Source organism: Solanum pennellii, chromosome 3 (genome assembly GCF_001406875.1).
Source record: "Solanum pennellii chromosome 3, SPENNV200".
NCBI lineage: Eukaryota > Viridiplantae > Streptophyta > Magnoliopsida > Solanales > Solanaceae > Solanum > Solanum pennellii.
In genome coordinates this window covers 69,239,966-69,382,538 of record NC_028639.1, presented here as the reverse complement: position 1 = coordinate 69,382,538, position 142,573 = coordinate 69,239,966, and the positions used below count along the sequence as shown (strand labels likewise).

Below are 142,573 nucleotides of genomic sequence, written 5' to 3'. Positions count from 1 at the left end.
CAATTTGATAGAGGTTTATATGTGTATATAATCTAGATATATCCGTGTTTGGCGTAATTGGTAAAGTTGTTGTCACGTGACATAGAGGTTACGGGTTCGAGTGGTAGAAACAACTTCTTATAGTCCATAGGACTCCACGCGTACAGAAACTTAGTGCACTCGGGTGTGTTTTGTCGAGGGAATTTCAGTGCTTAGAAAATCTCTGTATGATAACACATTCTGTATGTATTACACAAGTTTCGATCCCTGACAACATGCCCCTCACTACACTTCAATAAGTATCATCCTTCAGTCTCCCAACACTTCATAGTCTTACTGTATGAGTGGTATTATTGCTCGAGCCTTGCAATTCTTGCTCATCACTTACAGAATTCAATAGAAATTGGAACTTATGATTGCTTTAAGTCTTACTGTAAGAGTGGTATTATTGCTCAAGCCTTGCAATTCTTGCTTATCACTTACGGAATTCAATAGAAATGGAAACTTATGATTGCTTTAAGCTCAATTGCACGATCAAAGTGTAGAATGAACATTTAACTTCTTAAATGTCATGATAGGTACGTAGAATTGAAAGATAATAAATCTCATAAAACAGTGAGCAATTCATTAAGTGGAAACTTAAAATTTAAAAATCGATAACGTCATAAAAGAAGCAATGGAAGGCTACATTAGAAATTTTACTAAATAAAACATGACATGAGTATGGTGTTTGTACAACTTCTAAGTCACACACAGGTCTAGGCCTTGACTATACCCAAAAATATACAAAATGTCACTTCATGAGCAAATATGCCTCAATGATAAATAGGTTTCTCCCAAACCAACAGAATGAGTGGAGTGTCTAGCAAACATCAGTGCCATCCTGAGAATCCATACGTGCATCACAAAAAGATGCAGTTCTTGGACAAAAGAGAAGTGAATAAGTGAGTAAATGTGAATAGTACTTACAATCTTACATGATGAGGTGAAATATTTGGTAGCTTTGACCAGCTTGCTAAATGAATTGCTATGGTTAGCAGTCTTTGATGTATATGATATTCATCTTTCAAAAGTTGTTATATTTCAGATGTAAGATGTAAGAGATGACATGTTGCACATACTGCGAATAGGCAGTATTAACTTCTAAAGTTCTCAACTCTCATGTAAGTTTGTCTAGTATGTTTTCCTTTTATAAGAAGCTTGAATTCAGTACAAGTGCTATAATAATATCTTCTACATCGTCTAGATTCAAGGGACAGATTAAGAGTAAACCTTGATTTTCTCAAAATATTGTTCTTTTCCTTCATCAACAATATGGTACTACAGTTCTGGATTTGATTGTCAAACAATGTGTAGTGATCTATGATGTAAATCATTGTTCCATAACTATTAGCAATTTCAATTTTATCTCCATTAGGAAATAGTAATCAATACACTGCTGTTCGTTTGGTGCTTTTTCCTAATTATTTTGGGTGAAGTTCAATTGTCCCAATTCCTATAATTGGTTGTCTTTGTTGTTTTGAAACCCCCGTTTCCTGTCGAAAAATAGATGTAGGGGAGAATGTTAATAAATGAGAGATAAACAATATTCTGACAAAAGAGAAGCATATCAAATTTCTTATTATGTATTTACAATAGCAGGAAGAAAATTAGCACTGTACCCCTGGCTTTTACTATCCATTACCTCCTTAAAATGTTTCTTAAGGATGACTACTGAGTTATTTCCGTCTAGACGAGATGGAACCAGAGAACATTCTAGGAAATAATTTGTTCGGATGATACTTGAAATGCAATCAATGCATTTGATATGCATCTGTTACAAATATAAGCATGTTAGGTTAACAAAGATGAAAACATGATTTTGCTGGTTATGATTTACATCTGTGTAATTAATGATATTTTGCAACTGATTTTTACACTGTTATTAGTACAAAAATGTTGACGTGCACCAGTATGTTCTGTCTCTCTCTCTAATTTTAACATGAAAGTGCAGTCAGGCAAGCTGAAAGCCATGACTCTCTGGTCCATACTTGCTTCATCACCTAGTGTCATATCTAATATGTTCTTGTAAACCTCAAACATTGTCCCGATCCCAATCCCTTCTTTTTTAGTTGACTTGCCATTTCTAAGGGATAAGTTGATCTTTTAACACAAGGGGTTGCTCCTCGTTAAGGAAATTGCTAGTTAGATATCAGCTATGCTTCCCTTTTATGGAATGTTAAGTAGGGACGAGAAGTAGAATAGAACTTTAAAAGGCCTAAATAGAAGTGATATTAACTCTTAGGGAGAATAAAAACCTCTTCAAGTTTTCTAATCCAGCTGGCATTCTTGACTACCGGATCCTAATGGTATTGGATATTGGGTTCCGCCTAGATGATACATTGATTCTTTCAATAGTATGATTAGACATTTAGTCCTAAATTCTGCTTTTCTCTTCCTTTCAGATATTGTGTGCTGCGCTGTTGTGAGGATGCACTAGTGGATTGGTGGTTGTAAAATTGTGATATTGGCAAGGGGGTAAGTATTCGTCTAGAAAATGAGTCTCATGAGGGATACAAGTTACAAGCCTGTGCAAAGATATATTGTGCAACCAAAGAAACATAGCAAGTTTGTCTACTCTTGCTTGACCCAAAATACCCAAATGTTTTTCACCTCCTACGTGTCTTTTACCCCATTTTCTTCAAACCCATTTTTTGCCTACTTTTGAAGTTCATAGAATTTGAAGCTTCAGTAGATGTGTCTGATGTGTAGTTAAAGTGCTACGCAGTGTCTTTTACATTTGCTTGATTGTGTTTATGTATCTAATTACTCAATTCTTATGGGCAGCTGCGGACATTTTTCTGTGGAGGGACAAGAAAATTACTGCCAGTGTGCTTGGATTTGTCACTTCACTTTGGGTGCTTTTTTAGTTGCATCAGAACCATTTGCTTACGTTTGTTTGCCATATACTGATCCTTGCATTGGCAGTCCTTTTCCTTTGGTCTGATGCATCCACCTTCATCAACAAGTAAGTATACTCTTTAACTTCCTTAGTAATTTGTCTATCCAGATATACCTTAGGATTCACCTTGAAAAATATGCACCAGATCTCCACCCCAAATTCCAGATGTCATTCTGCCTGAAGACATTGTCCTGGGTGTTGCTGCTGCAGTCAGGACTGAAATAGACAAAGGTCTTGAAAATAATTTCTGTTGCTGCTGTACTCAGGACTGTATGTTATCATGTCCTTCTTGTTAATATTATCTTCCAAAATAATTTCTGCTACGCCATCATATCTGTAAAGCTTTCATTGCTAAATTTATTTAATTTGTACTTCCATCCAATTAATGTAGTCTATTTTTTTTTTCCGGGTGGTTTTACCATTCTGGTGCATAGGAGTCCCGATGCTCAAAATGAGATAAAATAATGAATGCACATTGACTACTAACATAGGTTAACATAGGGCAAACTGAGCTCCATATATGTTCAAATTCAACTCATCTCAAATTTCTAATGCGCCTTTTGAATGGCCCATCTTTGCGAGTAGTTAGTTGTGTCATTAATCTTTTCTATGTAACTTCCCTATTGATAAGTAAAGAAACATATATGATACTTTTTAGTTAATAACATAATTTTGGTTATCGAAGTAGTGTTCAAGAAAGCGAGATGCGAGTCTTCTACGCTTCACAGACTAGAATGAGTATGTGAGCGCTTCATTGCTTAAAGCGTGAAGCGGAACCTTATCGCTTTTTTTCGCTTCACGCCTCCCAGAACACTGTCTTGAAGGGATGACCTAGTTGATAAGGCATAGGAGTTACAACTTGGAGATTCCAGGTTTGAGTCCCAGCTGCAACACATGGTGTCTAGTCTAGTCTTGGTGGGCAGCACTACGTTGTCAATATGTGCCATGGACTCCAATACTTGCTCTGTTTCCATTTTTGTAGTATAGTGTTGAATTTTTCTCTCAGGTTACCTTGTGACTTCTTTGGTGCGAGGAAGTTAGACTTTTGCATATTAGTTTATTAATTTCCCTTGTGGGATGGACAAATTGACCAAATAATTAGTTAGGGTGCATGCAAGCTCTAGGGACACCATTAGTATCACTTGAAAAATGAACTGGGCACTGTAGAATATATGTCCAACTATGGAGAAGAGTTCTAGTCATACATAGTTGTGAGTTGTGACATAATGATAAATACTGCTAGTGAGACAATAAATAACTTGATCCCCATTATGTATAAATTCCTAGATGACTTGAAGTTATTGTCACTGTAGATAAATGTATTATATGTCACCTTATGTTTCAAGTATAGGAAATAAGAACATGTAGGTAAGTAGGTTATATGGGAGCTATACATTGTTTATTTTCTAAATATTTCAGTTTTGCGACTCAATGAAATGTAGTTGGCAAAACAATTTTTACCTCCATGTGGAACTTTCTCTGAATGTTCTTTTCTAAGAAATTGCTTCATGGCTGTTTCATGTATCTTTGAAACTCGAATATGTCTTTCGTTATACGTAAAAAGCAAAAGTTTTCTTTAATTATTCTACAGATTACATATATATTGTAGATGGTTTTAACTTGAAGAATTTGCACTACTCAACAAAATTACAAGTTCTATTCTCTACAATTATTAGTCTTTCTGTACTTTGCATTTTAGGGGAAGTTTTGACATCTTAGATGCTTTGGAACTCACACGTGAGATATTCAATAATTGTATCCGGGTTCAACCTCTTTTCAGAGTTAGATGTAAGGTATATGAGTTTTCTAGGCTATTGTCTAATACTATTGAATATGAACTAGTTTTGCATGAGTTTATTTGGGCAAAGTCTATTCAACAATCGTTGTCCGGATAAAGAAGACATATGACTGTATATCTTTGCAAGGGAGAGGAAAAGTCGGATTTTGTCTTATATATTTATTCGAAAATGGATAGGGGTTGCAAAGTATAAGTGCACCCTTGCCTAGGAATTTTTTAATAGAAATTGATTTGCATTTACTATTTTTTGTAGGTTTGAGATATATATATTTCTAATGAAGTTTATGTGTATCAAAGATTTGGTGATGAGAATGTTTAACATCATTTATAAGCGTTCTCATTACTCGATCTTTGTTACGCATTAACTTCACTAGAGCAATATTTATCTCAAGACCTACATATAATGGAAAATGCAAATAAATTTCTAGTTAAAACATTCTCGGGCAATGGCGCACTTCTACTTTGCAATCCTTACCTCTTTACGAATGTATATTTAAGGTAGAAGCTAACCTCTATCTATCTCCCAGTTGGAATGAAATACAATCCTGTATCTTCTTTACCCGAACAATGGTTGTTGAATAGACTAGCTCAGATATTTCAGAGCAGAACTAGTTCAAATTTAAGAGTATGAGGCAATAATTCTAGGATCTCATAAACCTTACGTCTAACTTTGGAAGGAGGATGAGCGTGGATACAATTATTGAGTATCCTAAGTGCAAATTCCAGAGCACATGAGATGTGAAAACTTCCCCTGAAATACAAAGAGATTGACTATTAATTACAAAAAAGTTGTATTTTTTTTTTTGAATGCTGCCAGTCCCTCCCTCAAATTTAAGTAAGATCATCAATATTTTTATGTAGTTTGTAGAATTATCAAAGGTGTTATTACTCTTATACCTTAGCCACTAGACCATCTCCTTGGGAAACAACATTTTGTTGTGAACCAAAAAAGTATTATAAATTTATTCTTACTTGTCAATAAAGAGATTACAAAGATTAGGAGGTTAGTACTTTATCAAAAATAAAAAAAGATGATGAGGTTAGTAAGTCAGCTGACTACTGAAAAAGGTGAGCTGAATTTGAGTTAGTAATAAGTGTTCTTGATGAGGTGTATAACATACTTCCAGGAATGAGCTGGAGTAGGAGCAAAAGTGGGTTCATCATTCCACTCACTTTCGCAACATTGGGACTCCTACGCTCTAAATGTTTTTTTGCTAAGAAATTGCTTCATGGCTCTTTCTTGTATTTTTTGAAACTCGAATATGTCTTTCGTTATACGTCAAAATGCAGAAGTTTTCCTATAATTATTCTACAGATTACATATATATTATAGATGGTTTTTTACTAAAGAATTTGCACTACTCAACAAGATTGCAAGTTCTATTCTCTACAATTATTAGTCTTTTTGTTCTTTGCATTTTAGGGGAAGTTTTGACATCTTAGATGCTTTGGAACTCACACGTGAGATATTCAATAATTGTATCCGGGTTCAACCTGTTTTCAGAGTTAGATGTAAGGTATATGAGTTTTCTAGGCTATTGTCTTATACTATTGAATATGAACTAGTTTTGCATGAGTTTATTTGGGCAAAGTCTATTCAACAATCGTTGTCCGGATAAAGAAGACATATGACTGTATATCTTTGCAAGGGAGAGAGAAAAGTCGGATTTTGTCTTATATATTTATTCGAAAATGGATAGGGGTTGCAAAGTATAAGTGCACCCTTGCCTAGGAATTTTTTAATAGAAATTGATTTGCATTTACTATTTTTTGTAGGTTTGAGATATATATATTTCTAATGAAGTTTATGTGTATCAAAGATTTGGTGATGAGAATGTTTAACATCATTTATAAGCGTTCTCATTACTCGATCTTTGTTACGCATTAACTTCACTAGAGCAATATTTATCTCAAGACCTACATATAATGGAAAATGCAAATAAATTTCTAGTTAAAACATTCTCGGGCAATGGCGCACTTCAACTTTGCAATCCTTACCTCTTTACGAATGTATATTTAAGGTAGAAGCTAACCTCTATCTATCTCCCAGTTGGAATGAAATACAATCCTGTATCTTCTTTACCCGAACAATGGTTGTTGAATAGACTAGCTCAGATATTTCAGAGCAGAACTAGTTCAAATTTAAGAGTATGAGGCAATAATTCTAGGATCTCATAAACCTTACGTCTAACTTTGGAAGGAGGATGAGCGTGGATACAATTATTGAGCATCCTAAGTGCAAATTCCAGAGCACATGAGATGTGAAAACTTCCCCTGAAATACAAAGAGATTGACTATTAATTACAAAAAAGTTGTATTTTTTTTTTGAATGCTGCCAGTCCCTCCCTCAAATTTAAGTAAGATTATCAATATTTTTATGTAGTTTGTAGAATTATCAAAGGTGTTATTACTCTTATACCTTAGCCACTAGATCATCTCCCTTGGAAACAACATATTGTTGTGAACCAAAAAAGTATTATAAATTTATTCTTACTTGTCAATAAAGAGATTACAAAGATTAGGAGGTTAGTACTTTATCAAATATAAAAAAGATGATGAGGTTAGTAAGTCAGCTGACTACTGGCAAAGGTGAGCGGAATTTGAGTTAGTAATAATTGTTCTTGATAAAGTGTATAACATACTTCCAGGAATGAGCTGGAGTGGGTTCATCATTCCACTCACTTTCGCGACATTGGGACTCCTATGCTCTAAATGTTTTTTTGCTAAGAAATTGCTTCATGGCTCTTTCTTGTATTTTTTGAAACTCGAATATGTCTTCCGTTATACGTCAAAATGCAGAAGTTTTCCTATAATTATTCTACAGATTACATATATATTATAGATGGTTTTTTACTAAAGAATTTGTACTACTCAACAAGATTGCAAGTTCTATTCTCTACAATTATTAGTCTTTTTGTTCTTTGCATTTTAGGGGAAGTTTTGACATCTTAGATGCTTTGGAACTCACACGTGAGATATTCAATAATAGTATCCGGGTTCAACCTGTTTTCAGAGTTGGATGTAAGGTATATGAGTTTTCTAGGCTATTGTCTTATACTATTGAATATGAACTAGTTTTGCATGAGTTTATTGGGGCAAAGTCTATTCAACAATCGTTGTCCGGATAAAGAAGACATATGACTGTATATGTTTGCAAGGGAGAGAGAAAAGTCGGATTTTGTCTTATATATTTATTCGAAAATGGATAGGGGTTGCAAAGTATAAGTGCACCATTGCCTAGGAATTTTTTAATAGAAATTGATTTGCATTTACTATTTTTTGTAGGTTTGAGATATATATATTTCTAATGAAGTTTATGTGTATCAAAGATTTGGTGATAGGTTTGAGATATATATATTTCTAATGAAGTTTATGTGTATCAAAGATTTGGTGATGAGAATGTTTAACATCATTTATAAGCGTTCTCATTACTCGATCTTTGTTACGCATTAACTTCACTAGAGCAATATTTATCTCAAGACCTACATATAATGGAAAATGCAAATAAATTTCTAGTTAAAACATTCTCGGGCAATGGCGCACTTCAACTTTGCAATCCTTACCTCTTTAAGAATGTATATTTAAGGTAGAAGCTAACCTCTATCTATCTCCCAATTGGAATGAAATACAATCATGTATCTTCTTTACCCGAACAATGGTTGTTGAATAGACTAGCTCAGATATTTCAGAGCAGAACTAGTTCAAATTTAAGAGTATGAGGCAATAATTCTAGGATCTCATAAACCTTACGTCTAACTTTGGAAGAAGGATGAGCGTGGATACAATTATTGAGCATCCTAAGTGCAAATTCCAGAGCACATGAGATGTGAAAACTTCCCCTAAAATACAAAGAGATTGACTATTAATTACAAAAAAGTTGTATTTTTTTTGAATGCTGCCAGTCCCTCCCTCAAATTTAAGATCATCAATATTTTTATGTAGTTTGTAGAATTATCAAAGGTGTTATTACTCTTATACCTTAGCCACTAGACCATCTCCTTGGGAAACAACATTTTGTTGTGAACCAAAAAAGTATTATAAATTTATTCTTACTTGTCAATAAAGAGATTACAAAGATTAGGAGGTTAGTACTTTATCAAAAATAAAAAAAGATGATGAGTTTAGTAAGTCAGCTGACTACTGAAAAAGGTGAGCTGAATTTGAGTTAGTAATAAGTGTTCTTGATGAGGTGTATAACATACTTCCAGGAATGTGCTGGAGTAGGAGCAAAAGTGGGTTCATCATTCCACTCACTATCGCGACATTGGGACTCCTACGCTCTAAATGTTTTTTTGCTAAGAAATTGCTTCATGGCTCTTTCTTGTATTTTTTGAAACTCGAATATGTCTTTCGTTATACGTCAAAATGCAGAAGTTTTCCTATAATTATTCTACAGATTACATATATATTATAGATGGTTTTTTACTAAAGAATTTGCACTACTCAACAAGATTGCAAGTTCTATTCTCTACAATTATTAGTCTTTTTGTTCTTTGCATTTTAGGGGAAGTTTTGACATCTTAGATGCTTTGGAACTCACACGTGAGATATTCAATAATTGTATCCGGGTTCAACCTGTTTTCAGAGTTAGATGTAAGGTATATGAGTTTTCTAGGCTATTGTCTAATACTATTGAATATGAACTAGTTTTGCATGAGTTTATTTGGGCAAAGTCTATTCAACAATCGTTGTTCGGATAAAGAAGACATATGACTGTATATCTTTGCAAGGGAGAGAGAAAAGTCGGATTTTGTCTTATATATTTATTCGAAAATGGATAGGGGTTGCAAAGTGTAAGTGCACCCTTGCCTAGGAATTTTTTAATAGAAATTGATTTGCATTTACTATTTTTTGTAGGTTTGAGATATATATATTTCTAATGAAGTTTATGTGTGTCAAAGATTTGGTAATGAGAATGTTTAACATCATTTATAAGCGTTCTCATTACTCGATCTTTGTTACGCATTAACTTCACTAGAGCAATATTTATCTCAAGACCTACATATAATGGAAAATAAATTTCTAGTTAAAACATTCTCGGGCAATGGCGCACTTTTACTTTGCAATCCTTACCTCTTTACGAATGTATATTTAAGGTAGAAGCTAACCTCTATCTATCTCCCAGTTAGAATGAAATACAATCCCGTATCTTCTTTACCCGAACAATGGTTGTTGAATAGACTAGCTCAGATATTTCAGAGCAGAACTAGTTCAAATTTAAGAGTATGAGGCAATAATTCTAGGATCTCATAAACCTTACGTCTAACTTTGGAAGGAGGATGAGCGCGGATACAATTATTGAGTATCCTAAGTGCAAATTCCAGAGCACATGAGATGTGAAAACTTCCCCTGAAATACAAAGAGATTGACTATTAATTACAAAAAAGTTGTATTTTTTTTTTTGAATGCTGCCAGTCCCTCCCTCAAATTTAAGTAAGATCATCAATATTTTTATGTAGTTTGTAGAATTATCAAAGGTGTTATTACTCTTATACCTTAGCCACTAGACCATCTCCTTGGGAAACAACATTTTGTTGTGAACCAAAAAAGTATTATAAATTTATTCTTACTTGTCAATAAAGAGATTACAAAGATTAGGAGGTTAGTACTTTATCAAAAATAAAAAAAGATGATGAGGTTAGTAAGTCAGCTGACTACTGAAAAAGGTGAGCTGAATTTGAGTTAGTAATAAGTGTTCTTGATGAGGTGTATAACATACTTCCAGGAATGAGCTGGAGTAGGAGCAAAAGTGGGTTCATCATTCCACTCACTTTCGCGACATTGGGACTCCTATGCTCTAAATGTTTTTTTGCTAAGAAATTGCTTCATGGCTCTTTCTTGTATTTTTTGAAACTCGAATATGTCTTTCGTTATACGTCAAAATGCAGAAGTTTTCCTATAATTATTCTACAGATTACATATATATTATAGATGGTTTTTTACTAAAGAATTTGCACTACTCAACAAGATTGCAAGTTCTATTCTCTACAATTATTAGTCTTTTTGTTCTTTGCATTTTAGGGGAAGTTTTGACATCTTAGATGCTTTGGAACTCACACGTGAGATATTCAATAATTGTATCCGGGTTCAACCTGTTTTCAGAGTTAGATGTAAGGTATATGAGTTTTCTAGGCTATTGTCTAATACTATTGAATATGAACTAGTTTTGCATGAGTTTATTTGGGCAAAGTCTATTCAACAATCGTTGTCCGGATAAAGAAGACATATGACTGTATATCTTTGCAAGGGAGAGAGAAAAGTCGGATTTTGTCTTATATATTTATTCGAAAATGGATAGGGGTTGCAAAGTATAAGTGCACCCTTGCCTAGGAATTTTTTAATAGAAATTGATTTGCATTTACTATTTTTTGTAGGTTTGAGATATATATATTTCTAATGAAGTTTATGTGTATCAAAGATTTGGTGATGAGAATGTTTAACATCATTTATAAGCGTTCTCATTACTCGATCTTTGTTACGCATTAACTTCACTAGAGCAATATTTATCTCAAGACCTACATATAATGGAAAATGCAAATAAATTTCTAGTTAAAACATTCTCGGGCAATGGCGCACTTCAACTTTGCAATCCTTACCTCTTTACGAATGTATATTTAAGGTAGAAGCTAACCTCTATCTATCTCCCAGTTGGAATGAAATACAATCCTGTATCTTCTTTACCCGAACAATGGTTGTTGAATAGACTAGCTCAGATATTTCAGAGCAGAACTAGTTCAAATTTAAGAGTATGAGGCAATAATTCTAGGATCTCATAAACCTTACGTCTAACTTTGGAAGGAGGATGAGCGTGGATACAATTATTGAGCATCCTAAGTGCAAAATCCAGAGCACATGAGATGTGAAAACTTCCCCTGAAATACAAAGAGATTGACTATTAATTACAAAAAAGTTGTATTTTCTTTTGAATGCTGCCAGTCCCTCCCTCAAATTTAAGTAAGATCATCAATATTTTTATGTAGTTTGTAGAATTATCAAAGGTGTTATTACTCTTATACCTTAGCCACTAGACCATCTCCTTGGGAAACAATATTTTGTTGTGAACCAAAAAAGTATTATAAATTTATTCTTACTTGTCAATAAAGAGATTACAAAGATTAGGAGGTTAGTACTTTATCAAAAATAAAATAAGATGATGAGGTTAGTAAGTCAGCGGACTACTGGCAAAGGTGAGCTGAATTTGAGTTAGTAATAAGTGTTCTTGATGAAGTGTATAACATACTTCCAGGAATGAGTTGGAGTAGGTTCAAAAGTGGGTTCATCATTCCACTCACTTTCGCGACATTGGGACTCCTATGCTCTAAATGTTTTTTTGCTAAGAAATTGCTTCATGGCTCTTTCTTGTATTTTTTGAAACTCGAATATGTCTTTCGTTATACGTCAAAATGCAGAAGTTTTCCTATAATTATTCTACAGATTACATATATATTATAGATGGTTTTTTACTAAAGAATTTGCACTACTCAACAAGATTGCAAGTTCTATTCTCTACAATTATTAGTCTTTTTGTTCTTTGCATTTTAGGGGAAGTTTTGACATCTTAGATGCTTTGGAACTCACACGTGAGATATTCAATAATTGTATCCGGGTTCAACCTGTTTTCAGAGTTAGATGTAAGGTATATGAGTTTTCTAGGCTATTGTCTAATACTATTGAATATGAACTAGTTTTGCATGAGTTTATTTGGGCAAAGTCTATTCAACAATCGTTGTCCGGATAAAGAAGACATATGACTGTATATCTTTGCAAGGGAGAGAGAAAAGTCGGATTTTGTCTTATATATTTATTCGAAAATGGATAGGGGTTGCAAAGTATAAGTGCACCCTTGCCTAGGAATTTTTTAATAGAAATTGATTTGCATTTACTATTTTTTGTAGGTTTGAGATATATATATTTCTAATGAAGTTTATGTGTATCAAAGATTTGGTGATAGGTTTGAGATATATATATTTCTAATGAAGTTTATGTGTATCAAAGATTTGGTGATGAGAATGTTTAACATCATTTATAAGCGTTCTCATTACTCGATCTTTGTTACGCATTAACTTCACTAGAGCAATATTTATCTCAAGACCTACATATAATGGAAAATGCAAATAAATTTCTAGTTAAAACATTCTCGGGCAATGGCGCACTTCAACTTTGCAATCCTTACCTCTTTACGAATGTATATTTAAGGTAGAAGCTAACCTCTATCTATCTCCCAGTTGGAATGAAATACAATCCTGTATCTTCTTTACCCGAACAATGGTTGTTGAATAGACTAGCTCAGATATTTCAGAGCAGAACTAGTTCAAATTTAAGAGTATGAGGCAATAATTCTAGGATCTCATAAACCTTACGTCTAACTTTGGAAGGAGGATGAGCGTGGATACAATTATTGAGCATCCTAAGTGCAAATTCCAGAGCACATGAGATGTGAAAACTTCCCCTGAAATACAAAGAGATTGACTATTAATTACAAAAAAGTTGTATTTTTTTTTTGAATGCTGCCAGTCCCTCCCTCAAATTTAAGTAAGATTNTGAAAACTTCCCCTGAAATACAAAGAGATTGACTATTAATTACAAAAAAGTTGTATTTTTTTTTGAGTGCCGCCAGTCCCTCCCTCAAATTTAAGTAAGATCATCAATATTTTTATGTAGTTTGTAGAATTATCAAAGGTGTTATTACTCTTATACCTTAGCCACTAGATCATCTCCCTTGGAAACAACATATTGTTGTGAACCAAAAAAGTATTATAAATTTATTCTTACTTGTCAATAAAGAGATTACAAAGATTAGGAGGTTAGTACTTTATCAAATATAAAAAAGATGATGAGGTTAGTAAGTCAGCTGACTACTGGCAAAGGTGAGCGGAATTTGAGTTAGTAATAATTGTTCTTGATAAAGTGTATAACATACTTCCAGGAATGAGCTGGNAAGTATTATAAATTTATTCTTACTTGTCAATAAAGAGATTACAAAGATTAGGAGGTTAGTACTTCATCAAAAAAATAAAAGCAGATGATGAGTTTAGTAAGTCAACTGACTACTGACAAAGGTGAGCTTAATTTGAGTTAATAATAAGTTAACTTGATGAAGTGTATAACATACTTCCAGGAATGAGCTGGAGTAGGAGCATAAGTGGGTTCATCATTCCACTCGCTTTGGAGGCATTGGGACTCCTATGCTCTAAATGTTTTTTTGCTAAGAAATTGCTTCATGGCTCTTTCTTGTATTTTTTGAAACTCGAATATGTTTTTCGTTATACGTCAAAATGCAGAAGTTTTCCTATAATTATTCTACAGATTACATATATATTATAGATGGATTTTTACTAAAGAATTTGCACTACTCAACAAGATTGCAAGTTCTATTCTCTATAATTATTAGTCTTTTTGATCTTTGCATTTTAGGGGAAGTTTTGACATCTTAGATGCTTTGGAACTCACACGTGAGATATTCAATAATAGTATCCGGGTTCAACCTGTTTTCAGAGTTGGATGTAAGGTATATGAGTTTTCTAGGCTATTGTCTTATACTATTGAATATGAACTAGTTTTGCATGAGTTTATTGGGGCAAAGTCTATTCAACAATCGTTGTCCGGATAAAGAAGACATATGACTGTATATGTTTGCAAGGGAGAGAGAAAAGTCGGATTTTGTCTTATATATTTATTCGAAAATGGATAGGGGTTGCAAAGTATAAGTGCACCCTTGCCTAGGAATTTTTTAATAGAAATTGATTTGCATTTACTATTTTTTGTAGGTTTGAGATATGTATATTTCTAATGAAGTTTATGTGTATCAAACATTTGGTGATGAGAATGTTTAACATCATTTATAAGCGTTCTCATTACTCGATTTTTGTTACGCATTAACTTCACTAGAGCAATATTTATCTCAAGACCTACATATAATGGAAAATGCAAATAAATTTCTAGTTAAAACATTCTCGGGCAATGGCGCACTTCAACTTTGCAATCCTTACCTCTTTACGAATGTATATTTAAGGTAGAAGCTAACCTCTATCTATCTCCCAGTTGGAATGAAATACAATCCTGTATCTTCTTTACCCGAACAATGGTTGTTGAATAGACTAGCTCAGATATTTCAGAGCAGAACTAGTTCAAATTTAAGAGTATGAGGCAATAATTCTAGGATCTCATAAACATTACGTCTAACTTTGGAAGGAGGATGAGCGTGGATACAATTATTGAGCATCCTAAGTGCAAAATCCAGAGCACATGAGATGTGAAAACTTCCCCTGAAATACAAAGAGATTGACTATTAATTACAAAAAAGTTGTATTTTCTTTTGAATGCTGCCAGTCCCTCCCTCAAATTTAAGTAAGATCATCAATATTTTTATGTAGTTTGTAGAATTATCAAAGGTGTTATTACTCTTATACCTTAGCCACTAGACCATCTCCTTGGGAAACAATATTTTGTTGTGAACCAAAAAAGTATTATAAATTTATTCTTACTTGTCAATAAAGAGATTACAAAGATTAGGAGGTTAGTACTTTATCAAAAATAAAATAAGATGATGAGGTTAGTAAGTCAGCGGACTACTGGCAAAGGTGAGCTGAATTTGAGTTAGTAATAAGTGTTCTTGATGAAGTGTATAACATACTTCCAGGAATGAGTTGGAGTAGGTTCAAAAGTGGGTTCATCATTCCACTCACTTTCGCGACATTGGGACTCCTATGCTCTAAATGTTTTTTTGCTAAGAAATTGCTTCATGGCTCTTTCTTGTATTTTTTGAAACTCGAATATGTCTTTCGTTATACGTCAAAATGCAGAAGTTTTCCTATAATTATTCTACAGATTACATATATATTATAGATGGGTTTTTACTAAAGAATTTGCACTACTCAACAAGATTGCAAGTTCTATTATCTACAATTATTAGTCTTTTTGTTCTTTGCGTTTTAGGGGAAGTTTTGACATCTTAGATGCTTTGGAACTCACACGTGAGATATTCAATAATTGTATCCGGGTTCAACCTGTTTTCAGAGTTAGATCTAAGGTGTATGAGTTTTCTAGGCTATTGTCTAATACTATTGAATATGAACTAGTTTTGCATGAGTTTATTTGGCAAAGTCTATTCAACAATCGTTGTATATCTTTGCAAGGGAGAGAAAAAGGTCGGATTTTGTCTTATATATTTATTCGAAAATGGATAGGGGTTTCAAAGTATAAGTGCACCCTTGCCTAGGAATTTTTTAATAGAAATTGATTTGCATTTACTATTTTTTGTAGGTTTGAGATATATATATTTCTAATGAAGTTTATGTGTATCAAAGATTTGGTGATGATAATGTTTAACATCATTTATAAGCGTTCTCATTACTCGATCTTTGTTACGCATTAACTTCACTAGAGCAATATTTATCTCAAGACCTACATATAATGGAAAATGCAAATAAATTTCTAGTTAAAACATTCTCGGGCAATGGCGCACTTCAACTTTGCAATCCTTACCTCTTTAAGAATGTATATTTAAGGTAGAAGCTAACCTCTATCTATCTCCCAGTTGGAATGAAATACAATCCTGTATCTTCTTTACCCGAACAATGGTTGTTGAATAGACTAGCTCAGATATTTCAGAGCAGAACTAGTTCAAATTTAAGAGTATGAGGCAATAATTCTAGGATCTCATAAACCTTACGTCTAACTTTGGAAGGAGGATGAGCGTGGATACAATTATTGAGCATCCTAAGTGCAAATTCCAGAGCACATGAGATGTGAAAACTTCCCCTGAAATACAAAGAGATTGACTATTAATTACAAAAAAGTTGTATTTTTTTTTGAATGCTGCCAGTCCCTCCCTCAAATTTAAGTAAGATCATCAATATTTTTATGTAGTTTGTAGAATTATCAAAGGTGTTATTACTCTTATACCTTAGCCACTAGACCATCTCCTTGGGAAACAACATTTTGTTGTGAACCAAAAAAGTATTATAAATTTATTCTTACTTGTCAATAAAGAGATTACAAAGATTAGGAGGTTAGTACTTTATCAAAAATAAAATAAGATGATGAGGTTAGTAAGTCAGCGGACTACTGGCAAAGGTGAGCTGAATTTGAGTTAGTAATAAGTGTTCTTGATGAAGTGTATAACATACTTCCAGGAATGAGTTGGAGTAGGTTCAAAAGTGGGTTCATCATTCCACTCACTTTCGCGACATTGGGACTCCTATGCTCTAAATGTTTTTTTGCTAAGAAATTGCTTCATGGCTCTTTCTTGTATTTTTTGAAACTCGAATATGTCTTTCGTTATACGTCAAAATGCAGAAGTTTTCCTATAATTATTCTACAGATTACATATATATTATAGATGGTTTTTTACTAAAGAATTTGCACTACTCAACAAGATTGCAAGTTCTATTATCTACAATTATTAGTCTTTTTGTTCTTTGCGTTTTAGGGGAAGTTTTGACATCTTAGATGCTTTGGAACTCACACGTGAGATATTCAATAATTGTATCCGGGTTCAACCTGTTTTCAGAGTTAGATCTAAGGTGTATGAGTTTTCTAGGCTATTGTCTAATACTATTGAATATGAACTAGTTTTGCATGAGTTTATTTGGCAAAGTCTATTCAACAATCGTTGTATATCTTTGCAAGGGAGAGAAAAAGGTCGGATTTTGTCTTATATATTTATTCGAAAATGGATAGGGGTTTCAAAGTATAAGTGCACCCTTGCCTAGGAATTTTTTAATAGAAATTGATTTGCATTTACTATTTTTTGTAGGTTTGAGATATATATATTTCTAATGAAGTTTATGTGTATCAAAGATTTGGTGATGATAATGTTTAACATCATTTATAAGCGTTCTCATTACTCGATCTTTGTTACGCATTAACTTCACTAGAGCAATATTTATCTCAAGACCTACATATAATGGAAAATGCAAATAAATTTCTAGTTAAAACATTCTCGGGCAATGGCGCACTTCAACTTTGCAATCCTTACCTCTTTACGAATGTATATTTAAGGTAGAAGCTAACCTCTATCTATCTCCCAGTTGGAATGAAATACAATCCTGTATCTTCTTTACCTGAACAATGGTTGTTGAATAGACTAGCTCAGATATTTCAGAGCAGAACTAGTTCAAATTTAAGAGTATGAGGCAATAATTCTAGGATCTCATAAACCTTACGTCTAACTTTGGAAGGAGGATGAGCGTGGATACAATTATTGAGCATCCTAAGTGCAAATTCCAGAGCACATGAGATGTGAAAACTTCCCCTGAAATACAAAGAGATTGACTATTAATTACAAAAAAGTTGTATTTTTTTTTGAATGCTGCCAGTCCCTCCCTCAAATTTAAGTAAGATCATCAATATTTTTATGTAGTTTGTAGAATTATCAAAGGTGTTATTACTCTTATACCTTAGCCACTAGACCATCTCCTTGGGAAACAACATTTTGTTGTGAACCAAAAAAGTATTATAAATTTATTCTTACTTGTCAATAAAGAGATTACAAAGATTAGGAGGTTAGTACTTTATCAAAAATAAAATAAGATGATGAGGTTAGTAAGTCAGCGGACTACTGGCAAAGGTGAGCTGAATTTGAGTTAGTAATAAGTGTTCTTGATGAAGTGTATAACATACTTCCAGGAATGAGTTGGAGTAGGTTCAAAAGTGGGTTCATCATTCCACTCACTTTCGCGACATTGGGACTCCTATGCTCTAAATGTTTTTTTGCTAAGAAATTGCTTCATGGCTCTTTCTTGTATTTTTTGAAACTCGAATATGTCTTTCGTTATACGTCAAAATGCAGAAGTTTTCCTATAATTATTCTACAGATTACATATATATTATAGATGGTTTTTTACTAAAGAATTTGCACTACTCAACAAGATTGCAAGTTCTATTATCTACAATTATTAGTCTTTTTGTTCTTTGCGTTTTAGGGGAAGTTTTGACATCTTAGATGCTTTGGAACTCACACGTGAGATATTCAATAATTGTATCCGGGTTCAACCTGTTTTCAGAGTTAGATCTAAGGTGTATGAGTTTTCTAGGCTATTGTCTAATACTATTGAATATGAACTAGTTTTGCATGAGTTTATTTGGCAAAGTCTATTCAACAATCGTTGTATATCTTTGCAAGGGAGAGAAAAAGGTCGGATTTTGTCTTATATATTTATTCGAAAATGGATAGGGGTTTCAAAGTATAAGTGCACCCTTGCCTAGGAATTTTTTAATAGAAATTGATTTGCATTTACTATTTTTTGTAGGTTTGAGATATATATATTTCTAATGAAGTTTATGTGTATCAAAGATTTGGTGATGATAATGTTTAACATCATTTATAAGCGTTCTCATTACTCGATCTTTGTTACGCATTAACTTCACTAGAGCAATATTTATCTCAAGACCTACATATAATGGAAAATGCAAATAAATTTCTAGTTAAAACATTCTCGGGCAATGGCGCACTTCAACTTTGCAATCCTTACCTCTTTACGAATGTATATTTAAGGTAGAAGCTAACCTCTATCTATCTCCCAGTTGGAATGAAATACAATCCTGTATCTTCTTTACCTGAACAATGGTTGTTGAATAGACTAGCTCAGATATTTCAGAGCAGAACTAGTTCAAATTTAAGAGTATGAGGCAATAATTCTAGGATCTCATAAACCTTACGTCTAACTTTGGAAGGAGGATGAGCGTGGATACAATTATTGAGCATCCTAAGTGCAAATTCCAGAGCACATGAGATGTGAAAACTTCCCCTGAAATCAAAGAGATTGACTATTAATTACAAAAAAGTTGTATTTTCTTTTGAATGCTGCCAGTCCCTCCCTCAAATTTAAGTAAGATCATCAATATTTTTATGTAGTTTGTAGAATTATCAAAGGTGTTATTACTCTTATACCTTAGCCACTAGACCATCTCCTTGGGAAACAACATATTGTTGTGAACCAAAAGTATTATAAATTTATTCTTACTTTTTAATAAAGAGATTACAAAGATTAGGAGGTTAGTACTTTATCAAAAAAATAAAAGCAGATGATGAGTTTAGTAAGTCAGCTGACTACTGACAAAGGTGAGCTGAATTTGAGTTAATAATAAGTTTACTTGATGAAGTGTATAACATACTTCTAGGAATGAGCTAGAGTAGGATCAAAAGTGGATTCATCATTCCACTCGCTTTGGAGGCATTGGGACTCCTATGCTCTAGAATGGTAGAACTACAAGGACCTAACAAGCAGGCTACATCAATTGGATGGAAGTACATGAGTAAATAAAATTTGCTAGAAAAGATTTGCAAATGTTGATGGTCTAAGGAGATCATTACTTCGAAAGACAAATATCAACTCTAGATATATCAATGACATTATAAGACTATGATAGAAAATCAATTTTTGGATGAATGAAGGTAAAAGAATAGTATATATTTGAACAACTGATGAATACAAGAAATGTTGGTGAAAATTCACCTTTAGATGATTATACTTGTTTTATGCTCGGTTCAGTTTTCTGTCTTTTGGGAAATTGTGAGGTTTCATATATCCTGATGGAACGTTGCACTGTTCCTTTCTCAGGAAAGGAATTTGAAATTTGAGTTCTAGGTTTGCTTAAATTCCCTCGAGTCTCAATCGTCTTGGATTTGGTTGACAGAACTCATGAAGACACAACCGCGGACACCCATATTTCTTGATGCCCGATGATAGACTGAGTGCTTCTTCAACAGGTAGATATCTTGTTTCCCCTGTTTTTACCTTTTTTTCCCCGTTAATACCATGCCCACTTGGAAACTTAATACGATATTTGGTGGCAGAGTAGTCTGACAAATTTTTGCAAAGACATAACTTGGATCCCCCAGAGTATTCATTTTCTAGACCATGTGATGAAGAAATAACCCTCTTGCCAGTATCACATATTTCACAACACCAACCCACTGGTGCAGCTACAAAATAGCCCAACACACAACTTGTAAGAAGAGAAAAAACAGATTTTTTTTAAAACAGAAAGAGGACTAACGACTACGTGTGCATATAAAATACATACAGTATCAAGTGGATCCATTGTTACTATGGTAGGAATAGGGTGCTATATAAGAAGTATGAGTTTTTGGCTAAAATCATCCCTGGAGTATGACCAAAGCCTAAAGTACATCCTTGTGTCATATATATAAACAAAAAACATATTCATCCTTTTGTTTATTTTTTTTAAGAAACTCATGCCCCAACAAAAAATGTGTAAAATCGAAATGAATATATGTACACATGGTTAAGCTAATCAAGTAAGGTAATTTTTTTAAAAAAAATTGAAATTGAGGGTTTAAATTATATCCAGACAAAATATATTTAATTCTAAATATTCTTTAGAAAAAATACTACTCCAACTTCAAAAATTTCAAATAAAGTAATTTTTTTATTTAATAACTAAACACCTACATAATTTCACTAAATTCCAGCATTTATGTACATTGTATAAAATGTGAATTTTGTATATATAGTATATACCCCGCAATATTTTACTTAAGAAAATCTCTAAATAGTTGTATCTAATATTTTTGAAATGATTTTTTTACATAATCTTTCTACTGTATGAATATTTCAAAACTTATGTTTTGGTGCAGGTCAATTTTCTTGATGATGCAAAAAATATACTCTAAACTAATAACACACGAAATTTAAATTCAAGATTCATTTCCTATCCATTTCTTTATTCTTTTTAGGTATTTTTAATCTTTTTGTCGTGGCCAAGATGTGAGCAAATTAAAAAAAAAATATTTTTGTTATTGGTTCAATCAGTTTCTTAACAAAAGTAGGCTGAAGGATGATTCTTGTTATTTTTTGGATAATATAAGGATATTTTTTGCTCACTTAGATAATATAAGGATGTACGTTAGATTTGAGTCATAGTTGAGGAATGATTTTAGTCAAAAACTCTAAGAAATATCATGTCAGATTTCAGAGAATCTTAAATGCTACCAAATATGTCGAGAAAGCTGGGTTTAGCATGGCTGAGTTAAATGAGATGGAGCATTTCTCAATCAAGTAAATTTACGTGAAGCTCCATCAGAAGGTCGAATGGAGAAGATTTCTGTGTTATAGCTTGGGTCACCTAGATGTATCTTAATCTTGAGACTGGCTGCACTAAACAAACTGCACACTAGGGATAGAGTGCTGAAATGGGGAATGGTTGTGGATCCTATCTGTCCTTTCAGAACTCTCATCTTTTTTTTTGCTTATACAGTCTCTGCTCACATATGGCAAAAACTCCTCATATGCTACAGATAAGAGCAGTAGAGTTGAAGTTTACAGGATGATACTTGCAGCCACTATTTACCGTCTGTGGAGGGAAAGGAACATGAGAGTCTTCCAGCATCAACAAAAAACCAGTAGAGCTACTCACTAAGCTGATTATCCGACAAGTTCATGCTAGACGTAGTAGACATCTAAGGTGGCTATTAGAGACTCGTAATTTCTACCCTACTTAGAAGGACAGGAATATTCTGTGTACGTGCCGTACTCTAGGCAGTAGTTACCTCTGATACTGTGAGGTTAGGAAAGGCTTGTAGCTTGCTGAAGTGATGCGGCATCACTCAGTTTTTTTCTTTTCCTGTATTCCAATGTTCATTTTGGTTTATAAAATTGTTTGGTTACCCCCCCAAAAAAAGGGGTTCACAAAGAACATATAGATGTGGCACAAGGTGATGAAGCAAGAATGGATATCAGAGTCATGGCTTTCAGCTCGCTTAACTGATTGTCCACCCTTTAATGCTAAAAAGGCATAGAGAGAACTTACCAATGCACGTCAACATCTTTGCTGCAATGGCAGGTAATAACTGCTATTTAGAAACTTATATCATCGCACAGTTCGTATAGAAAACAAAAGAAATCTAGAAGACCAGTTTTCTTCCTGCCATTATAAATAAATGATGAACAATTTGATTTGCTTCTCTTTTGCATAATCAAATTGTTCATCTGTACACTTTTTCTATATAAATTTGTTGTTTTGTTCTTTAATCTTATACCATTAGACACAATTTATTAACACCTTCCCCAACATCTTCTTTTGGATTTGAAAGGAGATTTTAGAGAGACAACAAAGACAACCTATCATAGAGCATAAACTGTTGATACTGCAGTATGGCATTGAGTTAAATAAAAACCCAAGCATAGTGCTGTGTATTGATGTTAAATTATTAGTGGAGTGTTCGTATAAAACGAAGTAATTGTAGATATTAAAACTACTCTGGTTGGTCCATCTTTGCCTTTTCTTAAAGTGTTTAACACCTTTTAGAAATAATTATGATGTCCGGACGAACTTGGATAACTTTGTTCAATGTCTATTTTTAAGAAAGATTAAATTGTATAATAATATAAAATAGTAATAATAATAATAATTAAAAAAAATAATTATGATGTCCGGATGAACTTGGATAACTCCGTTCAATGTCCATTTTTAAGAAAGATTAAATCAAATAATAATATAAAATAGTAATAATAATAATAATTAAAAAAATAATTATGATGTCCGGACAAACTTGGATAACTCTGTTCAATGTCCATTTTTAAGAAAGATTAAATCAAATAATAATATAAAATAGTAATAATAATAAATAAATAAAAAGACGCATGCTTAACCCAATCTAATTATCCCAAAAAGGATGTCGGCATTTGGCCATGGAAAAAGAGACCAAGGAAGAGGCATTGATGGCATTATAATTTTTTTGATTTATTATTATTGTTATGTTAGCTCCTTAAAAATGTTATTTATTTTGTTTATTTTTACTACTTTTAAATTTTAATAAGTATTATGATACTTTCAATACTATCGGCTTTTTCTTCTTCTTTCTTTTACTTTTTTAGACTCTCCATCACCTGTCAAAATTAGACAAACAGCAATTGAAACCTGGAAATTGTATATTATACTCTTCCATCTCAATTCATATAACATCTTTTAATTTTGAGACTAAAATGCCCTTTTTCATGTCTTTTCAAATAGGTAATGTTAACAACATACCGTGGAATATCACGAGTAGGATTTTGGGAGGGTAGAGCGACAAATTTTATTATTACTTCATGAAATAAAGAGATTATTTTCAAAAAATCCTTGTATCGAGTGCAGTAAATTCAAGTACAAAGCATAAGAAACAGTGTATAGAACATAGCAATTAGGACAGTCAACGGTGAACTAACAAACATAGTACAGTAATTGAAACACAGTAAACAACCGATGATACGATTTATAAAAACATAAAATTTCTTATCAAAATCAATCAAAAACTTGTTAAATAAAACTTTTAAAATTTATTTGTGTCATGCCGTTTGAACTTACGCTCTCTGTCTATAATTACTTGTTCACTTTTGAATTGACACACCTATTAAGAAAATAATACTCTCTTTGTTTAAAAAAGAATGATCTAGTTTGATTTGGAAAGGAGTTTAAGAAAAGAAAGAAGACTTTTTAATCTTGTAGTTCTAAATTAAAGTTATGTCAAATGTATCAAAATTCTCTTTAATCTTGTGGTCTTAAAATGTCACGTGGAAAATTAAAGTTAAAGTGTTGCCAAAAAAGAAAACGTGTCATTCTTTTTTACACAAACTAAAAGGGAAATAGGAACATTCTTTTTGAAATTGATGGAGTAATGGTAAATTTATCATTTTACCCTTATTAATTATGAAGTGTATGAATTAAAAGTACAGGTTTTCAAAAAGTCCTACCTTTTGCAAAATAATTAATTAAAGATATAATAGATAAGAAAAAGATACACACTAAAAACATAAAAGGTCACAACCTTAACTTCAAGTCACTTAATCAAAGAAAATTTTTCAAATTTCGCGTTTCCGCAGAAAGGATTGTGAACTAATGATGGGCTCAGCATCAAACAAATGATTAAAAAAAAGACTACAAGGAAGATAAGGGTGTACAAACCGAATCATTAAGTCAAACCGAATCAACGAATCAAATCAAATCAGAAAAAAAATCGACTTGTGGTTTGATTTGATTGGTTTGGCGATTGAAAAAAAAAAACAGTCCACTCTTGATTTGGTTTGGTATTAGAAAAAAAGAATCAAATCGAACTCAAACCAAACCGACAAACATATATATATATAATTTATTTTATTTATAGATAAAAAATATTATTTACATATAATCTACTTTCGTGATATATTTTTAGTTAGTTTATGATTTTCAATTTTATATATTTTATTTCAAATTTTGATTTGTAAAATTTTGTCTATATACATATATATAATTTATTTTATTTATAGATAAAATTATTTACATATAATCTATTTTGTTGATATATTTTTAGTTAGTTTATAGTTTTCAATTTTATATATCTTATTTCAAATTTCGGTTTGTCAGATTTTGTAAATATTATATATATATATATATATATATATATATATATATACACATATTTTTTTTATTTATAACCAAAAAATATTATTTATAATCTGCTTTCTTAATATATTTTAAGTTAGTTTATAGTTTTCAATGTTTATCTATTTTATTTTAAATTTGGACTTGTAAATATTTTATTTTGTGTTAAGATTCGAAGTTATAATTATATTGTTATAGTTTTTCAAATTCGAAATTAACAATTTACTTTATAAATTATTTTTGTATTCAATTTGCATCTAGCCTTTAATCTTATTAGTTTAGCATAATGAATGTTGATATTTCCAAAAAAATATTTTGTACTCATGTGAATTTGACAGTCTTTTAAAAAATTTCTATTCACTTAACATTTTTTAAGTTTAGTTTATCATACAGGTAAGTGAAAAACTATTTATCGCTTTTCAAATATGGTATAGTTGTAAAAAACTGGAAAAATCAAAAAAACTCGAAAGAACCGACTAAAACTAAAACCGAAAAAATCAACTTTATATGGTTTGATTTGGTTTTTAAATTTGATAAACCAATATAATTGGTTTAGATTTTTTAAAATAAAAAATCAAAATGAACCGACCTATGTACACCCCTAAAAGAAGGGAGTTTTTCTCTTTCCGCTCCTCCATTTTTTCATAATTGTACGTTTGTTACCATATTGTTTGCATAATTTCACTTGTACATTTTGTTACTACTATTAAACTTATGGCAATAACGCACTAGGTCCCAAAAAGTGACTCATATTTTGCCATTTAGGTCTAAATGTGAGGAAGTTCTGTATTTTGTATGTTTAGTATAAAATTGCTTTATATATTGATAAGAAGTCAATATCAAAAAAATTGTTACGAGGAAAAAGTTAATGGGTGGGATGTGTTTATTGGAAGGTGAATATTTATTATTATTTTCAAAACGAAGAAGAGTCTAAAATGTCTCGAATTAGTAAAAAATTATTTTTCGATCACCTTTCAGTACTCAAACATCAACTTTTTGGCTCAAAAATATTTTTGATACACGTCACAAAATTTGAGAAAAAAATTAATGCAACTTAGTTGATGTTTGTTTGGTCTAATACGGTCTCATTCTCTTTAACCTTCTCTTATCAGTGATTATGTTATGAGTTTTCTAGTTTCGTTGTCTTATTTAATTAAATATTTGTTAGTGAAAATAAAAAGTGAAATGATCTGGTGAATTTTTATACTTTTATGAGTTTGTATTGTGAATCATTCTACTTACTCGTTTGTCAATTAAACTCTTAAACTTAATAAAACACAATTTAACAAACTTTTCTGACATTGACCAGACCTATGTGTCATTAGATGTCTGAGTTGGCAAAAGATGTGTACCTAAACGCCTATTAAAGCAAGTGAGGAGCATTTCTACTTTAAAAGATATTAATTCCTCCGTATAAAAAAGAGTGATCCTATTTTCTTTTTAATTTGTTTTTTTGAAAAAATAATCACTTTCCTTTTTTGGCAACACTTTAACTTTAACTTTTCACATGACATGTTTAATATCACAAAATTAAAGGGTATTTTACTATATTTGACATAACTTTAGTTTAAAACCTTAATATTAAAAAATCTTTTTTACAAAATTCATTTCAAGTCAAACTAGGTAATTCTTTTTTAAAACGAGGGATTAAAATTATGAAAGAAATAATTTTTTAAACCATTAATAAAAAATATTGTCTTTCTTCATTCCTTACTCCTCCTTTTCAGTCATATCCTTCCTTGCCCAACCCTTTATCTTTCTTTTCACAATCTATCTTCATCTATTTGTATGATCTTGACACCTTCTTGAGTTTACTAATTTATTGATGGTGCTCGCCGGACACCACTGATACTCAGTACAGGGAAAGAGAAAGACGCGGCTAGTCAACAGAGAGGAGAACGAGGTAGGTGAGGGTGCGATGATCTAATTATAGTGACAAAAATAGTAATGGTGTGCGGCAGAGAGATGAAGGCGAAAATGGTGATGGTGCTCGGTTAGATCTGATCTGATGGCTTAATTAGATTGTTGTTTTTGTAGAGGTTGGAGGAGGAAATAATAATGGTGATGATATGGGGAGATTAAAGCGGAAGGAATACAAGTGATTTCGCTGATAAACATGGCGATGGCGGCGACGGCGACGACTTGGGCGTGATTCGTGAAACAGTGAGAATAGAGAAAATGTATTGGGTTTTACTTAAAGAATTTAATTAATTTTATTATTTTATCTGTAATTGAATAATTTTGATTAATAATTTCAAAAATAATTATGAATGACATGTTATTTCTGTAAAAAATAGTGAGCTGTACAAATGGTTAGAGGGATTTAAAAAACATCATTTTAATTGGATTTAAAAGTTCAGTTGATAAATAATTAAACACAATAGTTTACAATACAAACACATACAAATTTAAAGATTTATCAGATTATTTTGCCAAAATAAAGCAACAATATTCCAAAAAAAGAAAAAGTTGCACGAGTATTCAGTATTTTTTAAAAATAATAAACCAAAAACACGTGATTTCTTTTGCTTTTTCTTGTTTTTGTAAAAAGACGCATGAATCTAAATTTTAGCTAATTTTACTATGTTTTTCATAAATGGCTAAGCATAGTCATAAATGAAAAATCAGAAGAGTCATAAATAAGTTTGTTAAATTAATTATCACTCTGACAAATGAATGTCTTTATTTTTTGTGATATGTGAAATTTATATTATAATTTTTTAAAATTTAAAACAAAAATGATTTTCAATCGAATTAATATGGCAATATGTGAGAATTATTTAATTCATCTGTAAAATCATTAACATAATTAATTATACATGTGTAAATTTTAAGAAAATATTTTTCGTAGAGTATATTTTTGATTAATACCAAACACACACACAAACTTCTTCGTCATAATGAATTTTTTGATGTAGACTTCTCTCATACCAAATAGTATAAAGCATTAACTTTAGTACTAACTTAGAGTAACATAACTTCTTACATTTAAAGCTTTAAGCCAAAATATGAGTCTCTTTTTTTTTTGGTATTACGATTTTACCCCAAATTTATTACTATTTTATTTGTTTAGTAATAGTTATTCATTATTTTATTTAAGATGTTCAACGATAGCTACGCACTCTATGAAATTACCGGATAATTTGACACTTAAGTTCTAATCTATCTTTGTAATTAATTATAGTTATTTCTCTATTATAATTTTCAAGATCTGTATTTAATATATTCTAAAAACAATATAGTAAAGAAAAAATTCTTTTGGCCGGAAAGTAAAACAACTTATTTCCAATTATTTTATTTTATTTTTTAAATATTTTTACCGTTTTAATTTTAGTATCTGTTAATTAAAAATGAAAAAAAGATCAGTATATTTTAAAATAAAAAAAATATTATAGGCTTCTTAATTTTTTAATCAAATTTTTATCAAATTTTCTGATCATTTAGCTGTACTATAGTAAAATTATCTTTTTATTTATAAATTTTTTAAATGGCGTAAAGTAAATAGCGGAGAAATATTATTAGACGAAAAGAGTTAGAATACATGACTCCTCACATTTAAAGCTAAATGCCAAAATATGAGTCCTTTTTTCTTTTTCTTTTTTTTTTTTAACTTTTTTTTAGGACCTGCTACGTTATTACCCCAAATTTATTAGTAGTATCAAAACATACAAGTGACATTATTTAAACAACAGGGTGACAAATGAAGAATTATGAAAAAATGGAGGACGTTAATGAGAAAGAATCCCTTTGTATTCCACAGTAGTCTCTGCAGAAAAGCATTTACTTTTTTTGTTGTCTAAACTTCAAAATTTTTTAGCCCGTAAATTGTGTGCTTGTAGGACCATTTTTGAACTTTTTGTTCTATCGTGGAGCTCAAATGGCCACTCTTTCTCCTAGGCAAAAGGAACAACACAGCATTCATCAGGCCCACATGGTGAAACTCTACTCATTTTATATTATTATACTTGTTTGTTTTTCCCCATAGCTAAAGTTAATGTGATTCTGTGCTTGTTTCTTTTTTTTTTTCTTGGTAAAGATTGACAATCTTTTTTGGGATGATGATGATCCTTGGGATTAAGCGTTTGGTTTTTTTAAGCTTTTATTGGAAATGTTGTAAATGTGGGGTGTTTAATTTAAGTAGTATTTATTGTGAAAGATGTGTTTCATTGTATTCTATTTTATTCGAGAATATTTTATTCTAGTATTTTTTTTAAAGGGTTTCTTATTTTACTGGGTTCATCCATCGGTATGAATTGAACCAGTTGCTAAGTTTATCTTTGGTTTTGTTTTGTGTTGCATGTTGTAAAGGTACTGCAGCGTTACAGAGGAAAACTATATTTTTTATTATGTGTGTATATAATCTAAATAAATACTTGTTCGAGTGATGGAACGGAAGTTTTTTTGACTTAATTGGTAAAGTAGGTGTCATGCGACTATGAGGTCATGGGTTCGACCGGTGAAAATAGGTTTTTGCCGGGATTTAGGGTGAATGATGTATATAGTAGAAATTGGTTTTTGCAGGAATTACTGTCATGGGTTTGAGTGGTGGAAACGGGTCTTTGCAGGAATGCAAGGTAAATGCTGTATACAGTAGAATCTTGTGGTAAAGTAGCTGTCACGTGACTGGGATGTCATGGGTTCGAGAGGTGATTGCAGAAATGCATTGTAAATGCTGTATGTAGTAGAAATGGGTTTTTGCAGGAATGTAGGGTAAATACTGTATACAGTAGAAATGGGGTTTTTGCAGGAATGTAGGGTAAATGTTGTATACAGTAGAAATGGGGTTTTGCCGGAATGTAGTGGTCATGGGTTCGAGTGGTGGAAACGGGTGTTAGCAGGATTGCTGGAATGTAGGGTAAATGCTGTACACAGTAGATTCTTGTGGTAAAGTAGCTGTCACATGACTAGGAGGTCATGGGTTCGAGTGGTGAAAACAGGTTTTTGTAAGAATGTAGGGTAAATGATGTATACAGTAGAAATGAGTTTTTGCAGGAATGTAGGGTAAATGTTGTATACAGTAGAAACGGGTTTTTGCAGGAATGTACTGATCTTGGGTTCGAGTGGTGGAAACGTCTGATCGCAGGAACATAGTGTAAATGTTGTATATAGTAGAATGGTTTTTGCAGGAATGTACGGTAAATATTGTATACAGTAGAAATGTCTTTTTGCTGGAATGTAGGGTGAATGTTGTATACAGTAGAAATGGGTTTTTGTCATGGGTTCGTGTGGTGGAAACGCGTTTTTGCGGGTATGTATGGTAAATGCTGTATACAGTAGAAATGGGTTATGGCAGGAATATAGGGTAAATGCAGTATACAGTAGAATCTTGTGATCAGGCCTTTCTCCGGACTCCACACATAAGGAAATTTATTGCACCAGGCTGTCCTTTGCCGAAGGAATTTCAGTCCTTGGGAAAATCCTTTGTATGCTTATACATTTTGTACGTCTTTCCACAAGCTTCAATGTTCGTCCAACAATAATAATTGATGTCATCACATCCTCCTCCTTGAGTACTTAATTAATATTTGACTTCCTGAAATCATGCCACACACTACATTTACAATTTCATCCTTGAGTCTCATCCCTTACTAACAAACACTCCATAATCTTGCCCAATGGGTGGTGTCATCACTCGCGCCTTTCAATTCTTGGTCATCACTTACTCATTCGACACTTGTGGGCATTGGAACTTATTGCTTTAAGCTCAATTGCATGAGCAAGAGTAGAATCAAAGGGTAACTTCTTAAATATCTGTTTAGTCTCTCAATTATATATGTGGTCCTCAACAAACCCTAGTTCTCTGACAACTTATGAACATTATAGGTACGTAGAAGTGAAAGGTAAAGTATCTTATAAGACATTGAGTAATTCATTAAGTGGAAAGTTAAAACAAAAAAATCGACAATATCATAAATTAAAAAAAAGCCATGCGAGCTATGCTAAGAATTTTACAAAATAAACATTACATGAGTATGGTGTCCATGGAATTTCTAAGTCACACATGAAACAAAGGTCCTGACTATACCCAAAAATATACAAAATGTGACTTCATAGGCAAAAGTGCCTCAATGATAAATAGGGCCACACGCCAATGGTATGAGTGGAGTGCGTAGCGAGGGAGTGCCTCCCTGAGAGTCCATAAGTGCATCACAAGAAGATGTTGTACCTTAACAAAAGAGAAGGGAGTACATGTGAAATAGTACTCACATGATGAGGTGAACCCAAATTTAAGAGAATATAAGTTGTACTAGCACCAACTTATTGCTATACTATTTCTCTATCAATATTCACTTGTCTTGGCTTTAACAAAACCAGTTAACAAATACAATCATGTTCATATGGCCCCTTTAACCAATACCTGATAGGAAAATCTTCTTAATTTGAGGGTCATACCGTGTGGTACAAATATTTGGTACCTTTGACCAGCTCACTAAATGATTTGTTATGGTTATCAGTCTTTGATGGATAAAATATTCATCTTTTTCAAAAATTGTTACATTCCAACAGATGTAAAGAGATGACATGTTGCACATACTGCGAATAGGCAGTATGAACTTCTTAAGTTCTCAACTCCCAAGTAAGTTTCTCTAGTATGTTTTCCTTTTATAAGAAGCTTGAATTCAGTTCAAGTGCTATAATAATGTCTTCTATATCATTAAGAGACTTGATTAAGAGAAACCTTGGTAATTTACTCAAAGTGTTGTTCTTTCCCTTCATCAACAGTGTGGTACTAAAGTTCCGGATGTGATCGTCGAACAATGTATCAGCTACAGTGATCTGTGATGTATATTACTGTCCCACAAATATTAGCAACTTCAATTTTATCTCCATTAGCAATAGTAATCAATACACTGCTGTTTGTTTGGTGCTTTGTCCTAATTATTTTTGGTTGTAGTTCAATTTCCAAGTCCTAATTTTTTTTATTCTATACTTGCTCATATTAGGATATGTTGCTGTTTCTCTACTAAGGATGTTTTCTTTACTCCAAAGTCAACTTACGGATTTGTTAAGTTTCAGGTTGAGAATAGTTTAACATCAGTACATACTTCACTGTGGTTGGGTTTTTCTTTTTGTTTTTGCTGCGAAGATAAAGATTATATGATATATTGCTTTAGATGGACAAATAGACTGGAGAGGTTTATTTTGTGCATCAAGGTTTATGCTCTTACTACAACAGGTTGTCTTTGTTGTTCTGGAAACCCCCCTCCCTCTGTTACCGTGTCAAAAGAAAAAAAAAACCTTCCCTTTCCAAAAGAAGAAGTAGGGGAGGTAGTGTAAATTGTGTCCAATGTAGAAGATTAAAGTACAAACCAACAAACCTGCATAGAATAAGTACAGAGATAAACCGTCTTCTGATTAACCAAAAGAGAAGCAGATTGAATTTCTTGTCATTTATTTACAATGGCAGGAAGAAAACTGGTATTGTACCACTAGCTTTTACTGTTCTCTACATCCTTAAAGTGTTTCTTAAGGAGTATGCGAGGTGTTTCTCTGTGGATGAGATATAACCAAAAAGTACCCTAGGAAAATAATTTGGTTGGATAATACTTCTTTTCAGTTAACAGTATCACTTTCATTAATGACCAAAGAAGATATTTACAATAAAAACAGAGCAGCATAGGACTACTGCTACCTCTAAGTATCTATCACTAATGCTGAATACAACAAAATCAAGTTCAAGTTACATCAATACATCAAGGATAAACATTCAAAGTTAGGATTAAAGATTGCCTTCGAACCATGTTTTTCCCACGTAGATGAGTGCGCTGGACCACCTCCTTTAAATTCTAAATCAGTATTTAATATTCGATGTTGAAATCTGCAATTGTTCCTTTCTCGGCAAATGAGTGTGATAATCATTGCAAAAGCTACTGTTGTGACTTTTGAACTATTGCAGACTTTATCCTTGCGATTGTACTCACCCAATGCAGCTAGGAATTCCAATCTAGAATAGGCCTTTGGAACCCAAACCGAGTGCACAACCTTGTCCATAGAAAATCAGTCTTACCACATTCAAAAAATTAGTGATCAAATGTTTCCAAGACCTGCCTACAGAAGATACAATCAGGTGGGTACTTGGTTCCAAACTTGAGTAGTCTCTCCACTGTGGACAGTCTCTTTGTATAGCTAACCATAGGATGAATTTGAATCTAGGATGAACTTTAGCCTGCAATGTAAGACTCTTCCAAGTACTCTAGGCATCTGAGGCAGAAGATAGGTATACATTTTGTGAACTGAGAACATGGACCCATGTAACACCTGTGAAAACAAAGTCTGCATTGTTCCTGCCACTGGTTGCCCTTGCATCAGCCACTCCCTGGCCACCATTATTTTTGGCACAACCAAAGTTCTTGAGTATTTGCACTGGATATGCATCTGCTGCAAAGGGGGGATTTATGTTACATATATAAGCATGTGAGCTAAATGAAGATCAAAACATGATTTTGCTGATTATGATTTACCTTTGTATAACTGATGACATTTTCCCCTCATTGTTCATTCCATTCATATGGTAATCTTGACTATGTGTGACAAAAGAAGCTGAATAGAGCACTTCTATAGCATCTAAATCCTTGTTTATTGCCAAAACCAGAAAAATATAAGTTTACTTAATTGGATCAATAGTTGGTTATGAGCTTCACTTAAGTTGGATCAAGCGTTGGTTAGTGTCTGACTTTCTGTCTTTTCTTATGAATTTGCAGAAAAATATTTGTGTAATCTGCGGTGATATAGGTTTTCAAGAAGCAATTATTACCTGCTATCAGTGTAGGAGTGCTGACGTGCACCTGTAAGTTCTCTCTCTCTAGTTTTAGCATGAAAGGGCAGTCTGGCGAGCTGAAGGCTATGACTCTGATCCGTACTTGCTTCATCACCGCCTATATGTTGTTTGTAAACCTCAAACATTGTCCCAATCCCAAACCACTTCTTTTATGGTTGACTTGCCACTAAGGGAGAAGTTGATCTTTTTACTTAAGGGGGTGCTCCTCTTGAAGGAAATTGCTAGCTGGATTATCAGCTTTGCTTCCCTTTTTTGGAATTCGAAATAGTGATGAAAAGCGAATAGAACTTAAAGCCTGAATGGAAGTGATATTACCTCTTAGGGAGAATAAAGACCTCTTTAAGTTGTCTGATCTTTTTGGCATTCTTCACTGCCGGATCCTAATGATATTGGATATTGGGTTCCACCGAATGATTCATTGATTCTTTCATAAGCATGTTGTGGGCATTTAATTCTCTTAAATACTGCATGCATCTTTTACTGTTTTAAAAAAATCTGTTTTTTTTTTCCTTTCAGATATTGCTTGGTGGGCTATAGTGAAGAAGCACCACTGGATTGGTGTTGTGAAGAATGTCATATTGACAAAGGGGTAATGTCTTCATCACGTGGACTAGAAAATGATAATTCTGAGGGATCCAGATTACATGCCTTCGCAAAGATTCGCCAGAGTACGGTGCAACCAAAGAAACATAGTACATTTCCTGGCAGGCATTATATTAACTGGGAAAAGGAGGTACAGACTGGGAAAACAAAATATCTACCCGTTGAAGAAGCACTTGGTCTGTCATCAGGCATCACGAAATATGGATCTCCGCTGATAAATACTGGCTCCTCAAAAGTTGTGTCAACCAAATCCATGGCAACTGTGACTCGAGGGAATTTCAGCAAACCTAGAGCTCGAATTTTATTTCCTGAGAAGATCACAATGCAGCGGTCTTCAGGATCAGCAGGATATACAAAACCTCAGAGTCCTCAAAATGCCAAAATCACTGAACAGGGCAAAAAACAAGTGCAGTCATCTAAAGGTTAAGTGTCACCAACATCTCTTGTATTCATTACTCGGTTTTATTTGTCCTCTTCTTATACCTTCACTCTTCATAAATTTCATTTCTATCATATACTCTAATTATTTTATATACACAATGATGTTGATATATTTGGAGTTGATATTATCTTTCAAAATGATTTCTGTTGCACCATCAATATCTGTAAAGCTTTCATAGCAAACTTTATTTACTTTTGTACTTCCATCCAATTGATGTAGCCTATTTTTTAGGTCCGGTTGGTTCTGCCATTCTGGAGCATAGAAGTCCCTATGCTGTGAAGGAGAGTCGAATGATGAATTCATCTACAACACACCCTTGTGATCCTGCTCTAGTTCCTTCCTGGAAGTAAGTACCCTTTATCAGGCACATTAATTACTAACATAGTAACTCAAGGTAAATTGAGCTCTAAAAAGGTTCAAATTTTTTTTTCTTTTCTCTTCTTCTTTGCATTTTTAGGGGAAATTTTGACATCTTAGGTGCTCTGGAACTTGCACCTGGGATATTCAATAATTATATCCAGGCTCATCCTCCTTCCAAAGTTAGACGGAAGGTGTATGAGTTCTCGGGGCTATTGCCTGATACGCTCAAATTTGAACTAGTTCCACGTGGGGATATCTGGGCAAGTCTATTCAACCATCATTGTCCGGGTAAAGAAGACATAGGATTGTATTTCTTTGCAAGTGATACAGAAAGGTTAGAAAGGTCAATTTCTCAGCTTCTGTCATATATCTCCAAAAAGGGGTAAGGGTTGCAAATTAGAAGTGCACCCTTGCCCAGAAATGTTTTTAGTAGATAAGTAGAAATTGATTTGCATTTCTCATTATATGTAGGTCTGAAATATACATTGCTCTGGTGGAGTTCATGTGTATCAAAGATTTAATGATGAAGACGCTTATCAATGATGTTCAGTTGTTTATACTTCCATCCACAACACTGTGCAGTGATTCTCAAAGTACATTCATAATCTCTATGCTCTTTTCTCATTTTCTTATTCCCTTTCAATGAATTTTTAGGTAATATGTGTATTGAATTATGCTCTGTAGAAGATCAATTTTCCAGTCTATCAGAAATTTTTGCCTTTTTAAGTTGGTGATACTTGTTTGGTTTCATTTGAGTATAAATGCTTTAATGTGTTAAGTCATCAGGCCAAGCTCAGAAGTGCTGATTGTACATCCTCTGATTTTTTATGAGAAAGAACAGATAATTATCTGTTCCTTTTGTTCAACCGAGGGCTGAAAAATATGTAACTTGGATTGTTTTATCTGTATTTGTGTCCCTTGAATGCAAGTTTAAGTTGTATCACGCAGGCATCTAGAAAGTAAGTTTATGTACTTGCCTGAGTTCTATTGATGCATACTTTAGCTATGGAGGTTCATTAAAATTTTGGAAGGCTGCCTTATACCCATCTACTTCCTCGTTTGCTCTTATCTGAAAACCACAAATGAGTAACCCTTCTTTACTTCAAAGGAGCTAAACGTAGGCATCAGGTCAGTATTGTTAACTTTTTCCAGAAGTCTAGCTACCTATAATTTGCAACCCTGCTTCTAACAGTGTGTTTGTATGATCCATATTTATGTGTAAGTTAGGTTAAACTTGAGGGTTTAATTGCTTGTTCACATATGACTGCAGCTCTTTGCAATAATGACACGAACTAATGGAGACAACTTAGTCATTAAATATTAGGTGATATGTCAACATTGTCTTTCATGGATACCATTTTCATCCAAGATATTTTACCTAAGACCATTTCTTAAGACATTTTCTGTTATTTGGTCAGACATAAAGTTGGTGGAATTTATTGGTGGTAGAAGGTGGAAATGGCATATTAATCTTGGTGTTTGCTGATGTGTAACTTATATTTGTACATGTGTTGAAAAGAGCTTGTGATTTAATTAGGACCTACCCTTCAAGATATGATAATTTCAAGGAGACTCTGATTATTAATTGCACAAGAAAGACGAAGCTTAACTGACTTCTGGAGCTGCATCTCACCTTGTGGATGTTCTTGCAGGATGGAATAACAAGCACTTCTTGTGGGGATTATTTTACCGCACGGGACAAGATACAGATGGATGTGCTGAAGGGGGCAGCAACAAAGTAATTGATATGGAGATAGACATGATAGGGGGGAAAGATGTCTGTACAGCCAATGAGGTTGAAATGCAGATAGACATGACAGGGCATGAAGAAGCCTCTACATCGAATAAGGTTGACATGGAGGGCTATCAGGATGAGGTTGAAATGGAGATAGACATGATAGCTGGAGAAAATGTAGGTACGCTGGACATTGTTGTCTCGACAACTACCAGAAATGGTTTTGATACCTCTATAAAAGAAACTGTTACTGCTGCTACCTGCAGTGGATCTCAATCAGTTACTCCTTTGGTTTCAAGACCCTCCAAGGGTTGCAAGGAACTACCTCTACTAATCAAACGTGAGCCTTTTGATGACGTTCCTCCAGGTTTTTTTCCCCGTTCAGCTCCAACTAAATGAGCCGCGCCACCTGGGAGTTAATGGTGGTTGCTGCCAACTTGTGATTATCACTACTTATTTCAGTCAACTGTAGGTGTTGGAGTTAGCTTAGCTAAGATGTATGTTCATGACAATTAGGTGGAAAACTGTTGTTAGTATTTCTTGTTGTTACTAATTTATCAGTAAGTAGGTCTATTTTGTAAATATGTTGGTTGGCTATGTTAGAGCAACTATTTTCATGACATATGTTGAAGGTGTGTTGTTTGATCTAATTAAGTAATTTTGTTCAAATTTTATATTTATCTTAAGAAATTCATTAATATGTTTACAGTATTTATATTTGGAGCTAATAAACTTAATAAACAGAACGTTCCATATTAATTTCTGAAATGCTCATAATTTAGGAGCAAGTACTCTATCGAACAAATATTTAACCAATACATTTTTATTCAATATATTTTACTCAAATTTAAATATTCTTTCTGACTTTCTCAAATTTAAGTAATTGTTTTTCTTCTCTCGTATCAACTATTTCACGAAGATTTCCTCCGACTTCTTTTTTAATACCTAAAGTTTGCTCCATGAATTTTGATATCTTATGCATATAAAAAAACTCAATAATATTTTAAAATTTTCATGAACTTTCACCGTAGGATAAAATATTTTTTAATAATTTGATGTAAGAATAGAAGTCAAACTCGGTTTTTTAAGCCCCTTTTTCATTTCCTTTAATTATGTAACTAAAATTATTGCAATTAACTGAACAAATATCCAAAAACTGTTGACAATAAAGTTTTACTGATGTGCAAAATTGAAAAAGAAAAAGAATATTATCATTAATAAAGTAGTTTATCTCTGCGCGAATAGCTTGTGTAGTATAAATATAATAAAAATTCCAACTCAAAAGTAAAAAATATTTCTTGATTAAAGCTTTAAATAATTTTTATATTACTATAGGTTAAATAACATTTTAACTTTATATTCTGATCGATGTCATATAAAATGGAAAAGAAAGAAGTAAAACAAAATAAAAAAAAATGAAGCCTTTATTTTGGGTATCGGGATCATACGAACTCCATTAACATTAGACATTGCAAAATGGTTTTTTCTATCTTTGCCAAGTTCAAAATTGAAACAACTAGATCTATTAAAATGCTTGAATACACAAGTTTAAAATGTTATTTAAATATCTAATTAAAAAGTATTTATATATCATATAATTGTGTTATAATAAACAAATATTAAATAAAAGTAGCCCCAATATTTATTTATTTTGAAGGTCTCACATTAATAATTTGGATAAGAATGAATTGTTGGTATTAGTTCGAACAAAATAAAATGGACGAAAATTCCTAAAAAGAGCATTATTACATTTTCATATATTAAATAAAAGTAGCCCCAATATTTATTTATTTTTTGTCGTAAATAGGAATCACTTTGACCCAAAAAGAAAAGGGAACTTACATTAATGATTTGGAAAAAAATTGAGTTATTTAAGTTTGAAGAAGATAAGAAGGACGGAAGTTATTACATTTTTATATTTTAGTTAAAAGTTTCCCTCCATTAAATTTCAATTTTCAGAACAACATTGGGCTTTGTGTAAAAAAAAGTGGGCTTTTGAAAGGGCCCATTGTATAAATACTCAAAACTGAATGGCATCGCCAGTTTTGCCAGTCACTGTGTACTCACTAGGAGAAATTGATTTTCTCTGTCAATCTACAAGTCTTCCATGGATTCCGGTGAACGACGGCGCGTTGGACTGATATACGATAAAAGAATGAAAAAGCATTTTGATATAGAAGACGTGAAACATCCGGAGAGTGCAGATCGTATTCAGAAAATCTGGGACAAGCTTAAGGATTCAGGAATCGCTAAGAGGTATTTTTTCATTCCCTTTTCGTTCTACATAATCATTGACAGGAAGGATTTTTTTTTTTTATAAAAAAATTAATAAGTTTTTTGGTTCAGATGTACTGTTATGGGTGGAAAGGAAGCCAAGGATGAACATATATCTTTGGTTCATAACAGAAAACATATAGATTTCATCAAAAGCATCAGTTCAAAAGAAGAGAAGTTCTGGAAAGAGATGGCTAAGAAGTACAATTCGGTATACTTCAATCAAGGCTCTTCAGAAGCAGCTTACATTTCTGCAGGCTGTGTGATTGAGGTAACCTCCGTGTTTCATTTTACTTGTCCCTTAAACAAAATGATGTTCTATTTTACTTGTTCATTTTGACAAAGCAATAGAATTCTATTATTTTCCCCCATACTAGCCTTAGTATTAAATAACTAAAAGTTGTCAAAGTTAGATTCCTAAAAGCATCATTAATAACCTTAGTTTAGTAAAATACACTTCTAATTAAAGCTTGCTTAAGGGGTGTGATAGGTCAACAGTGGCCAGGGTAAAATTAAACTGAGGGAGTGCTCATGCTTTTTGTATAATCTGTCAGAAATTGTTGCTTTTCATTTGCTTTATACATGTTGTCTTCCTTTTTAATTGAGTATTTGGTTTGGGATTGTGTAAACATTGTGCACTTAAGGGCATTTCATAATCTGCTTTATGGATATTGTATTGTGGAGTTGTTCTTTGGATGATAATTTGTGCTTTAATGAGTATTGTAATGATCAAATTTTAGTGTTCTCCCACTGTTGCTGCATCCATGATATTCTTTAAAGCGTTGACCTGGCGTGTACCATACAGGTTGCTGAGAAAGTTGCTGAAGGAGAACTAGACTCTGCCTTTGCCATTGTCAGGCCTCCTGGTCATCACGCAGAACCAAATCAACCAATGGGATTTTGCTTATTCAACAATGTTGCTATAGCTACAAAATATCTCTTGGATAAAAGAGTAAGAGTTAGTTTCAGTTAGTGAAACGTAGGTGGATTCGAATCTTTGATTAGTTTTGTGAATTAAATCAAAATTTTAAATATTATCTGGTTAATTTCCTTGCAGGCTGATTTGGGGATCAAGAAGATCTTAATAGTTGATTGGGATGTCCATCATGGAAATGGCACCCAAAAGATGTTTTGGAAGGACCCTCGAGTTCTCTTCTTTTCTGTGCATAGGTATGTGTGAAAGTGCTAGTCTTTATTGTATTTCTCAACCACTTGAGGGCTTCAGGATGTAAATAAGCTGACCAAGATGATTATTTGTTTAAAAAGGTGTCAAATTTAGTCTCTTATGATGTATCATTGTTGGTCTTAATTAGGCACGATTTTGGAACTTATTATCCTTGTGATGAAGCTGGGTCGCATAAAATGACTGGTGAAGGAGCGGGAAAAGGATACAATATAAATGTTCCTTGGGAGCATGGCGGTTGTGGTGATGCAGACTATCTTGCTGTGTGGGATCATGTCTTGATTCCTGTTGCCAAAGAATTTGGTCCTGACATTATCCTGATCTCAGCAGGATTTGATGCAGGTTAGCTAGAACTTGGTTTTATCCTCTGCGGGTCTTCTTATCATTTTCTATAGTGTTTCTCCTATCTCATCTTTTCTCTGTCAGCTTCAATTTTTGTTTCAAGGTTCTTTCAGCAATTCAGGGTATTGCTATTCTTGGTTGTCAACGTGGTTGATTGTTATTGATGTCTGCATGATGCAGCGTTTGAATCAATTCTCTATTTTACTTTTAAAATTCATTTTCCTTATACCTGATTTTTGTAGTTCCATATTTGATTTAAGATAAGGTTTATACTGTATAGTGTTATCCTTAACCTATGAGACTAATCAGCTACACTTGGGACCCTTTTGTACATGATATGAAATCAGATTGTTGAAGTTCTATTTCAACATGCAATTTGGATTTTCTTCAGTTAAACTTTTTTTTCTCATAAACATGAAAACCCCACAGGTTGTGAAAATGTCTGGTTTGTGATGCAATGTTCTTGTAAATGGAAAAGATGGTTGTAATGTGTACATTTGCCGTCCAAAAACCACTAGGATCTTGAGAGCATGTGCGTACTTTGAAAGAGTGGTATGGTTACTGCTATTTGTGTTCCAGACAAATCCTTTTTCATTTTATTTCAATATTTTTCCCTTTACTAGTACAAGTCGAGCAGAAGGGAAGAGCTTCCAAAGTCCTACTATCAAGAAAAAAGCAATTAGCGCTTATCTAACTTCTAGCTTGGTAGGAATAGGATTCCTAGGACTAAGACAGGTAAAGCTGAAGTATACAACCGCGAAAAAGAATTTACCTGTAGAAAACTCATTTTTTAGGTATTTATATAACCTTAAGGACTCTTTTAAAGTGGATTGATTTAATAGAAATAGGATTGTAATTCCAAAGGGATTGGTGCATAGACACTGCTATTTTGATTGAGTACAAAGTTTAGGTATATATATGACCTTAAGGACTCTTTCACTTTAATTGAGTATTCCTGCTATTTGATTCAGAAACCTATCTCATACATCTCTATACATGTGTTGGTTCTTGAATCTTCAGTAGCTTTCTTCTCAAGACCTTTTGTCATTGGATGTTTGACTAAAATTGGGTAAGTTGGCAACATAGGATGATGAGACATAGTAAAATCCTTGAGCTAACATTATGAATTAGTTTTTTTAACTCTTTACTCATGTATTTTGTCGAACTGCTATTCAAATTGGAAATCATAGTTTTCTTGCTGACTAATCTGATTCAACAGTCTTTAACAGTTTTGATGTTTAATTTGATAGCTATTGGTGATCCTCTTGGTGGATGTTGTGTTAGTCCACACGGATATGCTGTAATGTTGAACAAGGTGAGCTCTATGTGACTGTTTCAAGTAATCATTGATTTTTTTTCTCTCAATGAAAGTCTTTGCTTTTCTTCTGTTTGTTATTTTCCGGCATTTAGCCCTTTCTTGTGATTTGTTTCTATAAAGTACATGTTTAGAGACTTCAGTTACCTTTTTATTTGCATATTTTAGTTGCTGGAATTTGCCGGAGGCAAGATTGTAATGGCACTTGAAGGTGGATATGATAAGGTCTCTATAGCAAATTCTGTGCAAGCTTGTATGGAAGTGTTACTACAGCAAAAACCAATTATTGGATCTTCTGAGGCTTATCCATTTGAATCCACATGGCGAGTGATACGGACTGTAAGAATTTTCTGCCCTAGCCCGTTGTGCTTCTCTTTGTTTCCCTTTTTTTTTTTACTTCATAGCCATAAAGTATATAATTGGCTGAATTTGTGTCTGTGAGCCAAATTTCCTGCATGTTAAGAGTAACAATATGACCTTATTGTTTAAGGCTTGTGTACTTAATTTTTCATTGTACATCATAAATGTGTTCAGGTACGTAAAACGTTGAGTTCATTTTGGCAATCATTTTCGGAGAGATTACCAGTGAAGATCACTAGCATGAGCTCTCCTTATATTCAGGTCAAATTTCTTTTTCTTGCAATTTAATTATCATCAGTAACCTTCTCGAGAGCACTCTCTCCATTTTCAAAAAGAAAATTCTTTTTTTAGTGAGAAGGGAAACCCGCAATCGCTATCCTTTGGGTGCTTACATGGTAGGACTCCCGCTCCAATGCAATAGCTCGCAAACCACATAGGCGAGGTAACCCGCACAAAGCAAGTCCGGTGCGACGGGCTCGACCAAGAAGGCAAACCCTTTTTTTTTTTAAATAGATAAATTCTAAGCATGAGGTCAATGGACAAAAACCATTTATTTGTACTCTCAACATTTTTTTTATCTCGTACTCTTGTTGAAACAACAAACTATATTATATCAAAACTCTTTCTTTATTTTTCAAGACACCAAATATCAATAGATACAAATCGAAAACCAAACACCAGGTGATTAGCAAGAAAAGGGATGTTCAAGGCTTGTATCAGACATTTTATATTTTTTTGATTATAAGTAGGGAAAGCATGAAAAAGAAAGTAATTAGTAATTAAAACTTTTGCTAAAGTTGTGTCTTGCAACGACAACTATTTGATACATTTTGCAATATAAACTCATGTATAAATGTATTTATTTTTTTCTTCTATCATGATACTTTTTTTTTTCATTGAAGCACTTCAAATTTATAGGAGAAATTAAATTAGAATAATATAGATTATAAGGATATGGAACGAAATGAAGACAAACATAGAAGTATCATGACCTTAAATCTGTAGAGAATATTGTTGTATTTAATAAGCAAATAATGGTTCATTTATATAGTAGTATTAGTTTGTTCCATATATCATCTCCTTAAATCCGTAGTGAATATTAATGTGTTGTTTAAATGGTAGTGAATATTACTTAAGGAATGAGAATTTAAAAAGTGGGATATTCTTAAAATGTTACGAAAAGGATGATGACGGAATTGCCTTGTGAATTAAGAGTATCTTTTCGGGAAGAAAGGAAGACACCAAATGTATTCATTGTAGATGTGTAACTATGAGACGCGCGGTTCTAACTTGTAAGGAAGAAATGAAAAAGAAATGATTGGAAAACAAAGGTATATAATAAATGATTTTAAGTATCATTTCCTTTTTTTGGTTTTATATTTAGGAATATATATTTTTAGTTTATTCCGATTTAATTATATTTTAGGATTTAATTTATGCCATATATAAGAATAATGTAGAGGAATGCTTAAAAAAGTATTAGTATAATTACACAACAATAACATCCCATAAGGAGCCAACAACAATAATACAATAATGTGATAGTCGAGACATACTAAATAATAAACTAGGATACATTAAAGAAAACGATATTACCAATGATAAACTCAACCACAATAATACTAAACACCAACCACCTTAAGTACAACAATACAAAACACCCATGTTGACCTTTTACCGTAATATGTGTCTTTCTCAGCTTCCTATTTAAGGCTATGTCCTCGATAACATGAAGATGCATCATATCTTGTTTTATCACCTCTACCCAATACTTTTTTGGCCTACCTCTGCCTTTCTTCGTGCCCTTTATAACCAATTTGTCGCACCTCTTCATAGGTTTGTCTATGCATCTCCTCTTCAAATGTCCATACCATCTTAGTCTTGCTTCCCTCATGTTGTACACAATCGAGTCTACCCCATTCCAAATAACCTCATTTTTAATCTCTATCGGTTTAAGGAGATAATATATGGAATAAACTAATGCTACTATATATGATACAAACTAAATGAATCATTATTTGTTAATTGAACACATCAATATTCTCTATAGGTTTAAGGAGATGGCATCTCTATGTTTGTCTTCATTTTTCTTCCATATCCCCATAATCTACATTATTCTAATTTATTTTCTCTTATAAATTTGAAGTGCTTCAATGAAAAAAAAGTTGACATGACAGGAAAAAGAATATTCATACATGAGTTTATATTGCAAAATGTATTAAATAGGTTGTCGTTGTAGGACAAAACTTTAGCAAAAGTTCTAATTACTAATTTCTTTCTTTTTCATGCTTCACCCTACTTATAATCAAAGAAATATGAAACGCTTGGTAGAAGTCTTGAATCACCTTTTTTTCTTTTGGCTTATCACCTGGTGTTCGATTCCTATTGATATTTGGTGTCTTGAAAAATGAAGAAAGAGTTATTGATATAATAAAGTTGTTGTTTCAATAGAAGTACAAGATAAAAAAAATGCTTTGTGAGTACAAAAAATAGGTTTGGTCCATTGACCTCATGCTTAGAATTTACTTATTTTTGAAAAATGGGGTGAAAATAATTTTATACCTGAAACTTTATGCATAAGCTTTAAATAAGGAGAGACATAAGCATGAGGTCCTAGTATGAGCACCACATCCTCACCTTCGCAACATGTATCTTTTGGACATGGGAGTTTTTGACTGGCCAACATTCAACCCTATGCAACAACATCGGCCTAACCACCACTTGATAAAACTTACCTTTGAGTTTCGATGGTACCTTGTCATCACATAGAATTACAAAGACAAGCCTCCATTTCATTGTCAATGTCCCTTTTCCTTTGAAATATCTTTGCTAAATTGGTTGGTATTATATATTACTTGTCATATTTCGCTTCTTGAAAGTCAAACTACATGAACTTTAATATTGTTTTCCGATAGCTAAATCATAAATATTATATTGAATTATTCTGATTCAAGTTAGCTTCTAAAATTAATCAAACTAACTCTTGTAAAATATTGTAAATGAAAGTATTTATTTTTTGTAATTTTCATTGTGTATTTGTGAAACATTGTCAATTATATCTCGAATAACTTCTTCTAAGTTGCTCGGACTCGGGTGCGGGTGTTTGATATGAGTGCGGATCTAGAGGTTGGATCTTTCATGTTCTAATGTTAAGTTTCAAGGTTATGGATCCATGTGCGGATATGGATGTTGGGATTCTGCTAAAAAATAATTAAAGTATCTTAAAATAGAGCTATAAAACCTAAGTTATGAGATATTATGTGGAGAACTTGCGGAAGATTCTAGAAGAAGATTAAATGAAAAGGAGTGACATAGAAATGTCTATATAAAAGGTATTCCATTTTCTTCGTTTTCACCTTAGCTTTTGTATATATTTACATAAATCAATTTTGGTGAGAGTATCTTGAATCAGACACGAATCACACACGCATGTCGTGTTAACACGGCTGCGGCACCAAAAATGAAGAGTTAAAGCAACTTAGACTTCATGCAAGATTTTATTTTGTTGATATTGTTTTTGTAAATTCAGTGATGCTCTTTACATGACCGTACAAAGTGCAGTTACCCCTTTTTGCCAAGCTCTAGTGTTGGTTGCCATGTCCTTGGATCATTTTCGTGCCTTGATTCGTCAGTTCACTAATTAGATTAAGGGGTTATTCCTAGAATTAGCGTTGGGAGGGCTTTGTGCAAGTATTAAGTTATGAGGTCACACATACTAACCAATGGATGCATTGTGTGCAAGTATCAGTTAAATATTGGCGTTGTGGATGGATCATTAAGCTTTATTATGCTTCCCAAAATAAATGAACTTTTTCATTCACAATGTGTCACCACGAGATCCCTGGGAAAACTTATGTAGGCCAAATGCTTGTTGCTCCTTTACTTTAATTTCATTTAATTCTTCTAATATGTGCAATGTAATTGTTTCTATATTAACTTTAATAGATTTTTTTACTTCTACTTCAGGTCGTTAGCTCTGATTCTGAAGATGAGTACAACACCTTTTCTAACAGGGTATCACAACATTTGGAGATGGATATTGAGAATGTAATTCAACCATTTTCAGACCTGAAAGTTAATGATGGCACAGGCATAACAAGTATAATATTGTTTTCCGTTGCAAAAATTTGCTGTTTTATTTCTGGAGATGACTTTTAATCATCTTTGAATTTTTACAGGTCAAGCTAGCAATAATTTTCACACTTGGAGGGAAGAGCATTCAAAGATTGATATATGGTATGCCACGTTTGGATCAAATATGAAGTTATCAAGGTTCCTTTGCTATATTGAAGGAGGACAGGTATAGCTATAATTCATTGTTTGAAATGCACATATTCATTATAATCCTCCTGCGCCAGAGAGAAGTGAGTTGTGAAAAAATATTAAACTGCTACTTTGGCCACTCCTCTAAGTGTGTGGCTTTATTCTTCTTGAACTTCTACAACCTTATCTTCCTTCTTAAATATCAGAATGATCTTAAAACTTACTCATGTATAAACCGAATACTTGTGTTCTACAGTAGTATGGAAAAGTTGTCCTAATGGTTGATAGTTTCTGAAGAATATAAAAAAAGAACTGAATAAATTACCAAATATGTTTCTCTAAGAAATAGACTGAATACATAATCAACCCCCTAAACTTGTCCTGATTTTCCATTCAAGCACCTCAACTGAGGGCATGACCTATCAGGTCCTAAATATCTATGCATAATATACCTATTGAACCTTTCATGGAGCAACAATGAAAAAAATAAAGAGTGGGAGCTCACACATGGATGATGTGACAAAGAAGTCAAATAAAGAAAGGCATGTGGCTCTTCTTAAGTAATTCTTAATCAGAAGATCTTTTGAAAAAGATAATCTATTTTTACACACACACACATAGTGCCCACCTTCCCACTCTTGTTTGTTATTCTTTGAAAATCCCCAAATCATCTTTCCTCCTCTTCCTCATCCACTCCATGATAAGAATCGAGCTAAGAACATAAGTTGCTTCACTTTGGATGCCGCAGCCATGTTGACACGTCGTGAGTTTGGGATTCATATCGGATATGGTCTAACGATTTTGGGAATTTTGACCAAAATCAATAGAAATATCCGAGACAGATATAATGATCTCTTATTCAAACTTACTATTCAATAATAAAGAGATGCATCTGTACTTCATAATAGTTATAGAATCAAACTTGCTCTCAGAAATTCATGCATTACTTCCCCTCCAAATAATCTGCCATAATTTAGACAGTGTTTATAGGTCTATAAAATGGTGCATTACTTTCCTTCCAAATAATCACTCCATAATTTAGAGATTCTTTATAGGTCTATTTTTATATAATTAAATTATATTTAGCCAAATCCTCACACCGTCCATCGACCGGCTTACTTCAACAAAAGAATATTTGAAAAAAAAACATAGAAAAATAAATAAAATGACTTATTACCATACAAATAAATAACATTTGGTCATTGCTTATTACTCTGAATGTGATGATATTTGTATAAAATGGTACTAACTACTTTAAGTAAAAAATCGATTGTTGATAAAATAGACCAACAAAATTAGTATCATAATTTCTTCTTTTTTTCTAGTTAGACAATATTTATGTCTATAAGCTAGTAAATATTCTTGCCTTTCACTCCACAAACAGCCCTTTTCTACCCAACCAATTGAAAAGGCAAATGCATAAAGTAACTCTTGGAGAAGAAGACTCTACGCTTTAGTACTTTGAAAAAATTGTGAATAATTGAACGTATCGGAATTCAGGATTTGAATATCACAAATGTATAATGAATGTAAAACTTATTATTCGTATAAAGTTTTAGTACATATACATAACTGATAAATTATTAAATTCAAATGAACTCATATCTGATTAATGCGATCTCTACCATACCTACTCATATTAGTTGCAATTGCATGGGATAGAGTGTATTGATTTCGTTGTATCTCCGGCTCTTTGCTCCTTGACAATTGGCACATGAAAAATAACTATAGGTCCCCCTTTCTTTACCAATTGGTTCCCCCATTGATTGCATATATGATGTATACTACTCATCTAATTGTCATAGAGGCACTTAATACATCCTAATTAATTAAGAACTAGATCATGATGATGATGCTTTCTTTTGACATCACTCATATCAATTAGTTTTTGATTATGATGTATCTTTACAAGATATCACTTTGAGCCTCTTTCCTTTTCTTTTCACTTTTGCCTTTTTTTTTTCTGTCACGTATACATTTTTTTAGAGTACACTTGTTTTGCTTTGGAGAAGGAAATGATGGTTCCTTGAATCTTTGTGGAAACTTTAGCGAAGAAGGGTTTCCATTTGTCTCAACTTCAATATATTGAGAAGATAACAGCTAATGAAAGCCTAATATTTGCTCATTCGAAACCCTTTCTCTTGGGGGCCTGTATCCATATCTAGATCCGTACTCCGGAATCATAAAATTTAGATCATGAAGGATTTGATATCTAGATTGCATCTGTATCTGACACTCGAGTCGGAGAAACTTAGCTAAGAAACCCTAATTGCTCTCAATATTAAAAAAGTAATGGATTAATGCTAAGTTGTTCATAACTTAATACTTTTGGTTTTTATTAAATTAAACTAATGGACTAAAGCTAAGTTACTCATAAGTGATAACAATTCCATATGGATGCACTGTTTAGAGAGCAGTTCCAAACCTGTGGCCTTTAATGCAAACCAGAATCAGCTTCAAGGTTGGGAATAGAGAGTATAACTGCTTTCTACAGTACAATGGCAGTTTTTAACAACCTAACAGAGGAAAAGGATAGGTTGGTGTTGTAGAAGGGGACAGCACAGGAACTAAACTCAACACATGAAATGATTAGGAACATTCACCGTCATTTCAGAATTACAGTATAAATGGAACTAAACTCATCAGACAAATAGGAGTTTAAAATGAATTGCTTAGCTCTGTTTTATTTTTGGTGTAAATAGATAGATATTCAAGTTGTAAGTTGTAATACTTTTGATTCTTTGAAGGGACGACATATTTTAATGTAGTAAATCCGTGGATATATTAACTGTTACCATTCTCAAAAAAAAATAATCTTTGTTGTAAGGTTGCAAGATAATTTCATAGTCACCACAGACAAATGTGTAAAAAAAGAAAAACCTCTCAAATAATATTCAAAGAGTTATGCTCTTCCAAAAAATAGCAAAATCCACCCTATATTTATTAGGGAAAAGCTATCCTAAATTACATGGGATTTGAATCTTACTTTAATGGAAATAATGAATACTAATAGAAACTTTTAAACTAGGAAAGTTTGTCCAATAATGCGGAACTTCTTCCCTAACCAATTAAGGAGAGAGGGCATAATATCGACCAAAAAGCACGTCTATCCTTTACTCAAATTGGGTGAATCTGCCCCCTTTTGGTATGAATTTTCAGCTCCTTCCTGGGCTCTATGTGGGTCCAATCTTCCTCCGCTTGGACTTGGACTGGAACCATGAAATAAGTGTAACACTTGGCCCACTCTTAACCATAATTTTTGGATTTTTCTTCAAGAATGAGCATCTTATTGGGCTCATCCTTGCAAACTTCATCCACGTAAGCATCTTTTTGATTTCCCACTCAAACCCAACAACCCTTAATGGAGGTATGAATCCATGAATGCTATTGCTCCACCTTCTTCATCAGGAAAAAAAATGGACGCCTACTACCAACTACCAAGTTCTTATCTTGCCCTGCAATTCTTCAATCAGTTTTGCTGTTCAATTATCTCTAAGGAACTTCTCTTTCAAACAATCCTACTGAACGATTTGAATTAGATTCCTTTGTCAAGCAGAAGGACAAAAAAAGTTTTAAATTATAAAAATGATAAAATTAATGATCAACAATCTGGTCCTAGAAATGCCAAGAATGAGCGGTTCAAAGAGTGGCTGATTTCTGTTAATGACCAACTATCTTTGTCAAGTTTAAGGTGCTATCTATGTATTCTGCTAAAATAAAAATAGAACATTTCAATGATTGGGAGGTTCAAAGAGTGGCTGATTTCCTAAATAAACTTGATCAATTTCCTGGGGTTCAAGCTGGTGAAGATCATTAATGGTGGCAGGGCATTTTTAAGGTCAATGCTGCTTATAAAATTATGTATCAGTCCAACCACCAGATAGCAAACTGGCCATGGAAGCAGATTTGGAGGATAAAAGTTCCCACAAGGTATCAATTTTTGAATGGTTACTAGCAAAGGAGGTCACTTTAACAGTGGACAACTTGATGAGCAGAGGTATGACACCATGCTCAAGATGCTTCCTGTGTCAAGAAACAGATCTATTCTGCACTATGTATACACAACTCATTTGTGGAGAACCATCCTAAACCTTAAGGGGTCGTTTGGTGTGATAGATAAAAAGATTTAATCACATGATAAATTTTGCGTATCCTAGGTCACTAATCTCCTTAAGGTTTAGGATGGTTCTCCAGCAATAAAAATTAATCCCGTATAACTAATCTCAACATAACTTATCCTATTATGGCTTATTCCAGCATAACTTGTATTCAAATCAAACGACCCCTAAGGTTATTGCATGGACAATGCTGAGCAAGATAACAAATGCTGAGAGGGAACATATTCACATGCTAAGGATAGGAGTAGATGGAGAATTTCCCAGCTTGTATCTGGTGGACAATTTGGTAGGAGAGGAATTCCAGATTTTTTGATAGCTTAGATAATAATATGCTGAAGATCAAGTTCAACTTCATCTTACTGCTATGTTTTTGGTGTAGTCAGATTTACTCTAATGATACTGTGTTTGTGTCTATCATAGATGTTCTAAATTCTTATAGCTAGCGAGGGAAGACACTAGAGCTCTATTGTAAATATGGTTTCAGTACTACCCAAGTATTGTTTTGATACTTGATATGATAAAAAGATACTGATTTTTTTAAAAAAATGAATCAGCGTCCTAGTGCAATTAGAACTGAATGGTGTGAGAATATTTCTTACTAGATAAGTGGTTTGGCTTTGGGACGTCTCAAGTTCGAAACCCCTTGCCTTGTTCGAAACCCATTGCCCCAGCAAAGGCAAGGGGTTTGCCTTTTGGGTCGAGCTCGTTGTAACGGGCTTGCCTAGTGCGGGTTACCTCTCCTGTGTAGTTTGCGAGCTATTGCATAGGAGCAGAGGTTTTACCCTGTGCACACCCAAAGGGTAGCAGCTGCGGGTTTCCCTTATCATAAAAACACAAAAAAATATATCTTACTAGATAATAGTGTTGAACGTTTGCCATGTTTATTGCCTTCTTGAAATGGTTTTACATATTTGGGTGATAATGATTTCGCAAAACTTTAATGACTCTCAGTTGCTCAGGCATCTTATGATAAGAAACTAATTAAATGTTAAGATGAGATTGGTGCTGAACTGCTGATGAAAGGGTAAAGAGTATTGACCTTTCGGTGTGTCTCTACGTTCTTTGTATGCATTCCAGGTGGAAGGCATGCGAAAGCCATGTATTGGTTCTTTGGATAAAAGCAAGCCAAAGGAGATCAAATGGGAATCTTTTTCCCATCGCCTATTCTTTGCTCGTGAGCATACAGCTACCTGGGGTCCGGGTGGGGTTGCTTTTCTTCACCCTGAATGCAACAGTGATGAAAAAGCTTACTTGTGCCTATATAGGATAACGTATGTCATTCTTTCCTTTATCTGAAATGTTTCTTCTTTCATGGTAATTAGGAGTTTGTCATTTTGTTGGCATTTTTTAATAAAGACCTTCAATTCTTGGTGATTTAGAATTATAATATTCTTTTTTTCTTTTTTACAGGCTTGAGCAATTTAATGATGTTTTACTTCAAGAGAATACTTCAAGCTTTGACATGAATTACCCTTTGTTTGACATGACTGACTTACAATCTATTGAAGAAAGAAAATGTGTTCCAGTGGAGGCTGTCAAGGTGTGATTTTATGCGCTCTGTATTGTTCTCATGAGTATTATTCTCTTCACTCCCGTATTAATGGTTCAAAAACTAAGATTCAAGAGGGCATAAAAGCATTGGTAGCATAAGATATAACCATATATTTTCTGCTAATTAGTCACTAATAAAACTCAAGGCTGTGATGGATGGAAAATTTTATACCGACCGTGAAGGATAAGTATATCGGAAGAAGATTGTGGTTGGTTGATACTTGACAGCTAGCTAAATATAGTTGAAGTATTGATGAATCCCCTTAGTATGTAATTCATGAGGATGTTCTCTCCCTGGCATCCGTCAGCTTACGCCTAACCATGTACGGATAAGGGTGAGATTTCGTACAATAACAACTTAGCGATAGTGATCCCACAAGTGGGATATGGGGATGATAGAGTGTATGCGGACTTTCCTTACCTTGTAAGGAAGATATATTGTTCCCGATAGACCCTCGACTCAAGAAAACCATTTCAAAAATTAATTGAACTATTGACCTCATCAAAAAGGAACTGAAAGGACTGATATGGGAGAGATGGGGAAGATATGACCTTGTTGATCTATTGAATCATAATTAGCCAAGCAATATAGAAATAATAGAATCATCAGTTCTCAGGGATGATCATTCGAAGACTAGTAAATCCTAGGAAGGAAACCATGAATTTGTCCCCAGATAAGCTCAATAGGTGGCCAAATCTCATCACGGACTTTAAATTGTCTTAGCATCTCTTAACTATTAAGTTGTCAACAAGAATACTATATCTTTGGTTAAGTAAAGTCATTATGCGAAAAAAAATAATCCCGTGTAAAGATAAATTTATGCAACTCCAAATGTCCGTTATTTTGTTAAAAACAGCAAACATAAGTTTCTCTTGTATCTTGAGTTTGTTACCTCTGCCAAGAAATTTCGAGCCTCTAATAAGTTGCAACATCTTTTTTTCTATTTATTTTTCCATTTTCTTAATAAACAAAATCCTTTACCTGAGCTAAATCTGAGCCTGAATGTTTACTGTCTGGGGGTGTTGAACTGTTTGATAAGTTCCATTCCTTTTTAGTTTTTCAGTGTGAAATTTAGTGAACCCCAAATTTGCCGAACAACTTATTTATATTGAAATGACATGAAACCAATGGAGCAAAATGGTAACAAATGACGCATATTGTCTACCCCAGCTGATTTAGGATTGAGGAAGTTGATTGATTGATAGTAGAAGATGACAAGTATTGCTTTAAAAAAGAATGTAAGAATCTTAGTAACAGGATAGAATAGTATCCTAGTAGTGTTCATTCTTACCCCCCTGCCCCAGACGTCTGGTCTGGTCTTTGACATAACGCTGAGCTTGATGATTGTTCTCATTGTATGATTTTGTTTTGACTTTCATGTAGAATGGCTGGTACCGTAATGTGCTTTACCTGGGAAAGGAGAATGGTATTCCTATTTTGACAATGACGTAAGCATGTTGCCTTTAATTTTATATGCTCTTTCATTTATGTATTTTCTTGTCCAACTGAATCTCATCCATCACTTTTCTGCTTCTCTATCAGATGCCAACTGTCAGATGTTGATAACTTTATATCAGGTAAAGTAGGTATGTGCAAACCATCTAAAGAATATGCCAATACTCTGATTAGAGGTTTGGTAGAAGGGAAGCAGCTATCAGAAGAGGAAGCCACCACTTACATACAAGAAGCAGCTAGCAGAGCATTGTAACTGCCCTATCCTGCTTGTTTGTTTGTACAGTTGCGAATTCAGAGTGCAGTATTAAGTAGCTGCTAGACAATTATGTGATTATTATGCCTAGCAACATATGCACCAGAAATGTTTTTGTGCCATATTTTTTGCGGAAGCAACTTCTTCCTATTTGGTCAGGGTGTATATAACTTGTTGGATCAACGTAAATTTTTCTGATTCCTTCTTTCAACTGCAATATTTTGGCTTAGCAGTTGAAATGTATTTTGCCCACAAACTACTCTGATCATGTCCATTGAATTTGGCAGTTAGTAGCTGATCCCAGTATTTGTGAATTAATGTGCGTCATTGTGTTGTTTAGAAACTTGCAAGAGCAGTTCAAATACAGTTTTTGATATTCAATTATGGCACAGTTTTGCATCAGCAGAGCTGAATAGTTTCTAAATGAAGACAGTTCAAATGAATTCTTGTTCTACTGGTTCAAATAAAAAATTTTGAGTACAGTTCAATAGAAGGAAAAAGGAAAAATTTTGAGCCCAGGTATTTAGACCCAACAATTAAGTGTAATCTACTGTCACGATACAAAATTCTTTGGTTTTCTCAACTCATTTGAATATGGTATACAATGATGATACTAAACAGTACACAATGATCTATAAACCATGAAGAATAAGGAACAAATAATCCACCCCAACAATCCAGCCTTCAACTTGAGCAATATCACCGCGATTTTAGTTTAGCATGCCCTGTTGATCCTAGATGCTTGTGTAATTGATTCCTGTGGGGAGAAGCAGATAGTTAGATATGAACAAGAGGAAATATAAACTCATTAATCAAAATAATGATTGATGACTGAGCCTGCATCACAGACCTGGAATCGAATTCTTCCCCACATGTATCACACAAGTTGCTAGAAGATTTCGATTTTCCCTGAATTCAAATGAAACTGTGTTACAACACATAATTCCAAATCTTGGTTTCATTCACAACCACATCACAAGGCAACTAGTATAAGGATCTTAAAAGATTCACTTGAAACAGGAGGAGTAGATAACTGTGGAAATGGAGTTGTAAATTCTCAAAAATAATCGAAGAGTGATACGAAAAAGAGATTGACATCAAACTAGACAGGAATATCTTATTTGAGTACCTTTTGTTTCCTTCCTTTGGGTGCATCTTTGGTTGTATCTTTTGATTTGTTGTTTTTGTCTTTCTTTGTGGTAGTTTTCTTGTTTGTATCTTGGCTGGGAACTTTTTCACTGTTTCCTGAAACATCATCTCCTTTGTGATCATTTGCAGTTTCTGCTGGAGACTGGGATGACAGCCCCTGGCAATCTGAGCTATCATTTTTTGCACTATTTACCTCGACGCCAGTATCAACTTCATTCACATGAGATCCTACATCTCCTCCTCTTGCTTCTTCTTCTTGTTCTTCTTCTTTTTGTGGTCTCCTGTTTCTTTGTTTCTTGCCACCCCTATTTCTCCTAGTACTTCTAAGATTATTATATTCCATGAAGTCCATTTCATCATTACTAGCTTCGTTCTTTGCTGAAGTTTGACGACTACGGCCTGGAACTGCATTCTTCCTACTTTTGCGGCCAGATATCATAGCTTCAAGTACACTAGCTTCATCATCATCTAATTCAAGTTCATCAGCCACCCCCTTTATATCACTGGCACTTTGATAATTAATGGTTTCATCTTCATCGCTACTCTGAACCTCATCATCCTCGAGCTCATCTTCTTGAATTCGTGTACTACCTTCTAAATGTTCTGCTAACTCATTCACACCATCATCAGCAGATAAATCAGTTGTTCTATCAGCATCAGCTACATTTAGTTCCTCACTTTCCCCATCCTCCACCACCTCATTGTATTCATCATCTTCCTCATCAAAAGCTTCTCTCAAAGCTGCCACCTTCTCCTTATGCTTCTTGGACTGCTCATGATTTTTCCACTGTTTCTCGCTCTTGAACTTCTTCGAACACACAACACAGTATAATTCATTCTCATCTGCCTTCTTTTTCTCGTCCTCATCCGATTCCTCCTCAATTCCATCATCTTCTAACTCCTCTGCTTTCGTCCACTCAGGCTCTACGTAATTTCTTGCTCTCTCAGCCTTCTCTCTCTCCAGCTCCTTCTTTCTCTTGCGTTCCTCTTCCTTTTTCTTCTCCATTTCCTCGTTCCTCTTCATCTGCATGTCAATCACTCTCTTATCTCTCTTTTTCACAAACTCTGCTAATCCTCTAACAGTCTCATTGTATTCCCTTCGCGCCTTTTTCCTCAGCTTCTTGTTCTCATCCTCCATCACCCTCCTCGACTTTCTATTAGGTCCCGCCATCACATCATACTGATCTGCCCAACAAAAGTCCATCACAGTAACGTATCCTAACCAATAGCTATAAAATGCAGTCACCTGAGCATAAGGACTCTCCAAATTTCCCATTAGAGGAGCTTCTTTTGGCAAATCTGTACCTAACTTCCTCGCGAAATTTAAATCGTGTTGGAAGATTTTCTCGAAAAGATCACCATACACCTTGTAAAATCCCTTCCCTTTATCTGAATATCCAGAATACACTGAATTTGAAAAGAAGGAGAACAGGTCGGGGACAGAACCAGAGTTAGACGAATTCCCTGGACCGGAATTAGAGAAGAGTATCTGAGAACGGTGTGAATCGTACCAAGCACGCTCCCGTGCGTCCGACAAAACTTCATAGGCATTCACAAGCTCCTGGAATGCAGCTGTTGCTTCGGATTCCGGCACGCCAGATCGAACCAGCTTGTCAGGGTGGCGTTGCAGCGCGAGCTTTCTGTAAGCGGACCTGATCTCATCGGCGGTGCATTCACGGCTCACACCGAGGACCTCGTATAGGCACCTTTTCTCCGACGACGACGCCATAATCGCCGGGAAGAAAGATTAGGTTTCTTTCCTCTTGTTTGGGGATTTTTAGGGTTTTTCAATGGGAAAAATAGGAGGTTAGTCACTTAGGAGCTGTTTGGCTGGAAATGGTAATGGTGCCGTGTTTAGAACGGACTCTAAAACATGGTATATATATTAGGCAAACGAAAAAATCCATTAATGAGTAATGTAGCAAAAATAAGTTCAATTGAGAGGCATGAGTTTTTGTTCAGTGACTCTTAATGGAGCAATCATATTTGCAAAATTACAAAATCAAATTCGATTAAGATAATAATTTAAAAATTGATCCGAAAATAATTTTTTTGTGCAACCTAGTGTATATTCATAGAATATGGAGCTTTATTATAAAATCAAATTCGATTAGAATCAGGATTAGGAAATCTATATATAATATAAAGCTGAATAAAATCACGCTGATGTGGCATGCTTCATTGATCAGTATACTACTTTATTTTAATTTTCAGAATTTTAATTTTTTTTTCTCTCATTTTCTGTTCAATAACCTTTAAAAACAATTATTCACTTTCCTTATTATTAGCCTTTAGTACATTTAACTCTTCCTTCCAAAAGGAAATATGTAACATCTAAATACATAGTAGTGTAATTAATGTGCATTATTTTCCAGCAATCCACGTATTGTCAGTTTTTTTTTAAATTCTTAATCACATGTAATCAATTAGACAATTCATTTCCCTATTTATTCATACCTTCTTAGACATTTTCCTTGGAGTTTCATGTAAGTATTTTTTTCATATCTTCTTATACCTTTTTGGAGGGTTTCATGTAGTTTTTCTCTCTCTCTTTCATCTTCTTCCTATTATTTTATCCATCCATGATCTTTATTTTTGATGTATATATGTTAGCATCCTTTTAAACAGGATAATTATTATGAAGCTTTTTATATGAAGAGCAAAAAAGGTAAGCTTAGAGTTTATTTTATCCATTCTTGATTAATTTTTAACGTATGTATATATGTTAAGGATATTACCATGAAGCTTTTTGATATAATATGGTAATATCCTTATTATTCTTAAGCTTTTTAACGTATGCATATATGGTAATTTTTAACTTATTATTATTTTATTATTATCAATGTTATTTAATTTTTTAAAAGATTTATTTTTGTTTTAGGAAGTTAAGTTCTAATTCTATTCAATATGTCTCTCTCTAAATCTAAATCTGTATAGTATAATATTAAGATTTATAAATTGTAATTACGTAATAATTAGTTCTCCGTGAATAAAGAAAATGTGATTGTCGTTTAAATTTCTTATTGTAGATCACATAGATATATGATGTTACTAAGAATACGAAGTTACTGACTTTTCGTTATTGATTGGAATTATTACTCATCTAACTGGTTCATTGTAAATTAAAATTTTCTTCCATGGTCAATTTACTCTTTTCACTGCAAATTATATGAAAATGTAATATTATCAGCAACAACATATTTAGAAAGAAAAGATTTATCAACTAAGCAAGATAACTTCATTAAGTGTGATTTTCTTTTTGCAAATCAGTAAATACACTCATGGTCATCTCTTTTTGTATTTTATTTTTTATGAAACACAAAAGTGAAAAAATAATATGAGAGATGGAGCAATATCGTGGTGGACGACTAAGAATTCTATTTTGAAATTGCTTACGAAAATATTTGTGAAAATTTCTTATTTACTTGTATTCATTTATGCATTGAAGCAATAAATGGATACTAGGTTGTTATAATTATAGAGAAAAATAATAATTAAACAAGCAACTATATAAAATTAAGTAAATTTGAAATTTTATTTGATACAACTAAAAATAAAATGTCCATTTATTCTTTTTTGTTTATATCACAAAAACTTACAAAAAGTATATTTTTTTAATATTGGACATTCACCTTTTCTATGTTTGCGGGATGAAATATTCATGACCTTCTAAAATAGAAAAAAATTATAAAAAATAAAAATGAGAAAAGTTATGTATGTGAATATGTATATACTCGGAAAATTTTATAGTTATAATTCAAATAATAAGTGCATGAGAGATAACTCATCAAATATTTAAAAGATAAAACAAAAGTTACCAAGATTATGTAAAAATAGAAATTAAAGGAAATAATGGTTTGTAAATTTGTAGAAATAAAAAAAACAATTGTAATGATAAATTTTGCTAAATAAAGTAAAATTTTATCAGAAATATTTAATCCGCGCGTAGCGCGGTCAAATTCACTAGTTTATTTATAAATGTGAATCAAACAGATATTAAATACCAACTCCTAAATAACTTAAGTTAAACTCTTGGTTTAATTTAATTCCTACTTAAATATACTAAAATATTGAAATTAATTATTTTATATTAAAAAAAGAATAGAATAGCTAATTTCACGCCAGATTATTGGATCCAAAAAACCATACAATACCTTATTTAATCATATGCCTATTGTCGAGTACTGAGTATAAGTAGTATGTATTTGTAAAATAATATAACTCCTTGGTTATTCTATATTTTACTTTACTTTTTACAACAATTATGAAAAGATTGGAATCTAAATTAAAAATTTTACCAAAATTATTTTAAAACGTTATTTGAAAAGAATTTAAACATAATAATTTAAAAACATCCTTCATATAAAATTATGCTTCAATAAAATGTAATGTCTAGGTGGAAAACATGATAATAAATCATGAAGGGGTACGTTATGAATGATTTTCGATGAGCAAACGCATACTGCAATTAATTACCTAAACATAAAGCGTGTACAAATAATACTAAGTGATGAGAGAATTAAGTTAAAAAAGGTATTGGTGGAAAAAATAAGTTGAATAGGATTAGCTAAGGTAAGAGCTATAAAGATCTGTCGTGTGAATACGTAAAATGTATTTAAGATGTGACGAAAAAATATTGATAAGGTAAACATATATAAAAGAAAAATAACGAAAATATTTTAATAGACTCTTGAATGAGGAGAGAGACGTGAATATTGTGATGGAAGAGTTATAGCAATCTGAGAGTCGTGAAATTTTGGCTATGGTAGGTTCATAGTGGGAGTGTCAATAGTGCACCTATTGTTTGCGGATGACATAATATTAATTAGTGATACAAATTGAAGTTAACAATATAATGAAAGCTTTAAAATATATCCTAGAATCTAAAAGTTTAAGTTAAGTTGGACTAAAATAGAGTATTTAAAATGTAAATTTAGTAACATAACAAAGAAAATAAAAGTAGAAGTGAAGATCGACACACAAGTTATACCAAAAAAAGAAAGTTTCAAGTATGTTGACTCTATAATCCAAGGTAATTTTTTTCAAAACAAATCGAATATCAATTAACACTTAATATATTTAATATGTCTAGCATTATTTTATTTATTTATTTATTGTTAAATGACTTTTTTTTGTTTTAGTCTTGACAATGTGAAGTTTCTAAAGAGATATTTTGGAAATGTTTGGAGTTTAGAGATGTATGTATGGCTTCTATTAAAATCATCAATGACATGTATTATAGAGCTACGGCTCAGATAAAAATAATCCGGTATTTCAAATACTTTTCGAATATGATATATTACATAAAAATTCAACACCTAATCGTCTTTTAATAGATGCAACACATTCAAAAAAACTTAGTAATTTATATAATTTGCATGTGATATAGTATTAATTGGTGAAATATACAATGAAATTAATGATCATAGATTTAAAGTTTGAAAACATACCCTAATTTTTTACTTTTTTTTAAAAAAAAATGAGATAAAGCTAGACTAAATAAACTACTTGAAATACAAATTTAATAATGTGACACATTTTGTAAAGGTGGAAGTAAAAAATCAGCACAATTTCAAATATATTAGATGTCAATTAGCAGTTCATGCATACCCTTCTCATGACATTATTTATTATTAATTAATTTTGAAAATAGATTTAATGATATTTTATAATCTTAACAACATAGTTTTAGTCACAAAAACCCATAGGATATTTCAAATAAAACACATCATTATTATGTAAGGCCAAAAATTATTTTATTTATATTAATTTATATGATATTTTTTATTTTTAAAAATTAAATAATTTAAATTAAATTAAAAATTTATATATAAATCTTTAATTTTTTTAACATAAAATTTATATATTTATATTCGTAAAAAAATATTATAAATTAACAATTCAAAATATTTAAAAGATATATAATCGTAAACTTACACGCAAGGTACTTGCTCCGTCCATCATCTTCGTCATCTCAAAGCTGCCATTTTCTCATTTTCCTTATGCTTCTTGGACTGCTCGTGATTTCTCCATTGTTTCTCACTCTTGAACTTCTTCCCACACACCATACAGTACAATTCCTCCTCTTCGTCCTCCTCCTCCTCCGACTCCTCTTCGACGCCTCCATCTTGTAATTCCTCTGTTCTCGTCCACTCAGGCTCTACGTAGTTTCTTGCTCTCTCAGCCTTCTCTCTTTCCAATTCCTCCATTCTCTTGCGTCCTTCTTCATTTTTCTTCTCAAGTTCTTCATTCCTCTTAATCTGCATCTCAATCACTCTCTTATCTCTCCTTCTAACAAACTCCGCTAATCCTCTAACAGTCACATTGTAATCCCTTTTCGCCTTTTTCCTCAGCTTCTTGTTCATATCTTCCATCATCCGTCTGGAGTTTCTGTCCGATGCCAAAGTCGATTTGTACACATCTGACTGACAAAAATCATTCACAGTAGCGAATCCTAACCAATAGTTATAGAATGCTGTAACCTGAGCATAAGGACTCTGCATATTTCCCATAATAGGAGCTTCTTCCGGCAAATTTGTACCTAACTTCCTAGCCAAATTCAACTCACGGTGGTAGATTTTCTCGAAGAGATCACCGTACACCTTGTAGAATCCTTTCCTCTCATCGTAATATCCAGAATACACTGAATTTGAAAAGAAGGAGGACAGATCGGGAACGGAACCGGAGTAATTAGACGAACTCTTTGGATCGGAATTGGAGAAGAGTATCTGATAGGCAGAGCGCTGCGAATCGTACGAAGCACGCTCCTGCGCGTCTGAGAGAACGTCGTAAGCGTTCACAAGCTCCTGAAATATAGCGGTTGCTTCAAATTCCGGCACGCCGGATCGGACGAGTTTGTCAGGATGGCGTTGCAGTGCGAGCTTCCTGAAAGCCGACCTGATCTCGTCGGCGGTGCAGTCGCAGTTCACGCCGAGGACCTCGTAGAAGCATCTTTTCTCCGATGACAATGCCGTTATCCCCGGGAAAGAAAGAGAAGTAGGTTTAGGTTGGTCTGTTAGGGGCTGTTTGGCTGCAAACGGCAATGGTACCTTGTTGAGAACAGACTCCAACAGCCATGACCAAAACATGGTTGTATAGTTTATAAACGAAAAAATCCAATACCCAAAAAAAAGAAAATAAAATAAAGAGGCAAGAGGTATTACTCGATAAATTTAATGGAGCAATCGTATTTATAACACTACAAAATAAAATTTGATTAGGATTAGGATTAAGAAATTTAGTACAAACCAAATTGGATTAGAATCACAATTAAGAAATTTATTCCAATATAATATAAATTATTATCAAATATGAATCAAATAAACACCAAATATCAACTCCTAAATAACTTTGATTAAACTCTTGATTTAATTTATCTCCTATTCAAAATATACTAAAATAATAAAATTAATTATTTCATATTTTAAAGAACAGAATAGCTAATTTAATAATAAATGACTATTCGATACCGAATACCAAACAATACCTTATCGTCTAGTACTTGGTATGAGTAGTATTTACTGATAAAATAATATAACTCCTCGATTATTCGATTTGGATAAAAATAAGCTCAACGAAATTATTTGAAAAGAACTCAACATAAATTATTTGAAAACATCCCATAATAGTATAAAGTTTTGCTTCAAATCAAATATTTCGAGAAAATAAAATGTATTGTAGGTTGGAAAACAAAATAAAAATAGTAAAGGGGTATGCCATATGTGATAAACGATTTTCGATTGATATACACATACATTATAATGGAACTAATTACCTAAATATAAATCTATTCAAATAATATAAAAAGTAAAGAGAAAAATGGTTTGGCGGGAAAAAAATTTGTATATGCTCATCGTGGAGAGAAATAAGAATTTGTGACATAAATTCTATCAATACATTCGTGACGAGAAAAAGAAATATTAATAAAATAGATATACATAAAACAAAAATAATAAACATACTTTCACGAGTGAAACTTAAGGAGGCAATTTCAAATCAATGAACCAAAAGTCATTGCAAGAATTTTGGAGCATAATGGGATAAGAAAAGACTTCTACATGGTTGGTGTTCATCACTTCAAAAGGACATGATAAAATTTCTAAAGAGATTCGGGGAGATGTTTGCAATCTAAAATGTACTTGTGTCTCACATTATGATCATTAATGATATGTATGATGATGCCGAGTTTTAAGTAATTAAAAATATATGGAGTGACTCGTAATAATATTTAGTTATGATGGGATCATACTTGAGATCATCCTTCACCTGTTTTCATTTATATTAGTGATAGATACATTAACGTGACATACTAAAGGAGATGTGGCATAGTGCATATTGTTTGCAGACGGCTTGTATTAATTAACCATACAAATACAAGTTAATAATATAATGGAGTTTGAAAACATACCTTAGAATCTAGAGATTTTAAGTTAAGTAGGACTAAAATAAAGTATTTAAAATGCAAGTTCAGTAACATTAACACATAAAATAAAGGTAGAAATGAAGGTAAAAAATTTCAAACAGACTAAGTATCACACTTCATATATTTAATTTGTGTGACATAATTTTATTTTTCATTTATTTTTATAAAATGACATTTCTTATGTGTTATTATGTTAATAAAGTTGCATTCTACGTTCGAGGGTCCATTGGAATTTGATTTCTTTCTTAAATTAATTAAATTTAAATCCAAAAATAATAAATTTCTAAATTTAAAAGCAATTTAAGTATAAAACTTTCATTATTATTTACTATATAAAAGAGGTTGAATAAGCAAACAACATTTCATCAACATGATTGCTTGCTTATTTAGATTTTAAATAAAATTGAGATTACGTCTATTAATTTGCAATTTTATTTGCTTATACATATTTACGTAGCAAAAAATACTGTGGCTACTTGAATATTGTCCATTTACATTCCAGGATCGATGAATATTTGCAATTTCTTCCATTTGTTAATTTTAGAATTTGTATGGCTTTCAAATTCTAATTTATATTATTATTTTATCACAATATTTATATTAATTGATATAATTGTATGTTTTATTAAAATAATTTGAAATAAGTAATTAATGTTGAGGGTAAAATATGACAAGAAAAAATGAAAAACTTTGATATGCTAACTGTGTAATTTTAAAAAATACTCCATTAATTAAGAAAAATTGTTTTTTGATTATTTCATCTTCTATCTTACATAGAATAATATATAATTTTTATAGTTTATACATATATTAATCATGTATATTTTTAAATTTACAGTATAAAAAAAACACATACTAAATAAGTACTATTTAAAACATAGAAAATACGCCTATGATTTAAATTTTAACTTTTGATTTAATTATCCAAAATTCTATCATAGTTTATTGTTATTAACTAAGAAAACATTTGCTTATTATTTCTCAAATTCTTATATTCATAAATCCTCTTTGATTGCTAGTGTTAAGTTGTTCCGTTGATATTATTAGTAGAAAATAAAGAAATGTTATTGTGTTTTAAAAAATAAAAAATATCACGAATAAAATTATAAATGTCAAATAAGGAAAAATTGTATAAAATAGAAAATTATTAATTAAAATTAAATGTTATAATCACAATTTCATTTAATACTAATTCGTAGCAAACATTTTGTCATTCGCCTCTCTCCCGAATATCTCGCTCGCCATTCTCTCTCGCATCTCTTACTTTATACAAACACAAATATATAAATTATGTTTATGCTTGTATAAAGCGAGAGAAAACTGTATTTACAAATACAAATGCATATCTTTTTTTCGCCACTCTCTCACTCACCTCACTTTATATAGCACAAATATATAAATTGTGTTTATATTTGTATAAAGCAAAAGAAGACTGCATATACAAATATATATACATATCTTTTCGTCATATACACTTATAATTATACAATACAAATTTTCACCTGCCCATTTTCTTTTGCCTTTTTCTTTGTTTGTTTTATACAAACACATATTATACAAAAAAAAATACTTTCTTATTTGTACACAAATTTCAAATATATACTTATACAATTGATCATTTTATACAAGTGTACCAAAATATACATATTAATAGCCATAAACAAAATGTAAAATTTACTATGAAGCGCATGCAAACTATAACTATAACATATAAGTATGATTTTTATTTGCTAAAACTAATTTTTTTTACTTTTCTAATAAGAGCAACCTTCACATATAGTAAACACAAAATTCATAGTTGTATGCTATAGTAAAGTTTGCATAATTGTGTTACATAGCAAACATATATATGTATAATTTGCTAAACATACACAAAGAAACCAATTGTATAATTTGCTATACATATACAAAAGAAAGCAGTTGTATACAAATCAATTGTATAATTTGTGCATGTATAAAAAGAGAAAGAGAGAAAAATAAAAGAAAATTGGGCAGGAGAATATTTGTATTGTATAATTATAAGTATATAGGACGAAGAATATATTTATTTGCAAGTGTATATACAATTTTCTCTCGCTTCATTTCTGTTTGTATAAGCGATAGAGGCGAGAATGACGAGCGAGATTTGGAAGAGTAGCGAGAGGGGAATGAAAATATATGTATATATACAATTTTTTCTCGTTTTATACAAACAAAAACACATTTTATACACTTGTGTTTGTATAAAAGTAAGAGGGAGCGAGCGAGTGATGGAGCGAGAGAAGGAGAGTGGCAAACGAGAGTTTGAGGAAGAGAGGTGACTTGTAAACAATTTGCTACATGACACAATTAAATCAAAGTATGATTATAACATTTTATTTGATTTATTAATTTTTCATTATATATACAATTTTTCCTTCTAATAATAATGATTGGGCCCGTGCTGAGCACATGCCTCCCCTTTTCTAGTATTTATAAAAAAAAAAAAAACTTCCACGGTATAAATATTACAACCTATTTATTTATTTAAGATGATAAATAAATCTATAAACATTTAAATTTTGTATAACTAAATAAAAATAAATATTACAACCTATTTATTTAAGATTGATAAATAAATATACAAACATAATTTTTTTTAAAAACTCAATAAATATATTTAAGATCTGAAATATAAAAAATTCCTTTACGTTTTTTCTCTTAAATTTCGTATGAAGCTAAATCGGGCAGGTACTTTAATAACTTGACCCATTCGTAGCGGAAAACAGACGACGCCGTATTACATCAGCTTTAAAACATTTCGGGGCAGCGACTTGGATCCTTACTGTGTCTCAGCTAACATTTCAAGCGACTGTAAACCCTAGCGTAAATTTGTCGATCTGCGAAGAGGATAAGCCGGAGGAGGAAGGTGCCGATCAGATCGAATCGGATCAACAATGGCCATGGCTGCGTTGAGGCGTGAGGGAAGGCGTTTCGCCACACCTCTGATTTCTCCCAATCCTGCCACTGTTTTTCGTTCTTCAATCATTCCTTCTGAGTTAGTTTTCTTCCAATCCTACACTTTTATCATGGTTTTTTTTTGTTGTATGTGTCGAATCTGTTGTCAGTAATGACTCGCATTGCTTCTTTGTAGCTATCTCGTTAAGTCAATCTGGCTCTGTCGTTTTTGTTGTGATTAGATGTGGAATGTATGTTAGTGATTCGTAGAGTTGATCCCAGATAATTTAGGACTGAGGGGAAATGAATTGATTGATTGCTCTATTTTTTGTTTTGTTTTGTTGTAATGGTGGTGCCTGCGCTCGTTTTGCCGTGGAATTTGAACCTTGGTTCCCCAAGGTTGCCATGTCGACTCTTCAATCGCTGGGCCACCACTAGATGGCAATTGCTTTGTTTTGTACAGGAGCACATTTATCAATGATGCAGCCTCTAGCAATTTAGGGTTGAAATCACCTCATGAGTTTTGGACAACAATTTTTATCTCTCTATGAGGTTTATTATTCAGTTGGTGAAGTAATTTGGTTTGAGGAATTAGTAACATTCGTCTTCTTATCTTTGACAAGGGGGAGTTTCTCCTTTTCTCTTCAGTTAAGGGAGGTAGCTTGCTTTTTATTCAATCTAATAGCAGGACAAACGCTAAAAGGTTGTTTCTGCTTCTCCTTTTCTTCCCAAAGTGGTCTGCAGTTCTAAATCCTAAGAATTGATGGTTTATGTTGTTAAAGCTTGTATGAAATCCACTGGATTTCGATTTGTTGGTGAAATGGTTATATATATATATATTTTCAGATTTAAGAAAATATTACTAGTTATTTGGGCAGAAAGTAATAGGTTGCTTTAAATGTTGACCCTATATAGATTTGTAATTGACATGATCTGAGCTTGGAGAGTGATTTTGGATCTTGGAAGAAGTACAGAGTTCAGAGGTTTTTGAAACAGAAGTTGTAGCTAGAACAGTTGTAGAAATAGATGTAGCTCAACTAATATCTATAAATTGTGATTTCTTTTGAATGGATTATGGGGGTTGCTGCACTGACATGAAATTTGTTCCATGGGCCTGTATGTTCAACAGGAGATTGATGATCTCCCTATCTGCATTTATAATAGGCTCATGCTCATCATCTTGGCTTATATTATATATTAGTATCCATTAGCCTGTCTTGTTTTTCAAAAAAATCATGTTCTATTTTGTAGTGTTTCTACCTTTTTAATGACCTACCTTTATATGCAGGGAACCAGTCTTGTCAGGAGTTCGATGTATTTCAACTCAAGTTGGTAAGAGTTAGCCGTAATCATTTGATGCACCCCATTTTCCTTTGCCTCTCCTATATTCTCGTGATCTTCTCTACCAATTTTCTTGTTGCTACATTAAGTGTTCACATTGAGCATTCCCTTGGGCAGTCAGAAACCGGATGAAGAGTGTCAAAAATATTCAGAAGATTACGAAGGCTATGAAGATGGTTGCTGCTTCAAAGCTCAGAGCTATTCAAACTAGAGCTGAAAATTCACGCGGCCTGTGGCAGCCATTTACTGCCCTTCTTGGTGACACTCCTAGTAAGTTCATGATTAAATTGTTTGGATCTAACCAAATTCTTGAATCTGTTAGTGAGAGAAAATGGTGGAAGGATAGGGATGGATTATATTATGAGAATGCTATTCCCAGAATATTTTGAGTTGACATACTTGATAAATGTGGGAAAATGATTAAATGAAATTGTTTGCCTCTCTCTGTCTCTTGATTTTCAGTCCAATGTCAATGTTTTATGTATTTGATGCAACAACTGAATAATTATCTTGTGGAAATGTATGTCGTTGATGAGACTTTGTGAGATACCTTTAGTTGCATTGGAGTTTGTAATTTGATGCAGTCAACTTTAAGCAGTCAATTAGATTTCAATATATGGCTGGTAACATCTGTAATGATTGCTTCAGGTATTGATGTCAAGAAGAATGTTATTGTTACCATTTCCGCAGACAAAGGTCTTTGTGGTGGAATCAATTCTACATCTGTCAAGATAAGCAGGGTTATGCATAAGTTGAATTCTGGTATAATGCTAGATTGTTTAATATTAAGTATATCTATTCTTTGAGGAATTAGTTCATTATTGCTTTATTTTTGTAATTGCTAGGTCCTGATAAGGAAAATAAGTATGTTGTCTTGGGGGAAAAGGCAAAGGCTCAGCTGGTGCGAGATTCGAAAAAGGACATTGAACTGGTCATGACTGAGTTGCAGAAAAATCCTCTTAACTACACACAGGTTATGATGCCTTAAATCTTCTTTTTTACTACTTTGTTTGAAGCACACCCACTATTTTTTTTAATTGTTGCCAACTATTTGCTGAAGTTGATGCTGCTGTAGGCTCACTCTCTGGTACATGGATTTTTTTATTGCCTTAGCGTAGCCTTGTCGCTGGTGGGACATGGGTGATGGTACTTTGTGCATGATATTGAAAATACAGGCAAATAAGCTAGAGACTGGATGTACATTTATCGGAGCTTACACACAAACATTGCATGTACCTGTATCGGATACTTATACACCGCCCTTTTTTAGGATACTTGCACACACCTTAACTTAACCAGATCATTAGCCGAGTCCATGTAGTATAGGCTCACATTTTTTTTTTGTTAGATCTGTTCATGAATCTGTGATATAATTTATGTATTGCATTTTGTTACAGAAATAGTAGATATTTGAAAGCTGTCTCACTCTTCTTTATTTTTGTTTCCAGAATGTCAACTTTGGCAGATTTACATTTTTGTTAGCTTTACTCTTGTAAAAACAAACTTGCCTTTGCTTAAAAAAAACATGTGCAAAAAAGCAAACAGTTTGATTGCATTGTTGCAACTTTATATTTCTGTGTATTAATTGAAAATCTAATAGTGGCTGCAATACTTGTGCACTGAAAAAATATAGCAATAACTATTTATATTGATTTCTATAACCTTTTACTTCTACTGATTTATGCCATTCCTCTTGTAGGTTTCTGTGATGGCAGATGACATCTTGAAGAATGTTGAATTTGATGCACTGAGGATTGTGTATAATAAATTCCAGTCAGTTGTCTCATTTTTGCCAACAGTGTCCACTGTACTATCTCCTGAGGTGCCTAAACTGAAAGATTTTGTTGTTCACTATGTTTCTTTCTATTGTGAGTGTCTGTTTCTTGGAACAAGTCCTTTGTGGTTTGATGTAGGTTGTGGAGAGGGAAGCTGAATCTGGTGGAAAGCTTGGAGATTTGGATTTATATGAAATTGAAGGTGCTGAGACAAAGGGTGAAGTTCTTCAGAACCTAACTGAATTTCAATTCTCATGCGTAAGTTTTGCCTTCTTAGTGTTAGAATCCTCTAATAAGCTTGTTGTTTGATCTTCAGACTTCTAAGTAGTACTGATTTGGTAGTGGGAGAATGAAATCAGTCTTCAGATAATTATATTGACTGCTAATAAAATGATTTCTTTCAAGGTGATGAATATGATGTTCTAAAATTGGGTAAATGGCAATCTGTCTTTTCCAGATGATGTACAATGCAGTTCTAGAGAACGCTACTAGTGAGCAAGGAGCAAGAATGTCTGCCATGGATAGTTCCAGCAGAAATGCTGGTGACATGCTTGATCGTCTCACTCTTACTTACAACAGGTCTTACTTTTCACACTGTCCCTATCACACACACATTTGCGCTGCCAAGCTAACATAGATGCATACTTTGTTCACCTCAGATGATTGTTTAATTATGAGGATAACTTATATCAGCTCTTTGTTGTCTGTCATTTAACTAGTCTTCTTCTAATTTTTCTGTGAACCAGAACCCGTCAAGCATCTATCACCACAGAGCTGATTGAGATCATATCAGGAGCATCAGCACTGGAGGGTTAATTGGACATGCTACTCTGCTTTTATTTGACGGAGACAATAAATGATGTGTAGGTTTTCTTAGCACCCTGTGGTGACCAATTATCAGTTTTGATTATGAATAATTACCAGGTTAACTTTATTTCTGGGAAAAAAATTTGTTTCTCTGTTGCAAAATCGTCAGAAATGCCATTTGAGCTGTTCTCTTTCGTTCTTTGTTGTACCGGGCTTGAATGGCCGTAACTTGTTCAAGAATATTTTCTTGAAAAGCTCTTTGCCTTTATATTCATGTTTTTTGGCTTGTAAGTTGAAATGTAGGCCCTTCCGTCAAGTTTCTTCCCTATGTGAGATATTCTGGTCCACTGTATGGACGTTGTTAGTGTTTCTAAATCTAACCTGGTTCTATCAGCCTAAAAAATTGGCTATGGAACATTCACAACCATGACAGTTCAACGATATAAACATGTGTAGTTTATATTGGTACACTTGCAAAGGTACCTTATTTCTTCAGAATGGAAATGCATTTAGGTGATTGTTATCTCCTGAAAGATGCTTAAGTTGGTGTTACTCATCCAATATGGATGGAGTCTGTACCCTAAATTTCTCATCTCGAATGCTGCCTTGGAATTTATCATGGGCAATATTTTTGTATTCCATTGTTCAAAATTTTGCAAATATTAGAAGAATATTAATGCTCAGTTACTGCCGAAATACAAGTGCATCAGTTTAGTTTAGGTTTTCTTTTCAGCTCAACAGCAGTGATGATGAGCTCTTGCCATTATTTTGTTACGACAAACCATGCTACAATCTATTGTTGCAAAATCTTTGATAAGGATCTAGAGATTACATTTTATCTGCTGCAGATAACTATGTTATATTATCTTTTCTGCTACACAATTGTCGCAGAAGTGTTTCATTGTCAATGTTGCCTTCATTGTATTGTTAGTGTAGGTAAATGTGTGTTTTTGGCTTTCCTATCCCTATTCATGAACAAAAAAACTGCTTTCTTTATAGTCTATTTAAGTGTAAATAGTACTATAATTTGTTAGTTACTTAGGTTTAGTCTTGGTGATCTATTTAAAATATCAGCTGTATACCAATGATCTCTTAGTACAGGAAAAAGCAACCAAGATATTTCTTGAAAGCTAGTGTCAAACTCAATTAAGAGGAGTGAACATAACCCTTTGATAATTTTATCTGTCAAAATTATGTTGTCAAATTCTTATTTGTTTCTTGTATCAATGGTACAATAAGTTTTGGAAACATTTTTGATGCAAGATGGAATTATCTCTACTAACTCTTTGTCAATTAGCAAAAAGAAGTGAATGGTAATGGTCCCTTTTGTCTTGCTAGGTTCGTTACAGCCCATGAGAGGAATGCCTAGTTACTAGCTACACCCCCACTACGTAACATGTCTTTAACTTCACCTTTATAGGCCCTTTTTTTTTTTGATTCTTTGTGTGTTTTGGTAGGAAAGTAAAACACGTTTTACATGTTATTTTCTATATATTTTTCGAGTGTTTGGTAAGTAAATAGAAAGTAACGTGAGTATTTAAGTCGTATAGGTTAATGGTATGAGTTTTTAAAAATTGTCAATGTAATATAACGTGTTATAACTAGCTCCAATCCCTTGTAAATAATATATCTCTCTCTAAAAATGCCACCAATCAAATTACCTCACGATTCAAATACAAATACCAAATCATTAAATTCAGTAGTGGCTGTGGGTTTACTTGTTACTCTCATTATTTTTTTTTCCCTTTTAAGATAAAGTCAGTTTCTCATGATAACCACTAATGCTCCATGTGAATCATATTCTTTTAAAGGTTTAAGGACTTTACAAAATTTTTATTCGCTATTTGATATTTATATTAAAATCGAATTTATTTAATTTATGACAGATCTAAATAAAGACCATGGTTCCAACTAAGTTGACATCTCAACTCCACCCTCACCCCTCAACAAACCCCCAAAAATAAAATAAATAGATCAAATAACTATAATAATATACACAAATAAATAAAAGTTAGCCGTTAGATATTTTGAAATACACATGATATAAAAGTATTCCAATCACATGGTTCTCATGACCTTTTAGATATGTATCTATATATTCCTATGTTGAACTTTAAATAGTTTAAGAGCCTGTTTGGCTCAGCTTAAAAGCTGGTCAAACTGACTTAAAAGCTGATTTTTGACTTATTTAGCTGTTTGGCAATACTCAAAATAACTTATTTTAAGTTTAAAAAAACTTATTTTAAGTCAAAAGTTAAAAGCTGGGGTAGGGGTGCTTTTTTTTTTTAGCTTATAAGCTGTTTTAAGTTGACCACATTTTTCCCTTTTTGCCCTTAATATTTTTATACAATCTCCAAATTACCCACATAACTCTAACATCTCTTTCTTCCATTTTTCCCTTTTCACGTTTGGCATAGCTGCTGAACTTCTTCCTGTTCTTCCAATTTGAAGTGAAGATAAATCTTGAATTAAGTTTTTTCGATTATTTTTTTTATTAGCTTTCTTCCTTTTCTCTCGAATGATGGCGATAATATGTTGAAAAATCGAAATCAGCTGAAAAAATTCTCGATCTATGCCGATAATGTTTTTTGATTTGCTTCATTTACTTACTTTTGACGTGTGGTTAGTCATACATATTACTATTACTAATGAATGAAAATAAAATAAATCTTAAATCTTTCAAGTGATCTATTCAAATTATATATTATTAAAATGTAAAATAAGTTGCACATATAACTTAAATAAAAATTTATATTCCTCTTATAAATAATTTGTGATAATAAAGAAATATGTGAATGATAGACAATTATTATTACCTATGGATGAAACTAAAATAAATCTTAAATCGTTCTTTGATCTATTCAAATTATATATCTTTAAAATCTATAATAAGTTTATATTTCTCTTATAAATAATTTGTGATGAGAAAGAAATATGTGAATGATAGCAAAATATAATTATTTATGGCTGTAAATATAAATTAATTAACTTTTATTATGTTAACAGCTTTTAAGGGTATTTCAGACATTTTGATTTAAAAAACTGTTTATCAGCACTTATTTGCCAAACACATCAGCAACTTTTTTTTTAACTTCAGTACTTTTATCCAAACGCATAACTGCTTATTTTAAAAATAAATTTCAGCACTTTCAAAAGTACTTTTTTAAAGCTGCTTTTATTAAGCCCATCCAAACGGGCCCTAAAAATAGGATATTAAATGAAAATATAGATGGATAGACCTGGTCTTTCGGATTGACAATTGCAAGAATGTGACATTGCATTTACATTATTTCATCTTCAAATAGTTGAACAAGTTTTGTTTTCAATTATTGACATTGGTTGAAAAATACATAAAACTCGAAACTTGAATCGAAGTCATTTTTCTAAGCTATTTACTGCTATATTTTAAGGGCATTATAATTTATTATAATTGAAAATGTAACGCGGATAAATAAATTCACAGTGGTATGGTAGGTGAACCAAAGTTGTATTATATTTTACATCCTAGTAAATTTGATAAAAGTAATCTTCCAATTAATTACATAATCTTCCAATTAATTATCATCCATCTCCATTTGGCTATAAAAATAAAAGACCACTTTCCTTATGTTTTGAAGGAAAAAACAAGAGACTTTTGTTATAAAAACTAAAAAAAATTAACATATTTTTTGTCCAATTGGAAAATTTTCTTTACTGTAAAAACCTGCGCCTTTCTGTGTAGATAATGGGGCAAAATGAGAGGAGGACCCAAATCTCCAACAAATGCCCCAGCACATGCCTGCTCTAATCTTGTGTGACCCTTTTCTCACCAACCTCTGAAAAAGAGTGAGCTTTTTTCTCTATCTTCAATACCCCGAAATCATTTTTCAAGATTACAGTCCCTTACTTTATAGTGGTGGCTGAGTTCGGTGAAGTTTTCTGGTGAAATTGGTTAGTTTTTTATTGGTGGGGTTTGGACTTCACATGCGTCTTTGAAATGGGTTGTCTTTAGATTCTTTTGCTTTTTTTTTTTTTAATTGGGAAAAATTGATTCTTTTTTATTGATGCGTCGTGCGCTGCAGAAAGGGTGTTTTTGCGTATGTTTTTTCAGGGATTGAGGTTGTTGCTCGTGGTTATTGAATATGGCTTGTGATTGTTCGTAAAGTTTACAGGTTTGACAAGTTGTATTTGGTGTTTCTGGATATTGCCGCTCTCAGAAAAATTGAATAGTTTTGGATATTGATTGTTTGATTAAAGAGTAATCTTTCCTCATTTGGTGATTTTTCGCTTTTTCTTTCCCATTTGCATTAGGGTTCTTGGCTATAGCTTCTCAAGAACAGAACTTTTTTTCCTTTCTACAGAACCTAGATAAGTTTTTCTTTGTTTCACTTGGAGAAATTGAGGCAATCCTAGCTTTTCTTCACACCCTTTTGAATCAAAGCAAAGAGGTTTAGTGTTAACTTCCTGTTCATTGTGATTTCTCTGGCACTTATCTTGTCTTAGCATTGGAGTAGTTTTTGCCTTTGCCGAAGATGATTCTAACAGGTAGATTCCGGCTGTAGAGCTAGGTTAGTATAGCTGCTGTGAGGATTGCAGTGAACATGGATATTTGGGTTGTGGCTGCAGCTGCTGGTGCTGGTTATGTAGCCCAGCATTGGAAGAACCTCTTAAGAAGCCGGCATGATTTGTTAGAATCATCTCCTGGGAGTCCTAGTTTTGTAAGAAATGATTCATTAACGCGTATGCATCAAGTCTTGGATAAGAATTGTTCCTCTCCTGTGGAGACACCGAGAAAGAAACTAGATGAGTGTGCTGCAGAAAGATTGGCTTTCCATGATCCAGAAGTGGCTTGCTCCAGCAGTTTGGCTGATGAAAGATTAGGGATGTTGTGTGATTCTGATAATTTTCATTTGAACTCTGGGCTGCCGTGTGGTAAAGAACTTCAAGGAGATCAGGGTGGAAGCATATGTGGTAACATCAATGAACTGGGATATGAGTCATCACTTCCCCCATCTACTGCTGAATTGACGTTTTCTTATGGTACTTCAAGGAAAAAGAGCAACCTTAGGAGTAGACGAAAAATTGGGCATCTTATAAAGCCTCTGAATTCTCTTGAAAGTTGTCTCATGGCTCAATTATACAAGGAACATGGTGATATTGAAGACCATATTTTCAGTTCAAACTCTTCAACATGGACTCCAACTGCGAGGCCTTTTGTAGTTACTGACGGGAGCAAAATTATAAGCAGGGCTAGTTCTAATTCTATTAATGCCCCAAGAAGTGCTGGACATCAAAAGCAGCAGGATAATTTTTCACAAATGAATACTGTATCGGGAGTCCCTCAACTACCTAGTGTTGGATCCATGGAGCTCCTCAGGAAAGGCAAGGTGAAGGATCAGTCCGGCAGATTTAGTGATTCCATTGGAATGAACAATGAGAGACAAAGCAGTTTACAAGGTACTTTTTTCTGTTTGGAGTCTGATTTTGTCATGGTTTCCTTGGTAAAATATAATGAAATAGATACATATTATATTCCAATATTTTGAACACTGGAATAGGAGCATTCTAGGAAGTGTTCAAAAACTGTAGGGGATGTAGCTCCAGATAGTTCCATCAGGATATTATTCTAGCGCAAACCTGTGCAAGTGATAGTTAACTAAACTCTCACATAATGGAACTCATGACTGATTCATCCCTTTACCTGCAACAGTTGATGGAACAAAAATAATTTGTACATTTTTTACCTTAGTGTCATGTCTGTTTCTTTCTTTTGAACTTCTACTTGATACTAAGACTTTACAAACTCTCTACTGTCCAAGGCATTCCTGCTAATGGCACAATGAGTGAATACTACTTGTTTACTATTATTCTAAGTTTCTTTTCTTTTTGGAAAGAAATACTAACATCTCCTATAATCCCATCATTTTATGTTTCTCTTGAATCAGGATCATCTCATCGTGTGCTTCTTTTCTGTCTTGGAATATCTGTGGGTATGATATCCTCTTTCTGGAAAAATAGAAAGGAAATGGATAAGTTAAATGAGATGCTGAGACAGTCGGAGAATTTGGTTCAAGATCTACACGAGGAACTTGAAATGAAAGAATTATTAACTGTGAAAGAGCTTGCCACTGAAGATTGTGGGTCACAAGATGCACATAATGATTCATCCAACAATGGAGCTTTACAGGCGCCTTCCCCTAAAGGAGAGATGGATAAGTCGTCAACAAATTACGATGAAGACTGTCATAGCCAGAGAACGGAGGAAGAATCTAGGAGTAAAATTGAAGCAGAGCTTGAAGCTGAATTGGAGAGGTTAGAATTAACTATGAACTCGTCTAAATTGGAGGGGAGACTAGCAGAGCTACACGAGGTAATAATAATTTCTGATTCATTCATATCTATGCTTCTTCTTTTTTTTTTTTCCCGTGAAGCAACTCTAATATGCAATACATTTGCTTACTTGGATACTCCATTCTTGAAAATACAAGTCTTATCAGAGAAGTTAACTTAGGCACTATATGCACTTAAGCATTTTGGTCCAAGATCTACCAGTTGGTTGACTTTGACAGCTTATGAACTTATGTTATTTAAGGAACCCTAGAGCTTATGGTTGGTAAAAGATAAGCTTGATTAGTGTTTTATGGGTATACAGTGCTTGAATTTTCTCTCACTTCCGTTATGTTTTTCGATCGGCTTTGATATGCGTTTCCTTGAGCAGTGGGTTTACCGGGAATACCTCTCTACCTCCCAAGATACGGGTATGGTCGCTATATTCTACCCTCCCCAAACCCCACTTTTGGAGTCACCCTGGGTATGTTGTTATTGTTGTATAGTGCTTGAATTTTCTATTATAGTTGGCATTGGAAGTAGGAGCTGAAGGACAATGGAAAAAGAATCGTATGCTAGAATTTAGAGTTCGGATATTGAAACTATTTCATAAGGTTAAATCAAGCATCCAAGGGTGTGGCCTAGTGGAAAATGAAGTGGGAAGAGAACCATGGCCTCAAGTTAAAGCCGAACAGAGGCAAAAGACACTAGGCGGTTCCTTCCCAACTGCCTAACTTTGGTGGGATAGAAATCCTGTACCTGTGTTGGTGAAAAGTAACAAGTATTGGTGGAATATCTACGAAGCACGTTACAAACACTACAATGAAAAGTATGCCTCAATCCTAAGTTGGGTTTGCTATATGAATCCTTACTATCCATTTCGCTCCATTTTGATGCTTAACAAACCCTAAAGTCGTTTAAACTTGTGTGTTATGCAAGATTGATACTTCCATCAGTTTTTGCTATTAGAAATAACTATTCAGGGGGATATCTGTTGCTTATTGATCTCTGGTGGGTATATTGCATATTGTTGCTGAGCTCTTTAGTCTCTAATGCTTCTGTTAGTAGGACGTGTACCTTATAGTTTTAGTCATATGATCAGAACTAATGTCTTAATTGAACTTTATAAAAAAAATTGTTGTTCTCTTAGCCATTATATCCTGGTGCTTTCTTCAAGTCCTCCCAATTTTTTCCTCTCGCAGCTCTCTTGATCTGGATAGTATAGGAGGTAGACAACTTTGTTTCAGCTTATACTATGTCAGGAGGGCTCTTCTTTAGAAAAGTTGAGAAAATTGTACGTCATGATGTTTCTGGCGAATAGGTTTCTGTGCTTCAATTTGCTTGCTTTGTCGGTTAGCTTTGTGATCTAGTGTGCAATTTGGGCGTACCTTGTGTTTGCAGCTTTACATTCTTTCTTTGTGTTGGAGATCTTCTTAATGTTTTCAAACCAGTTTTTTGTTGAATTTTTTGTCGGTCTATTATCAGTTATAACTTTTCCAAGAATCAACAATCTCAATCTTCATCAAGTTGCTCTTTTCCTTGATCCTCTAATGAGGAAGTTTTGATGTCTTTACTAGGAAGACCATTAGGTTATGCTTTGTAGGATCAGTATCATCCATATTTGTTTTCTAGAAGGAATCAACGTTTTTGTTTGAAGAATTCACAGGAGAGACTTGGAAGTTATGACTGGTGCAACTCTTTTACATCCACTAGGAAATGAAAATGAATCTCATTGCTGTACAACTTAAGCTACACATGTATAAGTCATCTGCTATATTTAAGAAGCTTTAACAAGTGTTCAATCTTTCGCAGCTTGATCCAGATTTTGTGACAGATCTAGCTAAGGGGGAGTTAAGAACTGAACTCTTTAATAGACAAGCCGGAGGTCAACCTTATGCAGATCAGGATGGTAGCGGGACCTCAACTCCTCATCCTGCTAATTATGCCGTCTCACCTAGAGAGCTGACTTTGCGGCTGCACAAAGTCCTCCAAACACAATTAGAAGACCGGGTCAAGGAGCTTGAGATAGCACTTCAGAACAGTGAAAGGAAAGTTCGTTATATGGAAGCAGAACTTGTAAGTTCATGGAGGGACTCCTCAAACAGTGAAGGGGGTTCTTCTTCCACCCATGGTAGTCCTGTAACTAAAGTTGAACAACGTACAGCAGACCAGCCAATGACAATCAATTTACGCGGGGATGCTTTAGATGCATATAACGAGGCTTATAACGTGTTCACAAGGTTAAATTCAGAGAAGGAGGATGTTGCTGTTGCATCAGGAGTTATGGACATCAACCATCAAGAGAACTCGCGTTCACGTGAGCATAACTTTGACTGGATTGAAAATGATAGGATGAATGATGAAAGTGATGATGAGATGGAAAAGTTGTTAATTAGGCATATAGTGGAGAAAGCAAAGAAAGGTTCTCCAGCAGTTTTAAATGTGCAGAGAGCATTGTTCTCCCTTGATGATAATGAACATTGATACATTCACAACATATGGAATAGTGAAATCAGATTAAAGATTTTGCAGTTAGTTGACTGCTTTTCATGAACACAACTTATGTGCCAGTTTGCCTGTGTTCTCACAGAAGATGCCTTCTTCTGACCCCCAAAGTCCCTGCCCCCGCCGACTCCCTTGTCATCATGTCACCAACTTCCTTGACCTTCCGGCATTGGGTCGGTGTCAGCCCCCTGCCCATAAGAAAATGGATATACAATATCTAAATGAAAAATGAAAAACAGATATGATTTGAAAAAGGAGTTCAAAGGAAAAAAAAAAAGATAGGATTTATTAACATTAAAAATAGGATAAATCATCTATATACACACCTTTTCTTATGTTATTTTTCATTATTCCCCTACCTTTCTAAAATATTACATAAATTCCTTATTTCTCCCAATTCTCCAATCATCCCGATACATAAACATCCCCACTCAAATCCAATTACTCACTTCTTTAATTTCTCCCTAACTTCACTTCAAATTTTTATCGGTTACAATTTTTAACTCAATTTGATTTTCAAAAGGATTCTCTTTCCTGTCAATTGAATTCAAACTACTCAGCAAGTATTTTTCTCTTCCTTTTGCCACAACAAGGGCTCAACAATAAAGCTTATTCTTAACGTGTTCTCTCTTACTATTGAATAATTTTTCATGATTCTCATTGAAAAATGGATCTGGATCATCGAATCTATCATCAAGCAACATGCAAATTAAACAATTCATATATATCATTTATGTGTTTTTTGGTTTCAAATTTTCATACTCTTTTTAGAATTTTCGATGATAAGGTAAGTGCATATTTATTTATTTATTTTAAAAAAGAAAGTAATATTTCTGCTTCTCTACATTATCGTTCATTATTTTTCTGAAAAAAACTATCTAACTACACATACATTACTGCCATATATACTATATTTACCTTTAATTTAAAATAATTAAAATTAAAATATTTAAATAGATACACAAATCCCTTAAATTGATATTGAGGAGAAAGGAAGAAACAGGGCTGGTGGACGTGCAGTGGGGGAGAAATGGCAAATATATTAGAAATTTTTTACCCCTAATTAAGGAGTTCTAATTTAAAATAATTATGTTATATCAATTCAAGGGATTTGTGTATTTATTTAAATATTTTAATATATATAGAATAAATATTAAAAATGGTAATATGTAAATTATTTTAAACTAAAGTTAAATATAATATATATATGGTAGTAATGTATGCATAGTTATGTAGTTTTTTCAATAATTAATGACATGAGTCCTTAATCTCCTATGACTCAAACACTTAACTTTTAATCCTTTTTTTTAAGTCCAAGCTATCCATGTATGTATATATTTAGTATTGGCGCATGATATTAATTTATTAGGTTTCTCTATTAAGAAGAATCGGCAAACGTTTTAGACTTCAAAGGTTAGACTTCTCTCCTTTTTTTTGCTTTTCGATAATAATCTCAAGTTAATATATGAATAATAACGTAGATCACAATATTTTTAATGTATATATCTGATTTGTTTAAAATATATTGAATTCTCGTGAACGGTGGATTCTACATCCGTCATAGGTTCATGTAGCATGTTTTTGCAAATTATGGAGTTCAATTGTTTTTTACTTTTAGATTTGTCCCAATAAATTACTTTAGTTTTTCTCGCTCTCGCTGGTGTTTTTACCTTTTAAACTTTATTTTTGATGTTCAATTAAATTAAATATTATTTGACACTATATAAATATCCTTTTTATTTCAAATTAGTTGTTTTTTTAGAGTCAAAGTTAATTGATCATCGAAATGTATTACATGATGCAATTCTTTCTCAATTTAACAAAAAACACATTATAAATTATTATTTTTTGGTCAAAGATGGTTTAAACATGATACATTTATAATGGGACACACGGGTACAAATCTAAAAAAGTCAGATCAAAATTAAATAAAAATCTTGAATTCGTATCTGCATATGATTTTGATTAATCAAACTTTTAGTTCTCTCGTGACTAGGCACAATATGGAGGAGGAGAAGAAGACGACTCTCAATATGATTTCTAGTTTTTTCAAGCGCGGTAACAAGAAACAAGAGGCATGTGTAGATACTACTAGTGGTGTTAGTGCAGATACCACGAGTAGTATCGCATGTGCAGATGATACTACTGGTAGTATCGCGTGTGCAGATGATACTACTGGTAGTATCGCGACACTGAAATATGAAGAAGAAGAAGAAGACGAATGGATCTTGCTCCTTGTTGAAAGGAGAGCGAATGTTCAACAAATATCAATTTTCTTGATTGTGCTTGGTATCGTGTTGATTTGTTTCAACTATTCTGATGTGGTGTTTACAATATTTGGCAAGGAAAGTGGTTACATTGTCTGCAGAACCCTTAACTTGGGGGCTGCATTTGTTATTACTGTTTCTGGTTTAATTGTTTGGGATAATACTAGGGAGAATTAAGCCCTTTAAACACTAGGTATTGTTTATCTTGTCAATGGTTCCTTAGTTTATATAGTATGTATGCTTTGAAAGAGAAGTTAAATCATTCTATGAGTTAAAGTAATTGGTGTCTTGATTGAGAAAAATCCTCCAAATTTAACATTACCTCTTCGTAAAAAAAATACATAAATATGGCCTTTAACTTGGCTTCAAATCACATTTATGCCCTTCAACTTTGGGTGTGCACAAGTAGGCACTTAAACTTGTATAAAGTTAAACAAATAGGCACACGCGTCTTACATGTCATCCTACATAATGTTTTTTCCTACGTGGTGTCCTACGTATATTTTGTCATGTAGGACTCATGTGTTTATTTATTTAAAAGTTGGATAGTTAAAGTGTCTGTTTGTGCATTATGAAAGTTGAAGGTCAAGTTAAAATTTGAAGCCAAGTTTAGGGTCCAACATATGTATCATGCCAAAAAGATTGATATACAAGGCATAATACATATATTGGACCCTAAATTTGGCTTCAAATTTAAATTTTGACCTCAAACTTTCATAGTGCACAAATAGGCACTTTAACTATCCCATCTTTCAATAAATAAACACGCGATTCCTACCTGGCAAAATGCGTGAAATGCACACATTCTGCGCGAGTGAGGGGTAACTTTCGAGGCCCACAAAGGTAAAAACATGCTGAAATGACAATTCTACCCTTAATGAATCTCTTTTATATTAATTAAAATTAATTTTAATTTTTTTTTAGTTTCAAAATGACATGTAAGATATTTTTAAAAAAAAAACATTTAAAATGTTTAGTTAGTTGGCAGTCACTGGTTGGCTCACAAATAGACGTGGGAGCGTTTGCATTTCACGCACTTTGGATCCAAAAAATCACGTGTTTATTTATTGAAAGATAGGATAGTTAAAGTGCCTATTTGTGCACTATGAAAGTTTGAGGTCAAAGTTAAAATTTGATACCAAATTTAGGATCTAATAAATGTACGGACAAGGGCCTAAAATACCCTTAAAGTATTGAAAATGGTACAAAATTACCCTTCATCCACCTATTGGCTCCAAAATGCCCTTTTCATCCACCTATTGGCTCAAAAATACCCTTGTCATCCACCTTTGGGTTTAAAATTGACCATTTTTTAATTGTTTTAAAATTAAACTTTTTAAATATTTTTTTAAATACTTGGCGTTCAACTATCAATTATAAATTTAATTTATTAATATAATTTATAAACCAATCCACTACCCACTCATTACTAACTAAACCTCACTCAATTAATAATTCAATTATAATATCAAAATCGTCATAAACACTACTAAAACACGATGAAATTATAGATTACTGAAAATGACATTCAAAATTATTCGAGTCCGAATCGAAGCCCCAATTAAATTTAGGTTGAGCCGCTTATGTAGGAGAACACTTTCTTTCAAAATTGAATTAGAAATTTATGATTAAAGGTAAAGAAGTAATACATCCCGAATTAATTCATGCACTTTTTTTAAATATAATTTTATAAATATTTGTGATTTATTTTAAAACCTTTTATATATTATTTTGAAAAAAGTTACATATGAAGTAACATCACATAATTAAGACGTAAAAATAATTAAGATGAACATAGTCAGACTTTTAAGTTTATCGGTGATTCTTATGTTGCCACTTGAATGTATGATAATTTACTTCTATATTTTTTAAAAACACTCGTGGCAGTAGCTTGCATTAATAATTTGACGGTTCATTAATTTAGAGCGATTTAATTAGTAATGGGTGGATAGTGGATTGATTTATAAATTACAGTAATAAGTTAAATTATAACAAATAGTTGAGCGCCACGTATTTTAAAAAATATTTAAATAGTTTAAATATAAAACCGTTAAATAAGTGGTCAATTTTGAACCAAAAGGTGGATGACAAGGGTATTTTGGACCCAATAGGTGGGTGGGAAGGGCATTTTGGAGCCAATAGGTGGATGAAGGGTAATTTTGTACCATTTTCAATACTTTGAGGATATTTTAGGCCCTTTTCCGATAAATGTATTATGTCAAAATTTTATATCATTAGCTCACTTAAAAGATAACTAAGATAATAACAAATAAATTTAGTTAATCAACATCAATAATAACTTTAGCTATGGAATATAACTTTTACACACACGAGTGACTGAGTTGATATAACAAAGATATTCCATAAAGAAATTATGAATCTATTGTGTATCCTCAATCGAACTTGTCACACCGAGCTTGAGGAGAAAAAAACTTGTATTTACAATGTGGCCCAATCATTGCTAAGTTTGGGCCGGACTCGTGGATTAGGTCACAACTCGGGTCGGGTTACCGTTTTGTTGCAATCTCTCAAGATCCAAAGTCAAAATTGGAAATACCCAAATTTTCCCAGACTATCAACTGAACACTGAAAATCCAAAATTGTTCCCGGAATCCGAAGGTTAATTCAATTTTAGGGTTCAAATGGATGAAAATGCAAAGCCCAGAAGCGTTCTTGATTCACTGGGTGAAGAAATAGTGAGAATTGTAACACCAGTCTCAATTTGTATGCTATTGGTGGTTATCCTTGTTTCAGTACTAAACAATGATTCAGATTCTTCAGGTCCTTCATTTACCTCTATAGCCACAGTTGCCTATAGTGAGAGCAGCTCAGACTCAAACTGGGACAAATTGAAAGGTGCCCTTTTGAATGCTTTAGTCTTTGTTGTTGTTGTCACTGCTGTTACATTCCTTTTGGTCTTACTTTTCTACTTCAGATGCACCAAATTCTTGAAATACTACATGGGTTTCTCGTCTTTTCTTGTTTTGGGATTCATGGGTGGTGAAATATGTCTGTTCTTGATCGGAAAATTCAGGATTCCCATTGATTGCGTTACTTTTGCTTTGAGTTTGTTTAATTTCACTGTTGTTGGGGTTTTGGCTGTGTTTATGTCAAAGACGGCAATTATAATTACCCAAGGATATCTGGTTGTTATTGGAGTTTTGGTTGCCTATTGGTTTACACTCTTGCCTGAATGGACGACTTGGGTGCTTTTGGTTGCAATGTCATTGTATGACCTTGCAGCTGTTTTGTTGCCGGGTGGACCTCTAAGGCTACTTGTTGAACTTGCAATATCTAGGGATGAAGATATCCCGGCTTTGGTTTATGAAGCTCGCCCCATTATTAATCCCGACTCAGTTCAAAGGGGTGCTGTTGTGCAAAGGAGAGTTTGGAGAGAAAGACGGGACAATGATATTGGCTCTGATGAAAATTTGGATTCTAGGTCTAACTTGAATTCAACTGTCTATTCTAGTTTGGAATCAAGTACTGGTCTCGAAAGCCTTCCATCAATCGGCGAGAGGAATGCTGTTGATGTGGAGGATGGTGTTGATGTGGAGGATGGTCAAGTTTCAAGTTCAGATTCTGAGCTGGCTGCACCGCTAATTCAGCATAGGATAAATGTCCGAATGAATTTACAGGAAGGGTCAAGTGATGATTTTGCACTTGAAGGGATTGGTTTGGGATCGTCAGGTGCTATTAAGCTGGGGCTAGGAGACTTCATATTCTACAGTGTATTAGTTGCCAGGGCTGCGATGTATGATTTCATGACAGTTTATGCATGTTATCTTGCTATTATAGCTGGTCTTGGTATCACTCTGATGCTTCTTGCATTTTATCAGAAAGCTTTGCCTGCTCTTCCTGTGTCCGTTCTGCTAGGTGTCTTATTTTATTTGTTAACTCGGCTATTGCTTGAGACCTTTGTTGTACAATGTTCGATAAACCTGTTGATGTTTTAGGAGCATGATTTCCTCGTTGACAATGTATTACTTTCAATTAATGATTATAACATCTTTTTTTATTGTTTGGACCATGCTCCAAGTTGGCCAAACTGCAACTCTTGATCGACTAATTGTAGCAGGCAAAAATTGTCTGTGAAATAAAAGGGAAGCAGGTAGTGATTCAAGATGTCTGAAATGAAGAAGTGCCACTCCATGGATATACGAGCTAGCTGCGCTATAAAATCATTAACACCAATAGGTTGGCATATAGCTTATGCCTTTTATAGTGGTGCATGCATATCATAGAAAAACCAATTATAGTTGGCACATGACATTAACTATCGCTATTATTGCCCACATGCAGAGTGACCAATAACCTAAAGCAGGAAAGAAATTGATTTTAGGAAAGCACAAGGTGACAGGGACAATGCTCAAGTAATTGTGAGTCAAGCTATATAGAGAGGGAGGGATGAGAAGTGAAGTATGGCTGAAATGATTATAGTTCTTTCTGCACAATTTTTCTTGAATTTAGTAAGACCCACAAATATGTACTATAGCTATAAAGTGTGTTTTCTATTTTTTATTGAATCAGTCATAGAAATGACTGATATCTTCGATCTAGGAAAAATAATCTTGGGTGATCTTTTTCGTTTCAGTCAGATGCAGTTTTACAGTTTCATTAACAGAGAGACACATTTCTGGAATCTAACTAAATGTTATCTTTCATGATTGACCTTCACAAACACAAAAGTGGAACAAAATTACAAGATTGATCATCATCGTGTCTATTTTGCCTTCACTGTGTTACTTCTGAGACATATACTGTACTCAAATTGCTTGAGTGCCTTTGACAATTTTTAGGGTAAGTTCCTTCTTTTTGTTGCAGAGGAATGTGCTTGAACAGAGTCATCCAACTGGCTGACCATGACTTTGGGGTGTGAAAAATAGCTCTTTTATCATTAAAATGTCAGCAGAAAGTATTGTTTATTCTATTGTGAAAGTAAGTTTTGAGTCTTGATCGTCTGTTTGAGACAACATGGCGATTACCTAACCACTATGCTAGGGAAGTAATTTGATTCATTTGACAGAACGGAAATACAAAATTAAGAGAACGATGCTCTTTGAAAGCCACAGTCATTGGATCTATAACTTTGGCTCGAAACCACGACTGGAACATTAAGCGCTTAAGAAATCTTAGTCCTTAGTTTCCTTATTGCGAAAAAGGTAATATGGAAACTCGACAATTATTTGACACTTCTGCCAAAAAAAAAATCCATGAAGTTAGTAGGAGTGATTTCATGTATAAAACAGAGGGGGGGAGGAGGGGGGGGAGAGGGGAAGAGGAGAATATTAAGGGACATAATGATAAATGCCAAGGAAAATCTGAAGTCTCTGAAGCTAGAGTTGGCATCTTATGTAAGCTCTGCCTCACATTCTTTTCAAATTGATTATGTCTATTCATTACACTAATTGTTCTTTATACTTGTGAGTTGTGATTGCTTAAACAGATAAGTGTTAGATTTTATTGTTATTTGACACTACTGAAAGTATGGTTACTGAGAGAAACATGTATTTATTGTATAACTCATCTGAGAAACTGCAGTTGCCTGTAATGACCAAGTTTCTGTTGACTTGTAATTTGTTTGAAAAAGGATCATGATGTGACAAGTACATTGGAATGATTGAACGTGAGTCCACCTGATCATTGTTTACGTGTTCTGATTAGTTAAAGATTATGAGGTTTTGTTTCTGTTACTGAAAATACTTCCAACAGTGTTTTTTCATGCTCAGGAGGTTTAATTTCTAACTTCACTAGTTCTTTCTTGTTTAGGAAAATCACCTTATCAGAATAGTTGGTGTTGTTTGGTAATCGGTTAGAGTTGTGTCGATATTAGTTATACAAAGATCAATTATAATGGAATCTAAATATTATTTTGTGACTGTTTAGTTATCCATCTTCTATCCTGCATAAAATATACGTAGATTCTCCAACTTATATATGTATTAGTTTTGTCGGTTTCTAAATTGCAAACCGAACATTATATTAGGTGTGTTGTATTTTATGCATAGCAAAAAGATGCTGCCAAACATGGTGTTACTTATGCAAGATTACTTAGCTCTTAATCAGCTACCAAATGACCCTATAAATGTCTCAATCACCATTATATTAGCCCCTAGCGCCACTGTTCCCTCAAAAGAGTCAAGACCTTCACACCAACATAGGTTTTAAATTTGAAAACTACAGATACATGTACAAGGAAGAAGACTTGAAACGACTTTTACTTTAACTATGAAGCATAAATGATACAAATGTTCAGTGATAGTTATGGGGTGCTGAACTTCTGCAGTATTAACACCGAGAAAAGAATAAATCAAAATGATTTGATAGGTGGCTGAGCATGTGCTCATACAAGTTTTCCCTTTTACCTGTACAGATGTATTGAATGCCATGACTTGAATATCTAAAGTAGTTAGGCCTCTCTATCAGACTTTAATATCTGAAGTCATCTTCTGTCTTCCAACCTTTATGGCTCAGTGGTTTTGACCACTTTTAGCCTACATTGTTTTGACTTCCCAAAAATATCATCAGATTAGTGTTGGATCATCCAAAAATAGTGCCTTCTTGGAGGATTCTGATGCGGATGGGGCAACATTTTTTAGGAATCTGAACGACATAGCTATGACAAGTGATTTGGGACACTCATGTTGCAAATGATCAGCAACAGAGTGTTAGCAAGAATGAGAGTGGAACACAGATGAAAAGGAATGCATATACCATAAAGTTACCATACTAGATTGAACTCGAAAACTATGGACAACTATACATCTGTGTGGTGTGTGTGTGTGTTAGGGTGGGGGTGGGGGGAGTACAACACTAATGTTGATAAATTACAAAAGATAAGACAATTGAAACGCTCAATGCAGGAAAATATACTACTACTGTTATTCAACTTTCACCTCCTCCAGTGATGATTAAGAGACTTTGCTGAACCTTGAAAAAAGTCCAGGAGATACTCCTCCAAGTCCTCTTCTGTGTATTTGATGTGCTTTTCACTGAGAGATTTTCTCACCTTTCCAGCGAATGTACGGTAGGCATGAATGACTCTTAATCCGATTGAAACATTCAAATCAGCTCGAAGATCAATATCTGGAATAGTCCATCCTGTCTGGTTTTTATACACTTCCTCAAAAGCAATACTGAAATTTCTGCACCTCTCCTTCAGAACTGCCTTCCCTAACTTCTCATAACCGGTTATCAAAGATATGATTGAATTCCATGTTTTTCTCTCATAGCTTTTTTCGTGCTGCACATATTTTACAATATGTATTTTTATCCACTCATCACCAAAACAGGTTCTGAGTTTGGAATTCTTGATTTTCTGGACCATGTAATGGATGTTGTTCATCAAAAAGATGTGCTTCAAAGAATCGTCTTTATATAAATTGGACCTATCTTCAAGGTTGGATTCGAGCCTGGATGTTATTGACTGCAAGTGAAAAGCCAATGGACATGGGATTTCGGATGAAATGTCGAGCCTGACCAGTGTATCGACAACTTCAACCGAGCTCTCTACCTCTCTGTCCTCTAAAAGGAACCTCAGGGTAACATAATATTCTGACAGAAGCATGAAATAATTGATAACATACTTGGTCAGAGGATGAACACCTCCTCCTTGGAAGGGAGTTGTTGAAGTGTTTGAAGCAATTCGATTCCCCAACCCCAGAAAGATTGCTTTTGCAGAATCTCCAAGACTTTTCATGAGTTCATGGTACTCCACTTGAATGGAATTACCATGGTTTACACAAAACAAAGCATCCACATCTTGACAAAGACCTCTAAGAAGCTCATACATGTCGAGTAAACAAAAAAGACGTTCTGGTAGAAGGGGACCAATAGCTACAGCTTGGCCAAAATTCAAAAGACACATCATGGCATCCTTTGAGACCTCAATGAAACATGTTGAACTGACAGATCCAAACTCACCGAGGATCTGATCAAAGAGGTTTTTCTCACTAGGGAGATAGAATGCAATGACATTCTTCGTTGCCTGACGCCACTTCTTAATTCTGCAATTCAAGCTTGCCCAGTCCATTCTCAGCACATCTTCAATGCTGATTTGTTGCATACAGAAAAGCCCCAAGTATTCATACAATGCATCTTTCCAGAATCTGATAAAAACTTGGCAAAATTCTTGAACATAATGTGAAGCTAACATCAGATCTGCAATGGACTTGATATAAGGAACAACGCCTGGATGGACCAAATCCATTATTATACATTCTTCTGATTCAGCTCTACTACTATCCAGACAAGATGTTCCCTCAATTGAGTCATACTCAATTGAGACCATCGTCTCCTCATCAACTACGGTCTCTTCACAAGAATGGAACGACACATATGCATGCTCAAAACACTGCTTACTCTGCGCAAGAATATTGATAACTTCTTCCTGCAGCCTTACCATTGCAATCTGCAACACACTGTGAGCTTGATTAGTAAGTCTGCTTTGTTTCCTGTTCTTGTTTAGCACCATACTTTCCAAGCTCACTATTATACTCCGAACTTCTTCTACATTTTGCAGATACTCAAGAAGTTGATTAGAAGGACCAGTATCCCATATCTTCAGACAATTTGACTGCAAGGACATGATCTTTGCCTCAGCTGACTTCAACCGACCTTCAATCTCTTTGAAACTTGTGGTCTCATCCTCTTTTGCTTCAGTCATTGCAGCCAAATGAATGTCAAGATCGGCTAGAGTTCTTCTAACTTCATCGCTCAAGCTTGTCCTGTCTTTTAACGCCTTCACAAGGTGTTGAGCTGCAGCAATTACATGTTCATCCGCCGATTTATCGCCTTCCATTTTCAGGCAACAGGTAAAGTCAAAAGTAAACTTTGGATGATCCTTCCTTCCCTCAAGCTCTAATCTTTTAGGTAATCAAGAAGGAAAAGGCTGCTCCCCACCCCTTAGATAAACCCCTAAGTCCTCACCAGAATTCAGAACACAGACTAATGACCAGAAAATACCCCCATAAACCTCAAGTCCTCAAAAAGGTCAAGATTCTCTAATGAAATGTGACAAGTTTCAACAAAGGACACAAAATTGGGATGTACATCTCTTAAACTCTTTCAGGGTCACTAACATTAAAAGATTAACAACCATCAAAGAATGGGCATGTAACAAAACCAAAGTTCAAGTGCTAAAAAGGGATTAAAAGACTATGTAGGTAAAGCCAAGATTATGCTTGTTTCTTGGAGCTCTCTCCTCAAAGATTGGTTCATTGAGTCAAGAAAAGAACAAAATATAGTAAAAGGGATGATGAGATGTGAAGTTATTGAAACAAGAGTTAACTGAATAGAAAGATCACACCTCTACGCGTTTTAGTGGAAGATAATAGCCCAATCAAAACAATGACAAAAGGGTACATCGTATAGTGGTAGTATTGAGGAATGAGATTTGTTGCTGATTTTCCAACAAGTACTTTTCCATTAAAATACATAGAACTTTAGTGGTCAAAAGGGAAGAAGAAAGAAACTTCTTAGTTGTAAAAAGTAAGCAAAAATATATTCAGCTAACCTAGACTAAAGACTAATATTTGAAGTTGTTTCTTTCTCATTTAACTAAAATCAAACCACCATGTAGTATTTAGCTAACTACTCGGGCTCCAATGTGGATTTCGGATATCGAATGAGAAACACAATAAACTAAAATCAACAACAAATCCAGTAAAATCCTACTAAATGAGGTCTTTATAGAGACGTTGTTTTCGATAAATACTCAGCTCCAATACATCCAACCCTAGTAAAATACAATAAGAAGAAAATAATTTCCAAAGCATAACTAAAATCAGAATTTTCTAAATTAATACAGTAAGTAATTTTTTAATTCTTGTGAGTTGTCTATGTTTTTACTCTAGGTGCCTTTGACTATTGACTATGGTGGAGTATTGGGAGAGAAAACGGGTCGGGTTGGATGATCGACCCATGAGATTACTAATTAACGTTGACGTATTAATGATATACCTAGTCAGATTAACGTAAGCGCCTAGCTAATACATTTACCTGTCGCTTGCGTCACTTCCCTCCCACCCATGTGTGCTAAAAACGATTTTTAACAACCGGAATATATACAAGTTCAGGTAAGTTTTATTTAATAATTTTATTTTTATACTCTCTTCGTTTCAAAAAAATTAGTCTAGTTTGACTTGGAACAGAATTTAAAAAGAAAAATGACTTTTTAATCTTGTGATTTTAAATTAAAGTTATGTCAAATATATCAAAATGTCCTTTAATCTTGTGGTGTTAAACATGTCAGGTGGAAAGTTAAAGTTAAAGTGTTGTCAAAAAAGAAAATGGGTCATTCTTTTTAAACAAAAGTAAAAAGAAAATAAAGACATTCTTTTTTAAACGGAGGGAGTAGTAAATTTATATTCATATTTTATTTTTTTATTTTACATATTATTTTTCAGAATAACAAAAAAAATGTAATAACAATAATTTTGCAAGATTAGAAAAAAGAAAAAAAACGATTAAAAATTTCAACTCTCTAAAAAAATGTGTTATATAGATTGAAAATTTGAATATTGTTATAAAATCAAGCTCATAAGAATATAATCATAAAGAGAAGAAGACAAGAGAAGTAGATAGAAGAAGGGGAATTTTCTTCTTATTCAAGTGTGTATTACATTGGTGAATGATATCTCTATTTATAGGTAGAGAAATCAATCAAAAGGTCACCATGTTTAATGTCACATTAGTAGATACATTTCTATCCCAAAAAGATTCATCAGCTTGGGAATACATATCCATGACAAGGATAAGTTTATGATAAGCTTAATGGACAATCCACTTAATTCAATGTATTTATAACACTCCCCCTTAAATATCCATAGATAATGTGTCTTGTTAAAACCTTACTAGGAAAAACCCTGTGGGAAAAAATTCTAGTGAAGGAAAAACAGTACACATATCTTTTGATACGCACTATTTGTTGCCTCATTAAAAACCTTGCAAGGAAAACCCAGTGGGAAAAAACCTCGGTCAAGGGAAAAAGAGTGCAACGCGTATTATACTCCTCCTGATTAAAACATCACTTAATTTGTTGTGATGATGTCTCCAGTCTTCGTACATTGTGGTTGGTATATTCTTTTTCAAAGAAAAACCACACATTTCTTGAATGTGGTGTGTCATTTATCTCAACCAGACGCACTTTCGACTTGCTTCATGGAGGACTTTTATTTCTGCATAGCAAAATTTGCTTCATTGATCGCCAGGATATTATTGTGCCTCCACATGCAAACACATAGCGTGCTTGAGATAGAGCTTTATGCGGATCAGATAAATATCTGCATCTGCGTAACAAATCAATTTTGTCTTGGATTCCTCGCAATAGAATAAACCCATAACTATGGTCCTTCGAGGATATTCAATCATGTGATCAACACCATTTCAATGTTCTTTTATCGGGGAGAAACTGAATCTTGCCAGTAAATTTACTGCAAAACAAATATCTGGTCAAATATTGTTAGTAAGATGCACTAGTGCCCTGATTGCACCAAGATAGAGTTTCATCACCAAGAAACTCTTCATCCTTCTTTTGAGATCAAACTGAATCATCATTTATGTCAAGTGATCTCATAATCATTGGGGTACTCAATGAATGCGATTTATCCATATAAAATTGCATCAAAACTTTTCAGTGTATGTGCACTGTTAGACAAATATTTCATTTGTCAAATTATCAATCTGTAGGTCAAGACAAAATTTTGTCTTACCAAGACCTTTTCATAAAAATACAAGGACAATTAGGGTCATTCTTTTGTACCCTTTTTCTTCCTTGACTATTTCAATCCATATAAGGATTCTTGAAGCTTTATTGAAAAAGTTTCTTTCAAACTCTTATATGCTTCAGACACCTCGATTGTTTCAAGGATTTTCATATAACCTTCATTGTCTAGCTAGACATTACAATTATTCATTACATGCATTCAAGTTTTTCATATGTTGCCAGATCAAAACAAACCTCATTGCATCCACCAAAGGAGAAAACATCTCCAATAATGTCAGGATTTTTGCGATAAACCTTTATGCCCCAAGGCACAAACCGTATTTGATATCTTACGGTTATACTATCGCATAATAATTTATTTGTACCCCACTGACATTATACCTTGATTTATGGACTACCAGTCCAAAATGTCACTTTTCTAAGTGAAACAAAATATACTTGAATTGTGCATTTTACTTGGCCAACCATTTATCTGTCCACACTATATGACAGATTTGAATTCAAGATCCTCGTCACAATTTATATCATTGAGCGCTACCTCATATCAAAGATACCGTCGACGGTTATTTGATATCGATTCCAACAAGACATAACTTATCGAGATCTCTTCATTTTTCATTATTTCAGGTACCTGAACCTTTTTCAAGATTTTATGAAGTGTTATGTCAATGTGCTCTTTTATAGCACTTGCCTCATTATCATGACCATATTGATCATTTGCTCCTTCCTTCTTCAAGGAATTTTATATTTGGAATCGATTGGTCTATTACGCTTCCGGCGTATCATAGACTCTGTCCTTCAAGGACTTCATATTGGAGCATTTGCAGCTGAATTATATCATAGGGTCAGTGCATTCATCTGGCAACTGATTTGCAACATTATGCAACTGAATTATCCCTTGAACTTTAAGTTCACATATTTATTTAACGAGGATCTAGATAATTCATAATTAACCTCACACATAATTTTCAGCTGTCAATCATCTCTCCCCCTAATGTTAGAAAATCTAACATTCATTCCAACCTTATTTGGAAGTTCATCTTTGTGCGTGGTGGAGCAATTAAAATCATAACCGCACATTCAACATTTTAGATGAAAATTATATGGTTCCTGACCCTGAACCAATTTTAATGGGGAAACCTTGTTGGTTTGATGCATACATGTGTTGCTACATGTTAAATAAAATTATCTCATACCAAATCTTATTTGGGAGTTTTGTTCTCATAACCATGATTTAGCTATAATTGGAGGCATACAATTTCTGCTAAATCAACCAGCATTATCAATATAATTTCATAGTTTGGAACTGTGCTCTTAATTTTAACAATTCGAGCAAACAACCTTACAAAAACCAATTTGTAAAGTGACAACAAAATACATGTGACCATCGCATAGATGCATCAATCATATAGTTGCAAATGATCCACATGACAGGTGAACGGGCCCATATTCACCCTTTTATATGTTCCAAAAATTTTAGGGGATTACAATCCCAACCTTAGCTGGTACAATGATCATTTTATCAAGAGAACAAGCAACACAAGAGAATTCTTGAAGAATCTTTATTTCTTCATCATATAAATCACCTGAATTCTCAATCACGTTTGCATCACATTTAATCGGAATGGTCAACCAGTCATGCCAACTGATCTTTATTTTAGTACACTTATAATTTACTTTTACATGTGATTTCATCAGCATGTACATGTTTGTATGGAACAAACATGAGGAAAAGTGGGGTAATCTTTTACATAAACATTTATAACCCTCTTCGGTTGTAGTGATTTATAGTCTCAATATTTATTTTCAATTCATCCGAAACTTAAAAAGTTTCTTTTGAGACTTACTACAACCCCAATATTATTCCTCTGATAATAGCACAACTCGTTAGAGCTTGCAATTAATTTTGTGTACTATCACATATTGCATGACACCATCCCTATGGTGAGCATCTCCTTCAAGGAGGAAATTATATTATTATTGTCATGGTCAAAATCATTACGAGCAAGACGTCTTTCTTGCTTTACTTTTGTTGTACCATAGGTACACAACCAATGACAAATTTGTATTGCCACACAATAATGACCACAACCCTTATAGGCAAGAACTATTTCTTTCTTTTGCCCTTTCGGTAGTTCACAATAAACATACCATAGTGACGTATAAACCGTACAATACAATTAGCCATTTCTGCCAAATAAAATTTATTTCCTCTCAAATCTCCCGTAGAGATGAGAAGTGACATATATCATTTTTTCTCAAACCTTCCATAGAGGTGAGTTGTGGCATATATCCAACCCATAATGATTTTATCACATCTGGACCCATTCTCTTATAGAATGGTCGAGCATTCACGATACTCATCACAAGTCACATTCTCTTCAAGGAATGGACTAATTATTTATATGTACTTCATAAATTTGCATTATAAGCACATTGTCATGGCTTTAAAATTCATCATATTTCCATGACACACCTCAACATCACTTTGAAAGATCAAGTGTACCATCACTTTATCTTCTTGTATCATGATAGAGGATTTATAAACTTGTCAAATTATTGGGTTGACAACATTCACAAGTCTAATGACCTTTCATACCATTTTGATGATAAAAATTGTCTTCACATTTTGAAGGACTATTTGAAGAACTCATAGTGTTCTTCCTTTTATCATTACCACAATGATGACTATTATAATTCTGTCCCTCCACGCCCTTATTCATATCATTAATTATTTGTCATCTTTCAGACTAATCATTCACTGCTACCACATTCATATGATTGAATGGAGCAAGTCAACAGGCGGATTTCAGAGTTATCACATGTTGCTACCACATTCTTTTCAAAGAATGGAGCAAATTCAATATGATGAATTTCAAGACTTTTCATCAAAAATATATTATTTTTGTTAGTCATCATTTTATCATCGCTATGGTGCATTGGCTCAAACTCAATGTCTTACCCATATAAGGCGTGTTACGCCATAATTCTATGGGACTTGAATCCAATCACGGTGCATCAAAACTCTAATTGATGTCTTACCCTTTTGGTGCGATGAAACTTGAATCCATCGTCTTACCCTTAACCAACGGGATAATAAACCGAAGTACAACATGAGTTATTCTTTGAGTCTTTCAAAACAATCAAAATAATATTCAAACTCATGCTATTAAAATTTTATACCTTCTTCCATTTAAGAAGTTTTGTATAGCATGTCATATTCAACCAATAATAATATTATGTCTTCGGTTCCTGATAATTGTTAGTGACTGAATACTATTTTATTCTAAATCATAAAATATTTTAGAAAATACATACCTGATTTTATGCATATAATACTTTGATCTTCATAACGAGATCAACCAAAATATGAGCTAAAGAAAAACAAGAACTCACTCTCAATTAGATAGAGACTCGTGCTGATAACGTGTTATAAAATCAAGCTCATAAGAATATAATCATAAAGAGAAGAAGACAAGAAGAAGGGGAATTTTCTTCTTATTCAAGTGTGTATTACATTGGTGAATGATATCTCTATTTATAGGTAGAGAAATCAACCAAAAGGTCACTATGTTTAATGTCACATGTAGATACATTTCTATCCCAAAAAGATTCATCAGCTTGGGAATACATATCCATGATAAGGATAAGTTTATGATAAGCTTAATGGACAATCCACTTAATTCAATGTATTTATAACAAATATGAATATTTTAATTTAATAAAAATAAAATTTAACTTCTTTTTTTTTGTAATAGATGTTTAAATTGGTTTCTCTATATGAAATAATATTAATGTTAAAAATATATTCATAGTTGTCATTAATCGTAATTTGATTTTCAAAACACTTTTTAACAAAGATTAGCAAAACACAATTTGCTGACACAAATCACTTTTGGATTAGCCAAACACAATTTTTTTTTAATTCAAAAACAATCTCTTGAAAGCTATTAAAAGAATAATAATTTTTAGCAATAATGCCAAAGGAGACTTGACAATAATAAAAACATATTTTGACTTTATTTGTTTGACTTCATGACATTATGGTATTGCTTTAATAGAAATGTCGTACTAGAACGAAATATTTTTAAAAGTGTGAGTTGTTTGATTTGTAGGATAAGATATTTCATAATTAGATTTTGTGATTAAATTTTTATTTTATTTGATAAAAAATATACTAACTAAGTAGTTCATGTTATTTCATTCTAAAAGTGAAATTAATTACTCCCACAATAATAAATCAACATTATTATTTTCATTAATTTATGTTCAAAAATGCTTTTACATTCAACCCAAAAAATATCTCGTGCTCATCTCATCACACATCCGTTTCAATTTTTTTAATTTTTTTATCTTATATCAAAGTTATGTAAAATATATTAAAATATTTTCTAATATTTTGATAGTAAATCTGTAAGCAATTAAAATTAAAGAATTGTTTTTCTTTTTTAAATAAAAAGTAAACTTGGATACAGTTATTGTGAATGGTGCCAAACACGGTGTTAATCTCGTAACCGTAGTCCGTACTCCGGGAAAAAAGGAAGTTTGGGCACCATGGAATCCAGCGAGAATGTCGCTGCTCTGTGAAAATTGCCGTTCAGTTTGCGTGTGACAATTTTCGTTCATTCCACACTCTTCTCTTTCCCCATTCTTTCACAGAATAAGAGACTACATGAATAACGACGAGGGTCAAAGGGGTCTTTTGGTTTTCAGATTAGCTCCCAGGTCAGTCGTCGCCGGCCGGCAATTACCGGTACGACGACGACCCATTCCTTTTGCAGCTCTTTAGCCGTTTTTTGGGCTCCATAGTTGGACGGTTCGTGATTTCTCGATTTATTCATTTATATCCCAAATGTTACAAATTTTTTTCTTAATTGTAGCATTTTTGTGATGGGTTTTTGCTTTCATTTTTATTTCGGCCTAATTGCTGGGTAATTGGATGGAGGATATTCATTAAGAGAGCATTGAACCAGTGTTTCACTATGTTTATTTTGTTCTTTTGAGTTAATAACTAGACAATGCAGTGTGGAAGGTTTTGAATAATGTTGCTCGGACTCTCCAAAAATGCACTACTTTTGGAGAATCCAACTCACGCCTGAGTAAAGAGTTCGAGCAAAAGTAGGTTTTGAAAGCAAGGAGACTAATAGTTTCTCTTGAAGTGATGCTATGATAAACATATTTCAGAACCATTTGGTGCACTTGTGTGACAATTCCATTGAGGCTGCTATTCTTTTTCTGACTATTCTGTGGAGGCTATTCTTTTTTTTTGACAATTCCGTGGAGGCTATTCTTTTTGCTGACAATTCTGTGGAGGCTATCTGGTTAACTGAAGTTCTAATTGATATATAAACTTTTTTCTTGGAAACCAATGGACTGGAATGTATTGCAAATTCTTGACCCGGAAAGTGTATCAACTTCCTTGATTTAGTCATAGATGGAAAGATTGAAAAGACTAGTCTCAACTGTTACACTTCCGTGTGATAATAAGCATGCGAGAGTGCATTTCAAGCTCAGTCGTCCGAACCCTTGTCTCCTCTGGCCCTTACCTTTGGTGTCACCTTGTAGTTTTTCTTGTTCTATTACTTATTCTGTTTTCTGAGGGATGATTCACGATTTGAGAGAGGAACTCTAACTATTAGAACTCGAAACACATATATCTTGCTTGTTTTCATCCTTCTATTCAGTGCTTGTCCCTTTGCATACACACAGGCAGTCCTTGGGCTCAGGAATTCTTATAGTTGCATATTTTTCAAGATATGGTGACTCCATATTTGTTTTTGCTATTGAAGATTATGATGACTCATTTATGTTTTTGCTAATGAAGATTATGGTGACTCATTTTTGTTTTTGTTAATGATGATTATGGTGACTCGTTTTAGCTTTTACTTTTATCTTTGATGCGAAGGAATTGTTTGGTCTACAAGAGCTTGAGGTGAAAATGTCAAAAAACACTGCTTTTGTATCACACAAACTGTACACCCTCTTATGCATGTTTTTGGAAGCCATTGAATTGTTAAGACATCTTTGTTGATTGTATCCTCTTATGTTAAACATTGTTGTTTAGTATATTGGAAGAGTGGGTGTTTTAAAGAAACTTTTAGGCCTGGTTGCTATACTTTCCACCAAAGTTCAACAGTTTCTAAAATTTTAAGCAAGGATAGAGGGGTTGAACTCTTAAATGCCAAAGACAACAAATAAGACAGAATAATGGTTTATTATGGCACTAGCATACATACAAGAATTATGTAGTACATATTTTTTCTTCTGGATTTCGCTGTTTGCCTTTCCAATCTCTTGTTTAGCACGGGCTGTAGAAATGCAGGATTGCCTTGACTGTAACTTCAATATTGGTACGACCTTGTCCTAAATCAGTAGCACAAAAAAGTCGGGTTTTCACATGGAAATCGTAGTTGCAAGCATAGGGCCAAGCAGAAAGCTTGTTGTAGATAATTCATACCTGAAACTTCAATTTGAAATTTAATCATTGATCCATTTGAACATTGAATTGACTCTGATTTCAGTTCTTTCTATGGCAGTAGAAGTTTGACTCTTTGGCTTGGTAAAGACAACTTTGCATGGTGAATTGAGTCAGACGTCTTCAGCTATGGAGCCTAAGCATGTTACTGCAACTGATGGAAAATCAGGGACACCTCCTACCCTTGCTGTTACAGGACTTAAAGTCTCCCCTCGTGGGAAAACTTTAAGTTCCTCAGACTCTTTCTGCAATACATCACCTGACTCGACACTGAATGACCCCTTTGGCAAGGCTAATTATGAATCTGATGATAACAAAAATCCTGTTTCTGGGAGCTCTACCATTAGTAGTGAACCCTTAAACCATGAAGTGTCACCTTCCATGTCACAGTCAGAAGGGACTCACTGTTTTTCCAGGTCATGCTCTGGCAATTCGTCAACCACAGAATCACCTCCCATGCAAGTAATGGAGCACTCCGCAAATGAATCTTATAGGATCCCTTCTTCAGTGTTTGCTAGAGATGAGTCTGCAAATCCAGCAGAGTGGAGTGTAACTTCTCATGAATCATTATTTAGCATTCACATGGGTACTACGAGTTTTACCAAAGATGCTAGTTTTTGGCAGTCGGATGAGCTGGGTGAGCTAGGAACTCCTCAAAACTTCCCCGCACCCCCTGCTATGTGTGACTTCTCACCGTACCAGTCAAGTCATGAGATGGAATTGGCTGAAGTGGAGATCTCAAGGGGAAATGAAGATTTAAAGCATGAAAGATCTCTTGCTGTAGGACGTGTTTCTCCTAAGCCAATGGAAAGTGGAACCAATACAATGTCTTTTGCATTTCCAGTGTAGGCAGTCAACTCTCAAACTCTCATATGATACATTGGCAAAATTTTGTCCTTACTGTTCATTTAGAATGTCGACAATCATTTCTAGTGTGAACATTTCTTCTTTCTATCTCACTTTCTGTGCATACAATTATAGTGAGACCCCTACATTTTGACTCCAAAGACTAATGACAAATGGTCAATAAATTATTATCTCTACTGCATGACCTGTTTTGCTACTTACTATGAACATATCTTGTGGTTTCATCATTTAAATAATTGACTTTATATCTGGACCCTGATCTTCCGCTAGGTAACATAGACATGTATCTATTGATGGATTCTCTTTTTCTGACTTGAATAGAATGTTAGGGAAAAACTGAAAGATTAAATGAACTGTTTTTGCATAGATATGACTTTCGGAAGGTATCAATGTGAACATTATGCTTCTTTGCAATTTCCATATGTATGCCAGTATTAATGAGAGATTGACTGACCCATCTGTCTAAAAATGAAGGCTGTCAGGGAATCTGGATAAAAACTACTCACAGCGCATGGCTGCTCCAACTGAATCTAGCCCAGAGCAGAAGCAACCTCAGTTAGAATCAGCTGAGCTGCATACAGAATCGCCCCCTCAATCAGAGCCAAAGACCCCGACAACAACTGAAGGTGCAGGGAAAACACAATGGTTTCCTTTCTTCTCATGCTGCTCTTCCGGTTCCTAGGATTGCTTTCCTAATAGTCCCTTTGTTTCTGACAATGCCATGGTTCAAGGAATAATACGATTAGCCCAGAAGTGCTGATGTGGTGCATGCCTGGTGAGTTTGGTAGTAACAACATTCATAAAAAAGGACTTAAAAGTGCTGCTTTGATGCATTTTGGTAAAGTATGATGACTTGATCATCCAGTTTACTGGTCTGCCCTTTGGACCACTATGTGTTTGGTCCCCAGAGTTCTAATTAGAAGATTACGAAGACCTTCAACTTGTGGGATTCTGATTTTTCAATTGTTCGTGTCAAATGTAAATAAGCGGGAGCTTTTTTTTTTCCAGATTTTGTTTGATGCTGATAAGTCAGAAATTAGAGACCTACATGTTTGTAAGTTTCCCCCATCCATTTTTTGACATACAGTGTAGATGAAGTTCTTCATTGATTATCAGTTAGTTGTAAATCATTTTTTTTTCTTTTATAGAGAAGGAGAAAATCTTGTTTCTTCCTACTACCCAAAATTTTATATGTTCATATACAATCTTCTCCATAAAACTTGAATATTTCTCCATATGTGATCTTATAGTTCGCACTACTTTATGCCCTTTTTTTAGCAAGAGATTTTCATCTTTACAAGTGAAAATCTTGGAAAAGTTATTTGTTATTGTAATTGGTCACGAGAAATCATTTTACTATATGTTTTCGAGTTAGATTGTACATCCTTAATGAACTAATCAAGCTCTTGTTTCAGTAAAAGCTATAATCATACATAGGTTTACGAGGGATCATTGTACTGATTAATAGAGTTGTTCATGGTTATGGTTAAAAAACCAAATAGAAATGTAATTCAAACTAAATCGATTAAAAAAATTAATATTTGGTTTTACAATTTTGAAAACCGATACTATTTGGTTTGGTTTTGGTTTTACTAAAAACAACTGCAAAAATAATCAAACAAAATCGATAACTTTGTCATTGGTTTGGTTTTGTTTTTACTTTGTCATTTAAAGCTGATATACCCCTTGTTATGAACGTGGCTCATATATACCCCTACTTACAAATAAATGGCTGACATATACCTTTTTCCTCTAACGGAAATGGAAAAAAAATTAACATAACTTTTTATTATTTTTTTCTAAAAAATATAATCGTTTAATCCTCATCAAACATTTTTTTTGTTTCAATAACTAATTTAGAATTATTATTTTGATAATCAAATTTATTTATGTTTCACTAATATTCTTGTAAAACTTATTGTAGATGGACCAATTTTTTTTCTTCGAATACAAAAATCAAATTACGAATATAGACAAAAAAATAGTATAATTTTTTTTCTTTAAACCAAGGAATGAAATAAAAAAAAAAATAAGAATAAGAAACTCAAATAATTATAATAAAATCAAAAAATAATTTATGTATTAAAAAATTAAAATATACCTTGAACATTGAGAATCATATATACCCCTAAATAATTTTTTTTTTTTAAATTAGAAGTAATAGATATAAATTTAAAACTAATTTTTTTAACTTCCGTTAAATGAGGGGTCTATGTGAGCCATTTTGTAACGGCAGGGGTATATGTGAGTCGTTTGTATAACAGTAAAGACATATATGAGTCACTTTCATAACGAGGGGAATATTAACTCCAAATGACAAAATTGAGGAGTATATCAGACCCTCTTCCCTAAATATAAATATTTTGTTAAATTTAAGTAACTTTAAGTCTTAAACTTGACAATTTTCTCAAGTCTAACACTTAAATTTTAGTCCAATTACAATCTTAAGTCCAGTTCTATCAAAATTTATTACCTATTATACCTTTCATAAGATAGTTACACACCATCTCTTAATTTAATTACTTTGTTCGTGTAATGATAACTCTAGTATTGCTTGATTGAACAAACAATACCATTTATGTGGATTGTTCGTGTATTAGATTTTTTTTTTATCAAGATATGTATGTCGTCAAAAATTTATTACTTTTAAACCGGAAAAAAACAGAAAAACTGAATCAAACCAAACCAATTGATGGTTATTTTTTTCATTTGATTTGATTTAAGTTTATAAATTTAAAAAATGACTAAATTAATTTGATTTTAGTTTTAACCAATAACCAATCCAAACTAAATTACTAATACCCCTACTGATTGATGCAGTAAAGTGATAAAAATTAGAAGTATTGTATTAAATTGTTTTTATTATGTAAATAGCTCTTTTTTTTTTTTTTTGGTAAAAAATTTAAAAGAGCTCAATGTCATACTACACTTCAAGAAAATATGCAAATTTACCCATCTATTTTTTATGACTTAAAAATTATAAATATGATGAATTCACCAAACTACAAACTATTATGCCATTTTATTTTGATTTTCATAAACAAAGTTCATATATATTATAAGAAATTTTATCCTATTTTATAGACCTAATTTAGAATTTTTTTTCCCCAACCTATAATAATTAAAAATATTTTAAAATTTTAAAACGCTGTAGAAATAATAAATAGAAATTTCTTCAAAAGTTTCCCTATTATAAAACATAAAATAATTGTTTTGTCACTTTATAAAATTTCCCCGCTTCCAACAAAATATATGGCGGCAAATTTAACTGAATCGTCAGTTTTTCCCTCGGGAATTAGAAGTTAAACATTTTCCCGCCAGTAAAAAATCAAATGAATAATTTCGCCAAAATACAAAAACAAATCCCCGCCAAAAACTGTCAAGTACAAAACCCCCACTTCTCCTTCATTCTTTTACTTCATTTCTCAACTATTTTCTCTCTGCATTTCTTTGCCTTTAACCTTCTCAGAGAGAGAGAGAGAGAGAGAGAGAAACAATGGCGAAAATGGTCAGCCCAGATGCTATTTCAACTATTTTAGCGAACCCATCGCCGGATTCTTCTTCAGATCTTCCTGAAATTATTGTTCAAGTAGTGGATCTCAAGCCCACTGGCAACAGATACATGTGAGTCTGCTTTTCATGTTGAGTTGGTTTAATCGATAAGAAACTTGTATTTTATTCAGATCTATTCGTTTATCCAAAAGCTTTTGCATATGTTACTGTACAGGATTTGTTTGTGTAGAAGTGAGGGTAGCTTCTTTGATTTAAATCGATTGAATGGGTTTGTTAGCTTGTTGCTTCCCATTTGTCTATTTAGGGGGATGCACTTGAAATAGCAGATTGTTCATTATACAGATTTAGGGTTTCTCACATGGCTTAGCTGAGTCTCATGTGTGGTTTTCTTATGTTGTATGTCTTTAATCATTAAGGGAAATCTTATTGTAAATATATCATTTGCAGGTTTTCAGCCAATGATGGGAAAATGAAGATTAAGGGGATTCTTCAATCTAGTTTGTCATCTGAAGTTATATCTGGGTCTATACAGAACCTGGGTCTTATTAGGATTATTGATTACACCCTCAATGATATCCCAACTAAGAATGAGAAGTGAGTATCTTTATGATGATTAATGTTATGTTTATTTGTATTGAAGGTTTATATTTGACATTAATGAGTTGATTAATTTGATACAGGTACTTGATTGTAACTAAATGTGAGGTTGTGTCTCCTGCTCTTGAAGTTGAGTACAAGGCTGAAGTGAAAAGTGAAGACACTGGCATTGTCTTGAAGCCAAGGCAGGAAGAGACTGGGATTGTTTTGAAGCCAAAGCAGGAAGAGACTGGGATTGTTTTGAAACCTAAACAGGAATATCAAACTAAATCTGCTGCTCAAATTGTACATGAACAAAGTGGAAAGTGAGTTTTTCTGGTCATTTTTATTTTTCCTCGTTTGTTAGCAGATGATATATTGTGATATGGATGTACTGATAAAGTTAATTGTGTTGTATGTGGGTGATATTTCAGCATGGCACCGACTGCTCGAATGGCAATGACAAGAAGAATTCAGCCACTTGTCTCTTTGAACCCTTACCAAGGAAATTGGACCATTAAGGTTCGAGTAACTAGCAAGGGTAATATGCGAACCTACAAGAATGCTCGCGGAGAAGGCTGTGTGTTCAATGTTGAATTGACTGATGAGGATGTAAGCACATTTTCATTCTCAGTGATGAAGTTTTTTTATTTGATTGATTGTGTAACTAACAAAGATTTACCTTTTATTACAGGGTACCCAAATACAAGCTACAATGTTTAATGAAGCTGCAAAGAAGTTTTTTGACAAGTTTGAATTGGGGAAAGTATATTACATTTCAAAGGGAACTCTTCGAGTTGCCAACAAGCAATTCAAAACTGTACAGAATGATTATGAGATGAATTTGAATGAAAATTCCCAAGTTGAGGAGGCTAGCAATGAAGAAGCTTTTATTCCAGAGATAAAGTTTAACTTTGTCCCAATTGATGAATTGGGCCCTTATGTCAATGGCAGGGAGCTTGTTGGTAAGAACTTGCGAACCCATAGCTTGAATTATTTGTGCTGCATTTTCATACCCTTTGACCATGGAGTAATGTTTTCAAACAATGAATTGTAGATGTTATTGGGGTGGTCCAAAGTGTATCTCCAACAATGAGCATACGGAGGAAGAGCAACAATGAGACAGTCCCAAAGCGTGATATAACTATTGCAGATGAGACGTATGTTTAAATACTGTCAACAACCTGTATTGTAGGTTTTGGCTTTCTCTAGCAATGTGAAGTTAACATCTTATACTTTTCTGTATCAGGAAGAAGACTGTTGTTGTTTCTCTGTGGAATGATCTTGCCACTCATGTTGGACAAGAACTGCTAGACATGGCTGATAAATCTCCTGTAGTTGCAATCAAATCCCTTAAAGTTGGAGACTTCCAAGGTGATTGCTTCATTTCATACAACAAAACTTGTTCTATATGCATGATATTTTCATTGTCCCAATCTCATAATTCCTTAAATTGTGTTTCAGGAGTGTCTTTATCAGCATTAAGCAAAAGCAATATTGTTGTGAATCCTGATTTACCCGAAGCCAAAAAATTGAGATCTTGGTATGACTTTACTTAATGGGATAATTGATTTTTAGTTGACATATCAGTTGACTAAAGGCCACACTTTCCTTTTTGTTCAGGTATGATTCTGAAGGTAAAGAAACTTCATTGGCATCTATTGGTTCTGGAATGAGCCCTTCTGCCAAGAGTGGAGCAAGATCTATGTATACCGATAGGGTTTCCTTGCTTCATATAACCAGTAACCTGTCCCTTGGTGAGGAGAAGGTATATATACTTAACCCTGTTTGAGGATAATGAACTTGATTTCAAGAGCAATTTTTGATGCTATGTTCTTTAGAAAATGAAGCTTATTGTACTGAGAAAATAGCACTCATTAATACATAGAACTATATGTTACATTATTGTATTAAATTGTTTTTTCTGTTTGGCAGCCTGTGTTTTTCAGCTTGAAAGCATACATAAGTTTCATTAAGCCTGATCAAACCATGTGGTATCGGGCTTGCAAGACATGCAACAAGAAAGTTACTGAAGCTTTTGGGTCTGGATATTGGTGTGAAGGATGCCAGAAGAATGATGCAGAGTGCAGTTTGAGGTGAACATTGGATATATAGTCATCTTAAAACCTCTCATTAACCTATAATGCCTACTTATGTCTTTACCTTTATTTGTCTACCACAGATATATAATGGCATTGAAAGTGTCTGATGCAAGTGGTGAAGCATGGCTCTCTACATTCAATGATCAAGCAGAGAAAATACTTGGATGCTCTGCTGATGAACTTGACAAGCTGAAATCAGAGGTAAAATAGTTCATACAACTTTTCTTTTTTGTGCTTATTTTATGTCTTGACAGTTTGTGGTCAACTTATCTGAATGTTCCTGTTTCTCAGGAAGGAGAAACTGCATATCAAATGAAATTGAAAGAAGCTACATGGGTTCCTCACCTTTTCCGGGTCAGTGTTGCACAACAAGAATACAACAATGAGAAAAGGCAAAGGATAACAGTCAGGGCTATTGCTCCAGTTGATTATGCAGCAGAATCCAAATACTTGCTGGAAGAAATGTCTAAGATGAACATTGCTATGTAATGAGGCTAGCCTAACCAAGAATATTAGATTTATTTTTGTTATATTTAAGTCTGAATGCTCACTAGGATTCGTTAGTAAAACAGCTGTATATATGTCTCATTGCCTTTGCTTAATAGCAATTCAGCATTTTGCATTTTAGTGAATGCACCTTTTGCAGTTTATCATATTTTGTTGTGTATTTAATCATGGTTCTACATTTTATCCAATGAAGCATTCCAATTCTTGTTATCACATCCATGGTCAGTTCATTTATTTGTTTATTTTGTGTACTGAAGGAACTTTGCATAGTCATACTTGATAAGACTAGGGACTTGGGTTGCAGCATTTCTGAAATCCTTTCAGTTGGATCTTCAATATTGGATTGTTTACTAAATTTATTATGCATACTAGTATAAATCAAGAATCATCTGAAGAAGTTTACATAATCTGATTGATCATAAAGTTTTTTCTCCTTTATTAAATAAAAGACAGCTTTTTAAGCTTTAGTTGTGAAGTTGAAATTGGCACATGCAGTTTGGTGTAACAAAAGGGATGAGCTAAAACCAAGTGTTGATCTAGCAAGATCAAAATGTAGAAGATTGTCCTCAAGTTGATATCCTCCTATAACTATTGAAGCAGTACGTTTAATCCCTCCGTTCACAAATCCTAAGCAGATCACATCTTGGCTAACTTTCACCATTGAATTTGCGCCAAAAATCCTCCAACCCTTGTGCTACCAACACTTTTTGAGCTGAAACATATCTCGAGAGGTGCCACAGCAGCCACTCTGGTTGCATTAGATAACTCATCGATGAATGCTTTAGTCACAACATCATAGATGGAAGTTTCCAACATTGAATAAGGAGTTCCTGTGCTTATTTTGGTTCCTCCATTTCCGTTCTTGTCAACCCCAAGCAATTTTTTGTTAATTGTCACTGGTTTGCCATTGATTCTAATAGATTTCACTCCAACGTAGCACTCTGAGGAAGGTTCATTCAGTGAAGGAACAGGTCCAGTACCAAACGGGTTGGTGATCAACGGCGTAATGATGAGATCTTTTGAGATATCAATATTTGGAAGCATCATGCCGTTACCAAAAAATATGACACCAGAGGATTGTGTGGATGAACTCAAACAAACAGTAAATTTTCCTGTAAAGCTGAAGATTTCAGCTAATTGGGAAGGAAACGCGATACGATTCCTTCCCAATCCAACAGTACCTTTCACCTCACTAGCTAAACCATCAGTCAAGAATGTAGGAGCACAAGTGAAAATGAAATTTGGGATCTTGACAAACTTACCAGGATTTGATCCATCCGTAGATTGTATCGATAAAACATCTTCATTAATTTCACCACCACTATATAAAGTCTTGATGAATGGATTCTCTGGGGTATTGTAACATGCATTATTGTTGCAGCCAATCTTGGGAGCACTGGTGCTGCAGTTTCCACAAGTGTTGACTTTGGCTATAGTACATTGAGCTGAGCCACAAAGAGCCGGTTGATAAGTGGAACTCACATAACCATTCTCACAGTCTATCCATAAAGTTTGTCCACCAAGATGAATGGTTAACTTGATAGGCACACGAGGAGTTCTTTGACCAATTTGTGTGATGTATTGGAGAGTAGATGAGTCTTTTTTCACAGGAAGGATGAATGCTTTTGTCTGTGAAGAAGTTTGGCCTATGCAGTAAGAAGAAATGGAGAGGAGAAGTGAACAAAGAAGGATGAAATGATAGCTAGTGAAAGACATGATACAAGATTAAGATGTGACGTGGTAATATGAAAATGTGCAAGATCCTATATTATACAAGGATTGTTCTCAAGTCAATGATTTGTGAATGGATATGAGTTATGACAGAAGAGATATTTGTTTATGAGGAAGAAAGAGTCAGCAAATTAGGATACAGCTGAGCAGTTTGACTTAGCATTTCACCAACAGCTACAAACTACAAGATGTCAACATTTTTTAAAAGTGAACAGAACTTCAACTTTCAAATATGCCCTTTTGAATATAATTTCAAATACTTTAGTAAAAGATTCAAGTTCAATGATATTATTATTATTTCATAGATAAAATAATAAGTCAAAATTAGATTTTCTTTGAAACGAAATAAAGGCTTTTGGCATAACGGTATGGAAGGCTCACACGACAGGCTATTAGGCTTGAGAGCGCACCAAGTCGAGCAAATTACTGTTTTTCATGGAAAATTGAAGCCAGAGCAGATTGAGAAGTGCCCCTTCATGGTGTCCTTTAACAGCCAGTAGCACCATTTGCAAGATATTAGGAGATATACAAACACAGCTGAATTGTAATGTTGGCATTTTAACTATTAGATGCAGGTTCATATATGAAACAAAGTCCCCAACAGTTTCACTGTCAATGTAAGAAGTGTTAATGAAGAGGCTTACAGGGCTGTTGATAACAGGCATTATTATTGCAACCTGGACCAGGAATGTGAAATGGCATACTCCACACTCCACAGGCATGTACTTCTATTCAGAGTCCATCAAGCAAGAAATTAACAAGAAAACACGAACAATCCAAAATTATTATGAATACTGCTAGAAGTCATGAATCATCTGAAAAAAGCTTGCATAGTTCTTATTGATCATATTTTTTCAACTGTACATGTTTCTTTTCTCATTTAATATATTATTCTGCAAGGAAGAAAGGGTACTGCTAAAAGACAGCTTTTTTAAGCCTTAGATGTGAAGTTGAAATTGGCACATGTAGTTTGATGGAACAAAAGGGATGAGCTAAAACCAAGTGTTGATCTAGCAAGATCAAAATGTAGAAGATTGTCCTCAAGTTGATATCCTCCTATAACTATTGAAGTAGTAGGTTTAATCCCTCCATTTACAAATCCTAAGCAGATCACATCTTGGTTAACTTTCACCATTGAATTCGCGCCAAAAATTCTCCAATATACTCGTGTGGTCTGCAACACAAGATCAATGGTAGGAACAGCTGGTCCAACCCTCGTGCTACCAACGCTCTTTGAGCTGAAACATGTCGCGAAAGGTGCCACAGCAGCCACTCTGGTCGCATTAGATAACTCGTCGATGAAAGCCTTAGTCACAGCATCATATATGGAAGTTTCCAAGATTGAATAAGGAGTTCCTGTGCTTATTTTGGTTCCACCATCTCCTCTCTTGTCAATCCCAAGCAATTTTTTATTAATTGTCACCGTTTTGCCGTTCACTCTAATAGATTTCACTCCAATGTAGTACTCTGAGGAAGGTTCATTCAGGAAAGGAACTGATCCAGTGCCAAAAGGGTTGGTTATCAATGGCGTAAAGATGAGATCTTTAGAGACATCAACTTTTGGAAGCACCATGCCATCACCAAAAAATAAGACACCAGAAGATTGTGTGGATGAACTCAAACAAACACTAAATTTTCTTGTAAAGCTGAAGATTTGAGCTAATTGGGAAGGAAGCGCGATCTGATGCCTTCCCAATCCAACAGTACCTTTCACCCCACTAGCTAAACCTTCAGTCAAGAATGTAGGAACACAAGTGAAGATGAAGCTTGGAATCTTAACAAACTTACCAGGATTTGATCCATCCATAGATTGTATCGATAAAACATCTTCATTAATTTCACCACCATCATATAAAGTCTTGATGAATGGATTCTCAGGGGTATTGTAACATGCATTATTGTTGCAGCCAATCTTGGGAGCACTGGTGCTGCAGTTTCCACAAGTGTTGACTTTGGCTATAGTACATTGAGCTGAGCCACAAAGAGCCGGTTGATAAGTGGAACTCACACAACCATTTTCACAGTCTACCCATAAAGTTTGTCCACCAAGATGAATTGTTAACTTGATTGGCACAAGAGGAGTTCTTTGACCAATTTGTGTGATGTATTCGAGAGTAGATGAGTCTTTTTTCACAGGAAGGATGAATGCTTTGGTCAGGGGAGAAGTTTGGCCTATGCAATAAGAAGAAATGGAGAGAAGAAGTGAACAAAAAAGGATGGAATGATAGCTAGTGAAAGCCATGATACAAGATTAAGATGTGATGTGGTAGTATGGAATTGTGAAGATTATTCATGTTTTGTTTTATAGAAGGATTGTTCTCAAGTCAACTACATTGTTTATTTAAATCAGTCAATGATTTGGGAATGGATATGATTATGGCATAGATAGATATTGAAGAAAAAGTCAGCAAATAGGGAATACAGCTATGTAGTTTGACATTTCACCTACAGCTACAAACTACTGATGTCGACATAAGTGAAATACATTTCAAACCCAGCTTCAATTTTCAAATACGCCACGACAGGCTACTAGGCTCAGTGATAGAGTGCACCAACTCGAGCAAATTACTGTTAGAGCAGATGTAAAAGTGCACCTTCCTTAAGAGGCTAATTACTGTTAGAGCAGATGTAAAAGTGCACCTTCCTTGAGAGCCTGTAGCCCCTTTTGAAAGACATAAGGCTAATTTTGGCACTTAAACAATCCGATGCAGGTTCACATATCAAACGAAGTGCCGAATAGCCTCACTGCCAATGTAAGGAGTGTTTCCAGGGCGGTTAATAACCAGCATTATTGCTGCAACCTGGACCAGGGATGTGAAATGTGTACTCCACCAGGCATGAGATTTTGGTACATGATCAATAACCGGTAGTTCTGTTCAGAGTCCATCAAACAAAAAATCACGAATAATATGGCTCAATTTATTGGTCCTTTGTTTTTTTCATTCTGCTCTTTCACTTCCATGTCACAAACATATAAATATCCAGAAATTTTCAAGTACTTGGGGCATCAAAACACAAGATGACAAAGCTGTCCTAGACAATTGAAGATAAGCTACAGTTTCTAGTTCATAAGATTTCATACTTCCATAAATGGGGAGGGGGGAGGGGAAGGCAGAGATTAGGTCTTCATCCGACTTGAATCTGAAGCTGAGAATGAATATCAATCGTCCTTCAGATAGCCATGAGATCCCCATACTGGCGCATCAAAATGATGGACCCAGCAAATAGAGCAGTAGCTCGAAGCAGTTTCTGCAAAAGCAAAGTGCAAAAAAGATTAAGGTAAACTCTATAAAGCCCAGAAAATGAGGACATTGATCATATCATACACAACCAAGAGTCTGAAAAAAAGTTCACAGGTATGAATCTCTCTCTATATATCTAATCATGAAAAGACAAGTTACATTTTTTATACACACATGTTTACATATAAATAAAACACAAAAATCTAAACCAAATATGTAACCAACCTATGATTCTCTACCATAGTTTTAGTCAAGCAGCCAAATCAGATCCATATCCCACACTCACGCCTAAATCATGTTAGGTCAACATGAGCGTGACACGTGGTCTTGAGGTATCTGGGCCACATAGATATGTGACACAATGATTCAGAAATTATACCAACCACTGTGCCGTTGTTCCTTAGGAGTTATCTCATTAAACAAATAGTTATTTATTGTAACATAGATCAGGGTTTGGCCAACATAAACCTAGTAGCTTGGCATTGTCCTAAGCGTTTAGGTCCAACCTGCTACATGGCAGTGTAGCTTAGCAATATACAGAATTTCTCTTTCCATTGATACCCCAAAACACATTGATTACAAGGATTTTTCTTTCCTTCACTAATAAATATCTCTCCCACAGTGAAATCATCTCTAGCCACCTTTGCCTCCAATTCCTTGTAGCCTAGAGAAATATCTATTTTTGCAACACCTTTTCCTACTGCTGCAATCTTCAATCACCTACTACATGGTCATAATAGGTTATCATTGCACCCAGCCTGTAGTTCCCTTAAATGTCCTAACATCTTATTTAAGAAGTGTTAAGAGTACGAGGGACTTTTTTATCGTTCCACCAAAAATCTATACCCAATTCCCCTTCCTCTTTTTTACTTTATTCACTGTCTGACTCAACCCTATACCAAAGCTCTTCCCATCGGTAATTGTTGCCTATCAATTCAAAAGTTAAAGCTTCTGCAACCCATATTTGACAGAATTCATTGCTTCTCATAGAGAATCATAGCCATAAGTCTTTGTTTCTGGCATATGCAATAAAATAACCTTCTTCTCACGAAAGATTTGATTGTTATTTCTGTTCAGACTTATCACCTTGTTATAAGTTTACAACAAAATACTCTTATACTCCATTAATAATGCTTTGTTTTGCTAGTTGAAGAAGAGAAATGCCCGCACATTTTTGTTTGGCAATCAAAGAAATGCAGGGACCAGAACTTTTTACATAAACAAAAAGATGACTTCTACATATGCTAAAGAAGATGAATGTTTTCCTCTCTGCCATTTCTTTCAACATCAACATGGTTATAGTAGGTTAGCAAAACACATATATGCATGCATAAGTTCAGTGAGTCATTGTTACAGAGGATTCGAACAATAAAAAAACACTAAAGATGTATATTTACACAAAACAATAAAGAACAAAAGTAAAAGATTCTATGCTTATGTGTTTTGAGAAACATGTAGTCAGAATTAACAAGTTAATTCTAGAAATCAAACTGAAATTTTATTGAATTTACTTATTAATTCTAATAACACTGTTTTAGAAAAAACATATAAGATCCATTCTTCTGAATATTTGGCATAGGCAGCAAATCAATCAAATTGTCAATCACATTTTCAGCCAAAATATTTCTAATCCTAACTCAAATCTCTTAAGATCCAATTATAACGCGCTTAACTCGTTGTTCATTAATATAACGAGTATAATCGGCCATAAAATCCACAACAACAGAAGAAAACAAAACAAAGAACGAAGCAAAATTTTCTCAGGTTACTGATTTGTATAAATGAATAACGTGTATCTAGAAAAAGAGATAAAATCATGAAACGGAGATACCTTGTTGAGATTCCATTTCTCTTCGTCATGAACCTGAGAGTGCCAGAAAGCTTTGACCTTTTCAACTGATATCACAGAGTCCGCCATTGAAGCTAGTCGAGAGAAGGAGAGTACGACTGAGAGGAGGAGGAGGAGGAGCAAAAATCTCTAAAGGGGTTAGGGTTTTAGCATTAGGGCCTTGCAGGTTTTATTTTAGGCAATTTGATACAATCGGGTTCTCTTCACCCACAAGGGCATTTTAGGTTTTTTTTTTCTTTCTATTTCAAAATTCCTTCATAATGTACTCGTTTTTATAATTTTTCCTTTTACTATAGTATTTTATTTGAGTAGTCCTATTTAATTAAATAATTTATTTATATTTATAACTATTTAATAAGTGAAAAATTTATGGTATTTCATAAATTTAATATTATGTATTTTCTCTATCCAAAGATAATTGTCAAAAAATTGTTCTCTAACAATATTTATCCTATTTAGAAAATTAAAAAATAATTTACTTTTTGTATTTAAAATTTTCCTTGCTATACAACATTTATCAAAACATCAAATTTAATAAAAAGTATAATATAGTAATTTTATCCATATTATTTATTGTTTCTTAAAGGGTGTGTCAAATCAATAATAAATCACTATCGTTGGACGAAAAAAAAGTATTTTTTTGACCTTCTAACAACCTGTTTTAATATACATATAACGCTTATGTGCATCATTTGACTTTTTCTTATCTTTTCTTTCATAATTTCTTTTTAGCTTATTTTGTGTACATGCATGTTCAATTATTGATATTTCAACATCTTAGTTCCCATAAACATATTTTTGTTACTATTTGTTTGATTTCATTCAATTGAAATTGAGTTTAAATTGCTTTATAAATGATCGAGAGGGTTTTTATTTGTAATGACATGTTAATTTAGAAATTTATGCTTTCTTCCCCTTCATCCTTCGTTGATGATTTTTACTGTATTAATCTAAAATTATAAATCTGTAAGATTTTTCGTAATTTTAAATTGATTTTATTATTTTCTATCAATTTCACCAAAATAAATGATATCTAAGAGTATTTGGCTCTCCATTGAATATTTTATTAATTAATACTTATTAATAATAAATAATTTTATTTTTCTAAACTATCGAACAATTATGAATTTATCGAAAGGATTAATATTTGAACACTTTATTTGAAAGATTAATTAAAAGAATTTCCATGGAGGCAAGTGAGTGGAGGAGGCAAGCACGCATAGGACCAGTATATATCCAACCAGGAAGTGCCACGTGGAATATCTACCGGCTAGAATTTGATCAGACATTTCATGCTATCTTCTCCGGGGTGTGGCCTCACAAAAATGGGAACTTTCTTTAGAACCACTGAAAAAGAAGAAGATGATGATGATGGACGGCGCCATTGCGATTTCACGTTTCTCTGCTTCAAACACACCACTTCTCATCCGATCCATGGCGACGCAAAAACCAACTCCATCCACTACCAAAACCGTTACTTCTAAGAAGGTGCGATTTTGTAATCTACTTATTTGCGTTATATCTCAACATTTTACATAATTAGTAATGCAAATTGTGGGTAGAGGTGAAGGGGAAATGGGTGAGGGGATTTACAAAGTGGGAAATCGAGTCTCACTAGCAAGATGAAAGTTTAGATAGATCAATCAACTGAGCTATTAAAATTCTCTGATGTTTCACGGGTCGAATTTGTAACCTGATTGATCATTGTATATGTTGCTAAGAAAAATAATTTTATTCAATTTTTGGGTATCAAAGGGGCGAATGAAAAAGAGATGTAACTCAAGTTCCTCTGGAATAGGTAGAACAGTCTTATTTCGGTTGATCATTGACGAGTCACTCTTTTAATCCGGAGATGGTCATTATCTCAGAAACATTACTTTCTTTGTTGAAGAAAATTGGAATGATGAAAGAAATATGTGAGTTGAGAAATCGATGTGCCATTTCTATACATCCAGTGTACTCTATGGAGGAATATGCATATACGATGAAATTCATTTGTGTTTTAACATTTACTGCAGACAACAACTGTATTTCCAGTAGGGGAGAAACCTAGGCCGGGCAATTCTTCGTCTACACCACCAGTGAAGTTATTGACAAGAGTGGAGCAATTGCGACTGTTAACTAAAGCAGAGAAAGCTGGTTTACTATCAGCTGCTGAGAAATCTGGACTCTCTTTATCGACAATTGAAAGACTTGGTCTTCTTTCAAAAGCCGAAGAATTGGGGATTCTTTCAGCAGCTACTGACCCTTCAACTCCATCAGCACTCTTCAGTTTGAGTTTGGGATTGTTGGCTGTGGGTCCTGTTTGTGTGTATCTGGTGCCTGAAGATTACCCTTGGCAAATTGGTTTGCAGGTTGTGGTTGCTCTTCTTTCTGTTGTTGGTGGCTCTGCAGCTTTTGGAGCCTCAAATCTTGTTTCCACTTTGCAGAAAGTAAATTGAAATGTAAGCTGAAAAATACTTTCTCTGTTAGAAAATTTCTATTATATATAGTATAAATGTTAATTTTGCTCAATCTTGATTATTTTTTGTTGATCCCTTGCAATCTAAGACATACACTGTCCTTCCTGGTTGTGCATTGAGTCATTACGACATAGTCCTTGTCTGGATAAAGAATCTTGATCTGCAGTTTTCATTTCAGCAATATATGTAGTTCTTGCAATTCAAGGATTGAACTTCTTTTATCTTATTCGACGTATTATTAACTGGTAGGGTGATAACTAGCTCCGATACATCTTTGGATCTATCGTATACTTCATGTGGTACGGTGTGTGAACTAATTGTAGTGACAGTTAAATTGCATGACTACAGAAAATCAGTTTAGTTGCTCCTTCCTAGAGTCAAATATAATTACCATTGTCCAGCAGGAAACTTAGATGAGCATGGAGCACGAATAGCTGAGGTTAAAACCCAAGGCAATACACTTTTATCATATCTTGATTTGTGCATGGGCCATGTCAATCTTCTCTGTATCATTTCAGTTTTATTGAGTGTCCAAGATCGGATGCAAAACTCTTAGTACACATAAAAGGAAATTGCTAATACACGTGTATATCTTTTGAAAGATACTGTGAAACTCTTGAATCTTGATGAACTTTGCCAACTTGTTGGGGATAATGCTGTACAATACAACTGCACTGTTCTGTGAAGGGCTCAGAAACTTAGACGTATTTTAATTATTCTTTGCACTGCCATGATGCTATCTATGTTATATTAATGAACATATCTTCTATGCATCAGACCAAAATGGGATTAAAAGACTATTGAACAGTATTTTGATCGATACAAATGGTTTGTCAACTAATCTGGATGTTATTGTAATTCCGGAATCTGGTGAGATTGCATGAGTTGAGAACATCAGTGTTGTTGCTCTTCTATAGACTCAAACATAGGCCAATATGTATGTGATAATGACAATGACAATCCTAGTGTCTCAAGTGAGTAGTTTCTGACTTTCTAAAGACCAAATTAACAATCATCATCCATGAATCAACTCACTGAATGTGGAGCGCGTGAATATATACCTGAGCTTGTCACTCAATGCAACTTATAACTCACAAAAACATGCATTTGAATGGGAATTGCTGAATGCTGATACACATCCACGTCTTTCAGAAGTCGGAGGGTCCTTTAGTTCTAGCTGCGATTCTTTAACACACTTGAATCTTAGATAAAATTTGCAAACTAGCTGCGGAGACTGATATTGTGCAATGTTAACTATACTGTTCTTTTCTGTTCTGTTCTGTTGTGTGATGGCATCATCTTTCTAGTTTGATAGTCAAATACTCTTATTTGGAATCTTATAGTCTTGACAAAACATTGACATTTTGAATTTTGATCACAATGCTATAGCTCCACTAGTGTTGAACAATACTGATTATTTCAGTACTGACTAAAAAATGAAAAAGTATACCAGGAATGAGAGAGAATAGTCTTCATACACGTCAAATCAGTTAGTTAATTACCTAAACTTTCATTTTTTCGGTGAGCGTTCTTGTAATCCCCTACCACTATCCCCTGTGATTAAAAAAAATAGTCTTTATCACTTTACCACTCTAAATTAAGAAGGACAAGGAAATTAGAATATTGAGGGTTGGACTTGTCTTTAATCATTTTAGTCCATGATGCCATATAGATGAAGAGAAAGAACGATAAGACACATATTCTGTTTTAAGACAAATTTCATATTAAAATGAAAAGTTCTGTCAGAGTATAATACAAGTTCATAATTTCATATGATACTTTAATTATGATGTGGTTGAGCTAAAACGGATAATATGTGCCATTGCTTGGCTGTGAGCTTGTGACAATACGTCCAAACAAAAAAGGATTTTTTTTTGCTCCGTCCATCTTGAAAATAATAGTTTTTACTTACATAGCAAATTCAACAACAAAAAAATAAAATTACTTTTCTTCGTACTGAACACACCTATTACATTAACGCTTTGATATGACGCCGCGATTCAACCAAAGGAGCTAACGTACCCTATTATTCCTATATTTATCTAGACTAGATGTAATAAATGCAATGATCACAATCACAATTAGCTAACTCAAAAGTCTTGATTGTCATTTGTAATTATTTGGTATGTTCTCAACAAACAAGTTAGACAATTAGTCTTAACATATGATTAGGCCCAAATTTTTATGTGTCCAAAGATGTATATAACAAAATACAACGACATTAGCCTTTTTTAACTTGATTATCTACTAATCTACATTTTAATTATGCTATGGGTGATCTAGTCATCTATTGTGAGGTGAAAGTCGTAACCTTTAAACAATTAATAGGTTTTAGATGATTAAAAGTCATAATCTATCTTAGCTTAAGTAATTGTCATGACATTAATTTGAATTCAAATTTTATCTTTTCTTTTAATGCATAATGAATACGCAGGTAATTTTCTTCAAAGAATAGTTTGATCAAATAAAACTTCTAGATTCAGCACAAGTTGCAAATGTTATATGATAAATGTAAAATTTAGAAATAATCATCCCGTCAACTTCTATATACCTCGACTAATTACGAGATATCCAAGACTTCCGTCACTAATCATCAAAGCATTTTTTACAATTTAATCTTGAAAACTTGCTCTCGTTCATAATTTAACTTTTTAATTGTGAATTGAAATACTTTTATGAGTCTTTTAAGCTCATCAATGATTACTAGACCATTACAATACTTATATAATGATGTTTATTGAATAGATAATTCTATAGGTTGAGATCTAACCCATTAAAATTCATATATAATCATGTAATTGTATATACTAACTCAATCATTATATAAAATGAGATATAAGTAATTACAATACATATAAAGTGAGAGAAAAGACATAAATTTACTCTTGAAGTTGTACCGAAAAGTCAGTTACACACTTAAACTATTGAGGTTACCTATTACACACTTATACTACTCAAAAGTGAATTTAATATCACCCTCAAAGCTGACATGAAAATAAAATTAAATAAAAAATAAATAAAGTGCGTTTGAGTAGAAAAAAAAAATTCCCACCCCCACCCTTCTCCTTCACGTTACCTTACTTTTCTTCTTCCTCTATTTTTTTCTTATCACAAACACTCTTTTTGCTATGGTTAATGTGAAAAATAATATTTTTATGATAAATTTCTAAGAGAAAATAGAAACAACATTGCGGGATATAATTTCATTGTAAACATCGTGAAGTTGTTCAATTGATTAGGTTCACTGTTGGAAAAAAATTTCTGCGAGACATTTAAAATTGATCAATCCTTGCTATTTTCACATCAAATTCGTCAAATCAAGTCCGGATTATTCAATTTATTTTTTATATTTTTTTGTTGATTGTGAGCATTTGAAATAAGAAAATTTTCAGATCTTTTTTTTTTTTTTTGTGAAAAAAGTTTTTAGGGTTTAGCACAGAAAATCAATTTTTAAATATATATTCGTAGATCTTTCTTCTCTCTCAGAAAAATTATCTCTAGGTTTTCTTGAAAATCAGTAATAGTAAATGGAGCACTAGTTTTTCAATGTTTGACTAAAATCTTCGCAAAACAAAATATTGCAAGTTTTCACAATTCTCCTCTTTTTGCTTGAATGAAATTTGTATATAATATTAATTTTTGTGTTGGATTTGGTGATGAGTCAAAAATTAGTGGTAGTATGAATATTAATTTCGATAATGATAATGAAACTCGTGATTTTAATGTAAATGATGAATTTATAGTTACGTTTGTGATAAATTTCAATGACAGTGATATGGTTTCAATGGTCAATTCAGTTAAATTTATGATGTTCGTTATCGATTTTGATGACAATAGTTATGGAAAGATTTCAGTAGTAAATTTGATTATGGATGATGAAATCTATGGTGGTGGAGAAGTGGAATAGCATCAACGACAGTGATTTAATGGTGGGTTTGATGGTGAATAGGGAAGAAAAAAGAAATTGGATGACATAAAAAAATTCGACATAATTATAAATGTGACAGTGACATGGTGATAATGGCGCGTGTGTGAAACATTCTCATCATGTAACTGATTGTATGTGCGTCAACATTGAAATAAATTTACTTTTAAGTAATTCAGGTGTGTAATAGATCGTCATAATAGTATAAGCGTGATAAATTGAAATCGATTGTTACATTAACTGAGAGAATGTAATGGACCTATTGGTAGTTGTTGGCTTTTTTTTTTTTTTACTTCTTGTTGAGTAAATAGTGTGCATTATTGGAAGCATGCATTTATCATTAAATTCATCACGTCTGCCTTCCTTTTGCATTTTTTGTTTTTGTTTTTGTTTTGTTTTTTATGAATAGAAAGTAAAAGAAAGTAAGTGTGTCAGTGTGGTGTGGGGAAAGGGAACTTATGTGTATTGGGATCTGAAAATAACAGTTTCAATTGAAAGTGACACTACATATATAAGATCCACAAATCCTTACTTTCTTTAACACTACTGCATGCTCTCTAGTCTCTTCTCATCTTTAATTCCTTATTTGATCATTATTATTATTTTTATTTATTCGGTATTAATTTTATAAAAGAGAATAATAAATAAAATGATGTTTTTATTATATCACTTTTGGATGTATTAAATTCGATATTTTGGAAAATGTATCAAAAATGACTATAAATTAAGAAGTAAGAGCTTGTTTGGTACGAGAAACCATAAGAAATAATTAATCTTAGAATGATCAGTTTTAGAATGAGTTTGTTTCATATTTGGTTCTGATTAAATTATGGGATAACTTATCACGAAATTATAATGTTTTTTTTATCCCATATCAAAGCTGGAATAACAATCTTCAAATAACTTATTCTCAATCAATGAGCTCATAATAAAGTGAAAATTGAACCGAGAGAGTAGTTGAGAAAAAGCATTAATTGCCTCTCCGGCAATTAGAGGGTGGGACTGGTTTGCAGACTGAAAATGTCTTTCAATATTGAAATGACTTTCAATAATTTTATTAAGTATCGAAGGGTTTTAAATAACAAATATAATCTGCATAATTTAAAATTTAAACAACATAAAATATCTTAATAACATAAATAAACTATCTAAAATTTAAATTTATTCAAACTAAATAACTTATTTTACTAAAAGTTACTGCAATAATTAAAAGCAATCTTCAACACTTCTCCTTTGCTTTAGTTACTGCAATTAAAAAAGAAATGACCCTTCTCAATTTTTGCTTTGATACTCAATGCTAAAAATTTTTCATTATTCTTTAACTTGCAAAATTTCTTTTTTTTTTAATTTGGTTTTGTTCTTCAAAAATACATGCGATGATATTGTCTTATGTAAAAAAAATTTTTAAATTGTTTTAATCTGAACTTTTGTATGATTTGCAGAGAGAGATTGTAAGGATTTTTCTTCCATCACAACCTCACATATCACATAGATTTCAAAATATAATTTTATTTTCACACTAAATTTGATAGTTTTTGTATGTGAAAATTTGTGGGGCATACTTGCCATTATTTTGGTTAAAAAATGATTCAAAAAAAAGTACGTGCTTTGAAAAAAGCACGGGTTGAAAAGATAGCCTTGCTGGGTTAAAATGGATAGCCCTGATGGGTTAAAAAGATTGCCCTTAAAGGTTAAAAATGTATGATAGTTCTTTGGAAGATTCACAAATCACTTAAGATCAATGAAGCTCTAATACTATTATTAGTGTTTTTCTAAAAGATGGGGCACCATAACATGATTGAAAATGTTTCTTAGGATTGAAATAGTCAATACAAAATATATAACCTGCATAATTTAAAATTTAAACAATCTAAAATATAAACAAACTAACTAAAATTCAAAATTCAAATTTATTAAACCAAATAACTTGTTTTGCTAAAAGTTACTGCAATAACTAAAAACAAACTTCAACAGTTAATTACTCTTTCTTCGTTTTGATTTGTTTGATTTTAACTTGGTATGATGCTTAAGAAACTAAAGAAATTTTTTGAGTGTTGTTGTCGAAAATGTTTTTAGTCTTGTAGTTAAATTATCATTTTAGAAAGTTGAAATTAAAGAACTGTTAAAAAAAAACTACTATAAAAATAGATCAAACAAATTGAAACGAAAAAAACACCGGATAGGTAAGTGAGAGTTTATCCTTACATTTTCTGAGGGAAATAAGTGGTGATGATGCTGGCCAGTGCCCACACGTACTCCTTCTGGGCTTGAAGTTTAGTAGCAGTTGATAGCACAGTCCATTATTCATTCTGTTAGTCTGCAGGCCAGGAAAATCACAGATGCAGTACTAGTAAATATATCAAAATATTTTTAAATTTTGTAGTCTTATATTAAAAATATGATAAATATATCGAAATATTTTTTAATCTTGTGATCTTAAACATGTTATGATGGAATTAAGTTGAAATTAAAGAGTTATCAAAAATAGAAAGAGATTATTCTCGTTTCAACAAATTATAAGAAATAGGACAAATAAATTATAACGAAGGAAGTAACTGTAATGTTTCTTAACAGTGGGGCAATAAGTTAATCATGTCAATTATGATTTATTGCAACCTCCATTTCTGTTGTTGCTTAATTTGTTCTATATTTGGTATAACTTAATTCAAGCACAAATTAGATGAATATGAGTATTCTCTTAGGGCACGTGTGTTTTGACCTAATTAAATTGAAGTTACTTCCTTTTATTTCTGAATGAATTTTGTGAAGTTATTTCTTTCGATATTTTGAACTCTATTTTATGCTGAGTATTAGATTACTCACCTCTTTTTTCTTTTGTTGTTTGATTTATTACTGTTTTGTCAGCTTTCGCATGTCAGAGGTTTTAACCAAACTAAGTCATTATATAAAGCCATTCACCAAAATAATATGTTTTTCTAAAATTTTACAAAACTAGTATAAACGTATTCCACAGTAACGTTTTAGGATATATTTTATTTTTTAAAAGTTGATGGCGTCAGATTGATATACGTTACTCACAGTAACGTTTTACTCCTAAAACATTACTCATAGTAACATTTTAGGAGTAAAACGTTACTGAAATAACGTTTTAGGAGTAAAACGTTACTTACAGTAACGTATATCAACCTAATGCTGTTAGTTTTTTTTTTAAAAAAATATACCCTAAAACGTTACCGTGAAATACGTTTATACTAGTTTTGTAAAATTTTAGAAAAATGTATTACTTTGGTAAATTGTTTTATATAATGGCTTAGTTTGGTTAAAATTTCCGCATGTCACCTAGTTATTTGGTAGGTTAACTTAAGATTAAGATTAAGTAGGTAAATAATCAGTTTTTATCTACCAAATTAGTTGGGATTTACTAGTGGAAAATTTGACTAGCAACTTGTGAAATTTTTGGCTAGGGTTGTAAACATTGGATGCTTTTTTGCACAATATTTATGAACTAAAATTCAGTAATTATAGTATTAGCTTTTGGCCTGTTATGATTGTAGCCAACTCTACTCTTAGAGCAGATTGTGGCCTCTCAAAATATCCATCTTCATTATTGTATTCCTTAGGGTTTAGTGGTGGCAGAAAATAAAAATTAACCTATGAATCAATTATACATCAAAATTAAGTCTTATCGTCTTATAAGTTTGATGACAAATTCAAAATTCATATACTTCAATAGTAATTCTACCTCTGTCAGCATTAACATTTCATTATAAGCGAATTCAAGATTTAAAAATCAAATTTTATTCTACGTACACATACATTTTTTTTTAAAAAAAATATTAATATATAATTCAAATCGAAATCACAAAACCTTTCTCGCAAGGAATCAAGCTAGGTAGGATTTATAGCATTTAAAACGTATATTGAATATTTCTGGTGAATATACCTTCCCTTTTCCAGTTGATTTAATTAGCCAATGGAACAGTAGATTTGAATTTGATCATTCTAATATTGTCCTTTTCTTTCTACCCTTGTTATTGAATGATAATAGTAATTAAATTTATTAGTGTTACAGTACAGTGGTGAGATTGCTTTATCCTTAATTAAAGGTGTCAGTTCGAGCCTTGAATATGAATAAAATCTTGTTGGAAATATCACTCCTGAATGGGTCTGCAATACGCGATCCAAATTTAACCAGGGCTTTCAATTATTAAAATTAAATTCATTAAGTTAATCAGTGGATTAAGTCCAAGTTGCTGCTGCTGCATGCAAAAAATCTCACTGCAAGTGGCCCATTTTTATATATATATATAATATATGTGTACTAAGTGCAAAGTCTTTTAAGAGGTTGTATATTATTATTATTGGTTTATTGGTCCCTCATCTACAATTGAGCATATATATAGCTTTGGGGATACCACTACATCTCCACTAGTTTTTCTAATTACTAATTTGTTTCCTTTTTGAGACTTAAATAATTAATTACTCATCAACATTCTTTATTTTCATGTGTTTCCCAATCTTTAATTTCTTTATCATAATTATGTTAAAAATCTTTCAAAAATGGCACAAACAAATTGTACATATTATAGTTTCTTTATAAATTAAAAGAAATTATGGTACAAGGATTTCTGGTATTTCTTTTCTGCTAATTTTATTGTGCATGCATATGTAGTAAAAGCTTTTCTCCCCTTTTCTTCTATTGTACTTGATTAAAAATCAACAATAACAATAACATATTTAGTGTAGTAAATAGATATTTTCTGATAGATCCTCGGATCAAGTAAAATATATTAAAGTTATTGAGAAAGGAAATAATATAGTGAAGGAACCCTTATAGAAAACAATGGAGAAAAAGAAAATTATAAATAACAAATAGAATGATATTCGAAGTAAAATAATAAATAAGTAGAATTAAAGAATAAGATAGTATAAGAGTACCCATAATAATACTGATAAAGAAAATTAGATCACTCTCAAATACTTCTTCTATCCACTTTTAATTGTCATGATTATTTTTTTTAGAGTGAAATGATAAGAACTTCGATTAACATTTTACCATGATTTTTTTCATCTTATTGATATGCAAAAAAATGCAATTTGTAGTACTTCTCGTATAATTTTTGAATATCTAATAGTCTAATTTAACTTTGAAAATTAGTCAAATTGACTTTTTAAAACACAACATGATAATTAAAAATGAACAGAGAGAGTATGAGATGAGGTTAATTACGATTCGCTTGGACATGCAATACAAATCATGATTTGAAATCAGATTAATTTGAGGTTAAACTTTTGTTTGGATGAGTAATTTAGATTTCTTGGGCTGTATTTTTTCTTATAAACATGAAAAAAAATCCTACAAATTGTATAAACCACCGAAATTTCTCTCATTCTTATACAATCTTATCAAAGAGTAAATAATAATTCATAAACAAGAAACTATAACATCCTAAGACGCCACATTAAAAAATTACATATCTCCATATATCTTTTTTTATAAATAGATTATTACAATTGTAAATTTTTAAATACACATAATTTTATAAAAGTCCACTATTCAACAATTGTAATAACGAGCGAAAAGGTCTGAAAAATACTTCAATTTTGGCCGAAATTGCTATTTCGATACCAAACTTTATGGAGGACCTTTTAACCCCCCCCCCCTTCCTCAGGGTGACTATTTAATAGTGTATTTTAAAGGTATATATATGTCCACGTGGACACATTACTATTTATAATTATGCAATATTTTTATGTCCATGTGGACATATATATACCTTTAAAATACACTATTAAATAGTGTATGGGTAAAATGTCTTTTCTAAAAATTTGGTACTATCACAACAATATCGATCAAAGTTCAAATATATTTCAGATCATTTTCCCTAATAACTGATTATTATTTAATATAATTATTCTACATGTAACCGACAATATCTCACAACAAACACACACATATATATATATATTCAAAATTTTAAATTCGGATGATTAGTCATTTATTTTAATTTGTACTACTACCATAGTTAGCAGAAAAGCAATAAACCCTTTTTTTTTTCTTCTAACCCTAGAGTGGTCCTTGTGAGGTTAACAGTGTACCTTCCTTTCTTAGCATCATTAAATAGAATCAAAACTTAAAATTAAAATATGAAACTACTACAATAACTAGCTTCTTGACTAATAGACTGTTAAAAAAAAAAAACTATTCATGATGGAGTAGTCTAAATACGAGAAATTAAATTAAATTTCTATTACATTATTATTTGTAGCCTATTGACAAAGAGTCATCCATCGCGATTATATATAAAAATACTATAAAGTTTATATACACAGTCGATACATAAAACTTAAAACTTTTCATTTTTCTCAACCCTAGAATTGAATTACGTGTCAGCACGAGTAAGCGCCACGTGGCCTTCTACTTTCCTCTTCTGAGATAATATTATGACATAGTGAGAATCTAACATTTCTTCTTTTTCTACAAACCATAACTTATCCTTGTAAATTTATTCTCTCTTGTTTCTCCTTTGGTCAAATTTTGTCCATAAACTCATTCTTTTCCCCAAGGCTTGGGAGAAATTATTATAAAAGAAGTTAAATGTTATCAAGAGTTGTTAATTCCATGTTGAGATTTTGCTAGCCACTCAAAGGTATATATACAAGTTGTAGTTTATCTTCTACAAAACCTAATTATGTAAGTACAATTCATGATTCTTATAGTAGTAATTGTTTATACAAAATTTTAAACATCTATTTTTTTTTAGATCTTAGTCATTTTTACAAAGTCTTGGTGTTTAGTGAAATGATTTTGGAGGTTACCCTAATATTAATCACAACTCCAATTTTCCCCCAAAAATTGCACTATGTACACAAGAAAATTTCCATTGATGGGAGTTATATTAGTTCTTTTTTTTTTGTGCATAGTATAATTTGATAATATTTTATCTCGATCTAATAGATGCTTAATATTTTTCGTTGATTTTTATTAGATCGATAATGATGAAGAACGATATATGATATATATATCATGAATTCATTGAGTGGAAATAATTTTGAGACGAAACAAGAATCAAATAATGATAGTAGATTGACTTCAAAGACGACTAGTGCACCACCATCAATTACTTCAAGGCAATGGGGAGCTAATAAAAACCCAAGAATAGTACGCGTATCGCGTACTTTTGGAGGGAAAGATAGGCATAGTAAGGTGTGCACTATAAGGGGGCTTAGAGATCGAAGAATTAGACTATCAGTTCCAACTGCAATTCAATTGTATGATCTACAAGACAGGCTTGGCCTGAGCCAACCTAGTAAAGTTGTAGATTGGCTCTTAGAAGCAACTAAACTCGATATCGATACTCTTCCTCCACTTCCTGTACCACCTGAGTACTTCACTCGGTTTCAACAACCATCTCATGAGGAGTTCTCTGATGTTCGTGCTCAATGGTTGAACGCGAACACATCTTATTTGGAACATGGGAGAAACAAGTCAATCGCTTCAAATGAGGAATCAAATCAACAGGATAATATGTTTACCTTAGGAAATCATCGATCATCTAATTTACCAGGCATGCCTTTCAATTCTTATAACTATCAATGGGATCATCAGCCTAATTCGAATTTGTCTTTAGGTCATTTTGGACATAATAATTCATTTTCATCCCAAATAGATGATGATCAATCTCATCAAAATACTAGTTTCCCTCTATCTTTGGGATCATCATCTTCGCCTTTTCCCTCGAGTTCTCAGTTGTATTTCAATCCAATAACAACAACATTTCAACCTATAGTTCCATCTCCTAATTATATAACAAATCATCATCCCATTGAGAGTCATGATCCAAGGGCTAATATGAACCATTTCAATTTCTTAAGCTCAACTACTTCACACAATAATCAACTTGTGATGCCAACTCTTAATTTGATTAGTTCCCAAATGAAACCCTTTAGTCTCAATAATGATCCTAGATGGATGAGTTCCAGAGATGATGAAGATGATGATGACGATGATGATGATGATGATAATCAACCACATGAAGGTCGCGCAATTTGATTCTAAGTCAAGTGGAGGAAATGAATCTTCGTCTTTACTTCAAATATTTTGAATTAAAGTTGTTGTCCTGGATTATAATCATGCTACATTAGTCCTTCTTCACAGGTACTACAAATAATTAAAGTGAATCATTCTATTTCTTATACCATATAGGTTTATAAAGTTTTAATCTCTATTCTAAAATATAGAAATATTAATTTGTAGTTTTTTTTTTGGTGATTCAAGTGGTATAAATCTACATTATTATTGGTATTGGATTAACCTTTAATTTATACAAATTGAAAGTGTGTTTAGCATTAATTTTTTCAATTTTGTTTTTCTTGGATTTGCATCATTAATATGTCATGGTTTAACCGAAATCTCGATAGTAGAAGAGGAGAAACTCTAATCGAAGCAAAGGTTGGGTTTATTCTCGACTCTCACAACCTTAAGGTAATTGCAAATATGATGCAACAGATCTGGAACTATTAGTTACGTAGTCACGTCAACCAGTTATTGTTGATATCTTCTTTTCATTTTTCTTTATTTCATTATCAGAGCTCGGAGAAGGAAGAGATAAGATGTCCCCGCGAAGAATATAGTTAAAAATCCATAATAGGATCTAAACACAAAGTATGAATGATTTTAGCCAATAAAAATATCTTATAAAAGGTAACGAAACTATTCAAGTTCAATTTTGTCAAGTAAAATTGATACATAACATATCATGCTTAGCTGTGTACTAATGATAGACGTAACTAGTAATATAATTAATTACTCCATTAATTTGTTTTAATCTAACTAGAAAACAAAAAGTTTCTTTCATATCTAATTAGGTTTAGACAAATTAGTTGGAAAATAAGAGGAATGAGTCTCAGGCCTCATTTGTTTTCATTAACATAAATATGTTAGGATCTTAATGCTTGTCTGAACATTAAAATGTAGTTTCTAGATCTGAACACTAAATGATTATTTGTTTTCAATATCTGAATGTGCATGATATTTTTTAAAAAAATTAGGAATTAAATACTATATCAAAAAAAGTTATAATCTAAACCAAAAATACTTCTTCTAAAAAATTGTTTCAAGAATAAGATTATAACTCATCCCTAGAAAAGAAGATTTATTTGTTTTCTCATGAAACAAAGATAACATCTTCCAAAGAAGTTTTGATAACAAACGAATTGTGACAAGAAGAATTCTTCATAAATATCAATTCACCCAAGAATATTGTATATATTAAAAATATTATATAAATACTTGTAAAAAATTATGAAATCTTACTTATTCAAAAGAAAAAAAAAAGTATTTGGTTGGAAAATGAGAGGAAGAAACTTAAAACTTGTCCAGAAGAGAAGCAAGGAAGAAGAAAATATGTTTATGAAAGAACTACTATTTCAATAGAGTATGAATGGTATTAAGACTCTGTTATAAAGAAGAAAATATGTTTATGAAAGAACTTCTACTATTTCAATAGAGTATGAATGGTATTAAGACTGTTATAGATCTGATTCATTCAGATTCATGAAGACCCAATAAAAGTTTTTTTAAAAAAGAAGCAAATAGACTTAATGGAATGAATCTTAATGATTAAAATTCAAACCTAAAATCAAACGCACTTAATGGGTTGAATCTAAATGATTAAGATTCATACTCTCATTAAGTGCAAACAAATGAGGCATGTCTTACGTTATAAAGCATGAATAGGTGTCGAGTTGAAGTCTCAATGTCACTCATTATTGGATTTTCATGTTATTAGAGTCGGGTGGTACTGGAAATATACACTGCACCAAAAATGAATAGCTTAAGCCTGTATCGGCATTGAATCTAATGATATTTAACTAATATTGATAAAGATTTTAATATTTTTTGGTAAATGTTAATGTGCATATTTATTTCTGTCAAAAGTTATTTTTGTCGTAATGACATAATGATCCATCACTAACATACTTCCTTATTTTGTTTTTGATGCAAGCTATTCTTATAAACAAAATTAAGTTGTTTCTCTTCTTTTTTTTTTACCCTCCCTGGAAGCTATCACCCTTTTGCTCCGTTGGTGACTCAAACTCGCAACCTTCAAATTGAAAGTGAGAGATACTTATCATGCAGCAACTTTCTCTCGTCTAAGTTGTTTCTCTATAAATTGCAATCAGTTTTTTTTTTACACTACTCTAATTTGCTTGTTATTTATTGGATGTAATTAACCTGTATGAGTTAGAATATATTGGCAGATCTTGGACTTAATTGTTTGTGAGACCACAACGTTATTTGGGACCAAAAGCATCTAAAAGTTGCTTCCTGGAGCTTGAAAATAATCTATATTATTATTGTACAATGTTGACAATTCCTCTCCATACTATATCCACCTAGTCTTAAATATCATATGAGATAGTCACACACTTTTACATATGGTATCTTACGTGTTTGGCCTATGAAAAGAGAGTCACGCCCACACATAATCACGAGACATGTTGAATATGCTTTCTCTAAGAAACTGATAACTTAAATTTTTAGATGAGATGATTACAAATTTCAACGTTCTTTATATACGGAGTTGAATTTTATTATCTGCTATCTATGAAACTGCATGCCTGCAAAATTGAGGAAGTAATTCTTTGTTAGTTGTTACTAAGTAGTATATTATTCATTACCAACATGGGTTGTGGTGTACTACTGGCCGGGAGTGTCTTATTCTTAATCAGAGATATCGGGTTCGAGTCCTTGGTATGGAGAAAATACTATTTGGAGCGTCACCTCGAATGGACCCTACAGTGCACGATCTAGATTTAATCGAAGTTCTAATATGAATTCCAGACATCAAACGAAAAATTAAAAAAATATTAATTATTACTATACCCTATTTGCCGACCTAATCAACCCCTTGTATATAGGAATGGTATATTTCCCCGCATGCATATAGATGCATGTTAAAGTCCACCTCCTACGCTCATCAACCACTTAATTAATGTTGTCAAGATAAGTTTAATTGTTTCTTGAACTAATTAAACATGTAATTGGCATTCTAGGTATATTATGAAAGGTATAATATATGTAAGTTCATTTGTTTAATTTTATATACGTGTAAATATCTACTTGTGTACAGGGCATAAAATTTTTTGGAACATCTTGAGGTATTAAAAATGTCATGTTTGTTGCTTGTTAAATTAAGAAGAAGAAAATACATTCTTTTTTAAATAGTGTAAAAAAAAAAGGTAAACCGAATAAATTTGTACATGTACTCTTCGAAATTAATTAAGTTGTCCCCTGGTTCTTTTTTTAACCCTTTCTCTACAATCTCCGATCCATTTTTGCTCTCTTGGTTACTCAAACTCACAACCTTTATATTATTGAAAGTGAGTGGCGTTTACCATCTCTCTCGTTAAAACTGCTTCATTTACTTTTGGTCCTTTCATGTCCATTGTCATTATTAGTGAAGCGTCTAATATTTTCCCTTATCTAATGAATCTCCAACGTGAAATATGTTATAGAATTGGAATGTGCAGGTGTAGAGCCTAATTAATTAGCTTAGGATTAGTCTTTAAACATTGATAAAATTGATTGATATAGTAGAGTCCAATCCCAATTGAACATAGAAGACGTAACTATAATATATATATATATATATATATATATATATATATATATTGTCTCAAATAGAGAGGTAAGAAAATAAAAGATAATTAAAAAAGTTTTCTTTTTATACTCAAATATCATTTTAGAATGTCCAAATTTACCCTTCAACTTTTTTGTAGGGCAATTTTCACATATAGCAAACAAAAAATTCATATTTGTATGCTATAGCAAAGTTTGCATAATTGCGCTCTATAGCAAACATAAAACTGTATAATTCGCTATACATATACAATTGTATAATTCCTGACCTAAATTGTATAATTCGCTGGCCTATTCGTTGCAATTGTATAATTCGCTATCCTATTTCACTGCAATTGTATAATGCACAATTGTATAATTCACTGCCTATTTTTCGCTGCAATATTTGTATAAAATTTGTTTTGCATACAATTGAATCGAAGTAAAATATATCTATATTACATAATTATAAGTGTATAGGAAGAAGAAATATGTTTTTCTCTCGCTTTATACCAAAACAGAAACACAATTTATACACTTCTGTTCTATAAAGCGAGAGAAAATTGTATCTCACTGCAATTATATAATTCGCAATTATATAATTCGTTGGCTTTTTTCGCTGCAATATTTGTATAAAATTTGCATTTGTCTACAATTAAATTGAAGTAAAGTGTTTGTAAATTGTATAATTAAGTGTATAGCACGAAGATATATGTTTTTGCATGTGTATATACAATTTTCTCTTGCTTTATACAAAATGAAAATATAATTTATACACTTCTGTGTATAAAGCGAGAGAGGCGAGCAGAGAGAGAGTGGCGAGCGAGATTTTTGGGAGAGAGGCGACTGACAAACTTTGGCTAACGTTTGCTATGGAGCACAATTAAATCAAACCATAGTTACTCCATTTATTTTAGATTATTAGTTTGCTATTATATATATACAATTATCCCTTTTTTGTATGGTACAAATGTACCCTTCAACTTTTCAGTATGGTTAAAAATTGTCCTAAGGTTGAAACTTCCACTATGGATCAAGGGCTAGAAACGCAAGACAAATAAGTTATTCGATTACTAAGAATAATATATTATACCATTAGAAGACAAATAAGTTATTCGATCAATTTCCTATTTATGAATAAAAATTGTTGGTCAACATGGTGAAGTATAAAATTGTAATAGTGACAACTTAAAAAAGAAACCCTAGAAGAAAAAGAGTAATTGTTCTAAAGAGGAAAAGGAAAGGGGTTATATTATTATCATTATTATATGAAATGAGTGCAAGCATGGAAGGAAGAAAAAGGAAGTGAATATTGGAATCTATAATTCTTCTATGTATGAATGAAAGGGAAAGGAGATAAAACAAATGGACATAGATTGGATTGCATCAATACTCTATAGTATTATATAGTATAGTATATTATCAACATTATGAGCCTGTTTGGCTCAGCTTAAAAGCTGGTCAAACTGACTTAAAAGCTGGTTTTTGACTTATTTAGTTGTTTGGCAATACTTAAAATAACTTATTTTCAGTTAAAAAAAACTTATTTTAAGCCAAAAGTTAAAAGCTGGGGTAGGGGTGCTTTTTTTTTTTTTAGCTTATAAGCTGTTTTAAGTTGACCACATTTTTACCTTTTTGCCCTTAATATTTTTATACAATCTCCAAATTACCTACATAACCCTAACATCTCTTTCTTCCATTTTTCCCTTTTCACATGTGGATAATAGACAATTACAATTACTAATGAATGAAAATAAAAAAAAATCTTAAATCTTTCAAGTGATCTATTCAAATTATATATTATTAAAATGTAAAATAAGTTGCACATATAACTTAAATAAAAATTTATATTCCTCTTATAAATAATTTGTGATAATAAAGAAATATGTGAATGATAGACAATTATTATTACTTATGGATGAAACTAAAATAAAATTTTAAATCGTTCTTTGATCTATTCAAATTATATATCTTTAAAATCTATAATGAGTTTATATTCCTCTTATAAATAATTTGTGATGAGAAAGAAATATGTGAATGATAGCAAAATATAATTATTTATAGCTGTAAAATATAAATTAATTAACTTTTATTATGTTAACAACTTTTAAGGGTATTTCAGACATTTTGATTTAAAAAGTTGTTTATCAGCACTTATTTGCCAAACACATCAACAACTTTTTTTTTTAACTTCAGCACTTTTATCCAAACGCATAACTGCTTATTTTAAAAATAAATTTCAACACTTTCAAAAGTACTTTTTTAAAGCTGCTTTTATTAAGCTCATCCAAACGGGTATATTCATGACACTAGATCCAAGAATTCTTTTTTTCATTGAAAAAAAAGAATGGCCACAGCAGCAACAAACTCCCAACTTTGGGATAAGGTGCTCTTTTTCTAAAGTAGAAAAAATAAAATAATACTTCCCTCGTTTTAAAAAGAATTATCTAAATTAATTTTACATTAATTTAAAAAAAACAAAGAAGGTTTTTCAGTTTTGAGATCTTAAATTGAAATTATAACAAATACATCAAATTGAAATTAAATTGTTACTAAAATAGAAAAAGAATCACTTCTTTTGAAACAGATAAAAAAATAGATTATTTTTTTGAAAAAACATATGGAGTACTATAATGCTATTCTATTACTTTTATTATTATAATGGTAAGTTTGGAGATGCATGAAAAAATGAAATCTTGAAATTAATTGATTGACATAAAGGATATCTTTGGTATGTTACAATTGAGAAATATTTTTAACTTTTTTATATATAGCTGGGTAATTTTTAGGAAAATAAAATTAGTTTTTTTTTACAAAAAAAAAAGTTTCTTACTATTGATGAAGACAGTTATTTTTCTTACTTTTAAAAAAATGATTTTCCTAAAGAAAATATTATCTATAAGATTTAATAAACCAAACAAGAAAAATTAAAAATGTTTATTTTTCTTGGTACAGCACACCTTTAATGGCTCTTTTTCCTCTGGCTAAAGGAAAATACAATTTCCACGTGAAAAGGCTAAGGTTGTATTAATGTTACCAGATGCTGTGGTCCAATATTAATTTGTTTTATATATTTAGGGTTACTTCTAGTATTGCGTTTGATTGCACAAATCTAATTAGGGTCTTATAATTATGTTAAATAAAAATTAAATAGTTTTTTATTTAGATGAATAAGTTGCTAGAGTCTCACATCGGTGAATTCAAAGGTCCCTTAATCTGCTCGTACAATCTTAGATAATTTTTTCCTAGTGAGAGTGACTTTTTGGTTTGCGTTATGTTCAAAGTTCATTATTTTTAATGTTGAGCCCCCATTTTATATTGCCCATGCTCGAAATGTTTAGTCTTAAGCGTGTGAATTTGAATCCCGCCTCGATAGATTCAAAAGGTCCCTTGATCTCCTTATTTATATGATCTTAGGCTATATATATAGAATTAAGCAAATAAAATAGGTACAATTTATACATACGTTATTTTGGTCCATTTTAACTCGCTCAAATTCAATTAAATTCACCTCTTAACACCCTCATGATGGTCAAGGTCCATTACATCTTTTCTTATTTTTTATTTTCTGAATAATTTCATTAAAACTTGAGTTTAAAAGCCCAAGTCTGAATTAAGAAAGAAAAATGTATATGGTAACACAAACTCCAAAAATTTTTGGATTCAACAGTCCCACAGAAGGATATGTCAATTTACAACTTTGCTTCCAAATTTATCAAAGATGGAAAGATATATTCCAAATGTTGAATGAATAGTTGTGTAAAGACTGAATTAAAGCTGCCATTGGTACATGGGGACAACTAAAAAGTTGCAAGTAACAAACTACTTTTCCCTCACTTGAAGCATGTTACTAATTGAGATTTGAGAGAGTACACCAAAATTAATCATCTTTAACAATAACTTAATTGCTAACGGCCATTGACACTCTTTGTAAATATTTCGAAAGTCTATACATTGATATTGAATTTAATGACAATTGACTAATGCTGGTAGAGATTTAGCGCTCTGTATTAATGTGTATATTTGTCATCGCTAAAAATAACCAAATGGTTTATACTCCCTATGTTCCTTTTTTACTTGTCACATTTCCTTACAACAATCAATTTTGACTAATTTTTTAACCTAAATTGAATTAAATTAATTTAATATTTTAAATTTGAATGTTCAAAAAATATATATACATGAAATATACTATAAGTTTCAATTCTTCTCATATTAATATGATGAAAATATATATCATAAAATACTTATAAAAAAATTTGAAAGAGTTGGTTTTGGTTCTTGTGGAATCAAACTAAATGGAAGATGAATTAATATGAATATTTGGTAGGAAGATAATTAGTACAAAATACAAGTCAAAGATTGTATCTTGGTAGGTGAAAGTTAGGCAAACCATAAAATGGGTTGCTATCTTAACCTTGACAATTTTGACACATAGTGATGTCATGGATGACATCAATAGGATGAATTTATTCCTATAAATAGGTAGCTCTTAATTCATTTTCAAATCATCCTTTCACTTGCCTTCTCATCTTCTAAGGCATTGTGTTCTCTCTCTTGTAGTATTTCACTTATATTCTTTGTATAGTGAAATAAATATTGGTGCAGTTGTTCTTTGGTGGACGTAGGATCATTTTGATCCGAACCACGTTAAATATTGTTGTTCTTCCTTGTTCTTTAGTTTCACGTTTCTGCTAACAAAATTCATGCAATTTCACCTTAAAAGAAAAATATCACAAATACATAAAAACGAAGAGTATATAATTTTGCAAAATTGTAGCCAACAAATAACAAAATTCAACATACAAACTCAAAATTGTATCCAGCAAATAACAAAATTCTGCAACATGAGTTGTTTTGCATTAGTTATACATTAATACATATATACTTAATACTAAATAGAATTTATTAATTTCTCAAATACATGTTACCAAATAATCCCTTAAAAATTTCAATAAATAGGAAGGAATTGCATCTTAGTTCAAGATAAAATACTAGACATTAGAAATCAAGCAAAGTCATGAGGTAATTTCTTAAAAAGGTCACTGAACTATGAGAATTCATTAAGTGAAGTCATTAAACATTATTTTATATCAATAAAATCACTCAATTTAAAGTTTTTATCTTCAAAAATCACTCAACTACATTTTTTATTTAAATAAATTTAATAAGACAAAACAAAATACTTTATACGTCATGTAAAACTCCACAAATAAATAAAACTTCAAAAATCATATTATGTTTTTTCTCTTCCTTTTTTTAAAGAAAATTTATCCTCAAATAAATTTAACATGCCATATAAATTATTTTACATATCACATAAATGTGAATTTCAGAAGTCAAAATTTCATATTCAACCTCCGAATAAACCCGCATTTCCTAAGTTACTTCAATTTTCATTTTTTTTTTATTTTGTGCCACTATTCGTAAAAAAAAAAAATTTGTTGGCTGAAATAATCATTATCTATTGATTACTTTGTTTAGATGGTCCAAGAGTCCAGTCTCCATATACAAATATATTAATGATTAATATAACTAAATGAGTAAATAGTGTATAAATCAAAACAATTAAAAAGTAGTAGAAATTCATATAAAAACCTCACATCTAAAATTAGAGAAATCATGAAATGTATTAATTGTATTGATGTTGAGTTACACGCTTTTTATATAACACAAGAATTGTAGAGTCCTAAGTTAACTATACTTAGACTACTATTACAATACATATTACTACTACTACTATAATAATAATAATAATAATAATAATAATAATAATGCAATTATAAATAATCTAATCCTAGTTGTACTATAATCCTAATCATAATATAATTCTATACGAGATATAATCCTAATTAACATAGGTAGTCTAATCCTAGTGCGACTCTAATTCTTCAGCAGTGCTGTAAATTCGTCAGTCAGCTTCATTGGACCTCCAGTCAGTTGCGTTGGACCTGTTCTTTTAACTTGTTCCAATCGTCAACTTCCTTCTTCTTCAACAATAATGCGTGGTTTTTCTTTTCAATTCCTTGATGTGATTTATAAAATTTCATTGATTTTGTATTACCAGGCTCTAGTTGGTTGTAATATGATTGTGGATCTCTTATGAATATGTATTTTACACCCAAAATTTTATCATTTTCACTTGTGATTGGACAAGGAACTGATGGTTTTTAAAAATAGGGAAAAGGGTCTGATATACCCCTCAACTTTGTTATTTAGAGCTGATATACCCCTCGTTATAAAAGTGGTTCATATATGGCCTTACCGTTATACAAACGGCTCACATATACCCCTGCCGTTACAAAATGGCTCACATATACCCTTCATTTAACGGAAGTTAAGAAATTAGTTTTAAATTTATATTTATTACTTATAATTTTTTTAAAAAAATTATTTAGGGGTATATATGATTCTTCTATCAAAGTTCAAGGTATATTTAATTTTTTTCATACATAAATTATTTTTTGACTTCTTTTATTATAATTATTTGAGTTTCTTATTCTTATTTTATTTTTTTCTTTCATTCCTAAGTTTAAAGAAAAAAAATTAAAACTATTTTTTTTTTTGTGTATTGTAATTTAATTTCGTATTCGAAGAAAAAATTTGGTCATCTACAATAAGTTTTACAAGAATAGTAGTGAAACATAAATAAATTTGATTATCAAAATAATAATTATAAATTAGTCATTGAAAAAAAAAAGTCAAAAAAAATATGTTTGACAGGACTAAATTTACTCATATGGGATTATATTTTATAGAAAAAAATAATAAAAATTTAGATTAAAATTATTTTTTTTCATTTTCGTTAGAGGAAAAGGGTATATGTGAGCCATTTGTTTACAAGTAGGGGTATATATGGGCCACTTTAACAAGGGGTATATCAGCTCCAAATGACAAAGTTGAGGGGTATATTAGACCCTTTTCCCTTAAAAATATTATATTTATTCAGGGGATCATGTTTATATAGCCTAAAAAATAATTTATTTTGTTATATTAAATTTATTTTAATAATAAATGTAGTTGAGTGATTTTTGTAGATAAATGTCTTAAGTTAGTGATTTTTGTAGATAAATAACTTAAGTTAATAATTTTATTGATATAAAATAAAGTTCAGTGAACTTTGCTAGATAAATTCACATATTTCAGTAACCTTTTAAAATATTAACTCGTTAATATATAAGCTAAACTCGATAACAAGGAATTACATATATAACTCTGATTACAAGAGTAGCTCTTAATTACATCATACATAATAAGCAGAACTCAATTTAAAAAAAAAAAAACCACAAATGAAATACTTATTGATTCTTCTATCTGTTCTAACTTTAATAATCTAATACTTATTGTTAGGTGAAAAGTGACAGATACCTCGTGACCCGAATAAAATACCATAAAAAATACTAACTATAATAATCTTGACATAAGATTGTTGAGAGCTATGACAATATTATCATAACATTCCCATACACGTGGCACATTCCTATCCCTAGCTGCAAAATCCATTTTTGTAACATTATTGAACAAAATTGAATACATTTTCCTCAATTCAGGTCTTTGTTTACCTGGTTTAGCTTGAATTATAGTATACATATCTTGTTTCAATAAAGCTGAGCTTTTTCTCAATGCTTTTTGACCTTCTTTCCAAGATTCTCCCTCAAATAGTTCTTTGACTTGTAATAAATTTTTGGCATGATTTTTAATTCCATCCTCTGCTTCTTCAAGTGTTTGGTCTGGAACTGTGATTCTGAAATCAAATGCATTGGCATTTTGTTGTTTACTTAAAAGGTTGATTGAAATTGTTGGGCAAAGAATTAGTGTTGTTCTTCTGGTGAAATTGAGGGACATTTGGGTTTTGGGTTTTGGTTTGTTAGAAAAATTGGAAGAAGGAAAAGGGGTTAATGGTTTTTGAACTAAAGGTAGTAATGCCATTTTCTTTTTAAAGATATGGTGTTTTTGATTGTTTATTTTTTCAAGATTGAATAAAAGATATATTGCAAAAAATTAAAAGTAATGGTGGAAAAGAAGATAACAAGTTATGGTGCACTTGTGAAAATATTTCATCATTAATCAGAAATCTCGAGTTCGAACTCTGGATATGAAGAAAGTTTCTTTGAGAGCATCTCACCCCAAAATAGGCCCTACAGAGCGCGATCCGAATTTAGTCCGAGCTCTGGACACCTGATTGGAAAAAAATGATAAAATAAAAATAATTATAGCCCCCGGCGAGGATCGAACTCGCGACCTTTCGCTTACGAAGCGAACGCACTACCACTATGCTACGGAGGCACGTTGATACTAAATTTCAATAAAAACTATAAATCTGATATTCACAAATCATGAATTTTTTGCACTAATTTATTACGTACGTTATTATGCCAAACGCGTTTGCGATATAAATCACTATTATATAAATTCTTTTATCTTAAAATTAAATACTTAAACTCTTAAATCATATCTAAAAAGAATTTAAAACATCTAAAGCCCGATAAGAAAGAGAAATCCTTACATTTCAAGTATTTAAATTACATTTGATGAGGAAATACAAATTTAGCTTTCTAGAGGATTTCCAGGTCCGACTAAATCTGGATCGCACTTGGCAAAAGCCATTCGAGGGTGATACTCCCAATAGGATTTTCTCTATATTTAGGGCTCGAACCGAAACCTCTAGTTAATGACGTAAAGATAGCTTAATACCAACTAGGAGAAAGAAAAAAAATCAACATAGGAAAAATTTTGATTGTTATAATGAGGTGAAAATTGTGTAATACTATATACCGTGGATTAATGATACTACAGGAATGTTTTATTTGCACAAGGGAAAGCTAAATAATACAGGATTTAGTACATTTTTCTGCACTGGTGGTCTTGATTAGATATGTTGGTAATACAATTAAGTGACAATTGTTCCTTTTGCAATACATCACACAAATGAGTATTCCTGAATTATTTTACTACTCAATATAATTAGCTGAAAAGGAAAACAAAGATGAAGAAAACAAAGAGAAGTCGAGAATGGAATGATACTATTTTGCAAAGAGCTGTCTACGCCTAGTTGGTTTTGCTCTCAAACCAGAACCATCACCCCTAACTATCTCATCAACTAAATCTTTAAAGATCATCCGCTCCACGTCAAGGACTACACTCGATATCTCACCTGTGAAAATCGTCCAACTCTCTGAACGATGCACCACGTCATCCAGCAGTATGTTTTTCCACTCATCCTCCTCATCCTCCATGTTGCATTTTGATGGTTTAGCTTGAAGTTGTTCTATCTCTGAGCACAAGTCCCTTAGAAGCCTTTGAGCATTCAGGGTGCTCTTTGCTAGCTTCTGGGACATCAACCATGGCTCGTACGAAGGTCCCACTAGCATTAGTTTTCCAGCAAGACTCTCATTAACAACATCAAAGATGAGTTTCCTACGGATCTTTTCCTTTGGATTCGACTGCCTCATCTTATCATTGCAGAGTTCCTCCTTGAGTAAAGTGCTTGCCTTGGTTTGTTCCAAGACTAGGAACAGCTCAGGGTTGATTGGGTGACCTGATGGATGGAACTGGAAACTAGTTAGGCTTGAGCCGAGATCCCTGAGAAGGAGTCCTGAAGCCAATAAGATCTCTGAAATGTATCTGTGGTCAGGGTTTGTGTTCTCACAGAGAGACGCAATGTAATCCGTGCGAGCCTCATCATGGCTGGAGTTCAATCTCCTGAGCTTCTCAACTAAATTCTCAATGTTTTGCAACTTTTTTCTATTGATTTCTGAGGAGAGACCAGAACTGGTGGCATCAATCGCAAGAGTATTAGATCGATCACACTGTGGCGGACTGGAAAATTTATCAGCAGTGTTGCAGCTTTCATCTGTCACAGAATAACAGAAATGAGACAAACAAATAGAATCCAACTTCTTAAGCAGTGTATATATTCTGAGACCTGAATAGTCAGGACTGTTTTGATCTCTAGACAAGGGACTCTGACAACATAATAGAGACTCATATCTGATATTTCTTACTGAATGTTCACTATGAATTCATTTGAGCATCTTTAAAATATTTGCTATTGATCTTACTTTTCCTACTAGAATTAGAACTCCAATATGTTTAGTTTTGAAAAACAAAGGAGGTTCAAGTGCAGTGAATAAACTGGTGTCCAGTGTGGATGGCCTGATCTTGAGCAAGCAAGTTCTTTTCGGAGCCAACATTGTGATGAGAAGAATTATTTAAGGTTACTACCATTTTCCGCTATTCTAGCTGACATAAGTGACCAGAACATGAAAGCATAAAAGCCAGAACTGAAAAATCTAGTGCATATAAAGACCATATAGATGTACACATAGATGTAAGTGCCTTCTTAGCTTAACATGTTACTATTCATGTTTCACTATGTTCTCTCAAAATGATTATAGTCTCTTGATCTAGT

At 32.7% G+C, this 142,573-nt stretch overlaps 17 protein-coding genes, 1 long non-coding RNA gene, 2 other non-coding genes and 1 pseudogene across 33 annotated transcripts in view; 11 read left to right on the top strand and 10 right to left on the bottom strand.

Annotated features, from left to right (window-relative positions):
- Positions 1-22,877, top strand: part of LOC107012130 — a 23,365-nt gene extending 488 nt beyond the window's left edge. The window contains exons 2-6 of one of the 6 annotated variants that reach the window (XR_001455996.2): positions 2,424-2,496; positions 2,806-2,986; positions 3,066-3,151; positions 20,358-20,430; positions 21,942-22,877. This is a non-coding gene — a long non-coding RNA (uncharacterized LOC107012130). Of the gene's footprint in view, positions 1-2,423; positions 2,497-2,805; positions 2,987-3,065; positions 3,191-20,281; positions 20,431-21,321 lie in introns of all 6 variants that reach the window. The other 5 variants (XR_001455992.2, XR_001455990.2, XR_003577457.1 and 2 more) reach the window with 5 other exon arrangements.
- Positions 22,878-28,757: 5,880 nt separating this feature from the next.
- LOC107013063 lies at positions 28,758-37,655 on the top strand. Of its 6 annotated transcripts, XM_027915283.1 has the most exons (9): positions 29,071-31,659; positions 31,806-31,866; positions 32,027-32,099; positions 33,785-33,870; positions 34,378-34,886; positions 35,138-35,252; positions 35,364-35,609; positions 35,738-35,859; positions 36,919-37,655. In XM_027915283.1, coding segments are annotated over exons 2-9 (1,635 nt in total). In that variant the 5' UTR covers positions 29,071-31,659; positions 31,806-31,864; the 3' UTR covers positions 37,401-37,655. The 6 variants fall into 6 exon arrangements, with proteins under 6 accessions (XP_027771086.1, XP_015068535.1, XP_027771084.1 ...); XM_027915287.1 differs by lacking the exon at positions 32,027-32,099 and having other exon boundaries at positions 29,072-31,659; XM_027915284.1 differs by having other exon boundaries at positions 29,072-31,866; positions 35,364-35,600.
- Positions 37,656-39,029: 1,374 nt separating this feature from the next.
- On the top strand, positions 39,030-54,430 carry LOC107014514 (histone deacetylase 5-like). Its single transcript, XM_027915133.1, has 15 exons — positions 39,030-39,257; positions 39,348-39,546; positions 40,081-40,227; positions 40,333-40,445; positions 40,589-40,800; positions 42,051-42,115; positions 42,284-42,454; positions 42,650-42,736; positions 46,442-46,574; positions 46,654-46,775; positions 51,934-52,127; positions 52,267-52,396; positions 53,792-53,856; positions 53,951-54,148; positions 54,182-54,430. Exons 1-14 carry the CDS (start codon positions 39,109-39,111, stop codon positions 54,114-54,116), a joined length of 1,953 nt encoding a protein of 650 aa, XP_027770934.1. The 5' UTR covers positions 39,030-39,108; the 3' UTR covers positions 54,117-54,148; positions 54,182-54,430.
- Positions 54,431-54,574: 144 nt separating this feature from the next.
- LOC107014515 (DNAJ protein JJJ1 homolog) lies at positions 54,575-57,245 on the bottom strand. Its single transcript, XM_015214445.2, has 3 exons — positions 55,246-57,245; positions 54,967-55,025; positions 54,575-54,873 (listed from the first exon to the last, which is right to left on the bottom strand). The coding sequence occupies exons 1-3, from the start codon at positions 56,992-56,994 to the stop codon at positions 54,816-54,818; spliced, it is 1,866 nt and encodes a 621-aa protein (XP_015069931.1). The 5' UTR covers positions 56,995-57,245; the 3' UTR covers positions 54,575-54,815.
- Positions 57,246-61,141: 3,896 nt separating this feature from the next.
- On the bottom strand, positions 61,142-62,392 carry LOC107013919 (DNAJ protein JJJ1 homolog). The gene has a single exon (XM_015213796.2). The coding sequence runs from the start codon at positions 62,351-62,353 to the stop codon at positions 61,235-61,237; it is 1,119 nt and encodes a 372-aa protein (XP_015069282.1). The 5' UTR covers positions 62,354-62,392; the 3' UTR covers positions 61,142-61,234.
- Positions 62,393-66,441: 4,049 nt separating this feature from the next.
- LOC107014786 (ATP synthase subunit gamma, mitochondrial) lies at positions 66,442-70,842 on the top strand. The gene is made up of 9 exons (XM_015214870.2): positions 66,442-66,703; positions 67,892-67,935; positions 68,062-68,214; positions 68,593-68,706; positions 68,790-68,917; positions 69,644-69,766; positions 69,858-69,977; positions 70,177-70,298; positions 70,466-70,842. The coding sequence occupies exons 1-9, from the start codon at positions 66,603-66,605 to the stop codon at positions 70,533-70,535; spliced, it is 975 nt and encodes a 324-aa protein (XP_015070356.1). The 5' UTR covers positions 66,442-66,602; the 3' UTR covers positions 70,536-70,842.
- Positions 70,843-74,252: 3,410 nt separating this feature from the next.
- On the top strand, positions 74,253-79,391 carry LOC107015068. Its single transcript, XM_015215234.2, has 3 exons — positions 74,253-75,962; positions 76,451-76,875; positions 78,645-79,391. Exons 1-3 carry the CDS (start codon positions 75,107-75,109, stop codon positions 79,314-79,316), a joined length of 1,953 nt encoding a protein of 650 aa, XP_015070720.1. The 5' UTR covers positions 74,253-75,106; the 3' UTR covers positions 79,317-79,391.
- Positions 79,392-81,340: 1,949 nt separating this feature from the next.
- On the top strand, positions 81,341-81,781 carry LOC114076453. Its single transcript, XM_027915486.1, has one exon. It carries the CDS (start codon positions 81,341-81,343, stop codon positions 81,779-81,781), a length of 441 nt encoding a protein of 146 aa, XP_027771287.1.
- A 2,361-nt stretch (positions 81,782-84,142) lies between these two features.
- On the top strand, positions 84,143-85,634 carry LOC107012510 (presenilin-like protein At2g29900). Its single transcript, XM_015212376.2, has one exon. The coding sequence runs from the start codon at positions 84,247-84,249 to the stop codon at positions 85,558-85,560; it is 1,314 nt and encodes a 437-aa protein (XP_015067862.1). The 5' UTR covers positions 84,143-84,246; the 3' UTR covers positions 85,561-85,634.
- A 2,276-nt stretch (positions 85,635-87,910) lies between these two features.
- LOC107012355 (exocyst complex component EXO70E2-like) lies at positions 87,911-91,120 on the bottom strand. Its single transcript, XM_015212176.2, has one exon. It carries the CDS (start codon positions 90,402-90,404, stop codon positions 88,497-88,499), a length of 1,908 nt encoding a protein of 635 aa, XP_015067662.1. The 5' UTR covers positions 90,405-91,120; the 3' UTR covers positions 87,911-88,496.
- Positions 91,121-97,824: 6,704 nt separating this feature from the next.
- On the top strand, positions 97,825-101,906 carry LOC107012356. Of its 2 annotated transcripts, none has more exons than XM_015212179.2 (3): positions 97,825-98,145; positions 99,869-100,649; positions 101,146-101,906. In XM_015212179.2, exons 2-3 carry the CDS (start codon positions 99,934-99,936, stop codon positions 101,351-101,353), a joined length of 924 nt encoding a protein of 307 aa, XP_015067665.1. In that variant the 5' UTR covers positions 97,825-98,145; positions 99,869-99,933; the 3' UTR covers positions 101,354-101,906. The 2 variants fall into 2 exon arrangements, with proteins under 2 accessions (XP_015067665.1, XP_015067663.1); XM_015212177.2 differs by having other exon boundaries at positions 97,826-98,145; positions 99,866-100,649.
- Positions 101,907-104,085: 2,179 nt separating this feature from the next.
- Positions 104,086-107,582, top strand: LOC107015417 (replication protein A 70 kDa DNA-binding subunit B). Of its 2 annotated transcripts, XM_027915604.1 has the most exons (13): positions 104,086-104,295; positions 104,632-104,778; positions 104,865-104,970; positions 105,004-105,086; positions 105,195-105,372; positions 105,455-105,725; positions 105,818-105,920; positions 106,010-106,134; positions 106,225-106,303; positions 106,384-106,528; positions 106,696-106,856; positions 106,943-107,063; positions 107,154-107,582. In XM_027915604.1, exons 1-13 carry the CDS (start codon positions 104,168-104,170, stop codon positions 107,349-107,351), a joined length of 1,845 nt encoding a protein of 614 aa, XP_027771405.1. In that variant the 5' UTR covers positions 104,086-104,167; the 3' UTR covers positions 107,352-107,582. The 2 variants fall into 2 exon arrangements, with proteins under 2 accessions (XP_027771405.1, XP_015071164.1); XM_015215678.2 differs by having other exon boundaries at positions 104,865-105,086.
- Positions 107,583-107,666: 84 nt separating this feature from the next.
- LOC107013969 lies at positions 107,667-109,779 on the bottom strand (annotated as a pseudogene).
- A 135-nt stretch (positions 109,780-109,914) lies between these two features.
- Positions 109,915-111,848, bottom strand: LOC107012337 (basic 7S globulin-like). Its single transcript, XM_027915605.1, has one exon. The coding sequence runs from the start codon at positions 111,340-111,342 to the stop codon at positions 110,032-110,034; it is 1,311 nt and encodes a 436-aa protein (XP_027771406.1). The 5' UTR covers positions 111,343-111,848; the 3' UTR covers positions 109,915-110,031.
- A 162-nt stretch (positions 111,849-112,010) lies between these two features.
- On the bottom strand, positions 112,011-114,393 carry LOC107012338 (mitochondrial import receptor subunit TOM5 homolog). The gene is made up of 2 exons (XM_015212153.2): positions 114,174-114,393; positions 112,011-112,349 (listed from the first exon to the last, which is right to left on the bottom strand). Exons 1-2 carry the CDS (start codon positions 114,258-114,260, stop codon positions 112,272-112,274), a joined length of 165 nt encoding a protein of 54 aa, XP_015067639.1. The 5' UTR covers positions 114,261-114,393; the 3' UTR covers positions 112,011-112,271.
- A 1,113-nt stretch (positions 114,394-115,506) lies between these two features.
- LOC107012076 lies at positions 115,507-116,779 on the top strand. The gene is made up of 2 exons (XM_015211802.2): positions 115,507-115,679; positions 116,210-116,779. The coding sequence occupies exons 1-2, from the start codon at positions 115,554-115,556 to the stop codon at positions 116,630-116,632; spliced, it is 549 nt and encodes a 182-aa protein (XP_015067288.1). The 5' UTR covers positions 115,507-115,553; the 3' UTR covers positions 116,633-116,779.
- Positions 116,780-117,094: 315 nt separating this feature from the next.
- LOC114076615 lies at positions 117,095-117,196 on the bottom strand. The gene has a single exon (XR_003577672.1). It is a non-coding gene; the product is annotated as a U6 spliceosomal RNA (small nuclear RNA).
- A 9,768-nt stretch (positions 117,197-126,964) lies between these two features.
- Positions 126,965-128,849, top strand: LOC107012992 (transcription factor TCP5). Of its 2 annotated transcripts, none has more exons than XM_015212975.2 (2): positions 126,965-127,189; positions 127,529-128,849. In XM_015212975.2, exon 2 carries the CDS (start codon positions 127,567-127,569, stop codon positions 128,590-128,592), a length of 1,026 nt encoding a protein of 341 aa, XP_015068461.1. In that variant the 5' UTR covers positions 126,965-127,189; positions 127,529-127,566; the 3' UTR covers positions 128,593-128,849. The 2 variants fall into 2 exon arrangements, with proteins under 2 accessions (XP_015068461.1, XP_015068460.1); XM_015212974.2 differs by having other exon boundaries at positions 126,965-127,233.
- Positions 128,850-139,337: 10,488 nt separating this feature from the next.
- On the bottom strand, positions 139,338-140,197 carry LOC107013713 (psbQ-like protein 3, chloroplastic). The gene has a single exon (XM_015213588.2). It carries the CDS (start codon positions 140,089-140,091, stop codon positions 139,567-139,569), a length of 525 nt encoding a protein of 174 aa, XP_015069074.1. The 5' UTR covers positions 140,092-140,197; the 3' UTR covers positions 139,338-139,566.
- Positions 140,198-140,376: 179 nt separating this feature from the next.
- Positions 140,377-140,448, bottom strand: TRNAT-CGU. The gene has a single exon. It is a non-coding gene; the product is annotated as a tRNA-Thr (tRNA).
- Positions 140,449-140,943: 495 nt separating this feature from the next.
- LOC107014367 (protein LONGIFOLIA 1) overlaps positions 140,944-142,573 on the bottom strand; it is a 6,300-nt gene continuing 4,670 nt past the window's right edge. Inside the window, exon 5 of the mRNA XM_015214245.2 lies at positions 140,944-142,015. Within this exon, the coding sequence (XP_015069731.1) occupies positions 141,186-142,015 (830 nt within the window). The 3' untranslated portion in view covers positions 140,944-141,185. The remainder of the gene's footprint in view (positions 142,016-142,573) is intronic.

What these genes read in the sequence shown, in the direction of transcription:
- LOC107012076 (XM_015211802.2), top strand. Translation starts at nt 115,554, where the DNA reads ATGATGATGATGGACGGCGCCATTGCGATTTCACGTTTCTCTGCTTCA. An exon ending in AAACCGTTACTTCTAAGAAG is followed by an intron (nt 115,680 to 116,209) that starts GTGCGATTTTGT and finishes CATTTACTGCAG; the next exon opens with ACAACAACTGTATTTCCAGT.
- LOC107012992 (XM_015212975.2), top strand. Translation starts at nt 127,567, where the DNA reads ATGAATTCATTGAGTGGAAATAATTTTGAGACGAAACAAGAATCAAAT.
- LOC107015417 (XM_015215678.2), top strand. Translation starts at nt 104,168, where the DNA reads ATGGCGAAAATGGTCAGCCCAGATGCTATTTCAACTATTTTAGCGAAC. An exon ending in ATCCCAACTAAGAATGAGAA is followed by an intron (nt 104,779 to 104,864) that starts GTGAGTATCTTT and finishes AATTTGATACAG; the next exon opens with GTACTTGATTGTAACTAAAT. An exon ending in TAAAGTTGGAGACTTCCAAG is followed by an intron (nt 106,135 to 106,224) that starts GTGATTGCTTCA and finishes ATTGTGTTTCAG; the next exon opens with GAGTGTCTTTATCAGCATTA.
- LOC107012355 (XM_015212176.2), bottom strand. Translation starts at nt 90,404, where the DNA reads ATGGAAGGCGATAAATCGGCGGATGAACATGTAATTGCTGCAGCTCAA.
- LOC107014514 (XM_027915133.1), top strand. Translation starts at nt 39,109, where the DNA reads ATGGATTCCGGTGAACGACGGCGCGTTGGACTGATATACGATAAAAGA. An exon ending in GATTCAGGAATCGCTAAGAG is followed by an intron (nt 39,258 to 39,347) that starts GTATTTTTTCAT and finishes TTTTTGGTTCAG; the next exon opens with ATGTACTGTTATGGGTGGAA. An exon ending in TTCCAGTGGAGGCTGTCAAG is followed by an intron (nt 52,397 to 53,791) that starts GTGTGATTTTAT and finishes ACTTTCATGTAG; the next exon opens with AATGGCTGGTACCGTAATGT.
- LOC107014515 (XM_015214445.2), bottom strand. Translation starts at nt 56,994, where the DNA reads ATGGCGTCGTCGTCGGAGAAAAGGTGCCTATACGAGGTCCTCGGTGTG. An exon ending in CCAAAGGAAGGAAACAAAAG is followed by an intron (nt 55,026 to 55,245) that starts GTACTCAAATAA and finishes ATTTGAATTCAG; the next exon opens with GGAAAATCGAAATCTTCTAG. An exon ending in GGGGAAGAATTCGATTCCAG is followed by an intron (nt 54,874 to 54,966) that starts GTCTGTGATGCA and finishes TTCTCCCCACAG; the next exon opens with GAATCAATTACACAAGCATC.
- LOC114076453 (XM_027915486.1), top strand. Translation starts at nt 81,341, where the DNA reads ATGGAGGAGGAGAAGAAGACGACTCTCAATATGATTTCTAGTTTTTTC.
- LOC107013919 (XM_015213796.2), bottom strand. Translation starts at nt 62,353, where the DNA reads ATGTTTTGGTCATGGCTGTTGGAGTCTGTTCTCAACAAGGTACCATTG.
- LOC107012337 (XM_027915605.1), bottom strand. Translation starts at nt 111,342, where the DNA reads ATGGCTTTCACTAGCTATCATTCCATCCTTTTTTGTTCACTTCTTCTC.
- LOC107012510 (XM_015212376.2), top strand. Translation starts at nt 84,247, where the DNA reads ATGGATGAAAATGCAAAGCCCAGAAGCGTTCTTGATTCACTGGGTGAA.
- LOC107012356 (XM_015212179.2), top strand. Translation starts at nt 99,934, where the DNA reads ATGGAGCCTAAGCATGTTACTGCAACTGATGGAAAATCAGGGACACCT. An exon ending in ATGTCTTTTGCATTTCCAGT is followed by an intron (nt 100,650 to 101,145) that starts GTAGGCAGTCAA and finishes CTAAAAATGAAG; the next exon opens with GCTGTCAGGGAATCTGGATA.
- LOC107013063 (XM_027915283.1), top strand. An exon ending in AGGAGTGCTGACGTGCACCT is followed by an intron (nt 33,871 to 34,377) that starts GTAAGTTCTCTC and finishes TTTTCCTTTCAG; the next exon opens with ATATTGCTTGGTGGGCTATA. An exon ending in GCTCTAGTTCCTTCCTGGAA is followed by an intron (nt 35,253 to 35,363) that starts GTAAGTACCCTT and finishes TTGCATTTTTAG; the next exon opens with GGGAAATTTTGACATCTTAG.
- LOC107015068 (XM_015215234.2), top strand. Translation starts at nt 75,107, where the DNA reads ATGGATATTTGGGTTGTGGCTGCAGCTGCTGGTGCTGGTTATGTAGCC. An exon ending in GAGACAAAGCAGTTTACAAG is followed by an intron (nt 75,963 to 76,450) that starts GTACTTTTTTCT and finishes CTCTTGAATCAG; the next exon opens with GATCATCTCATCGTGTGCTT. An exon ending in GACTAGCAGAGCTACACGAG is followed by an intron (nt 76,876 to 78,644) that starts GTAATAATAATT and finishes AATCTTTCGCAG; the next exon opens with CTTGATCCAGATTTTGTGAC.
- LOC107013713 (XM_015213588.2), bottom strand. Translation starts at nt 140,091, where the DNA reads ATGGCATTACTACCTTTAGTTCAAAAACCATTAACCCCTTTTCCTTCT.
- LOC107012338 (XM_015212153.2), bottom strand. Translation starts at nt 114,260, where the DNA reads ATGGCGGACTCTGTGATATCAGTTGAAAAGGTCAAAGCTTTCTGGCAC. An exon ending in AGAAATGGAATCTCAACAAG is followed by an intron (nt 112,350 to 114,173) that starts GTATCTCCGTTT and finishes TTGCTTTTGCAG; the next exon opens with AAACTGCTTCGAGCTACTGC.
- LOC107014786 (XM_015214870.2), top strand. Translation starts at nt 66,603, where the DNA reads ATGGCCATGGCTGCGTTGAGGCGTGAGGGAAGGCGTTTCGCCACACCT. An exon ending in CTGAATTTCAATTCTCATGC is followed by an intron (nt 69,978 to 70,176) that starts GTAAGTTTTGCC and finishes TGTCTTTTCCAG; the next exon opens with ATGATGTACAATGCAGTTCT. An exon ending in CTCACTCTTACTTACAACAG is followed by an intron (nt 70,299 to 70,465) that starts GTCTTACTTTTC and finishes TCTGTGAACCAG; the next exon opens with AACCCGTCAAGCATCTATCA.